The sequence below is a fragment of the Schistocerca nitens genome, chromosome 5 (genome assembly GCF_023898315.1).
Source record: "Schistocerca nitens isolate TAMUIC-IGC-003100 chromosome 5, iqSchNite1.1, whole genome shotgun sequence".
Taxonomy (NCBI): Eukaryota; Metazoa; Arthropoda; class Insecta; order Orthoptera; family Acrididae; genus Schistocerca; species Schistocerca nitens.
The window spans coordinates 558,153,690-558,297,868 of record NC_064618.1 but is presented as its reverse complement, the minus strand read 5'-3'; the positions used below and the strand labels follow the sequence as shown (position 1 = coordinate 558,297,868).

The window sequence follows — 144,179 nt, the reverse complement described above, 5'->3', positions numbered from 1 at the left end:
TAACTACCATCTGGTTTCTGTACAAATTGTAAATATCCTTTCGCTCCCTGTATTTTACCCCTGCCACCTTCAGAATTTGAAAGAGAGTATTCCAGTCAACATTTTCAAAAGGTTTCTCTAAGTCTACAAATGCTAGAAACGTAGGTTTGCCTTTTCTTAACCTAGCTTCTAAGATAAGTCGTAGGGTCAGTATTGCCTCACGTGTTCCAACATTTCTACGGAATCCAAACTGATCTTCCCCGAGTTCGGCTTCTACCAGTTTTTCCATTCGTCTGTAAAGAATTCGCGTTAGTATTTTGCAGCAATGGCTTATTAAACTGATAGTTCGGTAATTTTCACATCTGTCAACGCCTGCTTTCTTCGGGATTGGAATTATTATATTTTTCTTGAAGTCTGCTCACCAGATGGTAGAGATTTGTCAGGACTGGCTCTCCCAAGGCTTTCAGTAGTTCTAATGGAATGTTGTCTACTCCCGGGGCCTTGTTTCGACATAGGTCTTTCAGTGCTCTGTCAAATCTTCACGCAGTATCATATCTCCCATTTCTCTTCATCTATATCCTTTTCTATTTCCGTAAGATTGGCCTCAAGTACATCGCCCTTGTACAGACCCTCTATACACTCCTTCCACCTTTCTGCTTTCCGTTCTTCGCTTAGAATTGGGTTTCCATCTGAGCTCTTGATATTCATACAAGTGGTTCTCTTTTCTCCAAAGGTCTCTTTAATTTTCGTGTAGGTAGTATCTGTCTTACCCCTAGTGATATATGCCTCTACATCCTTACATTTGTCCTCTAGCCATCCCTGCTTAGCCATTTTGCACTCGAGCGAGGTGGCGCAGTGGTTAGACACTGGACTCGCATTCGGGAGGACGACGGTTCAATCCCGCGTCCGGCCATCCTGATTTAGGTTTTCCGTGATTTCCCTAAATCACTCCAGGCAAATGCCGGGATGGTACCTCTGAAAGGGCACGGCCGACTTCCTTCCCAATCCTTCCCTACTCCGATGAGACCGATGACCACGCTGTCTGGTCTCCTTCCCCAACCAACCAACCATTTTGCACTTCCTGTTGATCTCATTTTTGAGACGTTTGTATTCCTTTTTGCCTGCTTCATTTACTGCATTTTTATATCTTCTCCTTTCATCAATTAAATTCAATATTTCTTCTGTTACCCAAGGATCTCTACGAGCCCTCGTCTTTTTATGTAATTGATCCTCTGCTGCCTTCACTACTTCATCCCCCAAAGCTACCCATTCTTCTTCTACTACATTTCCTTCCCCCATTCTTGTCAATTGTTTCCTTATGCTCTACCTGAAACTCTGTACAACCTCTGATTTAGTTTATCCAGGTCCCATCTCCTTAAATTGCCACCTTTTTGCAGTTTCTTCGGTTTTAATCTACAGTTCATAACCAATAGATTGTGGTCAGAGTCCACATCTGCCCCTGGAAACGTCTTACAATTTAAAACCTGGTTCCTAAATCTCTGTCTTACCATTATATAATCTATCTGAAACCTGTCAGTATCTCCAGGTTTCTTCCATGTATACAACCTTCTTTTATGATTCTTGAACCAAGTGTTAGTTATGATTAAGTTATGCTCTGTGCAAAATTCTACTAGGCGGCTTCCTCTTTTATTTCTTATCCCCAGTCCATATTCACCTATTACGTTTCCTTCTCTTCCTTTTCCTACTATCGAATTCTAGTCACCCATGACTATTAAATTTTCGTCTCCCTTCACTATCTGAATAATTTCTTTTATCTCATCATACATTTCATCAATTTCTTCATCATCTGCAGAGCTAGTTGGCAAAGAAACTTGTACTACTGTAGTAGGCGTGGGCTTCGTGTCTATCAAGGCCACAATAATGCGTTCACTATGCTGTTTGTAGTAGCTTACCCTCACTCCTATTTATTTTTTTTCATCATTAAACCTACTCCTGCGTTATCCCTTTTTGATTTTGTATTTAAACCCTGTATTCACCTGACCAGAAGTCTTGTTCCTCCTGCCACCGAACTTCGCTAATTCCCACTATATCTAACTTTGACCTATCCATTTCCCTTTTTAAATTTTCTAACCTACCTGCCCGATTAAGGGATCTGACATTCCACACTCCGATCCGTAGAACGCCAGTTTTCTTTCTCCTGATAACAACATCCTCCTCCCCACCCGGAGATCAGAATGGGGGACTATTTTACCTCCGGAATATTTTACCCAAGAGGACGCCATCATCATTTAACCATACAGTAAAGCTGCATGCCCTCGGGAAAAATTACAGCCGTAGTTTCCCCATGCTTTGAGCCGTTCGCAGTACCAGCACAGCAAGGCCGTTTTGGTTAGAGTTACAAGGCCAGATCAGTCAATCATCCAGACTGTTGCCCCTGCAACTACTGAAAAGTCTGCTGCCCCTCTTCAGGAACAACACGTTTGTCTGGCCTCTCAACAGATACCCCTCCATTGTGGTTGCACCTACAGTACGGCTATCTGTATAGCTGAGGCACCCAAGCCTCCCCACCAACGGCAAGGTCTATGGTTCACGGGGGAGGGGGGGGGGGGCATATGGACAGTCATTTTTTCCTCGTTTTGTCGTTTTGTTTGGGAAGTGGAACAAAGAGAGAAGATGCTAGTTGTGGTACAAGGTACCCTCTGCCACGCACCTTATGGTGGACTGCGGTGTATGTATGTAGATGTACATGTAGTGTGAGAGACGAGTCTAAAGGTAGAGCTCCTGAATCACCTACGGACTGTAGTTTCGAGACCTACGCCAACGCGGCAAAAATCTTCCAGTTTGCTTATGTTGTAATTGTGGCTCTGAGCACTATGGGACTAAACTTCTAAGGTCATCAGTCCCCTAGAACTTAGAACTACTTAAACCTAACTAACCTAAGGACATCACACACATCCATGCTCGAGGTAGGATTCGAACCAGCGACCGTAGCGGTCGCGCGGTTCCAGACTGTAGCGCGTAGAACCGCTCGGCCACCACGGCCGGCTATGTTGTAATTGTCTTTTATTTAAAATCAACCCACGTGTGACATGTTATGCTATTCGCCGTAAGAATATGATTTACACCATGCAACATCTAGTTTCTTGCGAAAGGCCGTGGATCAGAACTTCTTAATGTCAGTTTAGAACCTGACACTGCCCTCGAAGTCGTGGCAGAAAAACGAGATGTTTAGCATTGTCCAAAAGTGTGTTAGAAAACAGTGTTTGAACCATGTCCAGAGGGAGTGTCTCTTGCGACTTACTATAGTGTGTGGGATTCGATCATTCGCCTAGAGTATAAGTGATGAAACTGTAAAGTGGCCTCTGAGGTGCCTGTATATTTAATAGGTGGCAGTAGCAGCAGCAGTTTGAGGTGTAAATTCGGTGAGGGACGTGGTATACCGCTAGGAATACTTGGATGGCTGCACGCTACGCTATTCTGGGAAGCATTGCGGAACCTCCATCTCCGCACTGGAGGCCCACCACAGCTTTGCGTCATTGCATCGGCGTCGGTGCCTAGGTGACTTCTAAATCGGATGAGCTTTTATAGTTCGTAATTTTTCTATGTTGGGGGGTAGAGAATAACGATGATAGTATGTTGAGCTGATTGATTGGAATGGACGTGGATCTGTAATACTTGAATCTAGTTTGGGGACGTACCATATTGCGTGTATATCCGCCGAATGGTCTAAACATGCTCCTGTTGCACTAACTCATGTAGTTCTGTTTCTACACGGGTTGCAGAAGGTGGTGGATAAGTCTTTCTCCTACTTCTGCTCAGTTCCGACATAAATTGGAACGATCACATACGCGAAGCTGTAGAAATGGGGGTAGTTGCAAGATTCATAGCGGGTGACCAAAACCACGTTGGAATTTTACTCTAGCAGCTAGGTTCGGGAAAGGTGACTCGTTTCGAGATATGGGAGTACCAGAAATATGATTCACTTGTGGGTGTCATCCGATGCAGGTATGTGCTTGAATGGACAGAGCTGATTCGAAATTATTGACATCGTTTCTAGCGGATAGCGTAACACTAGAGATATGAAAGCTAGTGTACATTTATCTTCTTATGACCCACATCATCTACTACCACTGTTTGTGTTCCTTCTCAATCAGTCATCGCCTATAACTCAGTGGATATATCGCAGAATCTCTGATATGGTATCGAGACAGAATGAGCTACAAATACTATAGAATTATGTAGTTGGGGTGGTGTGAGGGAGTCGCAAATACAGCTTACATACCATGTTCCTTAGCCAAATCACTTTCAAAATGGGGTAGTTTTATCACGAGGTTGCATCGTCGGCTGGTAATATGCATTCCAACGATCTCCGTCATGGTATTTCTATGGAAAAAAAACTCCTCATTCAGAGGTAATGTCGTACCTTAATTCGTAAAGCGGGTATAGCTTTTAACATGTATGCTTGTGTGCACCTGTAGAACCAAGATCGCTTGTAACAGTAACATACATTAGTTGCTGCGATTGGTGTTTTCTTTAACACCTCAGCAATTACGTCTCTCTTTCTAGGACATGTTGGTAAGACTCGCAAGAAAAACGCAAGAGACATGCACACCCATCGTTGATTTGGGTCAGTATTATTTGGTATCGCAGGCAATCTGTAATTGACAGAGTATTATACTTAGTAGTACTACAGAATGTGTGATATGTTCGCATTTGAGCATCAGGCTTTATAAAGGATGTGTTTGTGGAGAGGAAATGACTATGTCCAGTCATACGGAGGGTATAGATTTGACTTGGAGTACTGTGATAGCAAAGGGAAGAGTATGTCAAGTCATCAGAAAGGTAGTCATATTTCTATTTCCAGAGCTGCAGCCATCAAGAGGGTGTATATCCGATACTTCACTCATTGTCGAATGCCATCAATAGAGACCACAATCATAAGATTTAATTGTAAGTATAATGATAAAAAATATATGTGACCAGTTTTCTGAAATAATTGTGTCTTTGTATGGCCTGTGGTGGGAATGGTTCACGTTTTCCAATAACGGCAGCAGCCGTCCGAGTGCATAGGCCTGTTGGAGTGTAGGAATTTATCTGAGTTAACTTTACCATCGTCTAGACGGCCGAACAGCGAACTAATGCTTAGTGTGTGTTGAGTTGCTTTCGTGATCAACTGGAAATTTGAGAAGATTGTGTATGGATGTGCATCTGCACTGAGCTGTTATTTCCTCCCATGTAAATTGTTGCGTTGACTGCTTCTGCACATTTGGCGGTTTTATTTAGTTGAGAGAAGATCGATTGTGGTGTGAGCATCTAGCATGTGGAGGACACGTTTGCCTGTTCTCTAGATATGGGAAAGAGCTTAGTTGGCTTGTAAATTATAGGGATGGTTTGGAATCTGTACATCACCGACATTGGTATTCGAGAGTGGAAATAACAATTTCCTCTATTTGTTTCTATTTACAGCTCGCTGCACCTCTCTAAAGCTTGGAGTTTGTAGAGAAATAATTTCTAGTCTATATCTTGGGAATTACGTTACGCTAGTGATCGGTAGGATGATGCCCAGCTCTTGATATCGAGAGGTACCGCAAAAATGGTATAATATTATGGAGAAAATACGTGGGTTCTTGTAATCCCTGAGTCCGGAGATGTGCGTAGGAAAGTGAGCAAGCAAGGAAGCAGAAACAGTAATGCGGTTGTGCCAAGGGGAAGCGATACCGAATTTGTAGAACAGTTCTGAGGTGCTGTGGGCACCTGTCGGGCGCAGTTGCTCTGATGCTCAGAGGAGTATATACACTCCTGGAAATTGAAATAAGAACACCGTGAATTCATTGTCCCAGGAAGGGGAAACTTTATTGACACATTCCTGGGGTCAGATACATCACATGATCACACTGACAGAACCACAGGCACATAGACACAGGCAACAGAGCGTGCACAATGTCGGCACTAGTACAGTGTATATCCACCTTTCGCAGCAATGCAGGCTGCTATTCTCCCATGGAGACGATCGTAGAGATGCTGGATGTAGTCCTGTGGAACGGCTTGCCATGCCATTTCCACCTGGCGCCTCAGTTGGACCAGCGTTCGTGCTGGACGTGCAGACCGCGTGAGACGACGCTTCATCCGGTCTCAAACATGCTCAATGGGGGACAGATCCGGAAATCTTGCTGGCCAGGGTAGTTGACTTACACCTTCTAGAGCACGTTGGGTGGCACGGGATACATGCGGACGTGCATTGTCCTGTTGTAACAGCAAGTTCCCTTGCCGGTCTAGGAATGGTAGAACGATGGGTTCGATGACGGTTTGGATGTACCGTGCACTATTCAGTGTCCCCTCGACGATCACCAGTGGTGTACGGCCAGTGTAGGAGATCGCTCCCCACACCATGATGCCGAGTGTTGGCCCTGTGTGCCTCGGTCGTATGCAGTCCTGATTGTGGCGCTCACCTGCACGGCGCCAAACACGCATACGACCATCATTGGCACCAAGGCAGAAGCGACCCTCATCGCTGAAGACGACACGTCTCCATTCGTCCCTCCATTCACGCCTGTCGCGACACCACTGGAGGCGGGCTGCACGATGTTGGGGCGTGAGCGGAAGACGGCCTAACGGTGTGCGGGACCGTAGCCCAGCTTCATGGAGACGGTAGCGAATGGTCCTCGCCGATACCCCAGGAGCAACAGTGTCCCTAATTTGCTGGGAAGTGGCGGTGCGGTCCCCTACGGCACTGCGTAGGATCCTACGGTCTTGGCGTGCATCCGTGCGTCGCTGCGGTCCGGTCCCAGGTCGACGGGCACGTGCACCTTCCGCCGACCACTGGCGACAACATCGATGTACTGTGGAGACCTCACGCCCCACGTGTTGAGCAATTCGGCGGTACGTCCACCCGGTCTCCCGCATGCCCACTATACGCCCTCGCTCAAAGTCCGTCAACTGCACATACGGTTCACGTCCACGCTGTCGCGGCATGCTACCAGTGTTAAAGACTGCGATGGAGCTCGGTATGCCACGGCAAACTGGCTGACACTGACGGCGGCGGTGCACAAATGCTGCGCAGCTAGCGCCATTCGACGGCCAACACCGCAGTTCCTGGTGTGTCCGCTGTGCCGTGCGTGTGATCATTGCTTGTACAGCCCTCTCGCAGTGTCCGGAGCAAGTATGGTGGGTCTGACACACCGGTGTCAATGTGTTCTTTTTTCCATTTCCAGGAGTGTAACTGGTGTGAGTGTAGGCTCACCATAATTTTTTGGGAGCTGTACATATATAAAAGATAATGGGACTGTTTGTGTAAAATGTGTATATACTGCATTGTAAAGTTACTACGGTTTATGTTATGGCATGACTAGAGAGGATGACTGTGTGTCCTATGGTGAGGGACGTATAGATTCAGCACATCGATAACCGTGAGGGTATGAGAGAGATTTTTTTATGTGGAAAATTATATATTCTGTAGATACTGAGATTCATTCCAGAAGCATATTTGTCAAGATGAGACATTATCTGATTGGTGTCAGACTGTAGCAGCAATCGTAATATTTAATTGTAATTAAATTGGTAAATATCTTCCTGGCTTCCAATGCTCTTGTGAGTCTGGTATGTATTTGATGATCTGTAGACAACTTTACGGATTTAACTGTCCATGCAATTTAGCGATCTGAGAGAAATAATTTTACCTCTGACAGTCCAAGAAAGAAAAGGTGGATCGTGCTTCGATATCAGCGGCATCAGTAATTCGGCAGATAAATTCGATAAGAGCCAGTCAAAATGTTCGATTCAGTCACATCCTTTGTGCTGGGATATAGGAGCCTCTACATAGCGGTGAGAACATTTGCGTATGTTGAGAGCAGGAAGGCTATCACGTTAGTTCCGCGAGGAAGACTGCATTCAGCGTTATTTTCGTAAACAGGTTCTGTTAGGGTAAGAATTTTTGTCCACACAAGCTGAGACATCAAGAAAACGAGGGTTAACTATTTCTGGCACATTATACAATTCGACTTGGCTGTTATTTTTTACAAAACCATGTGACGTAAGAATAACATTGAGAAGATTTTAGGTGGCGAGTCGCCACGTGGATGTTTCGTGGCGAGGCGATGGGTGAAACACGCTGGGGAGGGTACGCACGGCTGAACACGTCACGCATGGTCCGTTACAAATGCTAGGGGGAAAGCAGCCTGTGCTATTCTGTCTCAGCGGTAAAGCCAAGTGCTGCCTTGAGGTGTTTAGATTAGATTAGATTAATACTAGGTCAATGGATCATGAATACGATATTTTGTAATGATGTGGAACGAGTCAAATTTTCCAATACATGACATAATTAAGTTAATTTAACAACATAATTAAGTTAATATAACAACTTTTTTATTTTTTGTTTTTAAAAAAAATTATAATTTTTTGTTTGTTTTTTTTTCTTAATTTATTTCTAAAAATTCCTCTATGGAGTAGAAGGAGTTGTCATTCAGAAATTCTTTTAATTTCTTCTTAAATACTTGTTGGTTATCTGTCAGACTTTTGATACTATTTGGTAAGTGACCAAAGACTTTAGTGGCAGTATAATTCACCCCTTTCTGTGCCAAAGTTAGTTTTAATCTTGAATAGTGAAGATCATCCTTTCTCCTAGTATTGTAGTTATGCACTGCTATTACTTTTGAATTGAGTTTGGTTGTTAATAACAAATTTCATAAGAGAGTATATATACTTAGAAGCTACTGTGAATATCCCTAGATCCTTAAATAAATGTCTGCAGGATGATCTTGGGTGGACTCCAGCTATTATTCTGATTGCACGCTTTTGTGCAATAAATACTTTATTCCTCAGTGATGCATTACCCCAAAATATGATGCCATATGCAAGCAATGAGTGAAAATAGGCGTAGTAAGCTAATTTACTAAGATGTTTATCACCAAAATTTGCAATGACCCTTATTGCATAAGCAGCTGAACTCAAACGTTTCAGCAGATCATCAATGTGTTTCTTCCAATTTAATCTCTCATCAATGGACACACCTAAAAATTTTGAATATTCTACTTTAGCTATATGCTTCTGATTAAGGTCTATATTTATTAATGGCATCATACCATTTACTGTACGGAACTGTAAGTACTGTGTCTTATCAAAATTCAGTGAGAGTCCATTTACAAGGAACCACTAGTAATTTTCTGAAAGACATTATTGACAATTTCATCAGTTAATTCTTGTTTGTCAGCTGTGATTACTATACTTGTATCATCAGCAAAGAGAACTAACTTTGCCTCTTCATGAATATAGAATGGCAAGTCATTAATATATATTAAGAACAACAAAGGGCCCAAGACTGACCCTTGTGGAACCCCATTCTCGATAGTGCCCCAGTTTGAGGAATGTGCTGATCTTTGCTTATTATGAGAACTGCTTATTGCAACTAATGTCTCGAGTATGAGACAGACGTGAACGCGCATTGGAGTTCTGTGACGTTGGTATAACTGTGACTGTATACCCGGAAATAGAGACAACTTACCCCTGCGTCCGGCGGCAGCTCGCGGCTGTGCGCACCCACTGGAGTGTCTGCACTCCCTCGCATTCACGTCGGGATATCGACCACACGTGCATGTGCCCCCGCTTGGAGCATCTGCGCTCCGTAAATACGTCTTCACTCCTGTCCGTTCGAGTCATCATCAGCATCTAGGTGAACATGTATTGCGATAGGAATTCCTCTGGTGTCAAGTATGAAAGGGCTGTCGCCGCCTCGTGCCTGAGGGCAGCTGTGTGCAGTTTGACAGCTGTCGGCCGCATCGCTTTGTGAGAGGACTGGAGGTGGTGGGGGGTGCACATGTTGATTGCATTATTTTGTGAACAGATCTATAGGCTGTGTTATGTGTTATTTACGAGTACTGAGCATGTCTACACATCACTGTGCTGCGTTATTTAGGATGAGTTTGCCAGTGTGTACTGTAATTATTTGGTTAATTTAATAGTTGTTTGCATGTCTTGAGAGCGTTATTTAGAAGTAGTTTACAGGTCTGTGGGCTGTGTGACATGGTCCCAAGAACATGAGGCCTAATGTTTTGTATCAGTTTGATAAATGTACTCCATTCCTAAATAAAATGTTCCAAAATAAATAGAGTGCACTCCTTCCATACTCTATACAGCAGCCCAGCGCAATCTGAGTCATTTTCGCGCCATTTTCCCCCTACAGACCACCATCTTGGATTATGTCACAGGATGGATGACAGCACTATCTGGTGATAGTACTGTGTACTAGGTCCGTTGGAGTCTAGATCTCCTGCTGGAGATACTGCCTGCAAAATAAAGACTTGTGACCAGAGTGGTTTTCCCGCCATTTCCCCCTACCATCTCGGATTATGTCATGAAATGGATGACAGCACCTTCTGGTGGCATTATTGTGTACTAGGCCAGTTGGAGTCTAGATCTCATTGTGGAGACACTGCCTGCAAAATGAAAACTTGTGTCTTGCACAGGCAGAGTCGTTTTCCCACCACTTAACCCCACCATCTTGGATTACTTCATGAAACGGTGATACTGTGGTGGTACTGCTGGTGGTACTGTGTACTATCTCCAAACCTTGTGGTGAACACACTGTTTGACGCCATCTTGGATAATGGTACTTGCGTCATCACCCGACGTCATGGTAGTGCCCTCTGGTAGTGTCGATATGAACAAGTCAGTTCGGGTCCGAGCCTTGTGGGAAACACACTGGATGCCACCATCTTAGATTACATCACAGATGAGAGCGGCCTCTGGTGGTGGCGATGTGCACTTATGCAGATGGGCTCTGGCACTCGAGGCGAACACACATGTGTGAAATTGTTTAAAGAAAGTCTTATCTCCAAGTCGATTTCCCACGAAACCTTAAGAGGAGGTGGCAGTCAGGTGACTGAGGTTAGTATACATGTGCTTTCTTCCTCCATTTTCTTAGATTACCAGCAAAACTCCAAGTGACCTCTGTTTACCACCAAAATTCAAACTTTGTGCTAGTTCATAGGAGGAAGTGGTGGTCGGTTGACTTAGGTTAGTGGAGGTAGTCAAAGAGAGCTATCTTCCTGCGAGTTTCTTTGCTTGGTAGAGATAACCGTGGTGTGGTGCATTATCCTGCTGGAATTTGAACTCCCCACCATTTTTATGAGGGAGGGGGGTGTGGCACTTTCTCGCCAAAATTCAAATCCACCATCCTGGAGACGTCATGGCAGCCATCTTGGGTTATCTCATGCACTGTTGGCAACTCTACACACCGCCATCTTGAATGACATCTTCGCCGCCATCTTGGATACATCTGGGAACAATGCAGAGTCTCCTTGTGTGCCCCTTGCCCCAATACTATCGAATCTGTCATCGTCTTTAGAGATACTACATGTCTGTTAGGTTTTTGTTCATCTCATGGGTGTATTAAAGCACAACGTATTGTTCTGCAGTTTAAGTGACATACTGTAATAACAATCCTCTTCCTTCCTTAAACTGCACACATTCATCCTCCCTAAAACTGGACACCACCTTCTTTCCTTCCTTTCTAAAATAGGATACCTGCTTCCTTCCTTCCTTTCTAATATTTTATTTGTTAGTCTTTTGGCTATGTTGTGTCTGTTGTGCATTTTCTATCACATTATGGAGTTATTTAATAACTGATCATTGGAAATACAGCCTGTATAATTTCTGGAGAGCCTTGGTACCAATGTTCTGATTGCAAGAATTGTTATTGTACATAACCTCCAGTACAACTGTGTCATTTGATTTGAGGGTGTATTGTGGCTTACATAAAGAAGAGGCCTAATTAAAGATATTCAGACTGTCAATCTGCATGTGCACTTTCCTGCTTAACTTAGCGTTTTTTAGGTAAGATGTATTTTAGCTGGTATATCCCCTCTTTTTTTGATAAGTATTAATATTTGCTGTGACGTTATTGTATTGTCACACATTCGAACACACATGTTAAACTGAATGCACCGTGTGTGTATTTGTGCTCTTCTAGAATTCAGATCTATTCGTCATATTACAAGGATGGTGTACATTGTATTGCATGATATTCCTCTTGATTGCTTTGGAGTCCAAATAAACTTTCATGTCATGATCTAGAAAGTTGTTGTTGTGATGTGTACATTTGTGGGTGGAATACATACATGATAATAATTACAGATGAGTGAATGGCCGAACAGTTACTGACGGATATTGCTATTCACTGTCTTGGAGGGCTAAAAACGGATTTGCTGTCTTAACATCAGGCAGGCATACGTTTGTATTTCAGTTTGCGTATTTACATTTTTTTCAGCATGTTGGAGCCTGCAATGCTGATGTGTTATTTCAGTCAGCACATTGCTCAGCAAGATATGCACTCAATTTGCACATAATTCAGGTAGTGGTGATGTACCAGTTCTTAACTGTTTAAGTGTTTGAATATACAGTGAAGTGCCAAATAAACTGGTATAGGCACGCTTATACAGACATATGTAAATAAGCAGAATACGACGCAGCGGTCGGCAACGCCTGTATAAGACAAGTGTCTGGCACAGTTGTTAGATCGGTTGCTACAACGGCAGGTTATCAAGATGTAATTGAATTTGAACATGGTGTTATAGTCGGTACGCGAGCGATGAGACCCAGAATCTCTAAGGTAGCGATGAAATGGTGATTTTCCCATACGGCCATTTCATGAGTGTACTGTGAATATCAGTAATCCGGTAAAACATCTCCTACATCACTGTAGCCAGAAAAAGATTCTGCAAGAACGAAACCAACGACGACTGAAAAGAGTCGTTCAACATGACAGAAGTGTAACCCTTCCGCAAAATGCTGCAGATATCAGTGCTGGGCATTTAACAAATGTCAGCGCATAACCATTCAACGAAACATCATTGATATGAGCTTTCGGAGCTGAAGGCCCAATCGTGTACCCTTGGTGACTGCACGACCCAAAGCTTTACTCCTCGCATGGACCAGTCAACACTGATATTGGAAGGTTGATGACTGGAAACATGATGCCTGATCGGACGAGTCTCGATTCAAATTGTATCCAGTGGATGGACGTGTACAGGTATGGAGACAACCTCATGAATCCATGGACCCTGCATGACAGAAGAGGAGTGTTCAAGTTCAAAAATGGTTCAAATGGCTCTGAGCACTATGGGACTCAACTGCTGTGGTCATCAGTCCCCTAGAACTTAGAACTACTTAAACCTAACTAACCTAAGGACATCACACACATCCATGCCCGAGGCAGGATTCGAACCTGCGACCGTAGCAGTCGCACGGAGTGTTCAAGTGTTCAAGCTGGTGGAGGCTCTGTAATACTGTGGGATGTCTGCAGTTGGGTTGATGTGGGACCCTTGATACCTCTAGATACGACTCTGACATGTGACATGTACGTAAACATCCTGTCTGATCACCTGCTTCCATTCATATCCATTGTACATTTTTATGGACTTAAACAATTCCAGCAGGACAATGCGACAGCCACGCGTCCAGAATTCCTACAGAGTGGCTCCAGAAAAACTCTTCTACGTTTAAACACTTCTGCTGGCCACCAAACTCCCCAGACACTGACATTATTGAGGATATCTGGGATACCTCGCAATGTACTCTTCAGAACAGATCTCCACCCCCTTGTACTCTTATGGATTTATGGACAGTCCTGCAGGATTCATGGTGTCAGTTCGCTCCAGCACTACTTTAGACGTTAGTCAAGTCCGTGTCACATCGTGTTGCGTCACTTCTGCTGTCTCGCAGGGGCCCTACACGATAAAAGGCCAGTTTCATTGGCTCATCAGTGTACACCATTCATTGCGCGTTTTAGATGGCATATTTACACATTTCATAAACCATTAATTATGCATTTTAGATGAGCAACTTAACACGCCACCTCAGCATGTTGGTAAAATAACATTCTGTTCCCTCTATACATATGTTACCTACAAGGTGTACATACAGGTACAGAGTGAAAGCTATCATTTTTTGATAAATAATTGAGAGTAAATTGCTTGAGAACAGGGTGGGTCCCACGACTAATGTCATGCAGGCTATGCAGTGACATCATTATTTTATAATGTATGTTTCTCACTATAGCATGCCATAATTGGACTGATAATAAAAAAAGTTATAAGAAATACGCATACCCCAATCCTCTCATTACAGAGCACTGAGCTAGAATGGAGGACATACTGCTTGAAAGCAGCGGAGGCCCTTCATCCTCTCAATAACATGATACAAATGGTAGTGCTCACGCTATCGAAATATAAAAATGAGAATTGTCAAAAGATGAGCGAGGGCTTAACTTGGACGCCATTTACTGATCTTCAGTGGCCAGTGGCCCCACGGTCATTGGCAATCAGCATGATTATGTAGACATAATGTGATTGGCTAAAGCTCCCCATGTCATTGGCTAAAGCTCCCCTACCCTCTCCACTCCAGAGTGACCTTGACATGTGTCTGCAGTGACATTGAATCTGACCTTTATAACTGTGTCAGATGTAATACATCATAACCCTTTCTCGAATATTAGTCGGATGTATGGGTATCCAGAACCCACAGACCCCCCCCCCCCCCTACTAATAGTGGCATATCCCAAGGATCCGCTTTCATCCCACTCTTATATGCAGTTTACATATACAAGACGAAGAGAATTTATCTCAGTCAGTACCATTCAGTTTTCTGAAGACACATCTTCTCACTTCCCACAAAATATTATAGGATGCTGTAAACTATCTTACCTCGTTGAAAACTAATATAAGCCAGTGGCTCTTCAGTAGTGGACTGATGAAGACGCTATAGAAATCTTTAGTAGTAATATTTACTGAGAATGGTGACGTACAAGAGTTATTTTTCGCAATGATAAACATATTTACTGGCATCTAATAATGCATGTGCGGAAAGCTTAGACTTTCATCTGTTTGCCGGCCGGAGTGGCCGAGCGGTTCTAGGCGCTACAGTCTGGAACCGCGCGACCGCTACGGTCGCAGGTTCGAATCCTGCCTCTGGCATGGATGTGTGTGATGTCCTTAGGTTAGTTAGGTTTAAGTAGTTCTAAGTTCTAGGGGACTGATGACCTCTGAAGCTGAGTCCCACAGTGCTCAAAGCCATTTGAACCTTTTTTTTACCTGTTTTTCGACATATTCGCCACTGAGATCAATGCATTTCTGCGTGTGCTGAATGATCTTCTGTATGCCTGCATTGTATAACTCTTCTGCTGCAGTACAAAGGTAACTTAAAAGTTCTTCTTTCAGTTTCTCTCTGGTTCTGAAATGAGTTCCACCCAGGTGTTTCTTCAGTTCAGGGAAGAGACGGAAGTCACTTGGGGATTTGTCTGGGCTGTAGGGTGGGTGTGTGACAGTATGCTGTTCAAATTTGTTGATGAAATTGGTCGTGACACGGTTGATGTGCGGACGAGCGTTGTCCTGATGGAAACGCACTCCCTTTATCAACATGCATCTCCTCTTGTTTTGGATCGCGCGGCGAATGTTCTTCAACGTTTCACAGTAGCGGTCCGCGTTGATTGTTGTACAGGCAGGCAGGAATTCACACAACAATAACCCCTTCCTGTCCCAAAAACATTCGCCATCACTTTGCCAGCAGACAGTGTTTGTTTAAACTTTCGCATCTTCAGCAATGTTGGATGTTTCCACTGAAAGGATTTTTTTTTTTTGTTTTGTTTCCAGTGCTGTGTAGTGGATCCAGGTCTCGTTCCAAGTGACGACAGAGTCCAAGAATTCCTCACCATCCGTTGCATAGGCCTGAAGAAATTTGTGGGCCAGTCCCACACCTTTCCGTTTATGGTCTTCCAAAAGCATTCTCTGGACCCACCTTGCACAAACCTTGGCATATCCTAAATTATCTCTCAAAGTTTTGTCAATGCTGGTCTTGTTGACATTAGGGATCATCCCGCAGAGCTCCCGAACCGTCACCTTCGATCTTGCAGCATTGCTTCTTCCTCTTTCACAACCTTTTCTTCCAAAACCGATGGCCGTCCAGAACACTGTTCGTCATGAACGCCTGTACCTCTGTCTTTGAATTCTCTGAACCAATTGTGCATATGCTGTACACTCATACCAGTTTCTCCATAGACTTCACACAGGTGGGAATGAATGTCTTTTTCGTACACTAAAAACGAATCACAGAGTGTAATTTGCACATCGCGTGAGACGTGAGTGGGAGCTCCATCTCTAGCGTCGCAGACAGTTCGCCGGGGCGGGAAATGAGAGAGGAAGAACCAAGCTACACGCCAGTATTGTCGGATTCCGAGTAACAGAGTTAATCAGGACTGCAAGTCCTTGGGTAGCTTGTTAGCACACTGGACTCGCATTCGGGAGGACGACGGTTCAATCCCTTCTCCGGCCATCCTGATTTAGGTTTTCCGTGATTTCCCTAAATCGTTTCAGGCAAATGCCGGGATGGTTCCTTTGAAAGGGCACAGCCGATTTCCTTCCCCATCCTTCCCTAACCCGAGCTTGCGCTCCGTCTCTAATGACCTCGTTGTCGACGCGACGTTAAACACCACTAACCACTAACCTTGGGTAGCTTATTTTAGAGACAACCCTCTTACCAAAGCATCGTTTAATAAATGTAGGACCTGCCGAGGTGGCGCAGTAGTTAGCACACTGGACTCGGGAGGACGACGGTTCAATCTAGCGTCCGGCCTTCAGGAGTTAGGTTTTCCGTGATTTCCCTAAATCGCTCCAGGCAAATGCCGGGATGGTTCCTTTGAAAGGGCACGGCCGACTTCCTTCCCTAATGCGATGAGAACGATGACCTCGCTGTCTGGTCTCCTCCCCCAAAACAGCCCAACCCAACAAATGTAGGAGATAACTTTCTGCAAGTGAAGTCACGTATTTGGTTCCTAGGAATGATACCAGACAATTAACGTACCTGGGCGGCGCGTGTTAGCACCATACTTGAAACTAGTGATAAGATGCTTAATATAGTTAGATCTGTCTCTGCTGCGTGTTGGGGGCCTATCCATCAGTGTTGCTACTCTTGTACTGTCCTCCCATTTGATACAGACTAGATTCAAATGATTACTCTACAAACATTCAAAGAGCAGACTATTAGAGAAATTAGATAGAGTCTAACACTGCTGCGTACACACCTGTTTCGGGCAGATGAAATCTACACAAACCAGTACTCTATTGATTGAAGCACATTCCTGTATATGCCATCCTATACATCAGATACTAAGATCTTGCCGTGTACCGGGTACCCCATGGAAAATTGGGCATAACACCCTATGATTTAATTTTGGCACACAATGAACCTGCAAGTATGTACAGCGAAATTGCTTTTACCTCACAGTTACTTGTGTCTTCATATGGTACCTCGTTTTCACAGACTGCATCTTGCTCCAAATGACGGAAAAGCTGCCTTTTTGGAGGTAATTAAAGCACTGCACGTATATGAAGACGGCTCAGAGACTACAGGCAAAAATAAAAAAGAACGCACGGTTTTCAATCCCCAGGTTCGTATATTACAAATATTTCAGTTACCAGCAACTATCTCGATTTTTTTGGCTGACTCTATCGCAGTCTTGAAAGCAAAACAGTGTTGCATAAATCTGAAATACTCCCCTTTGTAGCTCTATAAGATTCCAGCACTATGGGTCAGCTGTATAATTTCGGGATAAATGCATGAACAGTTAACCGGGATTGTGAGTTTCATGATGCCATTTTATTCCTTAGTAAGCTATTCTTGGAACAGCATTCCTGTCCAATTACGTTGGCAACAACGACAGAGTATGCTGGGTATTTTTGCACTCATATTTATAGTATGAAGACGATCCCTGACACCTAGCAGCCTTGTTGGATACATCACTGCATCAGGATACACTGCAAATACTATAACAGGCGAGAGGTTAGAAAACTTCGATTTCATGGTCGAGTGGCTGTTCATAAGCCACACATCACGCCGGTAAATGCCAAACGACGCCTCGCTTGGTGTAAGGAGCGTAAACATTGGCCGACTGAACAGTGGAAAAACGTTGTGTTGAGTGACGAATCACGGTACACAATGTGGCGATCGGATGACAGGGTGTGAGTATGGTGAATGCCCGGTGAAAGTCATCTGCCAGCGTGTGTAGTGCCAACAGTAAAATTCGGAGGCCGTGGTTTTATGGTGTGTTCGTGTTTTTCATTGAGGGGGCTTGCACTCCTTGTTGTTTTGCGTGGCACTATCACAACACCGGGCTACATTGATGTTTTAATCATCTTTTTGCTTCCCACTGTCGAAAAGCAATAATGGGATGGCGATTGCATCTTTCAACATGATCGAGCACCTGTTTATAATGCACGGTCTGTGGCGGTGTGGTTACACGACAATAACACCCCTGTAATGGACTGGCCTGCTCGCAGTCCTGACCTGATTCCTATAGAACACCTTTGCGATGTTTTGGAACGCCGACTTCGTGCCAGGCCTCACCGACCGACATCTATATCTCACCTCAGTGCAATACTCCGTGAAGAATGGGCTGCCATTCCCCAAGAAACCTGACTGAACGTATGCCTGCGAGAGTGGAAGCTGTCATCAAGGCTAAGGGTGGGCCAGCATAATTTGAATTCCAGCATTACCGATGGAGGGCGCCACGAACTTGTAAGTCAGTTTCAGCCAGGTGTCCGGACACTTTTGATCACATAGTGTACATCATGTACATTCATATTTCGAACATAATGTTTATTATATCGCTTCTTTGACTCCTAGTATCCTATTCTTCAGTTGGCCCATATAGCTCAACTGAAGAATGGGACACTAGTGCAAAAAAAGAATGAAAGGGGAAAAAAGGTACAGAAGCAACATTAGCATCGAGTACCTCAGTTGACACGGTGTCGTGGGGTTTCCTACTGTGGGGTTTCCTACGAGCAGTGGAGCACTAAACCTGTCAGAGGCCCGCACCGGCAAAACAAATTGAGGCTCCCCTTGCTGCCCCCTCGCACCCTCCTCACCACACAGGTAATTTCGTTGCTATTATTTAATAGCTATGTTGCCCCTTATACGACAAAAATCATTACATGATTTCTGTTGTTCGAATCTATTATTTATGTTTCGCAACTAAGTCGTCATAGAGCGAGCGCGGTGTATAAAAATGATTCCCTATTTCCCAAACCAAGAGGAAGGTCACTGTCTACATGAAACTTCGTTCAGTGCTTGATGGAGGGTACTTTAGTTACGGGTTTCAACAAAAGCCACAGTATTGCATCGATCTTGATGGAATTTTGTACATTTGATCTTCAAAACAGGAGGAACCTCACCGTCTACGTCAAATTTCATACTGTGTATGGCGGAGGGTACCTTATAACAGAATTACACACCGTTTGACTCATCAGCTTGGGAGTTGGCTAATGTATATATGTTTTCGTGGTGAAGGCATTTATACAAGCCAATGTATGCTGGGTGGCGGAGGGTTGGCCTACCTTTAAATAAATTCAAGATAGTTTCGTCAATCAGCATGAAAGTTGGCAGATATACGTATTTTTGCATAGATGGGGAAAGACGAGATGGCTTAACGGAGGCGGAGGAGGAGATATACGGAGAGAGGAGAACAGGGGCGGGGAGGAGGGAGGAGATGCATCCAGAGAAGTGAGAGAAGCAGATTAAAAGAGAGAGGGAGCAGCAGGTAAACAGAGAAAGAGGGAAGGTGGTGAATGACTAATGGAACACTGTAATAAATACATAAATTAGGGGCGTTCTTGTGAATTTGATGTACTATTAGAAAAAGCGGAGGAGGAGGAGGTGGACAGAGACGGGAAGATGGATGGAGAAGGAGAGAAGGATGGAGAGGAGGAGGAAGTGTGAGAGAGAGGGGCAGATGGAGGAGATGGAAAGAGAAACGGATGGGAGGAAGGAGAAGGTGGATAGAGAGACGAGATAGGACTCAATGGCCAAGAGAGATGAGGGAAAAGGGAATGAACTGACATAAAACTGGGATGAATAAATATCCGGGCAACGCCAGGTTTACTGTTAGTAATTAGATAAAGATTTACGTGATAATGGGCATGTTCATCTGAAAGAAATTACAGGATATTTTCCTATGGTTAGATGTGGCATATAAAGTCTCGATAACTAGTGTTGTTCTTGATGTCCACAGATGATAAAATTCATTGCTTAATATAGATGATTCCACCAAAGTTCGTCTAGTTGAAATTTCAGCTTTATAAAACGAACTACATAATAATCAGCTGAAAAATGCTCCTATTGGAGCACAATAAAGGCAAATACGATAGTGTTTAAAAGACTCTGACAGAAAAATGGGCAACCAGCTGTCTGAGTCCTCATTCCGCCTTCCTCACAAAAAATTCTGGAAGCTTCACAGGACGAGTGACCATACTATATAAGAAATTTACCAAGTAAAATTTCAGTTTTGTTGAGTTAAAAATTCAATAAATAGCAGATTTTGTATTAGAACTTTAGAAATACCGTTAAAAGCATACTTTTGTGAATAAGATCCGCCAAATGCAAACAATTAGTTTGATATGACATATATGACGAAACTCCAGAATCGGCAAGTTAGCTTTGCGAAATTATTGATACTGGTAAAATGTGTGTTGAATATACACATACCGTTTTGAAACAACAATATTTTTAAGCAAGTCCCAGAAGTTTTCACACAGAACATCACGGTAAATTTTTTATCATCCAACTTTTCGAATCTCTAGACCCCCTCCGTGGTGACACTCGTGTTTCCGTCTACAAATAAATGTCGTAACCGTGAACTTTCCGACTGATATCAAAATAAAAACATCCCTTCACATCTTATCCAGGCTTAGGACCGGCTATGCACGTAGTACATAGGCATGTTTAAATGTTTTTTTTTCATTTTTATATATTTTTATTGTTTTTGTTGTTGTTTATTTTTTGTTGTTATTGTTGTTGTTCAACATTACAGTAGCAAATTTATAACCTCTTTTCCTTATCAATCGTAATTTCTTATTTAATTTTTTGTAAAAAGGCTAGAGATTTTAAACACCTTTTTAAATCTCCAGAGTCTTCATATGTTTTCATAATGTCTTTTAATCTTTTTTCAAGATCTATGTATCTTTTCTTTCTTTTTTGAAGAGGTAGGCCAATGGAACCTTTTTTAATTTAAAAAATAGCATTCACTGCCTTCTCCTTCAGCTTTTGAATCAGAAAGTACATATTTGGATGTTTCTGATTTATTGAGGAGTTCAGTTTTCTATGCCAACCTTCGACAGCATTCGTCGTTCTGTGTCGTTGGTTAAAAACATTCCACATTTCAATAGGTACATTAGATTTTTCCATCCACTGATCAACCATATAGTCTGTAAATGCAGTAATCTTCGCTCCATTGGGCATTTGTTCCATTATTATAATCCACGCTCCATCGACAGTGTTAAGTGGAAGAAGTGACACTGCAGCACACATGTGACAAAACAATCGGACTTCCTCCCTGTCCCAGTAGTCTTCCATTAATCAAAGTTCCTGTATCTTCTTCCACAGACACTGGTTAAAGTGAAAATTACAACCGAAAGTTGTGTTTCAGAGTAGTAATTAGATAAAGATTTACGTGATAATGGGCATGTTCATCTGAAAGAAATTACAGGATATTTTCCTATGGTTAGATGTGGCATATAAAGTCTCGATAACTAGTGTTGTTCTTGATGTCCACAGATGATAAAATTCATTGCTTAATATAGATGATTCCACCAAAGTTCGTCTAGTTGAAATTTCAGCTTTATAAAACGAACTACATAATAATCAGCTGAAAAATGCTCCTATTGGAGCACAATAAAGGCAAATATGATAGTGTTTAAAAGACTCTGACAGAAAAATGGGCAACCAGCTGTCTGAGTCCTCATTCCGCCTTCCTCACAAAAAATTCTGGAAGCTTCACAGGACGAGTGACCATACTATATAAGAAATTTACCAAGTAAAATTTCAGTTTTGTTGAGTTAAAAATTCAATAAATAGCAGATTTTGTATTAGAACTTTAGAAATACCGTTAAAAGCATACTTTTGTGAATAAGATCCGCCAAATGCAAACAATTAGTTTGATATGACATATATGACGAAACTCCAGAATCGGCAAGTTAGCTTTGCGAAATTATTGATACTGGTAAAATGTGTGTTGAATATACACATACCGTTTTGAAACAACAATATTTTTAAGCAAGTCCCAGAAGTTTTCACACAGAACATCACGGTAAATTTTTTATCATCCAACTTTTCGAATCTCTAGACCCCCTCCGTGGTGACACTCGTGTTTCCGTCTACAAATAAATGTCGTAACCGTGAACTTTCCGACTGATATCAAAATAAAAACATCCCTTCACATCTTATCCAGGCTTAGGACCGGCTATGCACGTAGTACATAGGCATGTTTAAATGTTTTTTTTCATTTTTATATATTTTTATTGTTTTTGTTGTTGTTTATTTTTTGTTGTTATTGTTGTTGTTCAACATTACAGTAGCAAATTTATAACCTCTTTTCCTTATCAATCGTAATTTCTTATTTAATTTTTTGTAAAAAGGCTAGAGATTTTAAACACCTTTTTAAATCTCCAGAGTCTTCATATGTTTTCATAATGTCTTTTAATCTTTTTTCAAGATCTATGTATCTTTTCTTTCTTTTTTGAAGAGGTAGGCCAATGGAACCTTTTTTAATTTAAAAAATAGCATTCACTGCCTTCTCCTTCAGCTTTTGAATCAGAAAGTACATATTTGGATGTTTCTGATTTATTGAGGAGTTCAGTTTTCTATGCCAACCTTCGACAGCATTCGTCGTTCTGTGTCGTTGGTTAAAAACATTCCACATTTCAATAGGTACATTAGATTTTTCCATCCACTGATCAACCATATAGTCTGTAAATGCAGTAATCTTCGCTCCATTGGGCATTTGTTCCATTATTATAATCCACGCTCCATCGACAGTGTTAAGTGGAAGAAGTGACACTGCAGCACACATGTGACAAAACAATCGGACTTCCTCCCTGTCCCAGTAGTCTTCCATTAATCAAAGTTCCTGTATCTTCTTCCACAGACACTGGTTAAAGTGAAAATTACAACCGAAAGTTGTGTTTCAGAGTAGTAATTAGATAAAGATTTACGTGATAATGGGCATGTTCATCTGAAAGAAATTACAGGATATTTTCCTATGGTTAGATGTGGCATATAAAGTCTCGATAACTAGTGTTGTTCTTGATGTCCACAGATGATAAAATTCATTGCTTAATATAGATGATTCCACCAAAGTTCGTCTAGTTGAAATTTCAGCTTTATAAAACGAACTACATAATAATCAGCTGAAAAATGCTCCTATTGGAGCACAATAAAGGCAAATATGATAGTGTTTAAAAGACTCTGACAGAAAAATGGGCAACCAGCTGTCTGAGTCCTCATTCCGCCTTCCTCACAAAAAATTCTGGAAGCTTCACAGGACGAGTGACCATACTATATAAGAAATTTACCAAGTAAAATTTCAGTTTTGTTGAGTTAAAAATTCAATAAATAGCAGATTTTGTATTAGAACTTTAGAAATACCGTTAAAAGCATACTTTTGTGAATAAGATCCGCCAAATGCAAACAATTAGTTTGATATGACATATATGACGAAACTCCAGAATCGGCAAGTTAGCTTTGCGAAATTATTGATACTGGTAAAATGTGTGTTGAATATACACATACCGTTTTGAAACAACAATATTTTTAAGCAAGTCCCAGAAGTTTTCACACAGAACATCACGGTAAATTTTTTATCATCCAACTTTTCGAATCTCTAGACCCCCTCCGTGGTGACACTCGTGTTTCCGTCTACAAATAAATGTCGTAACCGTGAACTTTCCGACTGATATCAAAATAAAAACATCCCTTCACATCTTATCCAGGCTTAGGACCGGCTATGCACGTAGTACATAGGCATGTTTAAATGTTTTTTTTCATTTTTATATATTTTTATTGTTTTTGTTGTTGTTTATTTTTTGTTGTTATTGTTGTTGTTCAACATTACAGTAGCAAATTTATAACCTCTTTTCCTTATCAATCGTAATTTCTTATTTAATTTTTTGTAAAAAGGCTAGAGATTTTAAACACCTTTTTAAATCTCCAGAGTCTTCATATGTTTTCATAATGTCTTTTAATCTTTTTTCAAGATCTATGTATCTTTTCTTTCTTTTTTGAAGAGGTAGGCCAATGGAACCTTTTTTAATTTAAAAAATAGCATTCACTGCCTTCTCCTTCAGCTTTTGAATCAGAAAGTACATATTTGGATGTTTCTGATTTATTGAGGAGTTCAGTTTTCTATGCCAACCTTCGACAGCATTCGTCGTTCTGTGTCGTTGGTTAAAAACATTCCACATTTCAATAGGTACATTAGATTTTTCCATCCACTGATCAACCATATAGTCTGTAAATGCAGTAATCTTCGCTCCATTGGGCATTTGTTCCATTATTATAATCCACGCTCCATCGACAGTGTTAAGTGGAAGAAGTGACACTGCAGCACACATGTGACAAAACAATCGGACTTCCTCCCTGTCCCAGTAGTCTTCCATTAATCAAAGTTCCTGTATCTTCTTCCACAGACACTGGTTAAAGTGAAAATTACAACCGAAAGTTGTGTTTCAGAGTAGTAATTAGATAAAGATTTACGTGATAATGGGCATGTTCATCTGAAAGAAATTACAGGATATTTTCCTATGGTTAGATGTGGCATATAAAGTCTCGATAACTAGTGTTGTTCTTGATGTCCACAGATGATAAAATTCATTGCTTAATATAGATGATTCCACCAAAGTTCGTCTAGTTGAAATTTCAGCTTTATAAAACGAACTACATAATAATCAGCTGAAAAATGCTCCTATTGGAGCACAATAAAGGCAAATATGATAGTGTTTAAAAGACTCTGACAGAAAAATGGGCAACCAGCTGTCTGAGTCCTCATTCCGCCTTCCTCACAAAAAATTCTGGAAGCTTCACAGGACGAGTGACCATACTATATAAGAAATTTACCAAGTAAAATTTCAGTTTTGTTGAGTTAAAAATTCAATAAATAGCAGATTTTGTATTAGAACTTTAGAAATACCGTTAAAAGCATACTTTTGTGAATAAGATCCGCCAAATGCAAACAATTAGTTTGATATGACATATATGACGAAACTCCAGAATCGGCAAGTTAGCTTTGCGAAATTATTGATACTGGTAAAATGTGTGTTGAATATACACATACCGTTTTGAAACAACAATATTTTTAAGCAAGTCCCAGAAGTTTTCACACAGAACATCACGGTAAATTTTTTATCATCCAACTTTTCGAATCTCTAGACCCCCTCCGTGGTGACACTCGTGTTTCCGTCTACAAATAAATGTCGTAACCGTGAACTTTCCGACTGATATCAAAATAAAAACATCCCTTCACATCTTATCCAGGCTTAGGACCGGCTATGCACGTAGTACATAGGCATGTTTAAATGTTTTTTTTCATTTTTATATATTTTTATTGTTTTTGTTGTTGTTTATTTTTTGTTGTTATTGTTGTTGTTCAACATTACAGTAGCAAATTTATAACCTCTTTTCCTTATCAATCGTAATTTCTTATTTAATTTTTTGTAAAAAGGCTAGAGATTTTAAACACCTTTTTAAATCTCCAGAGTCTTCATATGTTTTCATAATGTCTTTTAATCTTTTTTCAAGATCTATGTATCTTTTCTTTCTTTTTTGAAGAGGTAGGCCAATGGAACCTTTTTTAATTTAAAAAATAGCATTCACTGCCTTCTCCTTCAGCTTTTGAATCAGAAAGTACATATTTGGATGTTTCTGATTTATTGAGGAGTTCAGTTTTCTATGCCAACCTTCGACAGCATTCGTCGTTCTGTGTCGTTGGTTAAAAACATTCCACATTTCAATAGGTACATTGGATTTTTCCATCCACTGATCAACCATATAGTCTGTAAATGCAGTAATCTTCGCTCCATTGGGCATTTGTTCCATTATTATAATCCACGCTCCATCGACAGTGTTAAGTGGAAGAAGTGACACTGCAGCACACATGTGACAAAACAATCGGACTTCCTCCCTGTCCCAGTAGTCTTCCATTAATCAAAGTTCCTGTATCTTCTTCCACAGACACTGGTTAAAGTGAAAATTACAACCGAAAGTTGTGTTTCAGAGAACACTAAATTCATTGCTTTAATTGTAGCCATTTCAAAATCTAGCACTGCAGCTTTTGGTGACCACCCAGGCATCTTAGATTTCAATCCAGAAAAAAGTCTTTCATATTAATTCTGACTTTTATCTGGCAGCAAAGCAAATAAAACAGGAAATATCTTAGTTGCCTCTTCTGTACTTCCGATGTCGACATGGATTGTGTACCATTGTCAAATGTCCCATCCATAACCACAGTTCCATTGTCACAAAGGATTTTCTCTGCTTCTTCACAAGCAAATACTAGAAGTATCTTGCCTGGAACAGAGCCATCATCAATCTGCAAAAAACTATACCTTCTGTTAATTTCAAAAGGTCTTCGCTAAGGTGAATTTCCGAACTAGAGCCAGGGTTCTGGATTGTCCCAATAGCTCCTCTTCTCGCCTTACACAATTGAGTCTTGGAGCTGTCATAATTCTGAATATATGCCACGAATTCTAATCCTTTATCTTTCAAACCTTGAAATTCCTGCTTAAACATTTGGGCTACAATCACTGTCTTTTCTTCACGAACTCTTTTTCTGCAATTATGTAGTCTTTTCTTTATCTCCACATCTGTTTTGTCAGGCGGACAATTTTTAAACGGCCTTTGCACGTACACCATTTATAATTGATGCACATCCAGTTCGAATATTCTTCATTTTTCCTATAAATACGGTAGCGATGACCATCCTTGTTAATACACGGCCTCCCTGTTATTGTTGTTATCACTTCCATCGTGTACACTGCATAGAACAGAAGTTGTATGGAAAAACGCACGGAACGAAAGCTATCTACGACGACACTGTCTGAGAAACGGTTAAACACCTGCACTGAGGGTGAGCGACTGGGGTAGACAAGCAGTGGGGGAGGCTCAGTTCGCAAACATCTCGTTAGGGAACCGGTTGCTCGGGACAGCTTCGATACCTGATGCACCCTTGTAGAAAACCCCACGATTTGAAACCCCACGTAGCCATTGAGGCATATGAATTGTATCCCAAACTTCAGCTGATATGTATACGTTAACTGCAATATGAGATACAAATTTAACGTACGTCGACCTTTTCGTCTTCGCTAGCACTAGTATCCCATTCTTCAGTTGGCCTATGTAGAAGTATGGGATACAAATGTTAGATGTGTTGATTGTTTCGTCTCTGCTACTACAAAAGTTCGCATCGCGTAGGAAGGCGGCCCAATTTCCAGACTTCCGCGCATCCCCTTCCACTAGCCACGGGTAGCCAATAACATTCATTCTCTTTCCGAGTGGCTAGCAGCGAGTTGCAGCTGGAGAGCGAGAATCTCCCTACTATATGCTGCACACTGTTGCCGCACTTCGCGACAACCGAATTATTCCATCAACTGTCAGTTTTTTTTTTCTTTTTTTGCAGCAATGTAGCTGTGAATGTGTATCTGTAAATGTTTAAGTGCCATTTTAGAAAAAAATTCAAGTGATGGTAGTAAATGTGAAGTGATTCACAAGCAGGCGAGGGGGATTATTTACCGCGTTCATAACTCTTTCAAACGTGAATTTGAAAGCAGGTCTCGTACTGTTGACTTTTGAAGACACAAAAACGGACTCCAGAACCATGTGGGTCGGCAGGAGGACTGTGAACGATGGTGTCAGCGCTGTAGGAACAGTTGAAGACTTTGGTTTCGTATCGCCTGGAAAGCATCGAAATCGCAAGGAACCTGTAACACAAATGGATGATTTTAACAACGGTGTTTTAAAGTGCTCCATGTGAATGGTGAATGCCTGACATCACAAAAACGTGTTACAGCTGTGCAGGAGAAAATTGGCTTCAATGATAAGCGCTTCGTCAATGTAAAGAATTTTAAAAGACATTGGTTCCAGATATGTAAGAGCGTTTTTAGTTCAAAGTAGTGACAGAGATGCAGCACGAACTGCATCCTATATGAAGATTTGAGGTACAATGAAACATGGCTCAATTATAATCATTCCAGGAAGGTCATCTTGAAAATGAGTGATGATACTGGTGGTTTTAAAGTTCTCATAGGAATAGGTTCTCGGATAATTATTCTGTATGCTGACTCTTTTTCTGGTTTTGTTTCTGAGAATAAACTTATATTTACGTGTAAGATAAAGAGCAGTGACTACCTTTCGGAAATGAATGATGTCAGCTTCATGACGTGATTCGCAATTCTTGTCACACCTTGCTTCGAAATCGGTCATTGCCAGTTATAATTCAACTATTACAGAGAAAACACCAAGTACAAACACCAGAAAAGTGGATATTTTTCCTGGCTTAAAAATAAAAATATTAATGACAGTGTAAACCAGACTCGTGCTGATCTCCAGCAACTAGGTAATTTATACAAGTCATGTGACAGAACATACAAACTTGACTTCCTTGCACGTGAATGGGGTCACACAGTTTTTCGTTTACCCATGTGTCACCGTCAGTGTAGCCCCATGCCACTATGTGGTAGAAAAAAACAAAACATTCAATATAACATACACTGAATCCCTTGTGCATGAGACAATAGACAACACCTCATCTGTAGCGTGGGCACAGTCTGTGTGGCATGCTGAAAATCTTCAGAAATAAGAATTTGACAGGGAACCTATCATCGTAAATTTACAGTCAGATTGTTCAGAAACAGACTCATACAGAAGTGATGATGGTATTACGATGTAGACATTGGAGCAAAGTAATAATATTTCTTAGTTTTAAAGACTCATGGTTTAAACAATGCTTTTGTCCCACCATGTTGTATGCTCTTACAACACACGAGAGTGCTGCTGGATAAATTCGTTTAAGTCCGATATTTCCACATGTAAATCCCTGTCATTTTCAAGGCACAAACTGGTTAAGGCCCTAAATGACATCACTGTTTCTTGTCGAGATATCGGTGATTTTTGATTTTCGATGGTATCGGTCAGCATTCCCTGGGGTTAAATGTGATTTGAGACTTTCTCGGCGTATTCCATTCGTGAAATCTTCTCGGGTGATCAGCCGAGTAAAGGCGTCGTCTTCTCGCAACGTTTCGAAGGGTTTCGTACCCATTCGCTTGAAGATGATGGGTACGAAACCCTTCGAAACGTTGCGAGAAGACGACGCCTTTACTCGGCTGATCACCCGAGAAGATTTCCCTGGGGTTATTTGCAGATGATGGTTAACTGTTTGCTTGTTCAATGGCTTATAAATGCAGTCTCTCACTGTAATGTCTAACGAGTTAATTTACACTCATACTGCCCTTTAACAGGGAAAAATCTCACAATTTACTGATCATTTTTACGATAGTCTTTTACATTAGTCTTTTCTACCACCAATTCTTTTTTATGTGCAGTGATTCCACTTAACTGTAGTCAAACACTTCCACACACAGACACCTTACACATTTTTAAAAATTCTATGGAGTAGAAGTAGTTGTCAAGCAAATATAATGATTTCGGTTTGCAGGCTGGAGTGGCTGAGCGGTTCTAGGCGCTACAGTCTGGAACCGCGCGACCGCTACGGTCGCAGGTTCGAATCCTGCTTCGGGCATGGATGTGTGTGATGTCCTTAGGTTAGTTAGGTTTAAGTAGTTCTAAGTTCTAGGGGACTAGTGACCTCAGAAGTTGAGTCCCATAGCGCGCAGAGCCATTTGAACCATTTTTTGATTTAGGTTTGTGCTTGAAGTTAATTTTGTTGTAGATTAAATTTTCGCTTATGATACAGTTCAAATCGCAGTAAATGATAATTATTGCGAGCAGTTTCAATGACCTTGTCGTTGGATAATTGTCATTTTGAGAAAAATTGTACTTCACGTTTTTACAAAGCTGTATCAACTACTCTCGCCTCCATTCGTCACACAGAGTAAATCTGTGGAGCAGTGGACTGTGGCGTGCATACTGTAAGACCTTCGGTACACACACCATCAGATTATTTGACTTGTTGCTCTAGCGAAGTAGGCGAGTGTCAGCAATATGTCTCGTGGTCTTATCGTGGCGTGTTTATCTTCTGCCGTTAAGTCAGACAATAGAAATGCCACTTGCATGCTTAGAGTAGCAGATTGACGGTGACCAACTTTAAACAGAACTTGATTAATTTTCACACACATTTATTAAAATAATAAAAAACATAGACATTACATAAATAGATTCTGGATGCTGTTTACAATTGACAATCTGAAGTTCCTTTGGTCTTGGTATGTTAATCTCATTCTCACATATCTCTGATACTGGACAAAGTGTCTATACATTTATCTTCATGGCTATGTACAGAAATCTGTTAATCTTATTAGGCGCAGACTGAAACTTGGCTACAGACTAATGCAGACTAATGCAGACTAATGCAGACTGACTAATCGGAGGTCTGTACACTCGTTATAATACCTCGTGCGTTCAGGTATCACAGCGCGAGTGTGATCCGCGAGGAGAAAAGGTTCTACGTTAGCAGCAATCTCATTGGCTGCGTTACATATCAATACGCGGATCAGCGGAAGCAGAATTTGGTCCGTCTCTAAGACAGCGCCATCTCGTAGTGCGGAGACGGACGAGCGCTGCGCCTGCGCTGTTGTGCTTAGAGGGGCGCGCTCTAGTGGGAAAGTTGTGTACGTGCTGACTATGCAGAACTATGTACACAACATGGACACAATTTCGTCAAGACGTGAATTAATATTTCTCTTGTGACGATTGATCGAAATTGGTTTTATAATTTACTATTCCCCTCATAGATTTGAACGTTAATACTATGTACCATAGGCAAACGAGCCTGACTGTTGTCCACAGCAACACAGTTCGGCAACATGGACTTCGTTTGCCCGCTCCTCTGCTGCTGCGCGTGAGCAGTTCTCACTCCCCACCCTTCTGCACTACCTTCCTGCTCCGCCTCTATGCACAGAAGGGCCATGTGATATTGTTTGTGAACTGATACTGTCACATATTTTTTCCCTCCTTTATTCAGAAATTTAGAAAGTTCTCTTACTGCTGAAACAACAAATACCTGATCCTTTAACTTATTTCAAGATAGATCATTACGTTATACATAAAAATAGGGCCAACTGAGGAACGGGATGCAATGCATCAGCTTCGACCAATGACATCATAGTTTACTCATAGATATTAATGTCTTTATTTTCGAACCATGGATAATAAATTAGTTATCTTCTGTGGTGAGTTGTAAACTGAAATATATAGATGTGTTCCTAAAAGAAAGGGCTAGACACTGTGTACGACTTTTGTAACTTGTATTAATTTAAATCATTTGTTTGTTCCAATTCATTTGGTACTTGCTTTTATTCTTAATGAGTTTGAGATATTTTGGAAGAATTGTTTTTCATTCTGGACAATTTTTACTTTTAAATTTTCGTTTCTAGGTATGGATTCATCTATTCCTATGGATATGGAAGACTTGAAGCAGGGTTCATCAATTGCAGTATGGAATATCAATTTTACAGTTGTCTCTTTTTTTTGTCTTCCCTAGCACTAGTATTACTATGATATTTTTCAGTCGATACTAGTACTATCGAAGGTGAAAACAGATGTACAAAAAATTTGTATCCCGAACTTCAATTGACCTATATAAATCAATGAAGAATAGGATACTAGTGCTGGCAAAGACTAAAAAAGCGACATACCTAACACTGGCTCCCTGTACCTCATTTGAACTACAAAGGTTCTGTCCTTCAGTTGACCTACATAGGTCAGCTGAAGTATGGGATACAAATTTTATGTATACGGAGTTTTTCGCCTTCTCTAAAACTAGTATCCTATTCTTCAGTTGACCTACATAGATCAACTAAAGTTCAGAATACAGATTTTACTGTTGTATGTTTTTCTACCATCACTAGTAATACTATGATAATTTTCAGTGAAGACTATTAGTATCGAAGGTGAAAAAAAGTGTCTCCCATGTTGCAGTTGACCTATATAGGTCAACTGAAGTATGGGATACAAATTTCATGTATGTCTTTTTTTCGCTTTTGTATAGTTCAACTGAGGTACAGAATGCCAATGTTACTTATGTCGATTTTTTTCGTCTTCGATACCATTAGTATCCTATTTTTCAGTTGAACTAGAAGAAGCACTTAAATATTATACCCAGGGAACATAGCAGAGGCTACAGACTAGTGGTGGCCTGTATGTGGAACATAAGTTCCAAGTTGTGATCACTAAAATACACAACTGGATTAAGTTGTCAAAGAAACGGTGCCATGGTCAGTTAGATTCAGATGCTACATTTTTAGGTAAGATGATGTTCCATCAAATGTACCTGTATGGTAGATGATGAATTGTAAGTAGGCACATACTATAGTAAAATATTGAAATGCAATATACTTTGAGAAATAGATGGTCTTTTCAGAGCCTCCAACAAACTGTGACAACATAGACATCATGGAGATTCATTTGACTGACAGTTCTAAGATGAGTTATTCACTGGTCAGCCTGCTGCTGTATTTAAATCTTAAACAATTAATTCATTATAGCAGTAATCAGTGTTCTACAGAAATTGCATTTGTGAATTACTGAAAACTGTTAGCACTTCCTCTTTTGTACTTCTTTGGCATATGCAAATTCTGTTTCTATGATTTAAAGGTTATTAAAAATTATCTGGGGGGGGGGCATATATGGAGAATAAGCTGCCAACTTTTATTATGAACAACCATAATCATCTACACAGTACTGGGGTATAAATGTAGCTGTGGTAATATTCAAACTGGAGGCCATTGTTATTATATCTCACATAAACATTTGAGTAACAGTAACTATTTAATACATAATTTTGGCTTGCACAGTCATCTCTAGCAGCTATATGTTGTCTGAGAGGAACTAAGTGGAGATGTAATACCTTCACTGTGGATTTCCTTGTTTTGTACAAGTGTTTCAGCATAAAACTGTCAATTTTGTCTTCAGAATAAAAATACCTAGTCTCAAGTGAGAAAGAATTACCAGAGTTGCAGATGCTGTTGTTTCAAAAATAGAATGACAATTACCAGAGGAGGGAGCTAGAACTTTATTGGATAAAAAAATAGCAAATAAGTCAAAACTGGCATCAACAAAGAAAAGTTAATACTAATTATTTCAGAATAAAACGTATTAATCCATACACTTTCATTTATTTTATCTTCATTTAGTTACAACAGAGAACTGAAATAATTAACAACACTGTCTCTTGTGCATGTTGCCCTATCCCGTAATCAATACCAATGAGATATCCTTTAAACAAAAGAAAATCACTAGAGGCAAATAAGCTGAGTGTCAGTACTAGATGATTCATTTGTGGAACACGCTCATTTGTGAAGGAAAGAAAGAATTACATGAAACAGTTTGTGTGATGTTTCAAAAGAATTTTAAAAATATAACTTGCCAACGACTTCTTCAACAAGTTATGATTACAAAAATTCAATAACTGCAGAGTGCTGTTAGCTGAATGATAAATACCGATACTTTCATAACACAGAGGTGACTATTATTTTATGATTAAAATGGATGTGGTTGTGTGGATATTACAAATAATTGAGGAACACAACAGCTGTATTCTGAAGCAGAAGAAAGATCTTCTTTTTCTTTTCTTAAAAAAAGAAAAGAAAAGAGGAAGTACTGACTTTCCTGTTAGTTTCGTTGTGTTAGATGTAGCTTGATTAAGCACTAATAGGTTACATGTCCAGAGATGCATGCAAGATTAGACTGGCTGGCTGTGTGAGAGGCGGGCGCTTAAATACATGATCAGGGGCGCTGCTATTAACCGTTAGGACCATGTGTTCCACTGTGACGCCCTCGCACTAAACGTGGGCAAGGAGGCATGCGCTGCTACAGCTTACAGTGCTATGGTGCAGAGTCCTCTAGGGGTCTTCGACCTTCATGCCGTCTGGCGCAGATTCAAATTACGTGGCTCGCGGTACCAGAGGCTCCTAACACTTGGTTTAGGAATTGTGAAAGAAGGTAGTATATGTGGAAGAGGCCTGGAGACACTGGAAGGTTTCAGATAGATTATATAGCAGTAAGACAGAGATTTAGGAACCAGATTATAAATTTTAAGAGATTCCAGAGGCAGATGTAAACTCTGACCGCAATCTATTGCTTATGAACTGTAGATTAAAACTGAAGAAACTGCAAAAAGGTGAGAATTTAAGGATATGGGATGTGGATAAACTGAAAGAACCAGAGGTTGTAGAGACTTTGAGAGAGAGCATTAGGGAATGATTGACAAGCACGGGGAAAAGAATTACACTCTTCATCAAGAATGGGTAACATTAAAAGATGATAGTGAAGGCAGCATAGGCTGAAATAAGTAAAAAGACGAAGGCTTGTAGAAATCTTGGGGTAACAGAGGAGATATTGAATTTAATTGCTGAAAGGAGAAAATATAAAAATTCACTAAATGAAGCAGGCAAAAAGAAATACAAACGTTTCACAAATAAGATCGACAGGAAGTGCAGAATGGCTAAGCAGGGAAGGCTAGAGGACAAATGTAAGGATGTAGAAGCATATATCACTAGGGGTAAGGTAGATATTGCCTACAGGAAAATTAAAGAGATTTTTGGAGAAAAGAGAGCAACTTGTATGAAAATCAAAAGCTCAGATGGAAAACTAGATCTAAGCAAAGAAGGGAAAGCAGAAAGGTGGAAGGAGTATACAGAGGCTCTATACAAGGGCGATGTACTGGAGGACAATATTATGAAAATGCAAGAGGACATAGATGAAGATGAAATGAGAGATATGATACTGCATGAAGCATTTGACAGAGCATTGTAAGACCTGTGTTGAAACAAGGCCCCGGTTGTAGACAACATTCCATTAGAACTGCTGATAGCCTTGGGAGAGCCAGTCAAGACAAAAAACTACCATCGGGATAGCAAGAATTATGGGACAGACGAAATACCCCCAGACTTCAAGAAGAATACAATAATTCCAGTCCCAAAGAAAGCAGGTGCTGACAGGTGTGAAAATTACCGAATAATCACTTTAACAAGTCACAGCTGCAAAATAGAGACACGAATTCTTTACTGACAAATGGAAAACTGGTAGAAGCCGACCTAGTGGAAGATCAGTTTGGATTCTGTAGAAATGTTGGAACATGTGAGGCAATCCTGACCCTACGACTTATCTTAGAAGATACATTACGGAAAGGCAAACCTACGTTTCTGTCATTTGTAGACTTAGAGAAAGCTTTTGACAATGTTGACTGGAATACTCTATTCCAAATTCTGAAGGTGGCAGGGGTCAAATACAGGGAACGAAAGGCTGTCTCATTACATCAGGTGATGCTGAGGGAATTAGATTAGGAAATGAGACACTTAAAGTAGTAGATGAGTTTTGCTATTTGAGGAGCAAAATAATTGATGACAGTCAAAGTAGAGACGATATAAAATGTAGACTGCCAATGGCCAGGGAAGCGTTTCTGAAGAAGAGAAATTTGTTAACATTGAGTATAGATTTAAGTGTCAGGAAGTCTTTTCTGAAAGTATTTGTATGGAGTGTAGCCATGCATGGAAGTGAAACATGGACGATACATAATTTAGACGCGAAGAGAATAGAGGTTTTCGAAATAAGGTGCTACAGAAGAATACTGAAGATTAGATGGATAGATCACATAACTAATGACAAGGTACTGAATAGAATTGGGTAGAAGAAGAATTTGGGGCACAACTAGACTAGAAGAAGGGATCAGTTCAAGGGATCACCAGTTTAGTTTTTCAGAGCAGTGTGAAGGGTAAAAATCATAGAGGGAGACCAAGATACGATACACTAAGCATAGTCAGAAGGATGTAGGTTGCAGTAGGTGCTTGGAGATATAGAAACTTGCACAGGATAGGGTGGCATGGGAAGAAGCATCACACTAGTCTCTGGACTGAAGACCACAACAACAACAACAACAAAAAGAATTTTGAAGTTTCCACCCAACTTATTACTTCCTCGCCATGTGTTTCAAATATCATTGGCGCAGTACCTCTGGATGTGCAGAACTGAATACGTTGGGCCTTTTTAAAAATGAGGATGAGACAATTCGCAGAAAACCAGTCAATGATACTTTTGAGAATTTTGTTTACCATTTCTTCTTTTTCTGTATGTATGGTTGGATTGATTACAATACTAGTGTCATCTGCAAAAGAAACTAATTTTGCTTGTTGTATACTAGACAGAAGATCGTTTACATATATGAGGAACTGTAATGAATCTAAGGTTGAACCTTTGGGAACCCCATATATGATATCTCCCCAATCGGAGTTATGACCCTGGACTATGTTGCTTGGATTACTAAGTACAATTTTCTGCATTCTTTTGGTTAGATATGACATAATTCAGTCCTACAGAATGTTAAATTATCTAGGAGAATAGTGTGATTCGTGCAGTCAAATGCCTTAGAGAGGTCACAGAAATACCAGCCAGTGATATTTTATTATTTAATGCTTGTAAAATTTGTTGAGTGAACGAATAAATGGCATTCTCAGTAGAGCAACCTTTGAAACCCTAGCTGTGATTTGGTAAGGATACTATTGCTGCTAGAATACGTCACATTTTCAAAACTTTTGGAGAATGATGTCAGCATTGAAACAGGTTAGTAGTTACTAAGTACAATTTTCTGCATTCTTTTGGTTAGATATGACATAATTCATTGGTTGGCTATACCATCAGTCCTACAGAATGTTAAATTATCTAGGAGAATAGTGTGATTCGTGCAGTCAAATGCCTTAGAGAGGTCACAGAAATACCAGCCAGTGATATTTTATTATTTAATGCTTGTAAAATTTGTTGAGTGAACGAATAAATGGCATTCTCAGTAGAGCAACCTTTGAAACCCTAGCTGTGATTTGGTAAGGATACTATTGTTGCTAGAATACGTCACATTTTCAAAACTTTTGGAGAATGATGTCAGCATTGAAACAGGTTAGTAGTTATTGACATCTCTCTTATCAGCTTTCTTAAAAACTCGAGTAACAACAGCACATTTCAGTCTCTCTGGGAAAATGCATTGAGTTAGTGATGCATTATATTTTTCAGGAATTCTGGGCTTACTTCAGTGGAATGAATTTTTAGTACACTATTCGAAAAATCATCAAAACCAAATGAACCTTTATTTTTGAGAAAATGTATAATTTCCTTAATTTCAGACAGAGAAGTTGGTGATACATCCATATGATAAAATTTTATGAAAGTTGCATTTTCGACGTACTGCTGTGATTGTACTTTTGAACTGTTTGTCCCTATGCTTTCTACTGTATTTAAGAAATATTTATTAAATGCATTTGCTACCTCTGACTCATCATTTATAGCCCTTCCATTCAGTTCAATAGTGCATTGTGTTGTTCTGTGGCTGGTTGTCCTGTCTCTCACTTCAGTACATTCCATATTGCGTTAAGTCTATTGTCATAAGTACTGATTTCTGACAATATGTGCATGTTCTTTGATTGTTTACTAACCTTTTCTAGTAAGTTTGAGTATCTATTGTAGTGTGCAACTACTGCAGGATCCCTACTTGTTCTTGCCAAAATATACATTTCCCTTTTTCCTTTCACAAGATACTTTAATCCCTCTAGTGATCCATTGTTTCTTACCTGGTTTTTAGTGCCCTTCCTGACTAATACAGAAAGCTATTTTCAAATAATAACATGAATTTACTGTGGAATAGATTAAATTTGGTGTTAGCATTTCTTCATTACAAATTACATCCTATGTCATCTCCTGTACACTATTCCTAAAATCATTTGTCCTGGAGCCATTAATTATTTTAACTGATTTCCACTGAGGACTGTCCACAGTGTCAGACGCTATGTTATTCATACTACTAACTGTGCATCATGATGAGACTCTTTTGGCATGCATGGTCATTTCAAGCACCAAGTTTATATAAATAACACAATGGTACATCGTTCAAGAAATACTGACATCAACTGCGTATTACATCTTACTACAAATAAACAGAATCTGTTAAAAAAACACAGAAACAGTCTAACCTTTCCCTCATATGCTCCAGTTTATCACTTGAGAGATCTTAAAGACAAAGTATATTCCCTTTGAAGCATCTATCCCCTCAATGTTGTTCTTGTTCTTGAAGATAGTGCAAATAGATATGGGCCGATTGTATGTGCATGCTAAATCCGCAACGCTCACACCACATTCGCGTTTTTCAACGATTTCACATTTCATTTCTAAGGTAATTTACTTTTTCTTGTGGTCGTCTTCTTGCGGTTTTATCTTCAGGAACATTTCTATGAAGATTATTAATATTTGCACATAAAAAACACTGTGTGAACACAAGTTTAGAAAAATGCTTGCTCACAAGCTGCACTAAGATGGTAGCAGGAAGAGCGCTAAACTCAGACTGAAGCACGTACTGAAGACATTGTTCTTATGGCGCTGCCGACAGTGAAACGTGTTTATATTGTTGAACTTTTCCCCCAACATGTATCACACATCACACTAAATCGTCGTCACTCGTTATGCAGTAATGGGAAGTACTCCACTGTATCGACATATCATTCATAAAAGGATGCTCAGTACCTAGGAGATCGAATCATCTACGGGATCACAGATTAAAGGATGTGGTGATGCTCTATTCCAACCATAAATCCCATACAGACTATAGTTACAATCTATTAATGAACCCTGACAAGCTTCATCTATTTTGATTGATTAATAATTCAATCCCACGCCTGTGGTAGTTATGATACAACATATGGCGACACAAATTACATCTTATTCCAGTGCCGGACGTATCAAGAAGACAGGACCCATCTTTCTAACAGCTATCAACAACTGGAATACCTCATAGCCAAATCGGTTAAAGTCCAGTTCAGACTAGATATCAACAAACTCGAACTTCCCTCAAAATCACGGGTGGAGTGTACCTACTAGGCAGTATATCAACACAATGTCAGTTCACTTAGCCAAGTACTGAATGGTGAAAGTGAGGTTATAAGATATCATTTGTGATATGAAAGTCTGAATAATCAAAATTAAGGAACTAGTAATTGTATATTACCAAAGGCCAAACTAAACTCCATAATGGATGTTCTTGAGGAATTTTGTATGGTAAATAGCTGAGAAGTGAACAACTTTTCAAAATATCGACATTTATTTGCTAGTGAAAATCTATACAAATAAACCTATCAAATAACAATTATAAGGAAATACACAAAGTTCCTTCACCTGTTGTTTTTCTCTCCATACCATATAATGTCAGAAATAAGAGTACTTTTCTATTTCAGTAGAGCTGAATTGTTAATTTAATACAGATTATTCAAAGTAAATTGAATCTAAATTCTTATTAATACTCAGTGAAGAAGTCAGTTCTGGTTGTTTCCCATAAAATATTTTTCGTTTACTGAAATCTTGCATCTCTTGTGGAAGAACACTCATTGTTGAATATATCCAATTATTCGTGGAACTTCAACAGTGTACCACAAAACAAAGCAATATAACAAAATAAAGACTAAGAAAAACGCAAAAACATAAAGTCCACTACCATAAAACGAGCGAGGGAGTGAGTGAGTGAGTGGTTATTTGAAAATAGATTGAATTCCATTTTTAGCAGATGATAATATCGTTCCCTCCATCAAGGCTAATGTCAAAATTTATTGTCGAGAAATCTTGACCTTGGCGCCCCATCCCAATCCTTTTCATTTACAGCCTGTGCTAATGTTCGATTTGAGATGCTTGGTGGAATGTTTTGACAACCCATTCCATGCCGTTACGTTTCATTAAGCGAGAATCGATCTTAAAGGTGCGTGTCCTCATGAGAGAACTCAGGGTCAACTTGAGAGTTATTCTCTGTGAGATTAACTATGGGGAGTACCATACAACATCACTAGAGTAAAATCAAGTTTCTGCAGGCATGAATTTTTTACACGTGCGTCCCCCCACCACTCCCTTATGTGCATGTTAGCAGTTCCACACATCAAAGTTGGAAATGCTACTTACTCGACCTTCAAGAGGGCGACAACTGAAATTATCCGTACCTGAGTTGTTCACATTTTAGCCTAAAAACTTATAGTTACACTGACGAGGAAAAAACTGACCCACAGATATTGGTTATGGAAATGGACATCTCACAGGAATGGTTTGGGAAAATCAGATACGCAAATCAGGGAGTTACCTGGCAAAAAAGTAATTTTCAAATGAGTAAAATTAATTTTGAAACTTTTTTGAGTCATGTATCTGGTTCAATACAAAAGTCTAAAACAAGTGTGTGAGATGTGATGTCAGCTCACATTTTATTACTAGTAACATTGAAATATCTGGAAATGATATGCACACCAGTTTCTAAATTTTATATTCTTTACAATGCACAGAAGTTACATTTGGAAGTAAGATTCTTTTCTACAGTTCAGCTTTGTTTTAGTTTCAGACATAATGAATGTTCTGATAGGTTTCAGGTGGTGGAAATATACATTTGTCTTACGTGTGCAGTAGTTAGTTTTGCGACAGAACTTTGTACTGCTACACAGAGCAGTAATTACTCAATGATAGTGCGAATAAGAACACAGTTAAATTTACATTGGATTTTAATGAGGGTGAAGAGTGATTTTAAATCTCTAAAGCAACAAATAAATTTCCATTTCATGGTAGCATTTATATTTGAAGGCTACAGCAAAAAGTTATCATCATTATGCTGAAAAATACCCTTTTAGTATTGACCGCTCTGAAATAATATGAATCTCAACAAGTTCACACTCTGAATTTCAACACTTTTTAATGCATTTTGTGGCTTCATACGTGCTAGAATGATGTTCCTATCGCAAAGTTTAAGAACACTTTGCCACTTTAGAAAGTATTTATTTACATAGTTAAAGACTAAGCTCATTATTTTGGCATGATACTAACTTTTCAAATACATAAACAAACGATTCTCGATCTGTACTGTAGAAAGAATCAGAGCTGAATGAGAGCAGGTTCATTGGCAGCTGCTACCTTATAGGCAATCATGGTGGAAACGAAATCATACAAGACATTAGTACCTCTTTTATTCTCTCGTAAGCTGGCATGAAAGTGTGCAAATTGTGTGTTTCCACATGTAAGTTGATTTACACAAGAATTGGTTGAGGGACACTGGTATAAGAAATTCATGCCTGCAGAAACCTGGCTTAAGAACTCCCTGTAGTCCTCTCCAAACAGTGTCCACTGTTGTTGCAGTCACTAGCGATAATTAAAAGCTAGACCAAGAAAACAGAAGTGTGGATGAGCCAGCTGCACTGCTACCCTTCTCAAACGATTTTACTGAAACTAACGGGTGAAAACATGAATTCTTTCATACATCACAGCCTGATTCATCAGCTTCATAATGAATTGACTATTATTTCGTTAACTATCATAGTTGTTGTGATATTAGGAGGAGTAAGCTACCAAAAGAAATTCGAATAGTTTGCTATGGAAAATAGGGGTCACTATGAGTTAGTGTTTGGTGAATGTTAAGTCACATAGTACTGCATACGAAATGTAACCAACATATTGAATTATTCTTTAAACTTTGGAGAAGATCTATATCTCTCTCCATTCTCGAGAAAAAGGATTGTGTGCTGTACACTTAGTTCAACCCATATTCAAATGATAAAGCGAGAATGAAATATACATAACATCATTTGTGTCTCATAAAAGTTTTGAATTTTCTAAGCAATATTCTATGAAATAACAGCATACCAAAAGGATAACATTTTTACATATGGTTAACATGTGAAACTTCCTTACATACCATTTGTTTACTATGAATACCCTGCCTACTTTCACAGTAATTTAAGTAAAGCTGAAATTAAGTGTAATAAAGTACTTCTCGAATTAACAATTTGCTATGAACTTTCACTGCAAAACTCGAAAATTCTCCATCCTCCAGAGCCTAATTTTCTTCCTTTTGCACATTCATCCACTGGCTTAACAAACACTAGTAATGAAACCAAAAAGTGATGCAGAATGATTCTTGCGTTATCTGTGTTTTATACAAAGCAACAAATAACTTTTTGCATGATTCTTATGACAATCTGCAACACTTTTTTATGCCTAATAAATACTGTACTATTGGTAAAAATCACAGGGATCTCAAGAATGGGATTTACCAGTCAACATAATTACAATCACTAGTGACAAGACAGACAATTTTTTATTAAGATCAACATGAGGACAGCATAGTATCAGTTTCAGTACATGACTCAAGTTTGAAATTCATCCAATGAAATGCATATTGAATTCTGAAGTGGAATTGGCTGCAGAAGTTTCCAATAATGCAGAAGGTTATTATATGAACACATGCGATGTTGTGGAAGCTCTAGCTTTTGTAATGTTCACAGAATACTATTCATCCTCATGAGCTACATTAATTAGAGCTTTTCTTATTTCATTTTCCAGTTTTCCTCAAACACTGTCAGAGTGCAGTTTGCTTTATTTAGAGGCTACATAAATTCCAAGAGTGCACCTTTCGCTAACACTTGGAATGCAGCTCTTGCCACCAGGCCATCGTCTTCATCACATTTCTTTTTTTTTAACTTTTTCCCACATCAGCTACTCAGTATTGGCGTAACGTCCTGTCATGTCCTTGGTAGTCTCTTCTGAAGTGACTTCTCATGATACTCCAATCTGTGAACTTGTATCTGCATGAAATTGATCATCAGAGCTAGGGATGATTACAGACACATCACATTAGTATTTTGAAAATGGTATTATATATTTGAAACAACAAATAATATGTCCTACACCACCACGGTGCAGACAAAACAAATTCTTTTCTTATTCACAAATAAGAAATGTGGGAGATAAAATCCAGACATTATTTTAATTCTACCAAGGTCAACGCTTTTTTTCTTCATTACTAACACGTCGCTTTGTGCCCCACTTCTGGTTCTTATCGGCTTAATTTTATTTAATTATTCAACTCTTAAGATACCTTAAATGATGACAGACTAAAAGTAATATTTTGTTTCTCGACTTACCACTCTCATTATCAATCGCACATTAACAGTGCCAGTAACCATTATTTGATTTCATGTAACCATATTGTTTACAAACGTGCAACACAACTATTTAATTGTAATTCAGTTTCTATTAACACTGAATTTTGATACCTAATTGCTAAAATTTTGAAGTTTTCCCTGAATTACTTCTCCAGTACATAAACTCTTCAGTTCCATTTCTTCCAGAAGCTTGTGTTTCTTCGTCCTGTCCCTATATTTTGATCATTTTATATCCCACAGGCATTTATTTGCTTCGTAAAGTTGTATTAGTTCCATAACTTTTTTGCCTTATTTCAGCTTCTTGCATCACACAGCTATTAGAGAGCTAGTCGGTGAGCAGCTGTTAGATGTGTATTTACCCAGCCAGGAATCATTTCCCAGTGATATAGTATTTGGCATCATTTATATAACGAAAACAAATAGCCCAAAATACACTGCTGTAACACAACATGGGTCACAACATACTCTCTGACCAGATGTGAGACTTACTTGATCCATCTGTTTCTAGGTCGCAGGCAGCTGTGTACAGGATCAAGCTGTGTATATCAGGTCTCTGTGGTTGGAGACAGCAGAGAATGACTGATGTTGAGCTGAGGCAGTAGATATGGTGATGACAAGGAAATGAGACTCTGGGTTGACTTACCAGTCTGCATTTTATTGCTTCTTCACTTGTTTGCAATGAACATTTAGAAGGGTGCAGCCACTAGTTTATAACTAGAGTATGTGTAAAACATAGATGAGGCTTACTAGATTCTCCAGTCAATTACCAGAACAAATCGCCACCCCAGCCCATAACTTTCTTAAGATTTGGGTATACATAGCAGCATATAGTACTACAGACCAGGAACCATGGATGCGGCAGATTCTATTGCTCTAACTGAACCCTTAAGTTCAAGGTCTCGTCACACTGAAACTGACATACAGACACAGGTACATGTCCACAAATGCACGATCAGTAATTCTAGTCTATGGGTACGCACAGGCAAGCTTTGCAAGTCCTGTTTATTGCACAGGCGTAGATGGGTATAGTGCCCACTCGTATGGTATCTGCTACAGGCTTCTTTATCCGAGACTAGATGAAACTCTTCTCTGTATGGAACTCTTCTGCTTGCTGGAACTATGTATATGGCATTTGTGGCTGTTTGCTTGCAGATGGTATGCAACTGCATCATTTTTTACTTGCAACACACACTCCAATGCATGTGTCCTCTTAATGGACTGACGAAAACGGCTTGCACCATGCATCTCTACCTAAGTTACAAGGCTTACAGCTAATATTCATAATTGATTTTTTTCTCTGGTTACCCTTCATGACACAATAATTACAATACATACACACAGAATATATAAGTATGTTTTTGTGTGGATAGGATAGGTGCTCGGCAATGATATCAATAACAGAACTATCCCAGTATTTATCTGCAATTATTAAGGAAAATTACTGAAAACCTAAAAGAGGATGGCCAGACACAGCACACTGTATCTGCTCTAAATGAGATCAGTGTGTCAACAACTGCACTGCCTCATTCAGTTGGTTCCTAGTGTACAACGTTTTTTGATGTACACACCATTTGCTTCAGACAACTTATATTGTAATTCATAGTTTTGCTCTTCATCACTGCACATATTAAGAGCACCGTCTGATGACTCCTGGACAATGAACATACTGCTATACCCCTTGCACCAAATGTAATACATGCAGAAAACAGGCTCTAGGCCTGCAGCTATGCTTAATACACACCTTCATGTCTTCCCCTCAATCCACCTGACAAACTGAGTCAGCCTTGCGTCATCACGAGCGAGATATTGAACCCAGAGGAATAACAGGACACTACTATCATGTATTAGAGATATAGACACATGATTTGCTTGTATACACATTACCTTATTATGACTGGATGTGTTGTTATCACCTTTCATCATTAACCGCTACTCTGAATCCTGTGTAGTATGCATCATTTATGAAGAATGTTTCAGCAACCTTTTTAAACAGATGTAATTTAGTAATTTTCTGTGACAATGGTTTGCTTTCCGTGGTAAAAGAAAATGCAAATTACCTCTTGTTCCATGATTATATAGAGCACTATTAGTGAAATAGGGCAGTTGATGTCTCACCTGGTGCAATGGTGCTGTAAGGATACTCATTTTTTAAAGAGTTCTTTACAATGTGTCCAATGGCTGTTTCCAGATATTATTTTTACAGTCCTCTCCTGTAGTCTAAGAACTGTCTCCATATTTTGTGCCATCACTTCCCAAAAAGAAAACCATACTGTGAGAGCTCATATAGCCTCCTGAAACACCCTGCAGTTACTTATTCTGACTTAGTGTAGTAGATACAGTGGGGAATCACCTGCTCGATCTTCATTTTGCAGACCTATGACCTACCTTCCTTCGTGCTTCTACCCCACACATCTCCCTCCTCCACTTTGCTACACCGCTGGAACACAATTTATCCTTTTGTACAGCTCTACTGCGTTTAGATGTGGTACATACATTTAATATTTGTTTTTAACTCACTCCATTTAAAGATAAACTTTAATTTTATACGGATAGATTAACATTTTTAATCTGCGAAACTACTAGTTGTAGAGAAAAAAATGATAGGAGCTTTTTTGTAGGAATTTTAATCCAGTTTAATTTTACACTGACAAACATTTTCCCTAGAGGCCGCGGTCCTCGAGTAATTCGAGAAAAACCTTAAAGAGTTACATTTACACCCACACCCACCCCAACGCTCACACCACACCGGTCAGGATTTTTAGTATGTCGTTCAGATCATACCTTCCTGGTACTGTACAATAATTTGCAACTACGCTATTTTTTCTCCCTAATCCACCTCTTTTGGTCTTCGTTGATTAGACCACTAGGTGAGAGGTACGTGCACTTGGCAACAGATATTAATGACTATTAATAACAAAAATGCTGAAATCTGTTTGTAAAGTATCGCTTATTACACTGGAAAGAGATCAAGTAAGTAAATTTAAAGAAATGCTTTATATCTGTGGAAGTTATCTTTGCAATGATCGATTTCGGCGTCCTTCAGAGATCACTTAAGTGTTGGTATTCATGGATAGACGGCCATTTTCATGTTGGTGGTAGTTCAGAAGTGGTGTATGCGAATGTGATGTTAATTTGACAATTCTACCTCTGTCGGTGAAAAACCCGTGTTCATATTAATTTGTGGTATTGTTGAGTTCGTCACATACACAGCAATGACGCAGTATTTGCCACCAAATTTGTTAGCACTCTTTGCTCCTCGTGATCCCGTCCCATATTTACCACCCGTTGATAAATTGCCGCATGAGAAGAAAAACAGGGGATACATTGGCGTTGGAAATTTTTTGCAGTTTTTTGAGGTAAGGCAGTTACGCGTTCATGTATGTAGACAGTCCTGCAAGCACTTCGGTGTTGTATCTCTCATATTTGGTGATTTGAAAAAATTCCGCAGGATCCCAAAGACACCCCACCCCCTACGAGAGTGGAAACCAGAGAAGAGCGTTTGGAACGCCGGAGAAGAGAACGTGCTGAACAAGTTGCCTACAAATTAGAGCAAGAGATAGCTGTTTGTAAGTGAATACTTAAATTTGTAAATTTCATTGTGGACTTTAGGAGAGAGTATACTCAGTTTTTGTTCATGTGTAAACGTAGCCAGTAACAGATTTCTTTATTTACTTCATTCTCATGTTTTCCATAGGCATACCCCATGGTTTTGATTAGATTATTCATTCCATAGCCCCACAAACGAGGGTATCCTGGGAGTGGAACATGTCAGATAAACACATTCCAAAAATGTAATTAGAAAAACTTGTTTCATTAATTTTAATGCTCCTCAGTCAATAAACAGTAAAATTATGTACATGAATTAAAATTAAACTTCCACTATTTACAGACTTGAGACTAGATGTTTTCCTTACATCCATCATTCACGCAGTAGGTAGTTACTTGGCTGTTACAACAAAGTATTGTCAAAAATTAAAGTATAATAAGTTTTCATTAAAATGGTCTACTGCACTTGTTGAGAAATTCATGGATGGAATAGGAGTTGGCCACCGAAAATTCTTTTAAATTGTGCCTTGTCTGAAACTAAACTCTTATTTGTTACTGATAACTTATTGGAAATTGTGTTGCTGAATACTGGACTCCTTTTTGGGCAAGAGTAAGTGATGTTAAGTCTATATATATTGTTCTTATTCCTATCATTGATACTGTGCGCTAAACAGTTAGTTGGAAAAAGAGATGTATTATTTAAAACAAACTTAATTGAGGAATAAATATACTGAGAAGCTGTGGTTAGTATTCCCAATTCTTTGAATTGGTTTCGACATGATGTTCTTGGATTTAAACTACTAATTACTCTTATTGTACACTTCTGTACTCAAAATTGTTTCTTGAGTTACCCCAGAATAGGATACCATCTAATATAATGGAGTGGAAATAAGCAAAATATTGTCAGTTTTTTATATTTAGATCTCCTATATCTGACATTTTCATTGCAAAAACAGGCTTGTTTAGGCACTTCAGAAGCTCGTTAGTATGTCGCTCCCAACTAAATTTATTATGAAGTTGTAATCACAAGAATTTTACACTCTCAACTTCTCCCATTTCCATGTCCTCATATTTTATACACACACTAGAAGGAAATCTCTTGGAAGTTCTGAACTGCATACAGTGGGTCTTTTCAAAGTTTAATGACAGTGAGTTGGTTATGAACCACTTGATAGCTGCCCTTTCTAAATGTGTATTTGATTTACTGTTTATTGCAATGTTTGTATCATCTGCAAATAAGACAAACTTGACATCTGGTAATGTAACAGATGGCAGGTCATTAATTTACACAAGAAAAACTAGTGGGCCTAGTATATACTAGAACTTTGGGAACACCACATGTAATTTCTTCCCAGTCAGATGATGTCTGATTGCCTACTGCTGAAGTGATATGTAATGACACCCTTTGTTTTCTATTAGTAAGATACGACTGAAATCACTTTGCAGCACTACCAGTAATGTCGAAATATTTTAATTTAATTAAAAGAATGCTGTGATTCACAGTCAAAAGCCTTTGATAGGTCACAGAATATGCCAGTTGCCTCTAATTTGTTGTCTAATGAATGAAGGACATTTTCACTGTAAGTGTAAATAGCTTTCTCAATATCAGAACCCTTAAGAATCTCAAACTGTGACTTTGACAGTGTTATTTTCACTAAGGTGCTTAAGTAGACATTAGAACATAACCTTTTCAAAGATTTTTGAAAAAGCTGGCAAAAGTGAGATTGGTTGGTAATTTGTTGGCATTTGTTTGTCCCCCTTTCTTGTGGAGTGGTATAACTTCAGCATATTTAAGCCAGTCCGGGAATGTTCCTGTGACAAGTGATTGATTACACAAATAATTTAAGATGTGACTAAGCTCACATGAACACTCTTTTATTAACCCTGTTGATATGTTATCATAACCACTAGAATGCCTTGATTTCAAGGACTTTATGATGGATTCTATTTCTTTGGGCGCAGTAAGTGTCAATTCCATTTTACTGAGATTGCTTGTGTGCACTGGTCTCAGATATTCCACTGCATAATTTACTGAACCTGACAACCCCATGCTATCAGTAACAGAGACAAAATACTTGTTTAAATGGTTTGCAACACATGTTTGTTACCAGGGTTTCATTTATTTTTGGAGCTATTTGTTCCTCCTAATTTCTGGTCCTACCTGTCTGACTTAACTATATCCCATATTGTTTTTATTTTATTGCTGGATGTATTTTTCTTCTTCTCATAATGCAGGTGTTTGGATTTCTGGATAATTTTAAATATTTTGCAGTAACTTTTGCAATGAGCTATAATGCTAGTATCAAAGGTGTCCCTACATAAGATTGTTTCCTTTTTGTCTCACATGATATCTTTATCCCTTGTGTGATCCATGGCTTCTTGTTAGGCTTCTGCTTAATTTGAGTTACTGTCAGGGGAAAACAATTTTAAAATAAGTTGCTAACTTTATTAATGAATGTAAACATCCATCCAATTAATTTCTATGAGCAATCTCCTAAATTTCTCAGTTTTTGACTGTTTTATTGGCCTTCTGTACTCAGTTCTGGTAGATGTTTTACCCCGACAATTTTCAAATTTAATGTTAGGTGCTGCATGTCGTGGTCAGATAGCCCATTTACTACTGGTTTGTAATGTGACTTAGTTGCCTAGAATTGTCTATAGATATTATCAATGGCAGTCTTAGAACACTTGTATATCCTAGTTGGGAAATTTACAGTGGAAATTAAATTGAATGACAATGTAACTGATTTCACAACTGTTCACTGACGGTGTTTTTCAGGGCATCTATATTAAAATCACCAGCAACCATTAGTTCTTTGTTTTTTAATTTTGGGTGAGATGATAAATCTTAGACTGTTTATAAACAGGTTGAAATTTCATGAAGGTGCTCTGTATATGGCTACTATTATAAAGGACCTATTATGAAATTCTATCTCTGTTGCACATGCTTCTAAGTGCTGCTCTAAACAAAATTTATTAATATCAATATTCTTAAATTTAAAACTGTTTTTAACCAAGTCATTGAGTTACTAGTTTTTCTGGCTTCCGTTTTGTACATGGTAAGGAAGTGATAAAATATAATTTATGCAGACTTCATCAAGATCCAGAACTACTAAACTTTTAAACTATAGAAGTATCAGTATAGAATATATCAGTATAGTAGTATCAGTATGGTGTTAGTATCATTTAAATATGTTGGCCTACTTATACTATTTACTCCTTAGTAGTCTTCTTGATTTTTAGAAGTTGTTTTATTTTTACATTACGTCAGCATACTGATTATTCTTGGCTCCAAGGAATATGTTTTAGGGAAATACGGAAGCGTCCGATCCCGCCCGTCTGCTTTGACCCACGACGTCACAAATATGGCGGAAAAAAAAAAAACAAACACACACACTTTCCACAAGAAGCCTAATGACACTAACGGGACAAGCGCGGGAAATGGGGTGTTTTGGGTGGGGACAAACTAAATATAAACAAATTTAGACGCCTTGCGTAGCTACAACGTCTAAGTGAAGACAGCCATGCATGAATACCCACCCACCTCCCCAGGGGTCGTAACCCCTGCGACCCATAGAAGATAAAGATGCTTCAGTAGCTGATTAGTGTTTTTTGTCTTTAAAAAAAAAAAAATCTCACGGGATAGAACGAACAGATCAGAAAAGTAAATAAAATAAAACAGAACTGGAGACAGCCACACTCAAACCAAACTCCGCGCCGTCATGACGTCACACACGACAACACCCTTACGTCACGGGTCAAAGCCGACGCGTAGGATCGGACGCTTCTGTCGACCCTGTTTTAGAATTTTAAAGTTAATATTTGGTGTATGATTAGCCTGTCCTGCTGCGTGCATTTCAGAAAGTTGCTCGCTTTCCTGCCCACAGTGTTTCTGTTTCTCCTTGTTGTTAAAGTGTCTTCCAGAGATTAATGAACAAATTTTAAAAGTTTCAGCTCACATATATGTTTGCATTATTAAGCTTGTCCACTTTGTATTGTCTAATTCATACAGACATGTCCCACTGTTTTTGCCTATGCCCAACAGACTTTAGCTAATAAATTGGACAGTCTCTTTAGAGTAAGGCTTACATTGAGACATAAACCCAGTGTTTTAACTGTTGTGTTCATAAGTTGTCATCTAACACAACACAAGAATTTAAATATTATGACAAAATTTATAGTGAAACGGTAAATTGTATTTAATTTTCTTAACTTTATATTGTGATCCTATACCATATGTGACAAGTCATGTTTTTGGCCTGTATTGAAAACATTTTGGATTTCTTCCAAATGGTGCCAAAGATAAGTTTTCAGTAATTTGGTGTCCAGATTGGCCAGCAGTTTTTGTTGGTTCTTTACGACTTGTGTGGTATTGTATCCACCTGAAATGTTCATTCTGGTGACAATGATTTGTAGTGTAGTTCGAGGTAGGTTATGTTGAGAGAAGAAAATTCAGTTGTGAGTAAGCAGAGTCAGTTAATGTGATTGCTAAATAAACATTGTTGACCTGTAGCATAACCTAATGTTTATATTGGTGTCACATTGAAACACCATGTTGTAAAACCTAAAAGTAGAAAACATTAGACAAAGCCAAGTATTTTGATGTGTTTTGTATCGTCAGCTATGGTTGACCTATATAGGTCAACAGAAGTGTCAGATTCCAGTTTTTGTTTCAGTTGTTGGTGTTGTGATGTTGATAGATGCTGTTGCTGTTGAGCTAGGTCAGGGGAAGTGTCAGATTCCAATTTTTTTAGTAGTAAGTTTTTTGTGGTAATGACACTTCAGGTTAAGCTATATAGGTGAAGGGAAGTGACAGATTCCTGTGGATTTTGTGGGTGTAGTGGAATTTGATGATTATTTATTTATTTTTTGTGTGTTGTTTGGAATTGAGGTACGTGTGTCCCCACCCTAAAATCCCCAATTTCCCTCGCTTGTCCTGTTGATTGTGATTATATTTTTGGAGGGAGATGTTATTGTCGTATTTATATGTATTTTCGTGTTTGTTGCCGTGTTTATGTGGTGACGTCATAGATGCCATATTAGAGACGTTGAGAATGGTCATTTCTTGCCAAGACTTTCAGGGAGAAAGATTTCTGCTTTGTTAGCCTTTCCTTCTACCTTTCTATTTTCAAAGGTCTCTTATTATTTAACAGAATCCATTTTTCCTTGATGCTTGCTGTTTTTCTTCCGTGTTCTTTCAAAACTGAATTAACTTTGGCTGACCTCATCTAATCTCAAGTGGTAAAGAATACTGCTTTGGTCTCACCAGGTCCTCCATTTCCTAAATTTAAATAAGACCAATTACAGCACTGATAAACTCTAGGTTGATAATTAACTAAAAGTCAGAGAACTGATGATTTTGACTGATGTTTTACACACAATTCTGTATTAACACCATAAAAATAAAATAGCAAAAAAATTAAAAAAATAATGTTGAATTTAATGCACTTCAGACACTTCGAAAACCTTCCTCAAAGATAGCTATGTGCAAAGGATGTTGTGCTTTGTTGCATTACAGTTTAGGTAGGGAGGAGGAAAAGCCAACATGCCGCTATTGTGCATTTTTAAATTTTCAAATGTCAAAATCGTTGTCTCGATCTTAAAATTCTGATGAGTTTTCTAATAGACCAGCTGCATCTGCTGAAGTGAGAATCTTTTCATGAGTAGAAGTGTGCAGTTCTTCTTTCAGTCTGATGACAATATTACCAGAGCAGTAAATACTGTCTTTACCTAAACCAGTTGGCTGTTGTAGCTTGTAAGGCTCAACGCCACTGGCCACTTGCAGACACCACTTGACTATTCATTAAGCTTCAGATGTTTGACTTGCTGTTTAACATAAACTGTGTTAGCTGATCCTCAGAATTTTAAGAGGGGCAGCTTCAAGAGAGCTGTTAGGGTTATGACTTGCTCACATTGTCCAGTCCAATGTTTCTGTAACAGCAATAGAACCATTTGTTTTCATGTTCTATGCTTCCCCCATGAACCATGGACCTTGCCGTTGGTGGGGAGGCTTGCGTGCCTCAGCGATACAGATGGCCGTACCGTAGGTGCAACCACAACGGAGGGGTATCTGTTGAGAGGCCAGACAAACATGTGGTTCCTGAAGAGGGGCAGCAGCCTTTTCAGTAGTTGCAGGGGCAACAGTCTGGATGATTGACTGATCTGGCCTTGTAACATTAACCAAAACGGCCTTGCTGTGCTGGTACTGCGAACAGCTGAAAGCAAGGGGAAACTACAGCCGTAATTTTTCCCGAGGACATGCAGCTTTACTGTATGATTAAATGATGATGGCGTCCTCTTGGGTAAAATATTCCGGAGGTAAAATAGTCCCCCATTCGGATCTCCGGGCGGGGACTACTTCTTGAGGACGTCGTTATCAGGAGAAAGAACACTGGCATTCTACGGATTGGAGCGTGGAATGTCAGATCCCTTAATCGGGCAGGTAGGATAGAAAATTTAAAAAGGGAAATGGATAGGTTAAAGTTAGATATAGTGAGAATTAGTGAAGTTCGGTGGCAGGAGGAACAAGACTTTTGGTCAGGTGGTTACAGGGTTATAAATACAAAATCAAATAGGGGTAATGCAGGAGTAGGTTTAATAATGAATAAAAAAATAGGAGTGCGGGTTAGCTACTACAAACAGCATAGTGAACGCATTATTGTGGCCAAGATAGACACAAAGCCCATGCCTACTACAGTAGTACAAGTTTATATGCCAACTAGCTCTGCAGATGATGAAGAAATTGATTAAATGTATGACGAGATAAAAGAAATTATTCAGGTAGTGAAGGGAGACGAAAATTTAATAGTCGTGGGTGACTGGAATTCGTCAGTAGGAAAAGGGAGAGAAGGAAACATAGTAGGTGAATATGGATTGGGGGGAAGAAATGAAAGAGGAAGCCGCCTGGTAGAATTTTGCACAGAGCATAACTGAATCATAGCTAACACTTGGTTCAAGAATCATAAAAGAAGGTTGTATACCTGGAAGAATCCTGGAGATACTAATAGGTATCAGATAGATTATATAATGGTAAGACAGAGATTTAGGAACCAGGTTTTAAATTGTAAAACATTTCCAGGGGCAGATGTGGATTCTGACCACAATCTATTGGTTATGAACTGCAGATTGAAACTGAAGAAACTGCAAAAAGGTGGGAATTTAAGGAGATGGAACCTGGATAAACTGAAGGAACCAGAGGTTGTACAGAGTTTCAGGGAGAGCATAAGGGAACAATTGACAGGAATGGGGGAAAGAAATACAGTAGAAGAAGAATGGGTAGCTCTGAGGGATGAAGTAGTGAAGGCAGCAGAGGATCAAGTAGGTAAAAAGACGGGGGCTAATAGAAATCCTTGGGTAACAGAAGAAATATTGAATTTAATTGATGAAAGGAGAAAATATAAAAATGCAGTAAATGAAGCAGGCAAAAGGGAATACAAACGTCTCAAAAATGAGATCGACAGGAAGTGCAAAATGGCTAAGCAGGGATGGCTAGAGGACAAATGTAAGGATGTAGAGGCTTGTCTCACTAGGGGTAAGATAGATACTGCCTACAGGAAAATTAAAGAGACCTTTGGAGAGAAGAGAACCACTTGTATGAATATCAAGAGCCCAGATGGCAACCCAGTTCTAAGCAAAGAAGGGAAGGCAGAAAGGTGGAAGGAGTATATAGAGGGTTTATACAAGGGCGATGTACTTGAGGACAGTATTATGGAAATGGAAGAGAATGTAGATGAAGATGAAATGGGAGATAAGATACTGCGTGAAGAGTTTGACAGAGCACTGAAAGACCTGAGTCGAAACAAGGCCCCGGGAGTAGACAACATTCCATTAGAACTACTGATGGCCTTGGGAGAGCCAGTCATGACAAAACTCTACCATCTGGTGAGCAAGATGTATGAGACAGACGAAATACCCACAGACTTCAAGAAGAATATAATAATTCCAATCCCAAAGAAAGCAGGTGTTGACAGATGTGAAAATTACCGAAGTATCAGTTTAGTGAGTCACAGCTGCAAAATACTAACGCGAATTCTTTACAGACGAATGGAAAAACTGGTAGAAGCGGACCACGGGGAAGATCAGTTTGGATTCCGTAGAAATGTTGGAACACGTGAGGCAATACTAACCTTACGACTTATCTTAGAAGAAAGATTAAGAAAAGGCAAACCTATGTTTCTAGCATTTGTAGACTTAGAGAAAGCTTTTGACAACGTTAACTGGAATACTCTCTTTCAAATTCTGAAGGTGGCAGGGGTAAAATACAGGGAGCGAAAGGCTATTTACAATTTGTACAGAAACCAGATGGCGGTTATAAGAGTCGAGGGGCATGAAAGGGAAGCAGTGGTTGGGAAAGGAGTGAGACAGGGTTGTAGCCTCTCCCCGATGTTATTCAATCTGTATATTGAGCAAGCAGTAAAGGAAACAAAAGAAAAATTCGGAGTAGGTATTAAAATTCATGGAGAAGAAATAAAAACTTTGAGGTTCGCCGATGACATTGTAATTCTGTCAGAGACAGCAAAGGACTTGGAAGAGCAGTTGAACGGAATGGACGGTGTATTGAAGGGAGGATATAAGATGAACATCAACAAAAGCAAAATGAGGATAATGGAATGTAGTCGAAGTAAGTCGGGTGATGCTGAGGGAATTAGATTAGGAAATGAGACACTTAAAGTAGTAAAGGAGTTTTGCTATTTAGGGAGTAAAATAACTGATGATGGTCGAAGTAGAGAGGATATAAAATGTAGACTGGCAATGGCAAGGAAATCGTTTCTGAAGAAGAGAAATTTGTTAACATAGAGTGTAGATTTAAGTGTCAGGAAGTCGTTTCTGAAAGTATTTTTATGGAGTGTAGCCATGTATGGAAGTGAAACATGGACGATAACCAGTTTGGACAAGAAGAGAATAGAAGCTTTCGAAATGTGGTGCTACAGAAGAATGCTGAAGATAAGGTGGGTAGATCACGTAACTAATGAGGAGGTATTGAATAGGATTGGGGAGAGAGAAGTTTGTGGCACAACTTGACTAGAAGAAGGGATCGGTGGGTAGGACATGTTTTGAGGCATCAAGGGATCACAAATTTAGCATTGGAGGGCAGCGTGGAGGGTAAAAATCCTAGAGGGAGACCAAGAGATAAATACACTAAGCAGATTCAGAAGGATGTAGGTTGCAGTAGGTACTGGGAGATGAAGAAGCTTGCACAGGAGAGAGTAGCATGGAGAGCCGCATCAAACGAGTCTCAGGACTGAAGACCACAACAACAACAAACAATGTAACAAGTAACACAACTTTTGTCCAACTGAATCATGCTTGTTGAGCTTTTTCAGCTTATTTGCCAATTTTCTCCAGAGAAATTCAGACATTTTGCAACCATTTGCTGAAGTTACATCTCTGCAAATGACAACTTCAAGCATATCTGTTACCAAAGTGCACATAGGCATTTGCTCTCACCGTAACCTGTGTTCTCATGTTGTCTGTATAAATTATCATCCACAATTTGCTTTCATACATGGCTACATTTCGGGTAAGTACTTATAGAAGAAACTTCATTACACATTTATATTCCATTGTTACAAATTTCTCTTCCAGGCAAGCTTTCCTTGCTACTGCTAGTCTTATTTTGTTTCCCATTCTGATTGCCTCAGAATCACCCGACTGAAGTAAAGTACACTGTTACCTTTATTTTACTTTTATTTATGTTAACCAAAAACATCTTTGTAGGACATTTCAATTCAATGCAATTGACCCTCCAGGTTCTTTGACATCTGACAGACTAAATCATTGACAAACTGCAAGGTTGTTTCTTCTCCTAGAACTTTAATTTCCTTTCAACATTTCTCGTCAGTTTCCTTCATTGCCTGCTGAGTGTAAGGAAGAGAAGAACAATCGGACCATTTTACATCCTAAATGAACTGCAGGAAAAGTTGTCACCCTTGTGGCCACTCAACTAAAATAGACCCTCAGTCCAGTTGTTAAAATTGAATTGTGAAGGCATGTCTTATATCAAAGGGTGAGTGCATTGCATAAATTGCTGAGGAGGAGTGCACTGACATCATCTGCCTTCAGGAGCTTCATATAAAAAATGCCAAAGAGCTGAATAACAGGGCAAGAATTGCGGTTTGCAAGATAGCAAACTATGCCTTGTTAGCGCACATGGTTTGGCAAGCTACATAAAAGATTCTCACTGAATGTCGTGCAGAGCCTGTGGTTTGCACTGAATATGTCCTGGAAATCTTAACTCTCAACTCCAAAATATAAACATCATTTAGTTACACAAGATGGCCTGATAACATCACCACCTCTGTGCCTCACTCTGCTGTATACATAGATGACTTCAACAGCCACCATACTGCCTCGGGATACGCATCGAACAGTGATGGTGAGACATTGGTGGAATGGGTGAAAGCTAACAACCTGTACCTACTATATGATGCCAAAGGCAGCAAAACTTTCTACTTGGACCTCTTGTTTCGTCATTAGAGACCAGTTTGACAGCACAATACCCTTTTGCCATAAAGCATTAAACAGTGTCCCTAAGAGTCAGAAGAAGCATGCCTGCCTCACAATAGGCCTTAAAGTGCCAGTCATTAAAACGACTAAACTAAAATGATGGAATTTTAGAAAAATAGATTTGGACATCTTCTGTAAAGAGGTCAAATTGAACATTCAAAATGTTCCTTGTACTGTAGGAAACACATTTGTAGCCATCCTGAAGGAAGCAGCCGAGAAGAATATAGCTCGGGGTTTTCATAATGATTATGTGCAGAGTTGGGTGAGGTATACAGAAGTATTGCTAGGGAGAGAAGAAGAAACTGGAGATCATGGACTGGAAACCATATAATAGAATTATTAAATTTTTAATTTTAACCAACATCCTCAGTTGCAATGTTTACCTAGGTTTGTCGGGATAACCAAACCAGCTTCAGAATAAAAGTAACTACCATTTGTCCATAGTGGACATCGTCAAGCTAAAATTATAAATCCATAAATTATCGTCCGGCTGTAAAAACTTATCTGAAACTGCCTCAGCCCCACTTCGCGACCACGATGCAGCAGCCACGAGTGCTGTACTGAGTTTTTCCTTAGTGCATGTGTTCGGACTAAGTCTATTTCATACCCAGATATGTACAGTTTAATTGTCTTGAGTGCATTCTGTATAACTGTTTATTTTAATTATCATATGTCTTCTGTAATATCTATGTATTTAACATGTCTCTGCTTGGTGCTACTCGTTATGTAATGTGTGTATTGTAATTTTTTTCTCGTGTGAAATATATGTTTAGAACTGCAAACTGACTTCTGTTCTGTTAGTAGATAATCACTTGCCACCTGTACTTTGTGATTTCAGCACTGATAATTTCAGAGAGAGAGAGAGAGAGAGAGAGAGAGAGAGAGAGAGAGAGAGAGAGAGAGTGTATTTAGAAAAGTATTTTTCTAAATCTGCAAATGCTTATAAGGGCTCAGTACTACCTTGCATGTTCCTCTATTTCTGCAGAACCCTAGCTCACCTTCTTAGAGGTCTGCTTCTGCAGTATGTCATTTCTTCTATTAATAATGTCAGTGTTGCCACAAGTTCTGGAAATCAGGGAAATTTGAAAAAAATCTTGTTTGTCTCAGTAGAGGAAATGATTTGTTTACTGAGATTTCACACATTGTTGCTGGCTGGGCACAGCTGAGTATGTGCACTGCTTCCCTATGCCCTCATTATTACTGCTTCTCGCCTTCCTACCATTCCCCTCAGCTTACAGTCAGTGTTGTCACCACTTCTTGTCACTAGCCAAGCAGCTGCCAACGAGAGGCAGAAAGGTGAGAGGAGTGGTCTGAATCTGATTCTTAGACTATTGACACAACAGCCAGAGACAGCAGTCATGTGAGCTCGAGTTGTCTGAGTGATTGTGTGAAAGTGTGTGTGCACTCTCGTTTTCTGACAAATGCTATGGCTGAAAATTTGTGAGAGTGTGATTCTTTTCTATGTGCCTGTCTGCGGCTCAGTGATCATCTTCGTGGTGAGTTGCTACCTATCCTCATTAGTATTGATTCTCAGAATATTGTGCAAGATATCTGTTGCTGGGATTGATCACTGTGGTTTCATTTAACCATTGTGGTGTCTAACATGAATGGCTGGCCACTCAAGTGGACATCCATGATGGGTCAAAACTGCAGGCCATTTCTGTGGATATCTTTAACGAATTGGGCCTGCCGATCTGAAGCCCATCATTTCCCACAAATGTGCAGGCCCTAACTGTGGGATCTAGTGTCACCGATCTGCCCGCTGGCCGAGCCTGTGTGTGGCGTAATGTGGCAGATTTTCGTCAAGGACCCAGCACTGCAATACCCCTAAGTAGGCCAGAGGCCACAGGCAGTGGATTTCAGGAATTAAGACTGTCTCATCCCAAGTACATTGTAGAGCGCAGCATTTTATACACATTTTCTTTATTCTAGTAAATTTTTGCACTTCGAAAGTAGTCCATACATTAGAAAGTAGGGCGATAAGAAGAAAATTGTGGCATTCACTGGTGCTTTGTATGGTATGTACACACTTTTCTTGCAAGGAAAATCACAATACCTGTAAAATGAAATGACGATTTGACACTGATGGCCAGGAGGCCCCATCCAGGGAATTTCGGCCACTGGGTTGCAAGTCTTCGTTATGTGGTGCCACATGGGCAACTTGTGTGTCAGTGATCATGAAATAACACAACACCCAGTCCACAAGTGGAGAAAATCTCCATCTCGGCCAGGAATCAAACCTGGGCCTGCTGCATCATAGGCAAATATGTTACCACACAGCTATGCAGGCGGACACCAATACCTCTAAAATAAGACGTTATACTGTGGATAACAACTGACAATAACGAATGTAGTAGAACCAACATTTTATTTTTGGTTGCCTATAGTGCTGGTTTACGCAACTTTTCCCTGCCTTATACTCTTCAAGAGGCCTACTTTTGTCTGAGATTATTTTCAAAGTCAGTGAAAGTATTTAAATCTGTCTCGCGACTCCAAGAAAGTGTGTATTTTAGTCATAAAGTGTATTTTGTTTTATTGAAATAAAATAACATCAGTGGTCTTAATGATACACACATACCATTTGGCTTGCTTTCTCCATCTAAATACAATTTTTTACAAAAGATTTTGATGTTAGTACTTAAGCTTTTTGTTCACTCATTGTGAAATACAAAAGTCACTACTTTTTGTTAACTTACGTCTTTACTCACTCTTGATATCTCTGAATTTTACCGGGAAAATGTTAACACTTGTCTGGAAATCAGGGAAATATCAGTGATTTCACTTGGGGAAACTTGGAGCAACCCTGAATGAATTTGTTAGTACTTCACAATCAATAATAATTAAACTTCTGGTTTAGTGGTATTTACAAGTGCCAACACATTCCTTATTTGGAATTGGGTTTATATATCTCGTGACCCAAATTGTTCTTCCCTGTGGTTGGCGTAGTTATTCTACTCTGTGATAATTCCTGATGTTATAGGAACACAAAAATTACAAAACTTGCAGGCTTTATAAACAAGCTGTTAGGTTAAAATTTCACAATTAGATCTTCCTAAGCCAAGTACATGCAGAGATGAAGCTACTTAAAATTTCAGAAAAATCGCCAGAATTTATTACAGAGGTGTATTGCCACTTAAAATAAAAAGTTACCCAAATGAAGTAAAACATACAGAATGTTCACACGGTAAGCTGTTAATAAAGCCTGACATTATCAGGAATGTAGAAAGCGTTCTTCAATAACTAAAAAAATACCAGAATCTTTTAATGGCTAGGTCCCATTCAAGTAAGGCAACTAAAATACTACTAGTAGGTAGATTTGCTTGTAAGTGACAGCCATCTTCAGATTGTACACATATTAATTGAAAGGCAGTTTGAACATAAATTGAATGTACCAGTGATTATGCAGTGACATGCCTTTTTTTAATTCAAGTTGCTTTCTACACAAATGCCTCACTATATGACTACCATTACTCTTACATCTTGTTTGTTTTCCAACTAGCTTTAATATGTACATGATCTGAAGATGGTTGTTACTTACAATCAGTTCTAGCCAGTCATAATATTTTAATTGTCTTACGTAAATGCCATTTAGGCATTAAGATTTATAAAAAAAGTAATTTTCATGAAGTGAACTGAGTTTTATGAAGTGAACTGAGATTTTCACTTTCACTGCAATAATTATTCGCTGATTCTCAACCTTTCAAAGACAGCAAAGAAATTGTCACTGTGACATTTTGTTATATCATCTCTTAAAAGGCTCCCATAGGGTCCTTCAAAAAACATAATGGCTTTGATGTATTCCAGATTACAGACTTGTTTTAAAAACACATTAAAAGAAATATCTAAACATATTCACCTCCATTCTCTTTTGAAACGTGGAAAATGCCTGGCATTTGACCTCCTCTGCTGTACTGGCAAGCAAGAACTCTGAAATTCACTATGACTGCCCAAAAAGACTCATTAACTCTTGGCTGCTTTCTTATTTATTGATGCACACCAGTGATTTGAGGTAACCTTAAAGAAAAATCACAGGAGGTGGCCATCTTTTAGAAAAAGAGTGCCAGTGATGCTGTCCACACAAATCCACACGCAACTGACGCTTACTGTGGCTGCATTCATTTCCCTATCTTGAACCACACCAGGATTTTGGCTCCCAGAGCCAGTAGTTCTGTTTATTCTCAATTCTTCTATGTTTATTCTTAATTCTTCTAAATGGAAATGCACATTGTTACTAAAGGTGATAACGCTTCTCGTAGAGCTCTTATCAGGAACCTGTCAACACATTGTTGTCTTCTCATAACTAGCATCTTTCAGCTGCTGTGTTAACTGTATTCTGTGCGAATGGTAATGGAGATCATACTATGTGAGAATTTGCCGTATTGAAGCATATTCTGTGCCCAGTTCTTGAGAACAGCAAAGAGCAGACTTCACTGGATTGACAACCACACTGTCATCAATTGCTGCAGTGTTCACACAGATCTGTGAGAATAAGGGCACCCAGAACTCATTACATTTCACTGTTGGGCCCATAATATTGAATTTCACAATAAGTCTTTGGCCTGTTGATTCATTTGGTGCTTCATTGTGTTCTAGAATAACACAAAAACTCTCACAGTTCTGCAATAACTTTCTTCGTTCTAATAGTGTTCTCAATATTAGCTCATCCTATGCAGTAGTAAACTGATCCATGGCTTGACACTATGGAGAAAGTCGGAAATTTGTGGAAATCGAAATTGATCACAACAGTGTGGTCAACTAATAAACAGAAATATAGTATACAGTTCAAAACTGATGCTACTTGTTTGGAACCTTTACTTGCAAAGTATTAAAACCCTTGGGCTAGAAATTTGTAAATCTTCCTGCATTTGCATAACAAACATGCATGTTCAACCAGAAATGTCTACCAGATACCTTCGCTAAAACTACTCTGTGCAAATTGTATGTGTAGTCAACAAATTTTATTTGATGTGATTAAATTACTGGATTTTGTTATTTTTTAATGTCAGATGTGATCAGTTACAAAAAAGTGTGTGTGTGTGTGTGTGTGTGTGTGTGTGTGTGTGTGTGTGTGTGTGTGTGTGATGTAGTTAAGAAACAATTATTTTCATAACTCATTTGTGCAATTTTTTCAGGGGATCCTCACAGTATTGCTACTGCAACAGGTGATCCATTCAAGACACTATTTGTTGCAAGAATTGTAAGTACACATTTCATCAGCGTTTTCATTCAGTTTGTGAAAATAAACCTCGTAGATTTGTATTTGTCACTGTTTCCCATTTCCTGATACTTGCCTCCAAAATTTCATAGTGCTCAAATTGCATCAACGTGTTCTGGAAGAGTTTCACCATGCTTAGATTTTGTGTGTGGATGATTTTGAACAGTTCATGAGAATGCATTTTTTATGTTACCCAACTGTCAGCATGTGGGGAAACTTTTTGTTATTGAAGTTAGGTGAACACATTACGTAATGAACAAAAAGAATATGTTACTTTTTTGTCTACTCCAGACCAGAACTCTGGCAGAGTTCAACAAGAGATAATTTTGGTTAAATATGACAAGTGGTTTCTTTACCAGAAATAGATCTCTAGGCTTGTAATAAACCACCTGTTAATTTTTCTTGTCTGCCTGCTTATTTCTAACACAGCAAAATAAATTATTTGTGCTGTGAGAAACCATCGACATCTGAAAATGTCTGTGGCAGAGCTCTCTGGTGTACACGCAAGTCTTCTCCTACACCAGTTTGAAAAACCTGGATCTGCTAAATAGCACAAAAATGTTTGTTTTCATTTCGTTTGAAATGTCACTCCCTTCTTCACAATGGGTGAGGAAGTAAGTTTGCCAGTCAAATAATGTTTTATTGTTCAACCTGTAGATATGCCTTCAGTTTCTCTCTTCTGCGTTTCTTTGGGGCTACATATCTTTTTTGCCTTCCAAGCAACATAAGTTTTTCAATTTTTTACCGAGAAAATAAAACATTGCCTCAAAATAATTTATTCAGCTCAAAGTAAGCTACAGAACTCACTTCAAAAACTGGAGAATATTATCAACTCAAGATAAACATGTCTAGTTTCACTCATATGAAAACTGAGAATGTTTTTCGCATTGAGTAACATTCTCAGGTGAAGTATAATCTCTGGCTTGTTTTCTTGGGAACGTCCTCGAAGATTCTGAGAATAAATTACATTCTCTGTTTTATTCATACAAGCCAGTGGTTGCAGTTTATTAGTTTTGTGAACAGTCATCCCATGCATATGTGCTAGTTCATGTGCGTTGTCACCTTGCTTACTTGTTTATCACAACTTAATGCTTTTATGCTATAATAGTCTTTTTTGATATCATTATGTATATTGTAGCTTCTTTTCCATTGTATTCATTAAACGATTGTTTTGACAGACAACAGCTATGTGGTTTTATTTTTTATATTTTTTACAGTGACGGGGTAACGCGTAATCCCCCCCCCCTCCCCCCCGGGTAGACAGGTAGGACACATACGTACCCCCTGGTAACGGCCAGGCCCAGGGAGGGTGATTACCCGAGCTGATACCTTCCGAAAGTGCCGATTGGACCCTCCGTCCGTTTCTTAGGAGGTGTGACCTGAGGTGTGAACAATCACCTAAGGCGGGAGTGCCCTCAGAGAGGGCCCCCACAAGGAAGGAGCGCGCCATCGGAGACGCCGGTAATCATGGGGGATACTTTCGCAATGGTTTCCTCACCATCTACTCTATCTGCTCACAAGCGTAAGTTCAATGAGTCTCGGCCACAGTCAGTTCTTCCATCGTTGCCACAGTTCCTTGTTGTTTCTCAGTCGGACGAAGGTCACGACTTCTCCACGCTCAACCCTTTCATTATTCAGAAAGGAGTCGACGCAATTGCAGGTCCTGTAAAGTCTTGTTCCAGATTATGAAATGGCACCTTGTTGTTAGAAACAGTCAGTGCCCTCCAGGCACAAAAATTGCTGCATACTTCATTGCTACACACCTTCCCTGTACGGGTGGAAGCGCACCTCACTTCTAATTCCTCACGTGTGGTCGTTTATACACGCTCCCTCGACGGATTGTCCGACGAGGAAATTCAAAACTACCTGTCTGACCAGGGCGTCAAGGCTGTTAGTCATGAAAAGGGTTGACAAGAACATTGTTCCAACCCGTACTGTCTTCTTGATATTTGACGAAGTTCAACTCCCATCGAACATAAAAGATGGCTATGAGAATTTCCGTTTGCCCTTACATCCCAAACCCTATGCGTTGCTATCGGTGTCAGCGGTTCAATCATACTAGCCAGTCCTGCTCCAATCCATCCAAATGTTACGTGTGGCAAGGATGCCCATGAGGGTGCTTGTCCACCTCCATGCCCTCGTTGCATCAACTGTATGGGTGACCACACTGCTTCCTCTCGAGATTGCCCCATTTTTAAAGACAAACGGCTCATTCAGGAAATCAGAGTGAAGGAAAAGATGTCGACCTTTGCTGCTCGAAAGTTATTCGCCAGTTGAAAGCCCACCGTGCCTCAGAAAGGAAAATACAGCGCTGTCCTTGCATCTCATCGGCCAACAAAGGAGGCGGCCACGCAGACTTGCGACCTCACCTTTAGTACCACGGTCGTCAGATCGGCCAGCGCAAAGATCGCCCGTTCAACCTCACCACTTTCGCCTGCCCACTCTATGGCTCACCCTTCGTCGGGTTCTGCTAAATCTCGAGCCCAAAAGTCAGACGCCAAGTCTTCGAAAAAAGAGCATACTCGTGAAGAGTTTTTACGTACGGCAACTTCCCAACCATCGGTTCCTCCTTCATCTAAACAACATACTTCCAAGAAGGCTACAAAGAAACCCAGTTCCTCTCCTTCTCCGCCAAGGCGTGTCCCATCTACAGCACCACCTGGCGGAAGTCGCCCTCGGCCGTCTTCTGTGTCGCCGAGGCGCACTGCTGGCGGCCGATCAACCGGCAGGTCGCTGGTGGCAGGAGCTGCTCCTGACCAACCTATGGATCAGGATCTTCTGCCTTCGGCTGAATGCCATTCCATGCTGTCGGTCGCAAGCTCAGAGCAGTCGTTGAGTTGACAGCGACCTTGGTCACATTCCTCCATTTTCTGTTCACCCTATGTCCGTTATCCACTGGAATATCCGCGGTATTCGCGCTAATCGGGATGAATTGTCGATCCTCTTACAATCCTACTCGCCGGTCATCTTCTGTCTTCAGGAAACAAAGCTGCGTCCCCACGACCGCTTTGTTCTCCCTCATTTTCAGTCCGTCCGATATGATCTCCCCTCTGTTGAAGGCACTCCAGCACATGGAGGACTCATGATTCTTCTCCATGAAACTCTCCATTATCACCCAATCCATTTAAACACCTCCTTCCAAGCTGTCGCCGTCCGTCTTTCCCTTTCCGGATACACGTTCTCTCTTTGTACTGTATACATTCCATCGTCCACACCAATGGCACGAGCTGATCTCCTTCATCTTCTTGGTCAGCTTCCACCCCCCTATTTGCTGGTTGGGGACTTCAATGCCCACCACCCGCTTTGGGGATCTCCACATCCTTGTCCACGTGGCTCACTATTGCTAGACGTCTTCCACCAAGCAGATCTAGTTTGCCTCAACACTGGGGTCCCTACATTTTTGTCTGCCTCCACGACAAATTTATCTCATTTGGACCTCGCGGTCGGTACTGTTCCGCTAGTTCGGCGCTTCGACTGGTTCGCCCTTGATGATACACACTCGAGTGACCACTTTCCATGTGTCCTTAGACTGCAGCCTCAACAGCCATATATGCGCCCGCGACGCTGGAAGTTTGCCCAAGCCGATTGGATACTTTTTTCGTCTCTAGCGACATTCGATGACCGTCACTTTCCCAGCGTCGACGATGAGGTCACACATATTACCGACGTTATTCTTACAGCTGCGGAACATTCAATACCACGCACCTCCGAATTGCCCCGGCGCCCCCCAGTTCCTTGGTGGAACGAGGCATGCCGTGATGCACTACGTGAGCGGCGACGTACTCTCCGCGTTTTCCGCCACCATCCTACTTTGGCCAACTGTATCCGCTATAAGCAGCTCCGAGCGCGATGCCGTCGTGTCATCCGCGATAGCAAGAAGGCAAGCTGGAAATTCTTTATTAGCTCATTTAACACCTTCACTCCCTCCTCGGAAGTTTGGAGTCGGCTTGGACGGTTCTCAGGCGCGCCTAGTTTCTCCCCGGTCTCTGGGCTCACTGTCGCGCATGACACATTAGTGGACCCCGTCGCAATTTCTTACTTGTTGGGTCAGCACTTTGCCGAGATTTCGAGCTCTTCAAATTACCCGCCAGCGTTTCTCCCGAAGAAACGTGCAGCGGAAGTGCGACATCTTGCTTTCTCCTCTCAAAATCGCGAAAGCTACAATACTGTTTTCTCCTTGCGGGAACTCCAACATGCACTCTCTTCTTCTCGCTCCTCCGCCCCAGGACCGGATGGTATCCACGTCCAAATGTTGCTGCATTTATCAACCCATAGTCTGCGTTACCTCCATCGCCTTTATAATCGAATTTGGACCGACAGTACTTTTCCCAGGCGATGGCGGAAAGCTATCGTCGTTCCTGTTCCGAAACCTGGAAAGGACAAACATCTCCCCTCTAGCTATCGCCCCATTTCTCTCACGAGTAGTGTCTGTAAGGTTTTGGAGCGTATGATGAATTACCGTTTAGCGTGGTGGCTGGAATCCCGCAGTCTTTTAACACCTGCCCAATGCGGATTCGGAAAGCATCGTTCTGCAGTTGACCATCTTGTTGCTCTCTCCACTTATATCATGAACAATTTTCTCCGGAAACGCCAAACGGTTGCAATATTTTTTGATCTGGAGAGAGCATACGATACCTGTTGGAGGACAGGCATCCTCCGCACACTGTTCTCTTGGGGCTTTCGAGGCCGGCTGCCCCTTTTTCTTCGCGAATTTATGGCAGAGCGCACATTTAGGGTGCGGGTGAACACTACTCTCTCCCGCACTTTCTCCCAAGAAAACGGGGTACCCCAGGGCTCCGTGCTGAGTGTTGTACTGTTTGCCATCGCTATAAATCCAATTATGGATTGTCTCCTTCCCGATGTCTCGGGCTCCCTCTTTGTGGATGATTTTGCGATCTTCTACAGCTCTCAACGGACCAGCCTTCTTGAACGACGTCTTCAAGGATGTCTCGATCGCCTCCACTCTTGGAGCATCGAAACAGGCTTCCGTTTCTCTCCCAGTAAGACCGTTTGTGTTAATTTTTGGCGACGTAAGGAGTTTCTTCCGCCCTCCTTACATCTAGGACCTGTCAACCTTCCGTTTTCAGACGTCGCTAAATTCTTGGGTCTTATGTTTGACAGAAAACTGTGCTGGTCCTCCCACGTTTCCTATCTTTCGGCTCGCTGTCTGCGATCGCTTAACACCCTCCGTGTCCTGAATGGTACCTCCTGGGGAGCGGACCGAGTGGTCCTTCTCCGCCTCTATCGCGCCTTAGTGCGCTCGAAATTGGATTATGGAAGCATAGTCTACTCCTCTGCTCGGCCGTCTATTCTTCGGCGTCTCGACTCTATCCACCACCGTGGATTACGTTTAGTGTCTGGAGCTTTTTACACTAGCCCTGTGGAAAGCCTTTATGCTGAGACTGCTGAACCTCCGCTGTCCAATCGGCGAGCGGTCCTTCTGAGCCGTTATGCTAGCCATCTGTCTTCCATGCCTGCTAATCCAGCCCATGCCCTTTTTTTCGACGCCTCATTTGATGTAGGGTATGCTGGCCGCTCCTCCTCTCTACTACCCCCGGGAGTCCGCTTCCGTCAACTGCTCCATTCTCTTTCCTTCCGCTTTCCTAAAACCTTCTTGACAACTTGGGGTACAGCACCGCCTTGGCTCCGTCCCCGGATCTGCCTGCTCCGTGACCTTTGTCGATTTCCCAAGGATGGTACCCCTACACTTGTTTATCGTCGGGCATTTGCTGCTCTATGTGCACAACTGACGGACGCCACATTTATTTACACCGACGGCTCGAAAACATTGTTAGGTGTAGGGAGTGCCTATATTGTTGGCGACTCCCCAAATCAATTTCGGCTTCCCGACCAGTGTTCGGTGTATACTGCGGAGCTTTACGCTGTTCTCCAGGCTGTCCACTACATCCGCCGCCATCGGCGGATACAGTACGTTATCTGCTCCGATTCTCTCAGCTCTCTCCTCAGTCTCCAAGCGCTTTACCCTGTGCACCCTCTGGTCCACCGGATTCAGGACTGTCTGCGCTTGCTCCATCTGGGGGGCGTCTCGGTGGCGTTCCTCTGGTTCCCGGGACACGCTGGTATCTGTGGGAATGAGGCGGCCGATATAGCGGCCAAGGCTGCAGTCTCTCTTCCTCGGCCAGCTCTTCAGTCGCTTCCCTTCACCGATGTACGGAGCGGTTTATGTCGCAAAGTTGCTCATTTATGGCATGCGCATTGGTCAACACTTCCCAATAATAAATTGCGGGAAGTGAAAGCTCTTCCTTGCGCTTGGACTACTTCCTCCCGAACGCGTCGTCGGGAGGAGGTAATTCTAACTCGACTCCGGATAGGGCACTGTCTTTTTAGCCATTGACATCTTTTAAGCGGCGATCCTCCCCCACTCTGTCCCCACTGCTCTCAGCTGTGGACGGTAAGACACCTTTTAATTGAATGCCCCTATTTTATTCCGTTACGCGCCCGTCTACAGCTATCGCCTGATCTATCGTCGATTTTAGCAGATGACACGCGCTCAGCCGACCGCGTTCTCCAGTTTATTAGTGCTAGTGAAATGACGTCAGTTATTTGAAGCTTTTTTTGGGGACAACCACCCCCTTTCTGTAGTGGATTTTTAAGCCTTACTTCTGCTTTTGGTTTCTCCAATTTTATGACTTTGTTCCCATTGCTGCTGATTTTCAGTTTCAGTTTTTTTTACTGTTTCCTAAGTCACAGGCTGGGCGCTAATGACCATAGCAGTTTTGCGCCCAAAAAAAAAAAAAAAAAAAAATAGAGAGAGAGAGAGAGAGAGAGAGAGAGAGAGAGAGAGAGAGAGAGAGCCTACTCGAAGATTTTTTACGTACCCCAACATCTCAACCATCAGTTCCTCCTTCATCTCAACGTTCTGTTTCCAAACAGGCTAATAAGAAACCCATTCCTCTCCTTCTCCGCCACGGCGTGTCTCATCTACAGCACCGCCTGGCGGTAACCGCCCTCAGCCATCTTCTGTGTCGCCGAGGCACACTGCTGGCGGCCGATCAACCGGCCGGGTGCTGGCGGCAGGAGCTGCTCCCAAACAACCTATGGATCAGGATCTTCTGCCTTCGGCTGAATGCAGTTCAACGCTGTTGATCGCAAGCTCTGAGTATTCGTTGAGTTGAGGGCAACCTTGGTCACGTTCTTCCATTTTCTGTCCACCCTGTGTCCATTATCCATTGGAATATCCGCAGCATTTGAGCCAATCGGGATGATTTGTCAATCCTCTTACGATCCTACTTGCTGGTTATCTTCTGTCTTCAGGAAAAGGTGCGTCCCCACGACCGCTTTGTTTTCCCCCATTTTCAGTCAGTCTAATTTGATCTCCCCTCTGTTGAAGGCACTCCAGCACATGGAGGACTCACGATTCTTCTCTATGATACTCTCCATTATCACCCAATCCCCTTAAACACTTCCTTCCAAGCTGTCGCTGTCCGTCTTTCCCTTTCTGGATATACCTTTTCTCTTTGTACTGTATACATTCCATCATCCACACCAGTGGCACGAGCTGATCTCCTTCATCTTCTTTGTCAGCTTCCACCCCCCTATTTGTTGGTTGGGGACTTCAATGCCCACTACCCGCTTTGGGGATCTCCACATCCTTGTCCACGTGGTTCACTATTGCTAGAAGTCTTCCACCAAGCGGATCTAGTTTGCCTCAACACTGGGGTCCCTACATTTTGTCTGCCTCCACGACAAATTTCTCTCATTTGGACCTTTCGGTCGGTATTGTTCCGCTAGCTCGGCACTTCGAATGGTTCGCCCTTGATGATACACACTCGAGTGACCACTTTCCTTGTGTCCTTAGACTGCAGCCTCAACTGCCATATATGCGCCCGTGATGCTGGAAGTTTGCCCAAGCCGATTGGACACTTTTTTCGTCTCTAGCGACATTCGATGATAGTCACTTTTTTAGCGTCGACAATGTCACACGTATTACAGACGTTATTCTTACAGCTGCAGAACGTTCAATACCACGTACCTCTGACTTGCCCCGACGCCCCCCCCCCCCCCTCCACCCCTCCCGGTTTCCTTGGTGGAACGAGGCAGGCGGCGACGTGCTCTTCGCATTTTCAGACACCATCCTACTTTGGCCATAAGCAGTTCAGAGCGCGATACCGTCGCGTCATCCACGATAGCAAGAAGGCAAGCTGGGACTTCTTTAATAGATCCTTTAACACCTTCACTCCCTCCTTAGAAGTTTGGAGTCTGATTCGGCAGTTATCTGGAACACACAGTTTCTTCCCGGTCTCTGGGCTCACTGTCGTGCATGATAAATTAGTGGACCCCGTCGCAATTTCTAACTCGTTGGGCCAACACTTTGCTGAAATTTAGAGCTCTTCAAATTACCCGCCAGCGTTTCTCCCGAACAGCGCTGCCCCCCCCCTGCGGGTTCGGGGGTTAGAATAGGCCCGCGGCATTCCTGCCTGTCGTAAGAGGCGACTAAAAGGAATTTCAACCGTTTCGGCCTTCCATGTGATGGCCACCCTTGGGGTTTGACCTCCATTTTTCAAAATTCTACAGAAGTACGAGCCTTTTGAGGAAGGACGCCTTACGTGGTGTACCACTGGTCCTCAGTGCACTAAGACCTTGGCACTCAGCATTGTACCGGCATTGTAACCATACCCATTATTCCTCAAATTGGGCCTAAACGCCTGATAGGTTGTACACGTTACGCCCATAGTGCGTCCCCATCTGCACCTACGATCATGATGGACTTTCCATGGCACCAGAAATCCAGCACGGTAGCCAGCCCGTTGTGGTGGGGTCGTCATGTACCCTCTAGGTTGTAGCCCCCTGACCACACAGAGATCATACTGCCGATACCTGAGCTGCACCCTCCCAACGTCGGCCAAGGAGTAGATGCCCGTCTCCTTGGGGCATCAGGACTCCCGGCAACGGTCATCCTGCCAGGTGGCCCTTGCTGAGGCTGGGTGGCGCCCGTGGGGAGAGCCCCTGGTCGGAGTGGGTGGTATCGGGGCGGACGTATCGCAGATGAAACGTCAACACGTATCAGGTCGCTCTGCGGCCGAGTCTTTCAAAAGGAAAGGTACTGTTTCTAGTTCTGGTTCTCCTGCCCTTTCCCTCTTGGCCACTCCCTGGGAGGAGGGACAGGCCCGCCGGCTTGGGGCGAAGTACTTCCCCCGCTATTTGGTCTGTTCTCGAACCGATGGGGGGACGTTCGCCACCTTCAAGCCCATGTTCTTTGTTCAGCACATTGAGGACATCTTCGGGGAAATCGAGGCTCTCAGTAAGATGCGTTCGGGGTCCGTTCTTATAAAGACCACCTCCGCCACACAGTCGGTGGCACTCCAGGCGTGCGACCGCCTAGGGGACATCCCAGTGTCCATTGTCGCGCATCTGGCACTAAATAGGACGCAGGGGGTTATTTTTCATCAGGACCTCCTGCTGCAATCTGATGAGGAGCTCAGGGCCAACCTGGAGCGCTGAGGCGTGCATTTCGTCCGGCGAGTCCAGCGCGGCCCCAAAGACCAAAGACCGTCGCATCGACACCGGGGCCTTTATCCTCGCCTTCGAGGGGGACGTTCTCCCGGAGAAGATAAAGGTGATGTGCTACCGGTGCGATGTGCGACCTTACGTCCCGCCTCCTATGCGCTGTTTTCGGTGTTTGCGCTTTGGGCACATGTCGTTACGGTGTGAGGCTGAGCCCCTTTGTGGCGATTGTGGGCGTCCTCTTCGTGAGGAACATACATGCACCCCACCACCTTGGTGCGTTAATTGTCCTGGCATCCACTCGCCTAGATCCTCAGACTGCCCCGCATATCAGAAGGAGAAGAAGATACAAGAACTCAAAACTTTGGATCGTCTCTCTTATTCTGAGGCCAGGAGGGAGTATGACCGCCTCCATCCCATGCCGTTGACCACTTCGTATGCCTCAGTTGTGTCCACTCCTTCCGCGGTATCCTCACCCCTATCATGCCCCCCTCCACCTCCTCCCCCCATCCGGGGTCTCTGCCTCCGCCTCCCAAATCCCTCCCTTCCAAATCCTCCTCCCCCGTGGCCCCCGCCCCCTCTGCCCCAGGGGCCACCCTTCCTCCTCCTCCTTCCCCCCCGCCGCCTGAGAAGCGATCCTCTTCTCAGGCGTCCATCGGGGAAACGTTCCGGACCCCAGCTTCCGAGGTCCGGCGTTCCAGGAAACCAAGTTGCGCCCGACTCACCGTATTGCCTTTACCCACTATACCTCGGAGCGGTATGACCTCACCCCTGTGGACGGTATCCCAGCTCATGGTGGGGTCATGTTGCTCGTTCGGGACGATGTCTATTACCATCCCATCCCATTGACCACCCCACTCCAAGCAATAGCTGTCCGTATTACTCTTTCTGCTTTTACTTTTTCAGTTTGTACCATCTACACTCCATCGTCATCTGCTGTTAGTCGGGCTGACATGATGCACCTGATCGTTCAGCTTCCCCCGCCGTTTTTATTGTTTGGCAACTTCAATGCCCATCATCCCCTCTGGAGCTCTCCTGCCTCCTGTCAAAGAGGCTCACTCTTGGCGGATGTCTTCAACCATCTCGATCTTGTCTGCCTCAATACTGGCGACCCCACTTTCCTCTCTGACTCTACTCATACCTACTCTCACTTGGACCTCTCGATCTGTTCTACCACTCTTGCCCGTCGGTTCGAGTGGTATGTCCTTTCTGACACCTATTCGAGCGACCACTTCCCCTGTGTCATTCGTCTCCTGCACCACACCCCATCCCCACGTCCTTCGAGCTGGAACATACCGAAAGCTGACTGGGACTTTACTCCTCCCTGGCGACCTTTCCGGACCACGATTTTCTCAGTTGTGACAGTCAGGTCGAATACCTCACGGCTGTTATCATCAATGCTGCCGAACGTTCCATTCCTTGTACTACCTCTTCTTCACGTCGCATTTCCGTCCCCTGGTGGAACGAGGCTTGTAGAGACGCTATCCGTGCTAGACGACGTGCTTTACGCACCTTTCGCCGCCATCCTACGTTGCTGAATTGTATTGGATACAAACGACTCCGAGCGCAATGCCGTAGAGTCATCAAAGACAGCAAAAAACCTTGTTGGGCCTCTTTCACCAGCTCCTTTAACAGTTTTACTCCCTCTTCTGTCGTATGGGGTGGCCTGCGCCGGCTGTCCGGCATTAAGGCCCACTCCTCGGTACCTGGCCTGACCTCAGGTAATGAGGTCCTCGTTGATCCTGTGGCTGTCTCCAACGCCTTCGGCCGGTTTTTCGCGGAGGTTTCAAGCTCCGCCCATTACCACCCTGCCTTCCTTCCCAGGAAAGAGGCAGAAGAGGCTTGGCGACCTTCCTTCCACTCGCTGAATCTGGAAACTTATAATGCCCCCTTTACTATGCGGGAACTCGAATGTGCGCTTGCACTGTCCCGGTCCTCTGCTCCGGGGCCCGATGCCATTCACGTCAGATGCTGGCACACCTTTCTCCGGCGGGCAAAAGCTTCCTTCTTCGTACCTACAATCGCGTCTGGACCGAAGGTCAAGTCCCCAGGCGTTGGCGTGACGCAGTCGTTGTTCCTATACCCAAACCTGGGAAGGATAGACACCTTCCTTCTAGTTACCGCCCCATTTCTCTTACAAGCTGTGTCTGTAAGGTGATGGAGCGCATGGTTAATGCTCGGTTAGTTTGGATTCTTGAATCTCGACGGCTACTTACCAATGTCCAATGCGGTTTTCGTCGCCGCCGCTCCGCTGTTGACCACCTTGTGACCTTGTCGACATTCATCATGAACAACTTTTTGCGAAGGCGCCAAACGGTAGCCGTGTTCTTAGATTTGGAGAAGGCTTATGATACCTGTTGGAGAGGAGGTATCCTCCGCACTATGCACAGGTGGGGCCTACGCGGTCGCCTGCCCCTTTTTATTGATTCCTTTTTAACGGATCGAAAGTTTAGGGTACGTGTGGGTTCCGTGTTGTCCGACATCTTCCTCCAGGAGAACAGAGTGCCTCAGGGCTCCGTCTTGAGCGTAGCCCTTTTTGCCATCGCGATCAATCCAATTATGGATTGCATTCCACCTAATGTCTCCGGCTCTCTCTTTGTCGATGACTTCGCGATCTACTGCAGTGCCCAGAGAACATGCCTCCTGGAGCGCTGCCTTCAGCGTTGTCTCGACAGCCTATACTCATGGAGCGTGGCAAATTTATTTATTTATTTATTATTTATTGTTCCGTGGGACCACATTTAGGAGAGGTCTGCATGGTCATGGAACGAGTCAATACATGAAATTATAACACGATTGTAGAAACAGAATGAAATGAAATATAAGAAACATATTCAGGCAACAAGTCGTTAGTTTAAATAAAGAAAATCAAGAATGTAACACTGGAATTTGCTTAATTTTTTAGCTCTTCCAGGAGCTCCTCGACAGAATAGGAGTGAGCCATGAGGAAACTCTTCAGTTTAGACTTAAAAGTGTTTGGGCTACTGCTAAGGTTTTTGAGTTCTTATGGTAGCTTATTGAAAATGGATGCAGCAGAATACTGCACTCCTTTCTGCACAAGAGTCAAGGAAGTGCATTCCACATGCAGATTTGATTTCTGCCTAGTATTAACTGAGTGAAAGCTGCTAACTCTTGGGAATAAGCTAATATTGCTAACAACAAACGACATTAAAGAAAATACATACTGTGAGGGCAATGTCAAAATTCCCAGACTATTGAATAGGGGTCGACAAGAGGTTTTCGAACTTACACCACATATAGCTCGAACAGCCCGTTTTTGAGCCAAAAATACCCTTTTTGAATCAGAAGAATTACCCCAAAAAATAATACCATATGACATAAGCGTATGAAAATATGCGAAGTATACTACTTTTCGTGTTGAAATGTCACTTATTTCAGATACTGTTCTAATGGTAAATAAAGCGGCATTTAGTTTCTGAACAAGATCCTGAACATGGGCTTTCCACAACAGCTTACTATCTATCCGTACGCCTAGGAACTTGAATTGTTCCGTCTCGCTTATAACATGCCCATTCTGTCTGATTAAAATGTCAGCTCTTGTTGAATTGTGAGTTAGAAACTGTAAAAACTGAGTCTTACTGTGATTAGCATCAAATTATTTTCCACAAGCCACGAACTTATATCATGAACTACATTATTTGATAATGTTTCAATATTACACACAAGATCCTTCACTACCAAGGTGGTGTCATCAGCAAACAGAAATATTTTTGAATCACCTGTAATACTAGAAGGCATATCATTTATATAAATAAGAAACAGCAGTGGCCCCAGCACCGACCCTTGGGGAACGCCCCATTTAACAGTGCCCCATTGGGACTGAACATCATTACCACTCTCAATATTGCGGAGGATTACCTTCTGCTTTCTGTTCTTAAAGTAGGAGGCGAACCAATTGTAAGCTACTCCCCTTACTCCATAATGTTCCAACTTCTGCAGTAATATTTTGTGGTCAACACAGTCAAAAGCCTTCGTTAAATCAAAGAAAACACCTAACGTTCGCAACCTTTTATTTAATCCGTCCAAAACCTCACAGAGAAAAGAGACTATAGCATTTTCAGTTGTTAAGCCATTTCTAAAACCAAACTGTACATTTGACAGCAAATTATGTGAATTTAAATGCTGCAGTAACCTTGTATATACAACCTTCTCGATAACTTTAGCAAACACCGATGGCATAGAAATAGATCTATAGTTGTCAACATTATCCCTGTCTCCCTTTTTATAAAGTGGCTTCACTACCGAGTACTTTAATCGGTCAGGAAACTGACCACTCCTAAAGGAAAAGTTACAGATATGTCTAAGTACTGGTCTAACATACATGGAACAATACTTCAGTATTCTGCTAGATACCCCGTCATATCCATGAGAGTTCTTGGTCTTTAGTGATGTAATTATTAACTCAATCTCCCTCTTGTCAGTATCATGGAGGAGCATTTCAGGTAACAGTCTCGGAACACTTTTTTCTAAGAGCGCTATATGATTCCCTGTTGGAATTAGGTTTCTATTTAGTTCACCTGCTATATTCAGAAAGTGATTATTAAATACTGTACATATATGCGACTTATCAGTAACACGGACATTCCCACTACGCACTGATTCTATATCCTCGACCTGTCTCTGCAGACCAGCCGCTTCCTTTACGACTGACCATATTGTTTTAATTTTATCCTGAGACTTAGCTATTCTATCTGCATACCACATACTTTTTGCCTTCCTAATAACATTTTTAAGCACCTTACAATACTGTTTGTAATGGGCTGCTGCATTTAGATTTTGACTGTTTCTAACGTTTTCATATAATTGCCACTTTGTTCTACAAGATATTCTTATCCCTCTAGTCAGCCACCCAGGCTGCCTGTTTGTGCTAGTACCCTGTTTTGAACATTCTAATGGAAAGCAACTTTCAAAGAGCACGAGAAAAGTCTTCAGGAAAGCATTATATTTATCGTCTACTGTATCAGCACTATAAACAACTTGCCACTCTTGTTCCTTGATAAGGTTTACAAGTCTGTACAGCAACTGGATCAGCTTTCCTAAAAAGTTGGTAACTATATTTAACATGTGTTGCAGCACAAAAATCTTTTAGACTTAAAATTTGTGCATCATGATCTGAAAGGCCATTCACCTTTTTGCTAACAGAATGCCCTTCTAATAATGACGAATGAACAAAAATGTTGTCTATGGTTTTTCTACTGTTCCCTTGCACTCTCGTTGAAAAGAATACGGTTTGCATAAGATTATATGAATTAAGGAGGTCTACCAGCAACCTTTTCCTTGCACAATCACTTATACAATTAATATTGAAGTCACCACATATAACTAACTTTTTGTATTTCCTATAAAGTGAACCAAGAACCTCCTCTAGCTTTAGCAAAAATGTTGTGAAATCGGGAGTCTGGGGATCTATAAATAACAACAGTTAGAAGTTTAGCTCCGTTAAATTTAACCACACCTGCACAACATTCAAACACCTTTTCGGTGCAGTACTTTGAAACATCAATTGACTCAAATGGGATACCGTTTTTCACATACATGGCTACTCCCCCACACCGCAAAGAGCTCCTAGAAAAGCTGCCAGCCAACCTGTATCCTGGTAAAGGAAGCCTCTGAATTATCTCCTTATTTAAGAAGGAGAAATGGCTTCCGGTTCTCTGAAGAGAAGACGGTTTGTATCAACTTTTGGCGATATAAAGCGTTCCTTCCGCCATCCTTAAATCTCGGTCCCGTTGTTCTCCCATTCGTGGAAACAACTAAGTTTCTAGGGCTCACGTTGGACAGGAAACTGTGTTGGTCTCCGCATGTCTCTTATTTGGCGGCCCGTTGTACACGTTCCCTTAATGTCCTCAGAGTTCTTAGTGGTTGATCGTGGGGAGCGGATCGCACTGTCCTGCTTCGCTTGTATCGGTCCATAGTCCGATCGAAGCTGGATTATGGGAGCTTCGTCTGCTCGGCCATCCCTCTTACGCCGTCTCAACTCCATCCACCATCGGGGGTTACGTCTTGCGACCGGAGCCTTCTACACTAGTCCCGTCGAGAGTCTTTATGCTGAAGCTGCCGAATTACCATTGACCTACCGGCGCGACGTACTGCTGTGTCGGTATGCCTGCCGGCTGTTGTCAATGCCCGACCACCCCTCTTATCAGTCCTTCTTCGCCGATTCTCTCGACCGTCAGTACGGGTTGTATGCGTCTGCTCTGCTGCCCCCCGGAGTCCGCTTCCGTCGCCTGCTTCGACAATTGGATTTTGCCCTCCCTACCACCTTCAGAGAGGGTGAGAGACGACACCACCTTGGCTCCAGGCTCCGGTTCATATTTATCTCGACCTCAGCTCACTCCCGAAGGAGGGTACTCCGGCTGCAGTGTATTGCTCACGGTTTGTCGAACTTCGTGCTCGACTTGCCGGTCACATCTTTATTTACACCGATGGCTCCAAAACTGCCGATGGTGTCGGCTGTGCCTTTGTCGTCGGGGCCGCCACCTTTAAATACCGGCTCCTCGACCAATGTTCGAGCTTTACGGCCGAGCTTTTTGCTCTCCATCAGGCCGTTCAGTATGCCCGCCGCCACTGCCATTCATCGTATGTACTCTGCTCTGACTCACTCAGTGCTCTTCAGAGTGTTGGAGCTCCCTATCCGGTCCATCCCTTGGCTCAACGGATACAGCAGTCCCTCCATTCTTTCGCTGATAATGGTTCTCCTGTCAGCTTTCTGTGGGTTCCCGGACATGTAGGAGTGCCTGGGAATGAGGCTGCGGATGCTGCAGCCAAGGCTGCAGTCCTCCTGCCTCGGCCAGCCTCCCATTGTATCCCGTCATCTGACGTTCGTGGGGTGTTTATAAGAGGCTTGTGTCGTTGTGGTGGGATGCTTGGTCATCCCTCCAAGGAAACAAGCTCCGGGCAGTAAAACCGCTCCCAACTGCTTGGACAACCTCCTCCCGACCATCTCGGCGAGAGGAGGTCCTTCTGACCAGGTTGCGGATTGGGCATTGCCGGTTTAGCCACCGCTACCTGCTCTCCGGTGACCCAGCCCCGCAGTGCCCTTGTGGTCAGGCATTAACAGTGCGCCATGTTTTATTGTCGTGTCCCCGCTTTAGTAAATCTCGTGTTGTCCTGTCCCTGCCATCTACGTTACCGGATATTTTAGCTGATGACGCTCGAGCAGCTGCTCGTGTTCTGCGTTTTATAACTTTGACTGGCTTGTCCAAAGACATCTAACCTTTTTACTTATTTTATCTACATCTATGTTAGGTCTTTCTGGTGTCCCCCCCCCCCTCCCCTTGAGTTTTACTAGATTCCCTGTGCTTTAACAACAGTGACTGGGCGCTAATGACCTCAGTAGTTGAGCGCCCTTAAACCCCACCAAAAAAAAAACTCCCGAACAGCGGAAGTGCGACCTCTTGCTTTCTCCTCTCAAAATCGTGAAAGCTATGATACTGTTTTCTCCATGCGAGAACTCCAACATGCACTCTCTTCATCTCGCTCTTCCGCCCCAGGACCGGATGGTATCCACATACAAATGTTGCTGCATTTATCGTATCATAGTCTGCATTACCTCCTTCGCCTTTATAATCGAATTTGGACAGACGGTACTTTTCCCAGACGATGGCAGGAAGCTATCGTCGACCCTGTTCCGAAACATGGAAAGGACAAACATCTCCCCTCTAGCTATCGCCCCATTTCTCTCACTAGTAGTGTATGTAAGGTTTTGGAGCGTATGGTGATTTGCCGTTTAGCTTTGTAGCTGGAGTCCCGCAGTCTTTTAACACCTGCCCAATGTGGTTTCCGAAAGCATCGTTTTGCAGTTGACCATGTTGTTGCTCTCTCCACTTATATCATGAACAATTTTCTCCAGAAACACCAAACAGTAGCAATATTTTTTGATCTAGAGAGAGCATACGATACCTGTTGGAGGACAGGAATCCTCCGCACACTGTTCCCTTGGGGCTTTAGAGGACGGCTGCCCCTTTTTCTTCGTGAATTTATGGCAGAGCGCACATTTAAAGTGCGGGTGAACACTACTCTCTCCCGTGCCTTCTCCCAAGAAAACGGGATACCCCAGGGCTCCGTGCTAAGTGTTGTACTGTTTGCCATTGCCATAAATCCAATTATGCATTGTCTTCTTCCTGATGTGTCGGCGGGCTCCCTCTTTGTGGACAATTTTGCAAACTACTAGAGCTCTCAACAGACCAGCCTTCTTGAACGACGTCTTCAAGGATGTCTCGATCGCCTCCACTCTTGGAGCATCAAAACCGGCTTCCGCTTTTAATTTTTGGCGTCATACGGAGGTTCTTTCGCCTTCCTTACATCTAGGCCCTGTCAACCTTCCGTTCGCGGATGTCGCTAAATTCTTGGGTCTTATGTTCGACAGAAAGCTGTGCTGGTCCTCCCACATTTCCTATCTTTCAGCTCGCTGTTTGCGATCCCTCAACATCCCCCGTGTCCTGAATGGCACCTCCTGGGGAGTGGACAGAGTGGTCCTTCTCTGCCTCTATAGTGCCTTAGTGCGCTCGAAATTGGACTACTGAAGCATAGTTTACTCCTCTGCTCGGCCGTCTATTCTTCGGCGTCTTGACTCTATCCACCACCGTGGATTACGTTTAGTGTCTGGAGCTTTTTACACCAGCCCTGTGGAAAGCCTTTATGCTGAGACTGCTGAACCTCCGCTGTTTAATCAGCGAGCTGTCCTTCGGAGTCGTTATGCTAGCCATCTTTCTTCCATGCCTGCAAATCCGGCCCATGACATTTTTTTCGACACCTCCTTGGATTTAGGGTATGCTGGCTGCCCTTCCTCCCTACTACCACTGGGAGTCCGCTTCCGTCAACTGCTCCATTCTCTTTCCTTCCACTGTCCTAAAACTTTATTGACAACTTGGGGTACAGCACCACCTTGGCTCCGGCCCCGGATCTGCCTACTCCGTGACCTTTGTCAGTTTCCCAAGGATGGTACCCCTTCTCTTTTTTATCATTGGGCATTTGCTGCTCTATGCGCACAAATGAAGGATGCCACATTTATTTACACTGATGGCTCAAAAACTTCGTTAGGTGTAGGGAGTGCGTATATTGTTGGCGACACCCCAAATCGATTGTGGCTTTCCGACCAGTGTTCGGTTTATACTGCGGAGCTTTACGCTGTTCTCCAGGCTGTTCAATACATCCGTCGCCATCAGTGGATACAGTATGTTATCTGCTCAGACTCTCTCAGCTCTCTCCTCAGTCTCCAAGCTCTCTACCCTGTCCACCCTCTGGTCCACCGGATTCAGGACTGTCTGCGCTTGCTCCACCTGGGGGGCGTCTCGGTGGCATTCCTCTGGCTCCCAGGACACGTTGGTATCTGTGGAAATGAGGTGGCCGATATAGCGGCCAAGGCTGCAGTCTCTCTTCTTCGGCCAGCTATTCGATCGATTCCCTTGGCCGATCTACGGAATGTTTTATGTCGTTGTGTTGCTCTTTTATGGCATGCACATTGGTCAACACTTCCCAGTAATAAATTGCAGGATGTGAAGGTCTTCTCTGTGCTTGGACCTCTTCCTCTCCAACGCGTCGTCGGGAGGAGGTAATTTTAACTAGACTCTGGATAGGGCACTGTCACCTTAGCCATCGACATCTTTTAAGCGGCGAGCCTCCCCCACTCTGTCCCCAATGCCTCAACTGTGGACGGTGAGACACCTTTTACTTGCGTGCCCCTGTTTTACTCCATTACGCGCCTGTCCACAGGTGTTGCCTGATATATCATCCATTTTAGCAGATGACACGCGCTCAGCCGATCGCGTTCTCGAGTTTATTAGTGCCAGTGAGATGATGTCAGTCATTTGAAGCTCTTATTGGGGACAAAACCCTCTTTTATAGTGGTTTTTTAAGCTTTCCTTCTGTTTTTGGTTTCCCTTTTTTTTTTTTTTTTTTTTTTTTTTTCCTCCCCTAAAACCATAACAAACAAAAGGCACTGAATTTTTGAAAGGATGCCATTTATTGACTGGAATATTCTGAAGTACAAAGATTTTGATTATGAATAACTTCTGAAATGTTAGGTTTCAGAAAAAGTAAAACCTTTGCTAAAGGAGAATGTGGACTTCAAAGTTGTAGTTGTTGTTGTTGTTGTTGTTGTTGTTGTGGTCTTCAGTCCTGATACTGGTTTGATGCAGCTCTCCATGCTACTCTACCCTGTGCAAGCTTCATCTCCCAGTACCTACTGCAACCTACATCCTTCTGAATCTGCTTAGTGTGTTCATCTCTTGGTCTCCCTCTACGATTTTTACCCTCCACGCTGCCCTCCAATACTAAATTGGTTATCCCCTGATGCCTCAGAACATGTCCTACCAACTGATCCCTTCTTCTGGTCAAGCTGTGCCACAAACTTCTCTTCTCCCCCAATCCTATTCAATACTTCCTCATTAGTTACATGATCTACCCACCTAATCTTCAACATTCGTCTGTAGCACCAAATTTTGAAAGCTTCTATTCTCTTCTTGTCCAAACTATTTATCGTCCATGTTTCATTTCCATACATGGCTACACTCCATACAAATACTTTCAGAAATGACTTCCTGACACTTAAATCTATACTCAATGTTAACAAATTTCTATTCTTCACAAACGCTTTCCTTGCCATTGCAAGTCTACATTTTATATCCTCTCTACTTCGACCATCATCAGTTATTTTGCTCCCCAAATAGCAAAACTCCTTTACTACTTTAAGCGTCTCATTTCCTAATCTAATTCCCTCAGCATCACCCGACTCACTTCGACTACATTCCATTATCCTCATTTTGCTTTTGTTGATGTTCATCTTATATCCTCCCTTCAAGACACTGTCCATTCCGTTCAACTGCTCTTCCAAGTCCTTTGCTGTCTCTGATAGAATTACAATGTCATCAGCGAACCTCAAAGTTTATTTCTTCTCCATGGATTTTAATACCTACTCCAAATTTTTCTTTTGTTTCCTTTACTGCTTGCTCAATATACAGATTCTATAACATCGGGGAGAGGCTACAACCCTGTCTCACTCCCTTCCCAACCACTGCTTCCCTTTCATGTCCCTCTACTCTTATAACTGCCATCTGGTTTCTGTACAAATTGTAAATAGCCTTTCGCTCCCTGTATTTTACCCCTGCCACCTTTAGAATTTGAAAGAGAGAGTTCCAGTCAACATTGTCAAAAGCTTTCTCTAAGTCTACAAATGCTAGAAACGTAGGTTTGCCTTTCTTTAATCTTTCTTCTAAGATAAGTCGTAAGGTCAGTATTGCCTCACGTGTTCCAGTATTTCTACGGAATCCAAACTGATCTTCCCCCAGGTCGGCTTCTACCAGTTTTTCCATTCGTCTGTAAAGAATTCGTGTTAGTATTTTGCTGCTGTGGCTTATTAAACTGATTGTTCGGTAATTTTCACATCTGTCTACACCTGCTTTCTTTGGGATTGAAATTACTATATTTTTCTTTAAGTGTAGGGTATTTCGCCTGTTTCATACATCTTGCTCACCAGATGGTAGAGTTTTGTCAAGACCTGCTCTCCCAAGGCCGTCAGTAGTTCTAATGGAATGTTGTCTCCTCCGGGGGCCTTGTTTCGACTCAGGTCTTTCAGTGCTCTGTAAAACTCTTCACACAGTATCGTATCTCCCATTTCATCTTCATCTACATCCTCTTCCATTTCCATAATATTGTCTTCAAGTACGTCGCCCTTGTATAGACCCTCTATATACTCCTTCCACCTTTCTGCTTTCCCTTCTTTGCTTAGAACTGGATTTCCATCTGAGCTCTTGATATTCATACAAGTGGTTCTCTTTTCTCAAAAGGTCTCTTTTAATTTTCCTATAGGCAGTATCTATCTTACCCCCTAGTGAGATAAGCCTCTACATCTTTACATTTGTCCTCTAGCCATCCCTGCTTAGCCATTTTGCACTTACTGTCGATCTCATTTTTGAGACGTTTGTATTCCTTTTTGCCTGCTTCATTTACTGCATTTTTATATTTTCTCCTTTCATCAATTAAATTCAATATTTCTTCTGTTACCCAAGGATTTCTACTAGCCCCCGTCTTTTTACCTACTTGATCCTCTGCTGCCTTCACTACTTCATCCCTCAAAGCTACCCATTCTTCTTCTACTGTATTTCTTTCCCCCATTCCTGTCAATTGTTCCCTTATGCTCTCCCTGAAACTCTGTACAACCTCTTGTTCTTTCAGTTTATCGAGGTCCCATCTCCTTAAATTCCCACCTTTTTGCAGTTTCTTCAGTTTCAATCTGCATTTCATAACCAATAGATTGTGAGCAGAATCCACATCTGCCCCTGGAAATGTCTTACAATTTAAAACCTGGTTCCTAAATCTCTGTCTTACCATTATATAATCTATCTGATACCTTTTAGTATCTCCAGGATTCTTCCAGGTATACAACCTTCTTTTATGATTCTTGAACCAAGTGTTAGCTATGATTCAGTTATGCTCTGTGCAAAATTCTACAAGGCGGCTTCCTCTTTCATTTCTTCCCCCCAATCCATATTCACCTACTACGTTTCCTTCTCTCCATTTTCCTACTGATGAATTCCAGTCACCCATGACTATTAAATTTTCGTCTCCCTTCACTACCTGAATAATTTCTTTTATCTCGTTATACATTTCATCTATTTCTTCATCATCTGCAGAGCTAGTTGGCATATAAACTTGTACTACTGTAGTAGGCATGGGCTTTGTGTCTATCTTGGCCACAATAATGCGTTTACTATGCTGTTTGTAGTAGCTAACCCGCACTCCTATTTTTTTATTCATTATTAAACCTACTCCTGCATTACCCCTATTTGATTTTGTATTTATAACCCTGTAATCACCAGACCAAAAGTCTTGTTCCTCCTGCCACCGAACTTCACTAATTCCCACTATATTTAACTTTAACCTATCCATTTCCCTTTTTAAATTTTCTAACCTACCTGCCCGATTAAGGGATCTGACATTCCACGCTCCGATCCGTAGAACGCCAGTTTTCTTTCTCCTGATAACGACGTCCTCAAGAAGTAGTCCCCGCCCGGAGATCTGAATGGGGGACTATTTTACCTCCGGAATATTTTACCCAAGAGGATGCCATCATCATTTAATCATAGTAAAGCTGCGTGCCCTCGGGAAAATTACGGCCGTAGTTTCCCCTTGCTTTCAGCCGTTCGCAGTACCAGCACAGCAAGGCCGTTTTGTTTAATGTTACAAGGCCAGATCAGTCAATCATCCAGACTGTTGCCCTTGCAACTACGGAAAAGGCTGCTGCCCCTCTTCAGGAACCACATGTTTGTCTGGCCCCTCAACAGATACCCCTCCGTTGTGGTTGCACCTACGGTACGGCTATCTGTATCGCTGAGGCACGCAAGCCTCCCCACCAACGGCAAAGTCCATGGTTCATGGGGGGAGGGACTTCAAAGTAACACATGTGAATCTAGAAACAGGCAATTTTCGGTGGGTTGGAATTTTGACAAGTATCAGTTTACATGTATAGTAAACTGAGTAATTCTTAGAGTAAAAGGTTTCATTGTGAACTATTTATGTTGTTACAAGCAGACTGTAAATCATATTGTGATTAATAAAATTTAGTGAAATATTGCATGAATAACAATATGGCAATTTCATGTACACACACTATATGCAGTGCTAATGAAAAGATGGTGAATGAAAAAAACATTATTAGCATGAGGAATGGGATAAAAACAAGTAGGAATACTCCCACATTGCTCCTTCAGTGGGCTAATGTGAGAGTTTTTTGCTGTATTAATCGTAGTGGTGATTCAGTTTTTTCTCATGTACAAAACTGAAGTAAAATTTCAGTTTTAGTGGAGATTAAGATTCTTTGTTAACACTAATGTATAAAACTCAAATCACTTTGTCCTAATATTGTAAAATATTTTCTGTTTTTTTCCTAGAATTATGATTCATCTGAGTCTAAGCTCCGCCGAGAATTTGAAGTTTATGGACCTATTAAAAAGGTAAGTGGAAGGGCAGTGTAACATTGACACATCACAATGCCACAGCTTATTATTTTGGAGCATCATAGGTGTGTGTGTGTGTGTGTGTGTGTGTGTGTGTGTGTGTGTGTTGTAGCACATTTCTTTGTTTTGGGAAACCTGTTTTGTCTGGTGTCGGGGTGTCAAATGCAAAAGGGTAGTGGTCTATTGATGGCGGTTCAAACATAAGGCAAATTATGGTACCCCTTAAGGAAATGACAGCAAGTGACAGGAAAAGACACCAGGTGCACTCACTGTTTATGCCTGGAGTCCTCATCCAGATGTTGAAGAGGCTATTCCGACAGCCATTGAGAGAATAGTGTGCAACATACTGCAGATTGTGGTGCGCATTGGAACAAATGATGCCTTCAGTTTGGGCTCGGAGGTCATTCTTTGTTCATTCCAGCAACTGGCAGAGAGGGTTGAGAAGGCTGGCCAGCCAGCCTCTGAAGCTCACAATTTGCAGCATTGTCCCCAGAACAGAATGTGACCTTCAGTTCTGAGTCGAGTGGATGGACTGAACCAGGTACTTCGAAGGTTCTGTGACAAGGTTGGCTGCAACTTCGTGGTCTTGCACCATAGGGTTGAGAACTGTAGGATCCCCCTAAATCAGTCAGGTGTGCACTACACATCAGACTGCTACTCAGGTAACTGACTGTGCGTGGAATATGTACAAGGGTTTTTTAGATTAGGGGACTCTCCATCCAATCCAGATAGCGATAGCTGTAGGAAACCTAGAAGTGTCACTGTTAAGGTCAAAAGAAAAGTCTCCTACACGTGAGTATTAAAATCCTAATGGTAAACTGCTAAGCATTCATACTGCCAGAGTTTTAAGTGCTCATGAAAAGCAGTGATGCTCACATCATACTAGGTACAGAAGACCTGAATTTGATGGCAGTGAGATTTTTGGGGAAAATTTAAGTGTATATCAAATAGATAGGCACAGAGAAAACATTTCATTTGTATGTAAGTTCCCCAATCGTACTATACAACAATTAGTGGGTAAATTACAGTTTAATTAGTGGTGGGCATAAGACATCCTGTAAAACTTTACTAGATGCCTTCTCTGAAAACTACCTAGAACAAGTAGCTAGGAACCCCACTAACAATGGAAATACACCTGATGTCTTTGAGGGTGTCCACATCAAAACTCGGGTCAGTGACCATGATGCTGTTATGGTATCAATGATCACCAAAGTTCAAAGGACAACTAAAACTAGCAGAAAGATATATATGTTCAGTAAACTAAATTAAAAATCGGTAGTGTCATATTTCAGTGAGGAACTTGAAACATTCAGCACTGGTGAGGCGCATGGAGAGGAACTCTTGACTAAAGTTTAAAGGAATAATTTACCATGCATTGGATATGTATAAGCCCAGTAGAACAGCTGGGGAATCTCCAAGGTATATATCACAGTGAAAAACATTTAAAGAAACAGATTACTGCACAATAGGTGTAAAACAAAGCATAGGGCTATAGGTAGAGATGCTAAATGAAATGTATTTGCCTGTGAAGAGAGCAATGCATGATGCCTCCAATGACTACTGTAGCAGAATATTGTCAAGTGATCTTTCACAGAACCCAAAGAAATTCTGGTCATATGTAAAGGCTATTAGTCGCACAAAAGTTGGTGTCCAGTCCCTAGTGAATGAGACAGAAAACTGAAATTGAAGGTAGCAAAGCAAAAGCTGAAATGCTTAACACCATTTTCAAATGTTCCTGTTCAAAGGACAACCCAGGAGAATCACCCAGATTCCTCTTACCACTGAAAAGATGAATTAAATAAGTATTACTCTCAGTGGTGTTGACAAACACAGCCCCTACACTGAATTTACTGCTACACAGGTTCTACACTGAATTTACTGCTGAGTTAGTTATAACCTATTGTAGATCCCTCAAACAAAAAAAACAGTGCCCAGTTCTTGGAAAATGGCACAGGGCACTCCCAGGGCCATCTTTAACATATTGTAGGCCCTGGGCACATTAGGATAATGGGCCCCTATTCCCTTGACAGAGCACGGTTTTGTTAGAATACACAAAAAGTAGATAAGTGAGGTTCTGTATGTGTTTGTATTTCTTTAGTCACATTAAATGAATAGGTAATATAATGTAATCCACAAAAGTAGCTTTTGCATTCACAGGTTAATACTTAAAAATCTATTAATAGAAGAGGTCTCATTCTATATTTGAGATGGGCAAAATAGTTAATCACTTCTTCAAAAGCTATTTTTTGAGCATATCACATTCTATGGACATCAGTGATAAACTAGTTCTCTCTGAAGCCTTGTACTTTTTTCATTTTTTATTCTTTTCAAGTTGGAGGAGCATTCCGCACTGCAGTTAGTTACCGGCATGCTTAAAAAAATTCTCAGTGCGATTTCTAAATTATTATTATTATTATTATTATTATTATTATTATTATTATTATTATTTTCAATTTTGTTTTCTTTCAAAAGATGATAACTTTCCAATATACTATTAGTTCCCCATTTGCAGAGACATCGAAAACCTCTGGTGAGAGCTGCTACATTTTTTCCTTGAGGTGGGGCCTTGTAATCAGATTCCAGGTTTCTTTCTTTGGTGGACAGTTTGAAATCGTCAAATTTATCCCTGAGATTAATGATAAAATCATAGTGAAGCAAATAAATTAATTACAATGTGTAAGGTATTGTTTCTTTCTGAAGATAATTATTTTGTCTATTCTTTCCAATATATAACTACAAATTTCCATTAGTATGATAAATTCTAGCTTTCCCGTTTTTCTGGACAGACTTAAGTGCTTCATCTCTAGTGTCTCTTGCCTGTTCTGTATCTCCTGCAGTGGACATCAAAGTTTCTAATGTATGACCTTCATGCAAGGTGCTTACTGCATCAGCCCAGGCTGACCATCTGGTTTGTGAAATACTTAAAACACATTTTTTGAACCTAAATGTTCTGTCAATATATTCCACCGGTGGGTAGAGCTCAACAAAAAGTTGTACATTTTCTGAACCATTTGAGAAAACTTTGTGTCTGGTACACACCCAGCAGCTTGGACTACAAAGTTCACTGAATGTCGCGCACATGGTACAAAGGTGGCAGATCCACATTTCTCCTTGATTCTTGCTTGTAAACGAGTATACCTCCCTAACATATTTGAAGCATTGCCTTAGCTTTGTCCTCTGCAATCTTTTATGAGAATATCATCATTCTGTAAAAAATTAAAGATGGTTTCTGCTAAATACTCAGATCTGTGGTCTTTTTTCAATGGGAACATGATCTTTTATGTATAGAATTATAAAAGTTAGCTGGTGAACATGAGGCAGATCAGGTGTACTCTCAACACTAATGAAAAAATATTTTGCTAATATAACTTCATTTAATTTTGTAGGACCTGTTTTCCCATTACGTCAATAAACTCCTTACATTTATGATAAATAACAAGTGTTACCTTTTCCAGGATTCTCAAAGTTTTGTAAGTGATCTGCAAGAAATGGATCGAATTCACTCAGTAATTCCACACATCCCAAATAAGTTCCATTTTTGGGAGATCTAGGATTTCATTGTCACTACGAAATGGAAGCCCTCTTGATGCCAAAATTTTACAACAGCTGCAATCCGTTTAAATACATGTATCCAGTAATCCACTTCTTTTTGGTGTTGAGATAAGTCTATATCTATTCTACCAACTGCATTACTTCGTGCCAGATAATTCATCATAGATTGCCAGTGTGCTGGGCTATTTTCATGTGTTAAAATTTTGTGATTAATGTACTTACAATCATTACATCCACTTGAACAGCATAGATTTACATCAGGAGGATTAAATAAGTAGCATGAAAAAGAAAATACATGGTTTTTGGACGACGAGTAAAAAAACTATTTTCTTTCGATGCTTTAATTGTTCTTTAATTTGCGAATAAACAATAATTTGTTGAAATAAATAGTTACTGATTTATTATGATTTTTGTAAGTTCTGGATACCTTGGAAAAGGCAGAATCGTTACTTTTAAAATATACAGGACCCTTACGAATCAAAGTTTTGCGATTTGTCTGTAAAATGTTCATGAAAATAATCAGTGGGATCGTGTGATATTCCTTCTGTGTTGGAAAACTGTTGTTCAACCAACACAGTTGTCGATGTTGGTGGAATTATTGAAGGTGTTGCACATTCGTCTGATTCAAGCTGTTCTCCTAAATTGGTAGAAATCTCAAATTGGTGTAGAATATGAACATTCAGAAATTTCAAAAATTAGTGATACACAACTCATCATGTGGAAATTTATTATTTGTTGCTACTTACAGAAGTTGCTCCATTAGTAATAGTAAAATATGCTGTTAATTTTGGCAACTTTTTAATTTCTTTCTTCAGATGTACAGCTTTTTCCCTTTTTGAGGATCCACTAGGATATGACGATTTTGACATTTTGTATTATACAGGGCTATTACAAATGATTGAAGCGATTTCATAAATTCACTGTAGCTCCATTCATTGACATATGGTCACAACACACTACAGATACGTAGAAAAACTCATAAAGTTTGGTTCGGCTGAAGCCACACTTCAGGTTTCTGCCGCCAGAGCGCTCGAGGTTTCTGCCGCCAGAGCGCTCGAGAGCGCAGTGAGACAAAATGGCAACAGGAGCCGAGAAAGCGTATGTCGTGCTTGAAATGCACTCACATCAGTCAGTCATAACAGTGCAACGACACTTCAGGACGAAGTTCAACAAAGATCCACTAACTGCTAACTCCATTCGGCGATGGTATGCGCAGTTTAAAGCTTCTGCATGCCTCTGTAAGGGGAAATAACGGGTTGGCCTGCAGTGAGCGAAGAAACGGTTGAACGCGTGCGGGCAAGTTTCACGCGTAGCCCGCGGAAGTCGACGAATAAGGCAAGCGGGGAGCTAAACGTACCACAGCAGACGGTTTGGAAAATCTTACGGAAAAGGCTAAAGCAGAAGCCTTACCATTTACAATTGCTACAAGCCCTGACACCCAATGACAGTCAAACGCTTTGAATTTTCGGCGCGGTTGCAACAGCTCATGGAAGAGGATGCATTCAGTGCGAAACTTGTTTTCAGTGATGAAGCAACATTTTTTCTTAATAGTGAAGTGAACAGACACAACGTGCGAATCTGGGCGGTAGAGAATCCTCACACATTCGTGCAGCAAATTCGCAATTCACCAAAAGTTAACGCGTTTTGTGCAATCTTACGGTTTAAAGTTCACGGCCCCCTTTTTCTTCTGCGAAAAAAACGTTACACGACACGTGTATCTGGACACGCTGGAAAATTGGCTCATGCCACAACTGGAGACTGACAGCGCCGACTTCGTCTTTCAACAGGATGGTGCTCCACCGCACTTCCATCATGATGTTCGGCATTTCTTAAACAGGAGATTGGAAAACCGATGGATCGGTCGTGGTGGACATCATGATCAGCAATTCATGTCATGGTCCCCACGCTCTCCCGACTTAACCCCATGCGATTTCTTTCTGTGGGGTTATGTGAAAGATTCAGTGTTTAAACCTCCTCTACCAAGAAACATGCCAGAACTGCGAGCTCGCATCAACGATGCTTTCGAACTCATTGGTGGGGACATGCTGCGCCGAGTGTGGGAGGAACTTGATTATCGGCTTGATGTCTGCCGAATCACTAAAGGGGCACATATCGAACATTTGTGAATGCCTAAAAAAACTTTTTGAGTTTTTGTATGTGTGTGCAAAGCATTGTGAAAATATCTCAAATAGTAAAGTTATTGTAGAGCTGTGAAATCACTTCAATCATTTGTAATAACCCTGTATTTCAGTATTCATTTTTACACAAAAAACATTCTAATACAAAACAGGTAAATGGCAATTTAAACAAAGAACACCTCAGAGTACAATCGTTAACAACTACAAACAAAAATCATAGCAGCACAGACAAATACAGGGGAATTCCCAATCGAGTCTGTTTATTTGAGGCAGTTGGTCACATTTAATTTTACATCGCTATTTGCACCATGCAGAACCGTGCACCGTGCAAAGCTAATAAGCAAATGAGTATTGTAGTCAGTTATTATCGTCCAATTTTTAAAAATAAATTTCTCATTAATAAATATCAGTTATAGTTTGGTGATCTGGCAGGAACTGGAGGGGCCCTATTGATGGTATGGCCCTGGGCCCATGCCCAGTGGGAGAGAGGGGCCTGGTCACACCTGTCTACAAGAGTGGTAGTAGAAGTGACCTGCAAAACTACCATCCAATATCCTTGACATCTTATTTGTTGTAGAATCTTAGAACATATTGTGAGCTCAAACACAATAAGGTATCTTGAACAGAATGACCTCAATGCCAATCAGCATAGATCTTGAAAACATCAGTCATGTGAAACCCAACTTGCACTTTTCTCACTTGACCTCCTGAAAACTTTGGAGCAAGGCAGCCAGGTAGATGCAGTTATTCTTGATTTCCGAAAAGCATCTGACACGGTACCACACCTACACGTATCAAAAGTATGAGCATATGAAGTATCAGGTGAAATTTGTGACTGGATTGAGAACTTTTTGATAGTATCTTGGATGGAGAGTAATCTTCAGGTTTGCACCAGAGAATGGTGTTGGGACCCTTGCTGTTCATTATATATTAATGATCTCTCGGACAATATTGATAGTAAAATCAGGCTTTTTGCAGATGACGCAGTTACCTATAAAGAAGTACCACCATAGAGAAACTGCACAAGTTTTCAGTCAGATTTTGTTAAGATTTCTATGTGGTGAAAAGATTGATAACTTGCTCTAAATATTCTGGAATGTAAAATTTTGCACTTAACAAAACGAAAAATGTAGTATCCTACGACTTATATCAGTGAGTCACTGTTGGAATTTCCCCCTGCGGGTCCGGGGGTTAGAATAGGCCCAAGGTATCCCTGCCTGTCGTAAGAGACGACTAAAAGGAGTCTCACTTTTTGGCCCTATAAGTTCAGGTCCCATTTTATGGTGTGACCTGCCACTTTCCAAATTCTACAGAAGTGCAGGCCATGTGGGGAAGGATACCTTATGTAGTGCACGAGTTATCCATAGTGCCCTTAGATTCGATCTCCTGAACCTCTTGTCATGGCTTTGCATCTCCACCTGCAATTAAACTATTTGGGCGAGGACAATTTCTGGGGTATTTCATCTTCTTCCGTTGTTTCGTGTCCTCTTTCGTCCCCATGACAGTATTGGTTTTCTCTGCGCCCAGTATCCAGTATGGTAGCCAGTCTGTTGTGGTGGGGCCATCATGTACCCATTTGGAGGTACCCCCTGACAACATAGGGATTGCACTGCTGATGCCTGAGCTGTAAACTCCCCACGTATGCCGAGTAGTAGATGCCTGTCTTCCTGGGGCATCAGGACTCCCAGCAATGGTAATCATGCCAGGTGGCCTTTGCTGTGGCTGGGCGGTGCCCGTGGGGAGAGCCCCTGATTGGAGTGTGTGGCATCAGGGCGGATGACCCACAATGAAGCGGATTAAGTCATCTCTTGCTGGTAACTGTACAGCTCCAGCAGTCCCTAAGAAGTTAATACAGAGTACAATGCTAACAGATATGACCCTAAATTGTTTCCCTCCCTCGCTACACCATGGGAGGAGCGTGGGGCTACAGAAAGAAGAGCCATATTCGCCTTGGTTTTTAGTCTGTAGCAGAATGGTCGGTGCCTCCTTTCTGCCTATGAAGCCTCAATTTTTTGTTGAACATCTTGAGGATAAATTTGGGGAAGTGACAAGATAAGTGGCGCAGTCTTGATTCAGACAGTATCCTAGCCCAATCCCAGGCGTTACTTGCTTGTGATCGGCTGGGTGATATTCCTGTTTGTCACTCCCTGTAAAAAAGCCTCAACATGGTCCATGGGATGATTTTCCATCGTGACCTCCTCTTGCAGTCTGACGAAGAGCTCCATGCCAATTTAGAATGGCAGGGTGTTCATTTCATCCTGCAGCCACTGTACTAGATGGCTGCGTGCCTTTCTGCAACAAATGTAATCTCGTAATAACTTGCTGCGTTACAAAATTCCACATGTCAAGATTGCGGATGTCCACTGTATCCAGATACTCCCTGTGCGCCTCCTCTCACTTGTATCAACTGTGGAGAGCAGCACTCCCCTGCTCGTCAGCTTGCACAGTACTTGAAGAGGAGTGGAAAATGGTGGAGTAAAAGACCGTGGACTGGTTGGCATACCAAGAGGCTAAAAGTAAATTTGAACAATTACACATTGTTTGGTTGACATCCACATATGCTGATCACAAGTACCAGTCGTACCACACTCTGTGCCACGAACAGTGGGCCCTCTGGGTCTTCAGAATACATCTGCCCCCTTGGTGGTAGGGGGAAAATATCCTTTCGTTGCTCCCAAGGTACCTACTTCGGGAGCAGGGGCCCCCCAAACACAGGGGACATCAGTCCACTCCACAGCCAGAGAAGCAACAGCCTCCTCTGGCTCCTGTCATGTGGAAGGGGTCCCTTGGGACCCTCTCTCCCAAGGTCTCCACTAATGCCACAGCGGACACTCGCAAGTGGCTAAAGAAGCCAAAAGCTGTTGGACGAAGAGCTTCATGGTCTTCCTCCATGCCTGAAGCTAATTCGGAGAAGTCCTCCAAGCAAGCCCCTAAAGAGAAGCGAGAGGCCAAGCAAACCAAGAAGAAGACTGCTGAAAAACAGGACCCTCCGGTGGCCCCAACACCACCACCACTCCGCACCAATCCTGCACCTGCAGATGTGGTAGTGATCTGTGTCCCCTGAGGAACTGGATTTCACTGATGCCTCATCTACAATGGGAAGGGATACAGATAGTTGGTGGCAGCAGGTGATCCTGAGGCATAACATGCCTCCTTGTGTGCTTCATGCCTTCCCAGCCACACAATAACGTCATCCTCCAGTGGAATTGCTGCGGTTTTTTCCACTACCTGGCTGAACTACGGCAACTGTTAAGCTTTACGCCTGCTTTCTGCATTGCCCTCCAGGAAACCTGGTACTAGGCAATGTGGACCCCTGCCATTCGCAGCTGTAGGGGATAATACAAGAACCGCAGCGACTTAATAGTGTCAGGTGGAGTTTGTGTCTGTCCTGAACTCAGTATGCAGTGAACCTGTGCACCTTCAAACACCTCTTGAAGCTGTGACAGTCAGGATAAGGATGTTGCAGGAAATAACTGTCTGCCATGTATATCTTCCTCCAGATGGTGCAGTACACCTGAACACATTGGCTGTACTGATTCATCAACTCCCTAAACCTTTCCTACTTTTGGGAGATTTAACGCGCATAACCCCTTGTGGTGTGCCACTGTGCTTACTGGCTGAGTTAGAGATGTCGAAACTTTCCTGTCTCAATTCAACCTCTACCTCTTAAATACTGGGACCTCCATACATTTAAGTGTGCCTCATGGCAATTACTCAGCCATTGATTTATCCCTCTGCAGCCCAGGACTTCTTCCATCTGTCCACTGGAGAGCCTACAATGGCTTGTGTTGTGGTGACCACTTTCCCATTTTCTTGTCACTCCCCCAGTGCCATTCCCTTGAACGTCTACCAAGATGAGATTTAAACAAGGCAGACTGGGAAGCTTTCACTGCTGAATCTCCCTCTCATGGTGCCATCACTGTTGTTGTTGTTGATAAAGTCACTAGAACGATCGGTTCTGAAAACAGAAAATGCAATCCATTGTTTAGGGTGCCCCCAGCAATAGTCAGTACCTTGGTGGTCGCCAGAAATCGCTGAGGCCATTAGTATCGGCAAGCTCTATAGCAACATAAGCGGCACCCTTTCCTAGAGTACCTAATAGCTTTTAAATGGCTCTGTGCCCGCATTCACCAATTAATAAAAAGGTGGAAACAGGTGTGTTGGGATAGGTAAGTCTCGACCATTGGGTGCTATAGGTCACCTTCCCAAGTCTGGATGAAGATCAGATGTCTTTTTGGGTACCAGACCCTGACATTTGTTACTGGCATTAACATCAGTGGCGTGTTATCTACCGACGCAAATGCAATTGCCGAGCACTTTGCTGAGCAATATGCTTGAGCCTCTGCTTCACAGAATTATCCCCCAGAATTTCGCACCCTCAAATGGCGGGTGGAAAGGAAAGCCCTGTCGTTTGCTGAACATCACAGTGAACCCTATAATGCTCTATTTACAGAGTGGGAGCTCCTCAGTGTCCTTGCACATTGCCCCGACACAGCTCCTGCGTCAGATCGGATCCACAGTCAGATGATCAAACATCTCTCGTCCGATTACAAGAGACATCCCCTTGCCATCTTCAACCAGATCTGGTGCGATGGATCGCAATGGCACGAGAGCACCATCTTTCCAGTGCTCAAACCCAGTGAAAACCAGCTTGATGTGGATAGCTATGGGCCCATCAGCCTCACCAACATTCTTTGTAAGCTGTTAGAACGTATGGTAAGTCAGCAGTTGTATTGGGGTCCTGGAGTCACGTGGCCTAATGGCTCCATGCCAGGGCTGTTTCCGCCAGGGTCACTTTACCATTGATAATCTAGTTCCCTAGAGTCTGCCATCCGAATAGCCTTTTCCAGCCGTCAACACCCAGTTGCTGTCTCTTTTTTTTTTTATGAAAAGCTTACAACATGACCTGGCAACATCATATCCTTGCCACATTATATGAGTGGGGTCTCTGGGGCCCGCTACAGATTTTTATCCAAAATTACCTATCCCTCTGTACTTTCCATGTCCAAGTTGGTGCCTCCCATAGTCCCCCCACCTCCCCCCCCCCCCCCCCCACATCCAGGAGAATGGGGCCCTGCAGGTCTTTGTATTGAGTGTATCTGTATTTTTAGTGTCCATTAACGGTCTAGCAGCAGCTGTTGGGCCATCGGTCTCACCTTCACTGTATGCAGACAACTTCTGCGTTTCATACTACTCCTCCAGTATTGGTGTTGCCGAGCAGTGCCTACAGGGAGCCATCCACAATGTGCAGTCATGGGCTCTAGCCCACGGCTTCCAGTATTCAGCTGCGAAGTCATGTGTCGTGCACTTCTGTCGGTGTCATACCGTTCATCCGGAGCTGGAACTTTACCTTAATGATGATGATGGAACTTTCCCTTAATGATGATGATGGAACTTTACCTTAATGATGATGATCCACTCATTTTAGTGGAGACATATCGATTCTTAAGACTGGTTTTCGATGCCCGATTGACGTGGCTTCCTCATCTTCATCAGTTGAAGCGGAAGTGCTGGCAGCACCTCAATGCCCTCCACTGCCTGAGCAACATCAACTGGGGTGCAGATCGCTCTACACTGCTGCAGCTCTTTAGAGCCCTTGTTTAATCTCGCTTTGACTGTGGGAGTGTGGTGTATGGTTCGGCGGCACCCTCAGCGTTGCGTTTACTTGACCCAGTGCACCACTGTGGCGTTAGACTGGCAACTGGAGCTTTTAGGATGAGTGTTTTGACCAGCATCCTGGTGGAGGCTGGAGTCCCTCCATTGAAGGTTAGGTGTGCACAACTGCTCTCCAGCTAAGTTGCACACATTCATAGTTCTCCTGAGCATCTGAATTACCATCTCCTTTTCCCATCCACGGCGGTTCATCTCCCGCATCGGAGGTCCAGGTTAGGGCTTAAGATTACGGTTCATGTCTGATCTCCTTGCCTTTACCACCTATACTCGAGGTCCATCCACGTACACCTCCATGGTGTACTTCAAGGCCGAAGCTTCGCCTGGACCTTTTACATGGTCCTAAAGACTCGGTTAACCCCTCAGTTCTCTCCTGTCACTTCCTCTCAATTCTTGACATGTGCCAGGACCATGAAGTGGTTTACACTGACGGCTTGATGGCCGATGGTCACGTTGGCTTCACGTACGTTCATGGAGGACATATTGAACAGCACTCGTTGCCAGATGACTGCAGTGTTTTCACTGCAGAACTGGCGGCCATTTCTCGTGCTCTTGAGCGCATCCGCTCATGCCCTGACGAATAGTTTCTTCTCTGTACTGAATCCTTGAGCAACCTACAAGCTATCAACCAGTGCTACCCCCACCATCCTTTGGCAGTGACCACACAGGAGTCCATCTATGCCCTGGAACGGTCCAGTCGTTCCGTGGTGTTTGTATGGACCCCAGGACAGATCGGAATCCCAAGAAATGAACTTGCTGACAGGCTGGACAAACAGGCTACACAGAAACTGCTTCTGGAGATTGGCATCCCTGTAACTAACCTGCGATCATTATTACGCCGCAAGGTTTTTCAGCTTTGGGAGACGTAATTTCATAATCTCAGTACGCGCAACAAGCTGCATGCCCTTAAGGAGACTACGAATGTGTGGAAGACCTCCATGCGTGCCTCACGCAAGGACTCTGTTGTTCTCTGCCAGCTCCGCATTGACCACACATGGCTAACACATGGTTACCTCCTCTGTCATGAGACCCAACTTGGTGTCACTGTGGCTCAGATATGACTGTCGTCCACATCCTGCTAGACTGCCCACTTTCCGCCGCTCTGCAGCGGACTTTTAACCTTCCCAGCACCCTACCTTCAGTGTTGATTACTATGCCTCAACAGCAGATTTAGTTCTACGTTTTATTTGTGAGGGAGATTTTTATCATACCATCTAAGGATGGGCATTTAACCTTCTCTCCGAGGTCGCCACCCTCCCTCCATTTTAACTCTGTCGCACTTTCTTTGCATTTGTCTGTCTTGGTGGTCGTCTTTTCCCTACATGTGTTCATCTCGCCTTGTCTTTTTGGGGTGGACATTTTAATGTGTTGCAGAATGACTGGCTCATACTCTTTTATTATTGTGATCAGTCAGCCCAGACCATATGATCTGTGGTTTTAATACGTTCTTCTAGTTTTCCTGGTGGTGTATTGCAGACTCTTGAAGACAGACGTAAACTATCCAGATAAAGTCTATTAATAAAGTTTCAAGAACTGGCTTTAAGTGATTACTCTAGGAATATACAACACCCTATGTACTGCTGACATAGGGGTCATGAGGATAAGATTAGAATAATTGCTACATGCGTAGAGGCATTCAATCATTCTTCCTTCCCATGCTCCATATGTGAATGGAACAGGAAGAAACCCTGGTAATTGGTACAGTCAGATGTATCTTCTGCCATGCACCTCACGGTTTCCAGAGTATAGATGTAGATGTACAGTGTGCAAGCTGTAAAATACCCTGCAGTATAATAGTGTAGTTAAATGTTCAGGTTGGGGGGGGGGGGGGGGGGATGGGTTAGGTCTAGGTCCTTTATAAGTTTTTTAGACTTTATTTGAAAGAAAATGTCAAAGTACCAGATACTGAAGACATCCCTCTTGTCAAGCCTGTTGGTATAGATCCATTCACTGTAATGCTTTAATTTTAATTCTGTTACTAACTTTAGTAATTTATTGTTAGAATTCATATCTTGGAAGGCAATTTTATGCTGTCATTTGCAGGAAAAGGAAAGCTTGCTTTAAATTTTACATGCATTGACAGAAAATGTAAGCTTTCTAATATTTTAGAACCTTCTCCTAGGATTGTAAATGACTTCAATTTTGTTTACAATTACCTTGAACTTTACTTAGGGTTTCTGTGTTATTGAGGCCATTATTTTATTTCAACACATCATTGTAGATTGATTCTTTCGCCTTGTTACCGTGTGTGCTCTGTGCTCTTCTTGGATGGTTAAAACTATTTGACTGGAACTCAAACCTAGCTCCTCCATTTTCATAAGTAATGTTCCTACCAACTGAGTTATCCAGGCATGGTTTGCAACCAACCGTCGCAACTTCACTTCTGCCAGGAAGTTGCATGTACAATCTTTGGAATGAAATGCGCTTGGGGTGCAGGCATTGTAAGGACTACGTGAGGGTTTTGTGGTTGTCGTTATTGGCTGCTTGTCTTGACAACAGCTATTGAAATAACCACATTGCTTTATCTTTATGCAGCACTCCTCCTTCAAAGATGAGATGTCCGTCCAGCTGGAAATTATCTTGACGGCAAATTTCTCAAAAATTAAAGTATGGCTTCTTTTTCACTTACATGTTACACTTTCATTAACCATCCATACAGTCCATGTTAGTTAACTGTTGTGTAAAACTTTACAAAGCTCGCAGTACAGTTTAGTCCTTTCCATTTTCACTCTGTATGTCAACAATTGTGTGTTTCATTTAACAAGTAATGTCGTCGCAATAGTCGCGCCCTGTGAGGTTAGGTGGTTCACAGTGAATCTCTTATGTGGGTCGGTGTTAACGTGGAATAACTGACCTAGCCAGCAGGTGTCTGAGTGCAGGAACACAGATGCCCGTCGCCCTGCCTTGCAGATAAGCTGCGTCCACCCTCGCTTTCATGACATCAGCAGAAGGACAGAAAACTTTCCCACACAATATACGCCCCAAAATCAGAAACTTACATACTAAGAACACAAGATCATGACCAGCCTGTCAGGTAGAGAGAGAGTAATGAATCACCTTTGAAGTGATAGGTTATAGCTCATCTTAGACATACGTCCTGGTTGCTGGCTAGCTGCTGCAGAAACCAGCTCAGTCATCCACTCAAAAGTGCCAGTGAAACAAGGAATTAACAGCTGATCCCTAACGAAAGACATCTCCTTGAACAGTGGGCAGTGTGAACAGATAATAATTTGTGTGTATCGTTGGAGCCATGAACAGTGGTAGTTTAGGCTCGTTCTGCGCACCTGATGTGATGTCATCCTCAGACAGCCAGTGAACATTCAGTAGTTTTCTCAATACTCTGCTGTGAACATCTGGGTCAGTGCAAGTGTTAAATGTATTTGTGGCAGTTACTTGTTGAACTTTTATTCAGTTTGTTGCGATTTATCATGGCTGATGGTGGTGGTAAGCGACTAATTTTCCATAACCAAGCGAGAAATAATTTATAGGACACACTTTCATCAAGCACAAAGCAGAAAATGGTGGACCTATCATAGATGTTGCCAGATCTCTGGAACGCACAGCAGAAACGAGTGGCTTCAGCTTGAGAAATGTTCTGTGGATTGCAAGTGAAGGTAATTTATCTGTCCAGACAAGTGGAAGCAAAGTTTTCAGATAGCCAGGGAAACATCAGTGATGAGAAGGATATCACAAATTCAGACAATTTTAACAAAGATGTTCTAAGAAGAGTTGTGCTAAATATGTAAAATAAAGGCAAATTACACATTGTTAAAATTACGTTGAAATGTGTGAAACTAAATTTTAAAGGCAGTGGTACTTCAATGTCAAGAATACTGAGACATTGGATTCAAATATGTAAATACAAATGACGGATGAAAATTTTTAATGGAACGTTGTGATGTTGCTGCTTCAAGGGTGCAGTTTGTTAGACGTATTCTTGAAATAAGAAAATTTGGCAGTCGGAACACCGTCTACTTGGACAAACATGGGTAAACCATAATCATAAGGAAAGCATGTTGAAAACTGAGTGATGGTTTGGGTGGTTTTAGAGTACCAGTTGGTGAAAGGGGGACAAGTAATTGTGCTTCATGTGGTTCTACTTCCAGATTCATTCCAGAAAGCAAATTAGTGTTCCGGGCAAAAAAGGGCAATTCGGGTGATTATCATTCTGAAATGAACTCTGAAAAATTTACATTGTGATTTAGGAAACAATTTCTGCTTTACTTGTCTGCAAACTCAGCAGTTGTTGCGGACAATGCAAGTTACTACTCAGTTGTTGTTAAGACTCCCACAAGTACAAAAGAAAAACAGATACCATGCTGTGGCTTGCAAGTAAGATGATTCTACACACTGACAGTCACTTGGGCTGAATCGTTAAATCTTGCAGGGCTTCATGAGTCTCGTGTGAAAGTGTACGAAATTGATTGTATTGCACGGGAATATGGACATAGTTTAAAGTTTGCCACCATATCATTGTCAGTACAGTCTGATAAAGCTCATATGGGCACAAGTAAAAGGATATGTCTCAGAACGAAACACAACATTTAAAATTGCGCATGCGCGCGCACACACGCACACACACACACACACACACACACACACACACACACACACACACACAAAGCACTTGACAGCATAACAACTTCAGCATGGGCTGAATGTGTTAGACATGTAGAACGGCTACTGCAGGAGGACATGGAGAGTGAAATTTTAATTAATATGCTTAATCCCATCATCATCACTCAAAGACCAGATGAGACAGACTGCAGCAATGTAGATTGACTGTCACAGTGATTGAAAATAACCATAAGCGAACCACACGTACAATATTCATGTTGTCTTTTCTTTTTCTATAGCTTCTCTTCCTCAATTGCAGTTTTACCAGTAATATTGAGATACATTCTGCCTTTTGTGACTGTAATAAGTCTTATTTATACCAGCTGCTTATTGATTTATTTTAAAGCACCTTCAGTGGACAGTATTTTGGCTTCTTTACTGCCACTTGATTACCTGTTGTAGTTTTGTGCATCACTGCAGCTGTAATAACACTCAATAAATTTTAGTCTTTGTTTTTATGAGTCCGCAATTACATTCTATTCTTTATAAACTTTGTTTTAATCGAGGTGCTTTAAAACAATCGAAATGTGCCTTGTATAAAGAAAACATTAGTCACAGTTGCAAAAAAAAACGGAAAATTTTCTAACATTGCATACAATATTTTTGTGGTAATAAAATTTATTTCGTTCAGAATGTTGTATAACGTGTAATTTGCGGTAGACTGTCGGTGTTAGAACTAGTTAAGCACTGCACATGACAGCAATTTTTGGTGTTTTACAAAAATAATTATCTGTAAACTATTTGTCATTGGACACAAGCATTCGTATTTCCCTGTACGTAGATGCTTGGAACAAAGCATTCCACCTTATTGTGCCAGACATCATTGCATGTCTCATTCCTTTCAATCCGACTATCTCCCAGTGGTGTTCGTGTGGTGGTGGGAGCTTAACACTCTGACAAATCGTAACAAACTGAATAAAATTTCACCGAATAACTTTCTCTGCTGTCCACTACCCGTTAAACACGAGGTTACAAACTGTTTGCCATCTACATCTATATGCACATACCGCAGCTATTGTTCGCAACCGCCAATGCTGCAGTTCCCGTTTGTGCCTCTATACTGTGCGCACCTGCGCAGCACACTATTGTTCATGGAAAGAAAAGTGTTTTTACGCTACATACTCCCCTGCAGGGATATTTCCAGTGCAGCTGAAATTTTTGTGAACAGTGGAGAAGCCTTCTGATTACAGTATCAGAAAAACAACCAACAAAACTGAGTTTCGAAAGTTATACCTGATGCACTTATTCACCTAATCCTGTGCCATCAAGTTGTACATTCCCCCGTTTGTTATCAAACAAGTGTCAACAAAATGCTTTCCAGGTGAAAAGGCACTTCAAACCAGGTTTGACGGCATCTTTAACTCTGAACAAGTAGGTTTCTAAAAGTGTAGAATCGAACTACCAGAGCATTGTCAGACTTTCAGATAATGTAATAGTTGCACTCTTATGTTTACTCAGATAATGTAAGTGTCTTTCTTTCATTCTTACGTTTTTGTGGTGATGTTGAGTAAACTAATGGAAAAATGTTGTTAAAATGCTAATACTGTGCTATGTACTAATAAAAATAAATTAAAATTTAAGATATCATTATGACGAAGGTCTGTTTTAATAAAACAAAGTATCTGTAACACGAGAGTGCTTAAATTGGCATGCATTAGTAAAATGTTATGCACTTTAGACTTTGAAGCAGTCTGTTTATGTGCTGTCGTAACATACTGAATTAGAATAGAAATCTGGCAGTAGGGGTACACACAGAAAGAAGCCCAGCTAAGAAATTATTCAGTGCGACAATTTCATAAATAAAATTGTGGTCACAAAAACTAAAAATTACGTTGGCTGGCACAAAAGGCATTATGAAGTCTGCTGTATCATAAATTTGCCGTTAATGTGCTGGGTACTGGAAGTAGCAATAGGATCTATGATTCAGAGGTTTCTTCTTAAGATTTCCTTATTGGTTTCAGACATGGTTGATGGAAGCACTGTCATGAAATATTAGGTGGGTGCATAAGTTCGTAGTGTTTCTGTTTTGCAATTTGGTATACCTGTTGGTATGGGTTTATCGATTGTCATTTTTTATTTATAGGTCACCGTTGGTCGCTATTTTACATGTTGTCATTTGGAGATAGTGGAACTGTAGATGCTAGAAAACAGAATGTCAAGTGGAGAAATCTGAACATTTCTGGCTTATTCTTCTGTTTGAGTTTAATAGAGGAGTAACAACAGTGAAGGCAGCCAGAAACATTTGCGCCATGTTTGGGAATAATGCCATCGCGTAGAGGATGGCAAGAAAATGGTTCTATTTTAGTTAGGATAGTTTTGGAATTAGTGACTCTCCATCTTTAGGAAGCCTCTCAGGGGTGTGATGAAGATCATTCACACACATTAATCTGCAGTGGTCCATGTTAGCATACCTGAGAACTGGCAGATGTGATGAACTGTGATCATGCAACCATCGAGCGACATTTGTGTACAGTGGGAAAAGTTCAGAAATCGGGTGTGTAGGTACTACATGCTCTTACCAAAGTCACAAAAATCAGCAGGTGGCCATTTATTCATCTCTGCTTACTCTTCATTTGGTCATGTATGACAATATCGTACATATCCAGTATAATTAATGGTTACAAGTAATGTTACCTTTATGCTAACATAAGGAAAAGAAATGTGGTTGAGCCCAAACAAAGCAGCAACTTCCCTTACAAAGACCTGCATGCATCCACAAATGGTAATGTTATGCTCTGATAGTGTACTACAAATTACATCCACAAGGTGTAACTATCAGTTGACTTTTATTATCAACAGCTGAGACGTTTTGCAAACACAGTCAAAGAATAACCACAAGGATGACTATGTGAACTGATGCTACTGCACAATGATGCCCACCTGCTTTCTGGTAGACTGAAAAAACTATTCAGGATTTCATTTGGGAAGTCATACTGCGCCCACCTTATTTACGCCATCTTACGTCCTCAGATTTTCACCTTTTCCACTATCGAACAATCTCCAAGAAACTTCCTTTGTGGCTGAAAATATGCACCGAACGTGGCTCAACAAGTTCTTCACCTCAAAACCATGTGATTTCTAGTCACGAAATTGAAAAATTACCAGTGTTCACGGACCATTGTAAATCATGAAGGATAATATGAGAAGGAAAGTTGCTACCCATCTTATAGTGGACATGCTGAGTCACAGATAGGCACAACAGACACTCGCAATAATAGTGTTCGGCTGTTAAGGCCTTAGTCAATGATACACGCGCGCGCCCATATGTGACTGCAGTCTCAGGCAGCTGAAACCACATTGCGAACAGCAGCACCGCACTAGTGCATGGTGGAAGCGGTGATTGGGGGGGTTAAGGAGGCTGCTGTGGAGAGGGAGAGGGATAGTATGGTGTGCGTGGCAGGCAGTGAAGTGCTGCATGTTAGATGAAGGGAAAAGGAGAGAAATAAAGACTGGATGTGGTGGTGGAATGACAGCTGTGTAGTTCTGGAATGGGAACAGGGAAGGGGCTGAATGGGTGAGGACATTGACTAGAAGACTGGGGCCAGGAGGGTTAGGGGAACGTAGGATATATTGCAGGGAAAGTTCCCACCTGTGCAATTCAGAAAAGCTGGTGTTGATGGGAAGAATACATATGGCACAGGCTGTGAAGCAGTCATTGAAAGGAATGGTATCATGTTTGGCACTTTGCCTTCAAAGGAGAAGTAATTGTTGGTGAGGATATTGTTGGTCATGGTGACTAGGAAGGAAGTTGTTGGTTTGGAATCCGCCAGGTGTTGGGAAACGTAGTATTAAGGCCATGGGCATTAGGAATGTTGTGTTGTATTGTATGTTAACCGGAGACCTAGAAACGACAGATAGGCTCCGTCCCCGATGCAGCCACAGTGTTCCACAACCCGACGACGACTTCCGCAGTCCACTTCACCCCTCCGCCGCCCCACACTGAACCCAGGGTTATTGTGCGGTTCGGACGTGGGGGACACCCCTCCCCCCCTCAGGGAATGTCTCACACCAGACGGGTGTAACCCTTATGTTTGTGGTAGAGTAATGGTGGTGTAAGCGTACGTGGAGAACTTGTTTGCGCAGCAATTGCAGACATAGTATAACTGAGGCGGAATAAGGGGAATCAGCCTACATTCACCGAGGCAGATAGAAAACCACCTAAAAACCATCCACAGACTGGCTGGTTCACCGGACCTCGATACAAATCTGCTGGGCGGATTTGTGCCGGGGACCAGGCACCCCTTCCCGCCCAGAAAGCAGTGCGTTAGACTGCACGGCCAACCGGGTGGGCTTTTATTAGGAATGTTACTGTAAAGGAAGGTGGCATCAATAGTGACAAGCAGGGTGCCATGTGGTAAAGGGACAGGAACTGTGGAGAGTCAGTAGAGGAAATGGTTGGTATCTTTTGTATAGGATAATAGGTTCTGTGTAATCGGTTGAAGGTGTTGGTCTAAGAGAGCAGAGATTATCTCAGTGGGGGCACAGTAACCAGCCACAATGGGGCATTCTGGGTGGTTAGCTTTATGGACTTCAGAAGCATGTAGAAGGAAGGAATGCATGAAGTGAAGTGGTAGAGGTGAACAGAAAGGTGGATTCCAGGGAGAGGTACTGGGATGGGCCTAAGGGTTTGAGTAGCTACTGGATATCATTCTAAATTTCTGGGACTGGGTCGCTGTGGCAAGGTTTGTAGGTAGAAGTATCTGACAGCTGGTGGAGTCCTACTGCCAGGCAATTGTGGTGGTTCAAAACAGTGGTGGAGCCATTTTCCACAGGTAGGATTATAAGGTCAGGATCAGTTTTTAGGTGGTGGATTGTGGTTCTTTCTGCAGATGTAAGGTTGGTTTGCATTTTGAGGGATTTGGGGAATGATGGTGAGGCAAGGAATTTTGGAAAGTTAACAGGGTGTGATTTGGGAGCAATGGGGTTGGATCATGGTTGGATGGAGGAGTGAACTGAGTTAGGCAAGGTTCAATATTGGTCTTTGGTTGAGTCTGATTGGTAGGGTTGGTGGCCAAAAAAGTGTTTCCACTATAGGCACTGGGAAAAGGAGAGAAGGTGTGTAACAAATCCTGCATGATTGTATTTGGAGATGAGGCAAAAGGTGAGGCCTTTGGAAAGGATATTTCTGTGGGGCTAAGACTTCTGGAGGAAAGGTTCACGACTTTGTTGTGGGTCTTATTAGGTTCTGGAATGTGTGTGGTGATGGGAGTGAGTTTTGTAGGGTGGGGTGAGTGTAGTAGGTCTGCTAGAAAGGGTTTGTCAGGCATGAGTGGACGTGTGGGAGGTTTGGAGGTTCTTGTAGAGGTGGTGGACCGTGGTACTCTAAGGTGGGAAGTAAGAGGAAAGCAGGATGGAGAGCTTTTCGATATGTCATTGTGCATGTTGCTAAAGTTCCTGCAAGGGGAGAGATTAAATATATATTATTGGCTCCAGAAATTTGGGATTACATAGCAGGAGAATTTTGTGGATGGGGAGAAGGTACTGCAAGGAGGTTTGGGCTTTGTTGATATGGTTTTACAGAACTATGTTGGTGAGGGCTAAGGATTTATCAGAGTCTGAACAGGTGGAGGTCATTGTGGAAGGAGGGATGGCGGCCAGAGATGGGTAATTTGATGGTAAGGCCATTAAGGGGGATTCCATGAGCCAAGCAACAATGCAGGAACAGTATGTGGGACTGGGATCTGGCTAGCAACTCCCTCAGATTTCAACTTGATTCCCCCTTTTGCATACATTTAATCCTTGCATTTTCATACGTATTTGTATTTTTGCAAAAATTTTTGGATGCAATTCTACATTATTTCCTCGCATTTTTCCACCACCATGGATCCTTGCTCCTTCCATTTGTGTCAATACAGAAAACTTTCCTTATCCATAGCCAGAATTTCTTAACCTCGAACCTTGCCTCACCATTATTCCCCATGTCCCTCAACATGCAAACTAACCTTACATCTGCAGAAAGAACTGCAGTCCACCATCTAAAAACTGATCCTGACAAGGATTACCCAGCAGAAGGACTCTGCCAGCTGTCAGTTACTTCCACCTACAAACCTTGCCACAGTGACCCCAATCCAGTAATCCAGCAAGATCTCCAGTCAGTACTCAAATCCTTCGGCCCATCACAGAACCTCTCCCCGAAGTCCATCTCTCTGCTCACTCTTACCACTCCCTGCACTCCTACCTTCTACATGCTTCTTAAAGTCCATATATCTAACCACCCAGGACGCCCCATTGTGGGCGGTAACTGTGCCCCCACTGAGAGAATCTCTGCTCTTGTAGACCAACACCTTCAACCGATTACACGGAACCTACCCTCCTGTATAAAAGATACCTACCATTTCCTCCACCAACTCTCAAAGTTCCTGCCCCTGTACCACACGGTGTCCTGCTTGTCACTACTGATGCCACCTCCCTTTACACTAACATCCTATACCACTATTGAACACTATCTTTCCTAATGCCCGATGGAATCCAAACCAACCACCTGTTGCTGAGTCGGCTTGACCAACTATATAGTCACTCACAATTACTTCTCCATTGAAGGCACGCTGCCAGACAAGATATCCTCCATTTCAATGACTGCTTCACAGCCTGTGCCATATGGATCCTTCCCACCACCACCAGCTTTTCTGAATTGCGCATGTGAGAACTTTCCCTCCAGTACAACCTATGTTCCCGTAACCCTCTTGGCCTCGTTAGTCACTGTCCACACCCATCCAGCCCATTCCCATTCCAGCAGTACACAGCTGTCATTCCACAATAAGTCTTCTTACTTCTCTCCTCTTCTGCTACTTTCCCCTGCCGCCCTCCCCCCTATGTCTAACCTGGAGCACATCACTGTCCACCACCTTCACCATACTATCCTTCCCTGCCCTGGCCTCTGCCTTAACCTTACCCAGTCACCACTCCCATCATGCACTGGTGCTGCTGCTTGTGGTGTGGTTTCAGTTGCCTGAGACTACAGTTGTGTGTAAGAAGTGCGTGTGCATGTGTGTGTCTACATCTATTGCTGCCAAAGTCCTTAGTGGCAGAGATCTTTGTGACAGTCTTTCGTTGTGCCTTTCTGAGACTTGGCATCTCCACTGTATGGTGAATGGTCACTTTCCTTTTCATACTGTTGTTACATTCCAAATGTAAAATATTATATATAAAGCACTTTTCTTGGCAAAGCATCAGCAGAAGTTGTATTACCAACTGTATGATCTGAATGGTATGGGTGCTCAGTGAATGGGGCAGTGTTAAGATGTATAATGGCCTTCAATGATGTTAGTGGTGGTTCATGCCATGTCATATTCCTGTTCTGATAATGGTTTTTGTACTTTACAGTTAGTGATTATTTTGATACTGTGAATGCAATTATTTTGTTATGAATAATTAAATGTCTACAGGTATCAATATAATAGAGGGAAACATTCCACGTGGGAAAAATATATGTAAAAACAAAGATGATGTGACTTACCGAACGAAAGTGCTGGCAGGTCGATAGACACACAAACACACACACAAAATTCAAGCTTTCGCAACAAACTGTTGCCTCATCAGGAAAGAGGGGAAGGAGAGGGAAAGACGAAAGGATGTGGGTTTTAAGGGAGAGGGTAAGGAGTCATTCCAATCCCGGGAACGGAAAGACTTACCTTAGGGGGGAAAAAGGACAGGTATACACTCTCGCGCTCGCGCGCGCGCGCGCGCTCGCACACACACACACACACACACACACACACACACACACATATATATACAGACACAAGCAGACATATGTCTGCTTGTGTCTGTATATGTGTGGATGGATATGTGTGTGTGCATGCGTGTGCGTGCATGCGTGCATGCGTTGCGCAAGTGTATACCTGTCCTTTTTTCCCTCTAAGGTAAGTCTTTCTGTTCCCGGGATTGGAATGACTCCTTACCCTCTCCCTTAAAACCCACATCCTTTCGTCTTTCCCTCTCCTTCCCCTCTTTCCTGATGAGGCAACAGTTTGTTGCGAAAGCTTGAATATTGTGTGTGTGTTTGTGTGTCTATCGACCTGCCAGCGCTTTCGTTCGGTAAGTCACATCATCTTTGTTTTTACATATAAATGTCTACAGGAGCAGAGATAAATTTTGGCTTTAGCTTTGAACTGTGTCAGTTCTGGCAAATTGACTTAAGCTCCAATCATCATCATTTGGCTTTCTGGGAAGTATACATTTAACTGTAACAAGACATTCTATAAACTGACAAACGAAAAGTTAAAGATCTATGACAGGCATTAAAGTGAAAACAGAGCATATGGAAAGAAAGTGGATTGTGTATTTCAAGTATCTGCTGTAACTTTTAATACATTTATATCACAGTGACATCAGTGCCTTCATAGGAGAATGTTTACAGTTGCCTACAGAACAGTGATTGTATCCAGGCAGGCATGCATCTCTTTTCCAGAGAAAATAGATGACCATGAATGTCTAGGGCTCGATATTTTTGATGCTCTGAGGAAAAAAATCCAGGGTCATGGATTTGCTGTGGACAAAGAAGTGCATGCCGGAATATATTATTCGTGCTGTTGGCAACTACTAACATTTTACTACCAAGACATTGATATCTTGTGTCAGTGGGATAAATGTATTGATAGTTATGGTGATTTATTTTTAAATAATAAACAGTTTGCTTACTTTTCCTGTGTCTCCTTTTCATTTGGCTTCCCCTTGTGTGTAACGTCCATAATTATACACCGGTTTGCATGTTACTTCCTGAGCAATTGCAAAGAAAAGTTCCATCACACGTTTACAATGGAATACTGGAAGAAAATATTTAAAATTATTTTGTGTAGCTGCAACATTCACTTATACTGCAATATACTAAAAAACATACTTTCAGATCATAGCTGCTAGTTTTCATAAAATAGGTAAGTACTGTAAACAATACTACTGAACACAGCTTGCGTCATCCTTTATCTTGGTTGTAATCATTACTGACACAGTTGCGTATCTCCTTTTGTAAACAATATTTTTACATGTTACATGACAGACTAAATATTGCTCAAGTCAAGTCATTCACCACTGGTGGTAAAAACACATCTCGTGATCAGTTTAAAAACAATGTCTTTGATGTGGCATGAATTTGAATAATCTGATAACGTAGTCCTCACTCCATGAGCTGAACTGCTAATGATACTAAATGGCAACAGAATTCATTGTTGCATTTACACTCGTTCAGCAGATAATTACAGAACAATATTGTCTGCTGCGAGTCACTAAACAGATGCTATATATTATTGTTAGATGAATGTCAACGATGTATGCTGGATACTTCCATCTAATTTTGATAGAATATTCCGAACAAATCTTGCATAATGCAAGACAGTGAGTTATAAAATTTTATTTTTGCAACTGCAGGGTGGTTATTTTATGATTGAATTATAATTTGTCACCTTTCACTTTGTGAGGAATCTGCCTCTTTATGCCTTGTCCACTACTACAGCATTGAGACAGTGTTAGTTATCGGTGCCTTACTTACTAGTTGGGCGATGATGAAACAGTAGCCATAGATTCAAATCTTGCTGGAAAAGTGTATTTTGGATATTTTTCCTCCTCCTCTAATGTAATTTAAAATTACCACAGAGAAGTTGAAGAATCTAAGAAACCCTTAAGTTTGTACTGCAGTGCTGTGCAGATAAAGGCAACCATTTGTAATTTCAGGTAACTGATTGTTGGACAGACTTCACTAATTATTACGAAATTATTAATTAGTTCATAGTTTCTTTTGTCTCTCATTTTTGTTGTTTATTGAATAGAAGAATGGAAACATTGGATTTTCACCACACAGAACAGAATATTTGTATTTATCGTAACTTTCATCTTGAGAGCAACAGCAAATTACTATCAGAAAAGCTGTCAACAAGTTGTAGGTAAAGTGGGTATAAATCTGTATCTAGTGTTGTAATTTGAGATGTCCACAGTGGTGTCTACTTCTCCTGTCACTTGATTTGGAAATTCATTATTTTTATTTTATGAAGTCCCTCTACGGATGTTAGTTTTGCAGTTAATGTTGTGTTGTTGCCGTTCCATATGTGTTCCAGAGTGGACTGATGACTTTCAAGCGAAAATGTATTATGTCACCCCTTCGATTTTTGTTGCTTTGGATTAGAACATGCAGTAATCCTATACCCGACATGTGTACCTAGTTGATTGAATGCAAATGTCAGACTTCATGTGTCAGTTATTAAGACTTTTTGAAAGTGGACAATTTTTCTTGAAACACGACGTCATGTCAGATAACATTAACCCCACACACGTTACAAATGTTTATAGAGTTCCTCCTGCTATGTGTACCTCTCCATTAAACTCAATATGTGTTGCAAATGTCTTACGTTTTTAGACTTCAGGCTACTTTGTAATGCTTAAACAACTTTCATATGACAGAAGTATGCTGAATCCAGTACACAACTGCATATAAATAGTAGAACTTCAAATAAGAAAATAGCACTCCATAAATAATCCTAGCAACCTACACATGTAGTGTAACTGCATGGTTTTCATTCAGTTTATTGAATTGATTTAGTGTAGAAAATAAGACTAAAATAAGAAACAATATTATGTTTACTGTACAGCAGCAGAAATGTGCCTAAGTGCACTGCAACTATCTGCTCGAATGGCAAGGTCTCAAGGCTTCTGGTGGTTGCTGTAGAGCAAGGAAACTCCAATAGAGCTTAGTGTTCCCGTCTGGATGCAGACCAATTTCCTTCATGGAGTTTTGATGTTACTTGTGGGTTAGAAAGTGAAGCTGATAATCATTGTAATTCCAACCGATTGATAACCTTAGCAGACAGCCATTGTCTGTTTTTTAAAAAACAGTAGGGTTGATTTGAACGTAAGGCTGTTCCTACATTGCACAATGTTTACTGCTATGCAATGAACAGAAGACAACACTTACTATATACGTAGCCATATAATACTGTGTTGCCAGATCGTGCAGACTGCCGGACTTAAAATTTTGAGGGACAGCCATAAGTGAACAACTGAGACTTTCTCTGTTGCTGGTGGCTAAGTTTTATGTGAGATACTGCACCTCTAACACAAATTCATACTTGTCCGGTGACATGGTAGAGTTCTTTAGACACATTTTCTATTCCTTTGGACACCCTCCACTTGCTGCCGTTTTGTTAAAACAAAACTTGTCAGCTTTACTTCATGTAACTTCCTGTGCAGATCAAAGCATGTAATAATTCTGCCTCAGAAACTGCAATCACCTCATACTCTGAGGTGACAAAAGTCATGGGATACCTCCTAATATAATGTCAACCTCCTTGGGTGTGCACAACTTGGTTTTTGTGCCTTACAGCCTCCTGGATGTTCATCTTCACAAATCTTACTATGAGCATTTGATGTTAAATGTACACAACAGTCAGATTCACTCTTTCATTGTCTTCACATTTATTGATACTATTTGCCATGAAGATTAGCTTGCTGGTAATGTACTAATATGGGTTTCTCAACACAGATCTGTAAGCTGCACGGACCGATCGGTTTCACATAATTTCATAGTGGCAGAGATAAAGAAACAAACTTAAATCATGGCAAACACAAATGTTCACATATTGAATGATGGACAAGGATTAACTCCTATTTTGTGTGTGATGTCTATATAAAGATGTGCATTGTACAGAAATGACAATGTTAAAGCAAGAAGCAATTACATTTCAGATATCGTAAGTCAGTAACGGTAATAAATATGAAAACAGATTAGGCAGTGAAGTTTTCTTGATCAACAAATCAGAAAATGACAAAATAGTGGCTACTGTTGTATGATGTGGAAGTTCCTGGAATTTTCATGCTAAGAATTTTCTTGAAAATTGTGCAATTTGAATATTTCATAAACTAACATGTTTTAGGAAAGTTACATATTTTTGTAACCCTAAAACCTAATAACTTTTGAAGTACACAGTTTTCAGAAGTTAAATATTTGTTTTAAAATAAGTTTTCTTAATTTTGAAACTGTTATTAATGTCAAATTTTAAGAGTACAAGGCTTGTAAGAATCATACATTTCAGAATAATTCTTTAAATAAAATATTCCAGTATAATGATATTAGTTGTAGATCTGAAAATAATCCCTAAATAAAGCAGTTTAGTGAAATGCAGTTTGAATAAAAATTTAGCAATTGTATGTAATCATGGTACATGCATTTTGTAGAAAGAAAATGGAAGTCACTTTTCAGGTGGAATTGTAGCAAGTAGAGATGTTCTGCCTTGCTATGTCTGTCAGATACTTTGTCATTAAATCTGAGTCAGTTCAAAGTCTTACTCCTAAATTAGATTGTTTCTTTTTTACTTTTCAGATTGTGGTTGTACACAATAAAGTGAATGGGAAGCCAAGAGGATATGCCTTCATAGAGTATGAACATGAGCGAGATATGCATTGTGAGTAAGAAAGTGATAATATATGACTTACAGATTTAAAATATAAACTCAGTGTTCAGTGTTGTGGTGTCATTAATTCTTGCAGTGTGCTGCAGAAGTTTGATTTATATTTCTATGGTATTTGCATACCTTGTTGAGACTTTCTTCATTGCTTAAACTGTACCTAACATGTAGGAGACTGGGGGGCTGACTCATATTAAGCTGCAGGTACATAGAGGTTAAATGTTACAACCCTCATGTAAATATATGTTGAATCCCCATATTTTCTCTTTATCCATGTCCATGTTCTGTAATTTGTGAGCATATAAATATGCTCTTTTTAGGAGAGGGAATCAGTTATTTCATATTTTGTGTTAACGCCAGCTGAAGACCTTAAAGATATATTAATACCACTTTTTATCTTGTTCTTGATACAGCATGGCGGGCAGCTGGCAACTAGTGCCCCCCATTTGTGTGCAAAATCCAAACATTGCTGGCTAAAATAGGTTTGTATGTGTGGTAAGACCCAACATACAAAGGAGGTGTAAAGAAGTTATTGTTATGTCTTGGAAGAAAAAAAGGAGCTTCCCTCTTAACCTTTTATCATCTTCATCACACTATGGTTTTATTGTGATGAATAATTCCAAAGGTTTTTAATCCATTTTGATATTTTCACATAATTTTATAGGAATAGTAACTTGGCATTTGTATTCTCTTGACCTAGAGAAATTATGGATAGAATATTCCCTTTGCTTAAAAACTCTAGATTTGCTTTAGTGAAATATAAATTGTTCAGGTGAGTGAAAACAATGAAGAAAAAATATGCTCGGCGAAAATGCCAGATTTGTGAATGCATATTAAATTTATACCCAGAAGTTTCTTACTTGAAGGTCTTGGTCCTGCAATTCTCTTATTCAGAGAAACTATTGGAAATGGTCAGTAATGGTAAAGCTAATTAGGAAGAAATGGTCATAAATTGATTTCAGTATACTGATGTTTGAGTTTCACAAGATTTGCTGCTGTTAATGATAACCCTTTAATACACTGGGTACGGTTTATCATAGTATTGTGATGGATGTTTTCTTGAAATTTTTTGTCACACTGCATAGTTGTATGGGATGTACTGCTGGAAGGAACTGTCACCACCATGTATCTTGATAAACATCAAGAACTTACATAACTACTTAACAGTTGTAAAGGCAGTAAGTAAAGTAAATTGCTGCCTGAACTTTGTCATTCAAAGTTTTATGAGTGTACAATTTTTGAGTTTTTGTGTGACCGGAGAAAAAAGAAAAAATCCTAACAATTGCTGTTAATTGCAGCAAATACTAAAGTTATAAGGTGTAAATATTGGGCTGGTGGCAAAAACTGATTTTGCCAAATTTAGGAATCTTACATGTATCTCTCAGTTTAGACAACTAAAATTCCAGTTTTATAACATAACAGATTTATATTCTATGTCTTTCGCTAAGCAGGTATTGTTTAGTTTTCTTTGAAACGCACAACAAATTTGACAAAACTATGATAAGACTGGGTTCTCCCTTGGCTGGCAAAAATGAGATTTGGGGGGGGGGGGGGGGGGGGTGAGAAATTTTGATATACTTTATTGATGATGTAAGAAAAGTTAATCATTTAGGGATCTCCAGTTTTCTTAATAAACAGTATTTGATGGGTAGCATCACTAATTCTTGCTTAATATAGTACAGTGTTGAGATTTTTCTGTCGGTATGTAATGTATACTTGTAAATCTCCAGTGAACATAAGTGAAAGATTGAATAGAATGATTGTACTAGTGACTTCTTACCCTGTAGAGTATGGCAAAAATTCACAGGAGCATTATTTAACTGAATTGATTAAACATTCAGGTGGGTGATTTCAGTGTTAAAGATCTTCAGTTTAGCATCTTAATTTTCTGTGTTAAACATATCCACCATTATGTAACAAAATAGTCTAAACAGCAAGTTCTGTGAAATGTTATCGCCATTGGTGAATCACACTGTTGCTTGTGCATGAGAACTAAAAAATACTCAATCTCACAGGCATTGAGAGAAAACTGTGCAACCAAGAAAATAAAAATAAATCTATATATTTAAGTCCTCCGAATGGAGGAATCAACCAGGATGAGGGACAAGGGGGAGGACTGGCATGTTAACAGGTACACGGAGAGTTGTTTCTACTAAAGTATTAGAGCCATTACATGCTGAAGTGTGAGGCTACCACCAAAGTGGCTAATGGAATTGTTACTAACAGAGGAAAAAATAAAAAGCAGTGAACAAGGTAACAAAACATGGCCCAAGTTGCAGTAGACATAGCAAAAGGTGTAAAATGAAAGATACTTGAAGAAAAACTAAATATGATACAGAAAAATTCCATTCGTAAATTTTGTGGTGAGTATGGAGGTAGAGGTTGGCTGACAAAATGGGCAAGAGTCCATACAAACAGCTAATAGAAAAGAATATCCAGAAGCAAGTACTTTGTTTGTACACCTTTAGAGCCAATGCGTTAGTAGTCTATATGCCTGAAGTAGAAATGGATAATGAATCTAGTCTGGCGAGTTTCTCTACTTTCCTACTGGAGAATGGAGAATTGTGCTAATTCTTTTTGTTTTGTGATTTGTTTCTATATATATTCCTAATGGAATGTCAAATTGTTATTATTAAATGTTCCAAAATGGAAAGCCGTACAGCACAAAAAAGTATTTAGTTTCAGATTTAAATTAGTTAATCTTGCATAGTGTTCAAATGTCATGTCGTACGTGCTTGGTAAGTTTCCTGGAAGCAGTATTTTGCATTTGATTGTTTCTTCAAATTGCTTGTAATATCATGTGATTATGTTAGCAGAGTTCACACTGCATTTGTTTCATATCTTCAGACTGTTTGAATCATTGTATATTCCATAAAAATTCAAGACTAATGGAGGTTGATTGGAATCGAAAAAGATCTCTCATTAGGCTCATCCATTCTTTCAACTAAGTCTTTATTTGAAATATCTGCCACTGATACTGTCTTTGATTGAAACAACAAATAAATTTGCTGCTCAGACTGTGTAGGGCCCAACATAGTGTGTAGTACTAGCTTGTTTTAAACTGTATGTTGTAGTTTAGTCAGATTGAACATAATCTTGCAGTGTTACATGGACATTTCAAAATAATCAATTTTCACTTTGGTGGACACAAGTCCTGTAGCATCAGGATCATTGCAGGCACTATAAACACAGAGAAAAGTGCTATCGCATTTAAATTTATGTTCATTTTTCTTAGTTTGATTTCTTACCCCATCACAGGAAAATTTAGTATGGGATATAAACACAATAACAACTTGCTTTATTTTAGTAATTTTGGATGTTACGCAGTAGGCAAGAAATTCATTAGGTACAAACTGCTGTTGCATATTTTCCTATGGTCAATTATCTAAAAGTCCCATTACTTTACAGCAATTGAATTAAATGAGCCCTTCTGTGTTTTTGTTAAACTGATCTCACCTCTCCCCAATAGTAGTTACCTGTCAATGTGTAGTTTCTTTCTTTTGTTTTCTATTGCTGAACCATAGTAAAACTTCAAAAAAGATGCAATGTATTCAGTATTAGGAAAAGGATAATCACTACTCATCATAAAATGACACATTGAGGTACAGACAGGCATAATGAAAGACACACATTTAGATTTTGGCCAAAGGCTTCTTCAGAAGCAGCACACATTGGCGTGCATGCGCACCCACACACTCGCGCACGCACATGCACACAACTTGCACGTGCACACATTCATACAAGCAAGCACGCAACACACTCCAGACTGCCACCTCTGGCATTTCAGACCAGACAAAACCACCCGAGATGGCAGTCACGTGTATGTAAGTTGTGCGTGCTTGTATGAATGTGTTTTTTCTTTCCTGAAGAAGGTTTTGGCTGAAAGCCAAATGTGTGTAACAGTCATTTCATTGTGCTTGTCTGCAACTCAACATGTCATTCTGTGGTGAGTAGCAATCTATCCTTTTCCTAATAATGTTTATATTCCAACCTGGAGTTTACATTATTTGAAGATGTAGTGTAAATTTGACAACAGTGCATATAACTCTGTGCCTTTTGTTCTTTTAATAAAAAGCTCAAGATTTAAAATTATTTAGTGGAACTCGTCAGCCATGTTGTGCTACACAGACCTCTCCTACTTCACATTTATATTGTCATGCAACTCATCATCATTGCACATTGGTTGAATAAAATGAGCCATCTTTTGTGTCTGCACAGTTGGACTCATTTTTAACGTAGTGTGTTGAAGCAAAACAAACTGGACACTAAGAGTATAAAATTATTATTAATTGCTCGTTACCTGAAACTGTTACAGGTAACAGTAGCTGCATGTTTTTCCATTGTATATGATAAAAATGCCTTTCAGGCATCTCATTACTAAATCTTTTTCAAACTAATCCAGATGACACTAGAAATGGCTATTCAAGGTTTATCCTGATAACACCCAACACTTCAGCTTTGTATGTAGAGATATGTTGTAAAATACATTTTCAGTACACTAGCTCAGGAATATTACTTAAGTGTTATTTGAGGGGTTTAATTTTATAAATGCGCGGGTTAACGTAAGTAAATAGCGCACCAGGTAATAATGGGAACCTGAAAGGATGAAGATTTCATCACATGTTCCATCTTTCTCTTGAGAAACTTCCTATACAAGCATAAAGATTCGAAATTTTCACGTTGCGTAAGTAATGTGTGGTAGGTATGAACCGTTCTTTTAATTTTCAAGGTACTTAGTAAAACTATCTGTAAAATTAAACTCATTGCATGTAAATGCATTCAGTTCTTTTTTGTCTTTACTGCAGTTTAACTTCCGAATATGCAAGACTACAGATGTAAAGTATTAAAGTGTGTTGAATCAAAGCTCGCCATCAGAGGACTGAAATGGGTGGGTATTCCAAAATTATTAAACATAAATATTTATGACCTAGTTTACATTCATTTATCAGTGGGTGGGTAAATGCATTTTTGACACTTACAACAGTTGGCTCCAAATAGCCTATACATATGTATCCAGAATTTCACACAAGACAGAATATTTCTGTTCCTGGATAATCATTCATCTAAAAGAAAAAGTAATATTTTCTACACAAAACATAATTTACATTATTTACTATCCCATAAGCAGGTAAGAAAAGTTAGCCTAATCGTTGTGTGCATTTGTCTCTTGTTTCTTGATAGTACAGTCTTATACTGACGAAATTTTTCTTCACAAGTAACCTCCCCTAAAGGACAATGGTCAATAAATATGTATTGAACATTTAGACTAATATAGTACGTAACCTTTCTCCCATGTTATGTAACACTGATGTCAGTATGGGACTGTACTGGAACTTGTTACCAAATTTTTTTTTCACGGTGAAAATAACTTTACAGCTGCATATAAACATGCTGACGGTAAGAAGATAGATGGAAGAAGAGTGCTGGTGGATGTGGAAAGAGCCCGAACCGTAAAAGGCTGGCTACCCAGACGATTAGGTGAGTTCCCATATAGAGTAGAGTTACATGCTTGAATTACTGACCTAAGAGATTTGATCACAATGGAAAATACAGTACTGCGTAGTGCCTGCCAGGTGACCATTTGGAGCACTCCTATAATACTTTGTAGAATTGCTATGTGTGTAATTTGACTGACGCTCCTTGAAATTGCTCATTAACACTTCGGAGAGCAGTTACTTAAAAGAATATTCATCCTACGAAACTGTCCATTTGCTGGCATGCATGTAATTGATTTATCTTCTAGAGTAATATGTACTAAAAACGCCAAGCTTAAAGATTTATTCTTCACATTTACTTTATTATGTCCATAGATTACAAATTTTAAAATAATTTTGACAGAAAGTATAATATCCTCCCCAGAAAGTGCAAGGTGAGTTATTGAGCAATTTCTTCCTCTTGAGCTTCCAAAATTTCTTTCTCACTCAACAAACTTGATACTTTTGTTGCAGAATTATGGCAAACTTTGAAACCTAAAGAATACATAGACAAAATTACATCCATGTGATCATATTGGCTAATCTGTTTGCGACAGCAGCTATTACATTCGCTAATATTTCTTTCCAAATAATAATAGAAATTAATAGAACACAGCACTAGTAAAGGGGCAGGTAACGAGATGTCTGTACATTATTGTTGTATGAAATTAATCCAGGTTTTGGACAATAAGTGGCTCGTGCAGAAAATTGTGGCCCAACTTACACTTGGGCAAGATCTCTCTAACACAATGTTGTGACCCCCATCTGTGCTCGGGATTTGTCTCCAATGTGTTAACTGAATATCTTGATTTTGGTTGGAGGAAAAGCAAGAATCACAATGTTGTATCATCAAAATTATATTTTGCTTAAATTTGACATAACTTAAAATAAATTATAAAAGTTGTTCAGTAGACTTTCTCATAGACAGATGAATAGATCATGAAATAAGAATCAGGTTTTACTTTGGAGCCATTGTTTTAAACTTCAATTTGAGATTATTATAAACAAAGTAACGTCATTCTCAAATTATATTCAAACCTACTTTTTTGCATATTATTTTGTCATCGGTAGCAGTCTTTTTCCCTGAACAGTGTATATGAACCTACTTGCCTTAACCACAGTTCAGCAAAGAAGTTACCACAGCTTGCTTTTTAATCTATGAAGAACTGGGCAAAAAATGCAGTAGAGATGTGTGGTATTTTGACCATAAATTATAAACAGTTTCATAAAACACCAGTGAAGCCACTCAGGTGCATTGTTACAAAATTAGTAGTGACGATGAGAATTTTCATTCTTTTTATAGTAAAAGCAGCCATTATGGAGAGCCTTTCATTTAATCACAAGTACTAAAATTTATGGTAAGACCATTAAATTATACTTATCAGTTGTGGTATAGTAAAATGTAAATGCAGTTACACAGTGTTTGACAACTCAGTGCATGCCATCTCAACTATTTATGGCTTATTGTAGTTGATGGTGTATATTTGACTGAGTTAGCATCGTGAGTAAAAGTATGTTTATGTAAAAATGTTCTAAAACTTTTATTTTAGGTGGTGGCTTAGGTGGAACTCGCCGAGGTGGACCTGATGTTAACATTAAACATTCAGGACGAGAAGACAATGAAAGAGAAAGAGAAAGGTACAGGCTTGAAAGAGAAAGAGAATCTGCAAGAGGTAATATTGACAGAGATCGCGATAGAGATAGAATTGAAAGAGAGAGGAGGAGGTCTCGTAGTAGGGAGAGGGAGAGGTTGGATCGAGATAAGAGAAGGAAATCCCGAAGGTAATACTTGCTATCTGAAAAAATGGAAATTGTATACATAAAGAATTGTTTGTTTATTGGTTATTTGGTTTTTCAGCCGTTCACGTGACCGGAAACGTAGACGAAGTCGTGATAGAGTGAAGGAGAAAGATCCAGATATTGAAGAAATTGACAGAGATGAACGATCGAGGGACGAGAGACCTCGAGACAGAGATAGGGACAGGGATCGTGACCGCAAGAGAAGACGGTCACGTTCAAGGGACCGAGAACGTGATCGTGATCGTGATAGGAAGAGGGATAAGAGAGAGAGAGATCGTGGAGAACGACCAGAAAGGTAAGCAGTACACATTTTCCTGAATATGAAAGCAATTACGTGCAACGGCTTTAAGGTAGACAAGTATCAAATGAAGCTTGTAAGTAACAATATAAAGGAGCTATTGGTACTCACCACATCAAGGTGTCATAGTCACACAGGCATAAAGTACATTTAAAGTAGGCTGAGTATTGGATAGTCTATGCAGTGTTACGTGGCTTTATGCTTAATTACAGACTTACTATTCTATCAGTTGATTTGTTTACACAATGCAACACCCGCTGTGTACGTCCTTCGTTGCTGAGCGATGTATCACTTTTCGTTCTGACGCCGCAACTCTTCCTTTCCTATATCTTTACTTCTTTTTATCTATATAAATGATGAACTATTGGTTTTGCCGTTTAACAACTTTTTAGTAAATGTGGAAGTATTATAGGCATCGTGTCCCACCTAACGTCACCCGCCTATACGTTTTACATGAACCTTTAAAGACTTGATCGACCTGTTTACAAAGAGAAAGCAGAATCTCTCTTCTTTTTACATGGTCCAACAACGACCTAGGAAGCTTGATGCCCTCGCGGCCCAGGCTCTTCCATGGCTCGCGATAGTTTGCAGCATTCGTTTTATTCTTTGCCCACTTGTCGCTACGTTGAACATTCGTGGTGATCGTTGGGCAACGTCTTCCACGTTATCTGCAACATAAATAAACTTTCTTTCCACAGTATTTCTGAAAACCCAGAAACAAACTTAAAGAATAATAATAATAATAATAATAATAATAATAATAAACCCCGTGGAGGCCCGGGAAAAGAATAGGCCTCCGGTATGTTCTGCCAGTCTTAAAAGGTGACGAAAAGAACAAACCACTAATAGGGCTAACCCCCCTTTTAGTGTGATTAGTTGGTTCAGGACAGAACTAAAGGAGCCTCTGACAAGCGCCGTCATGGTCGGGGACGACGCTTGAACCCTATGCCCGCCCACAATGGTAACGACACTGCTAGCCAACTGGAAAATGATTTAAATCCAAATAGAGGTGTTTTTTCAGGATATGCTTCCTGCAACCACCCTAGAAGGAAAACAGACAGAGGATGAGATGGTAAGATGAAGTTAATCGACACCTCATGTTCTGTTATTACCAAGCAACAAACCTAGGAACCAACACAACTGGATACAGATCACAAGTATACACAACATTTATTACCAGATACCCAGAATTAAAATTTTTAACAGAACAAAGACTAGCCGATCAGATCCGTGTAATAATAAAAAATAACAGGATACCCCAGTCAGAACTATAAAACATCAAACAAAAAGTACAACAAATACTGGAAAAAAATAATGTGCAATCAGAAGAAGAAGAAAATACAGTAATGGACTCAAACATCCCAGAGCAAACAAACAAAGAACAACACGCATCAAATTAAACAATCAGAGGAAAACGAAATCTTAAGACAGCCACCAGAACAAGTACAAATAGAACACGAAGTGACACACATGTTAGATATAGAAGAAAAATTTCAGGTGACATATATAGAATACAAAGACACAAATACAGACATTAGACCATTCTTGCATAGACCGCCAAATAACCCACAAGTCGAAACAACAATAAAAACTATCAACACAATCATAACACAACAAAATAAATGAAAACACAACTATGGAAGAGTTACAATTACTGGTTTATATAGGAGCACTCACTACACTAAATATACACACTAGGCAGAGATCAGAACCAACCAACACACAGAAGAAACCCACAAAACCAGCATGGCAACACAGGCTACAGATCAGAATAGAAAAACTGAGAAAAGACATCTGACAGCTAACACAATTTATAAGAAATGAAATGTAAGAAAGAAAACGAAAAAGGTTAGGTAAAATCTCACAACAAGAAGTGATAGAGCAACTAGATGAAAAGAAGCAGAAATTACAAGCATTGGCCAAACGACTTGGAAGATACAAAAAAAGTGAAAATAGAAGGAAACAGAACCAAATATTCAACACAAACCAAAAGAAATTTTACCAGACAATAGATAAGACACACATTAAAATAGACAATCCACCAAGCATAACAGACATGGAACACTTCTGGAGCAACATATGGTCAAACCCGGTACAACATAACAGGCATGCACAGTGGATACAAGCAGAAACAGACACATACAAGATGATACCACAAATGCCTGAAGTGATAATTTTGCAACATGAAGTCACCCAAGCAATTAATTCTACTCACAATTGGAAATCCCCTGGAAAAGATAAAATAGCAAATTTCTGGCTAAAGAAGTTCACCTCCACACATTCACATCTAACTAAATTATTTAACAGTTACATTGCAGACCCATACACATTCCCTGATACCCTTACACATGGAATAACTTATCTGAAACCTAAAGATCAAGCAGACACAGCAAACCGAGCTAAATATTGCCCCATAACATGCCTACCAACAATATACAAAATATTAACTTCAGTCATTACACAGAAATTAATGACACATACAACACAGAACAAAATTATAAATGAAGAACAAAAAGTCTGTTGCAAAGAAGCACGAGGATGTAAAGAGCAACTGATAATAGATGCAGAGGTGACATATCAAGCTAAAACTAAACAAAGGTCGCTACACTACACATACATTGATTACCAAAAAGCTTTTGATAGTGTACCCCACTCATGGCTACTACAAATATTGGAAATATATAAAGTAGATCCTAAATTGATACAGTTCCTAAACATAGTAATGAAAAATAGGAAAACCACACTTAATATCCAAACAAATTCAAATAATATCACATCACAGCCAATACAGATTAAGCATGGAATATACCAAGGAGACTCATTAAGTCCTTTCTGGTTCTGCCTTGCTCTGAACCCACTATCCAACATGCTAAATAATACAAATTATGGATACAATATTACTGGAACATACCAACACAAAATCACACATTTGCTATACACGAACGATCTAAAACTACTGGCAGCAACAAATCAACAACTCAACCAATTACTAAAGGTAACAGAAATATTTAGCAATGATATAAATATGGCTTTTGGAACAGACAAATGTAAGAAAAATAGCACTGTCAAGGGAAAACACACTAAACAAGAAGATTACATATTGGATAACCACAGCGACTGCATAGAAGTGATGGAAGAAACAGATGCCTATAAATATCTAGGATACAGACAAAAAATAGGAATAGATAATACAAATATTAAAGAAGAACTAAAAGAAAAATATAGACAAATAGTAACAAAAATACTGAAAACAGAATTGACAGCAAGAAACAAGACAAAAGCTATAAATACTTATGCTATACCAATATTGACCTACTCATTTGGAGTAGTGAAATGGAGTAACACAGACCTAGAAGTACTCAATACACTTACATGATCACAATGCCACAAATATAGAATACATCACATACATTCAGCAACAGAAAGATTCACATTAAGCAGAAAGGAAGGGGATTTATCGACATAAAAAACCTACATTATGGACAGGTAGACAATTTAAGAAAATTCTTTCTAGAAGGAGCAGAAACTAGCAAAATACACAAAGCAATCACTCATATAAATACATTGGCTACACCACTGCAATTTCATAACCACTTCTACAACCCTTTAGATCACATAACATCAACAGATACGAAGAAAGTAAATTGGAAAAAGAAAACACTACATGGCAAGCCCCCGTATCATCTAACACAACCACACATCGATCAAGACGCATCCAACACATGGCTAAGAAAAGGCAATATATACAGTGAGACGGAAGGATTCATGATTGCAATACAGGATCAAACAATAAACACCAGATATTACAGCAAGCATATTATTAAAGATTCCAATACCACAACAGATAAATGCAGACTTTGCAAACAACAAATAGAAACAGTAGATCACATCACAAGAGGATGTACAATACTAGCAAATACAGAATACCCCAGAAGACATGACAGTGTAGCAAAAATAATACATCAACAGCTTGCCTTACAACATAAACTTATAAAACAACATGTTCCCACATACAAGTATGCACCACAAAATGTACTGGAAAATGATGAATACAAATTATACTGGAACAGAACCATTATAACAGATAAAACACCACCACATAACAAACCTGACATCATACTCACCAATAAAAAGAAGAAATTAACACAACTGATCGAAATATCCATACCCAATACAACGAATATACAAAAGAAACAGGAGAAAAATTGAAAAATACATCCAACTGGCTGAGGAAGTCAAGGACATGTGGCATCAGGATAAAATTGACATTATACCAATTATACTATCAACTACAGGAGTCTACCACACAATATCCACCAGTACATCAATGCAATACAGCTACATCCAAACTTATATATACAACTACAGAAATCTGTAATTATTCATACATGTTCACTTACCCGAAAGTTCCTAAATGCCATATAACATATACCGTACAGTTAAAAGGAAGTCGCGCTTGATCAAGGTCCGCGTCACTTTCCATTTTTGACCAGACGTAACGTCTGAGGAAAGAAAGAAAGAAATAATAATAATAATAATAATAATAACTGTTCTTACAATTATTCGTATAAGTCTTGGTTGATTTAATGAGGGGTGGGAAAACACCCCCATTTGTACATACATACGTACATGGTGACTGACATCTGTGGGGTTATTTTGATGCAATGTGTACTCGTGCATCAGGGAATAGTTACTTTGGCAAAAATGGACAGAACTGGTCAAGTACAAAACTTGTACAGAGACCAGGGATTGAATACAGTAAGCAGATTTAAATGACAATAGATTGCAGTAGTTAAAGATACACAGGACAGATTAGTGTGGAGAGCAGTATCAAACAAGTTCTTGGACAGAAATCGACAAGGCAACCCTTACAGAAGAGTTTTGTCAGAAATTTAACTTAAAAAACCAGATTTGTACAAATAATTTACTTATTAACATCATTGTAGAATTTTGCAAAGTTTTTATCACCTGTGACAATTGCGATTTTCGTTGTTTTGATTTTCAAATATATTTCTATTTGTAGCAAAACCTTGAAAACAACCAAAATTTTTATAAAACAGTACACCCCCCTTGCTTATGTTGCCTTTGTCCTGTAGTTTGATATGTTAGATATATAATTGATTCAGTTGAAATACCTCTGTAACACATGGCAGATGATTGTACTATTTGTAATGTAATTAAGATTTACTAGTTTTGTGATCATGAGTACTCTGCTTTTACCACTAGTATATCTGCACTGGTGAAACATTGCACTTGACATTTCACGTTATGTCAAGTTACATAGGATATACTGTACTAGCAGTGTCGCAGCAGCAGCATCAGCCTCTGTACACATAGCAGACAACATGGATTTCCATTCACTCTCCTAAATGTAAGCAGTTGAGCAGTAACATTTGTGTAAGCATTTGTTTTTGAGTAGCTACCACAATGACAGCAAAGAAATACAGGAAATAAGCATTTGATGATGACCAATATCTTGAAAAGTATAAAGTACACAGTTTAGAAAATAAACAACAGATTGTAACTTCTCGCTGTAGGGTTTATAACGACAATGATGCAATAAATAACATGGTAGTAGCTTGTCACTCACCAATTTACAGCAACAATGGTGCAATTCCATCTAGCTCCCCACCATCACTATTGGTGGAATGAGCACAAAAACTGTCTTTATCACCAAGACAAGTAATTAGCTGTTCCTGGTCACTGATGATACCTTTCATTGTCTGTGCTGCTTGAATGTTTTCTAACATGCTTCTAACATCTAGGTTCGTTCGAATGAAGATATCATGACCAATCACAATCATTTCCAAACTGCCTCTACTGCGCAAATGCAGTTTCGTGATTGTTGTGATCATTGTGACACCTTTGTCGAACCACATTTAGCATGTTTCAGCGTATGGCCACGTGGAGTGCTAGTTGACACAGTCATTCCCTTCGCATTGCTCAAATGTTGTTAGTGTAAACACAGTGTCGGTTACGTAATGTATTCATGCTGAGCAAAGCGTGTTTCAAGAATTTACGTATGTATTTTTTGTGATGTTACACACACAAATAATGTGAGCGATAGTTTGCGTGTGTGTGTATGGTTTTCTACATAACTGATCAGGCACAGTACCTGATAACCTCAAAAAGACTACAGTGCAAGATATGCGGAATAACACATTCAGACACCATACAAAATACTTATTGACATATTTGCCCTTAACACCAAGATAAAATTCTCGGAACAATCATGCTAAGCAGAAAAAAATACATAACTAGTGCAGTATTTTATTATTTAAATAATGAATGACAGCTGCAGGCTTTCAAAAACATAATTATGACATGAAATTGAGTCAAACATTCGTACTTCCCAGACAGTTATCAGTTCCAATTACATGAGTGGTTTTTATTAGATAATAAACCTTCAATAGATAATAAAAAAGTCCCTGACAAGTCTTTTGATGCCTATTATGAACGTATATCATACATAAAGTGCAAGGGGGTATCCTATATGTAACTTTTACAGCTTCCCACATTTTCCCACTGTTTACACCATTTTTTGAAGTCCCTAGAAAAGTGTAAAAGCGGGGTTTCACTGTAGTTTGTGGCTTATCAGACTCCAGTTTTGGACCATGCACCCAGCCTTTTTTACTTCTCTCCTTTTCCACTACCCACCTCCTCCTGCCCTTGTCTAACCTCCCGACTGCACATAGCTGCCCTAGCCTCTCTCCACCTCGTGCTCCACAGCAGTACTTGACTGTCCCGCACCCCTACCCTCACTAGTTCTGCCGCTCGCAGTGTGGCTTCAGTTGCCAGAGACTGCAGTCGTGTGTGAGTTGCGTGTGTGTGTGTGTGTGTGTGTGTGTGTGTGTTTATTTTTGAAGAAGGCCTTGCTGGCCAGAAGCTTATTTGTGACAGTCTTTTCATTGTGCCTATCTGTGACTCAGCATCTCCACTATATGGTGAGTAGCAACTTTCCTTTTAATAATATTGTTACACCTGTTTCAAATTATCAAGTGAAGTCTGCTAAGATGTGTAGCATCTGAGCACACTGTTTGAGGTAGCGGCAAATACTCTGATTCAGTGTAAAGTTGTTAACTGGATGTGAACTGTTCATTCCACCTGTCTGTAAAAAATAAATTGGATATGACAACTCAATCAAGTTGTTTTTGTCATCAGTGTTGCAAGGCAATATTTTGAGATGCATTTCAGTTGTACTGACATTAGTGTGCTTGATGTTGTAAACTATTCTGGATTCAGTCTGAGACAGTTTTGTTTGCAAGTAGTTGTGTAAGAAATTCTTACATACATTTTTGTGATTGATTATGATGATGAAGGCAATTTACAAATGTGTGTTGTTGGATGTTTCCAGGGAGAAGGAACGTAGGCGGTCAGAAGAGAAGGAAGTCAGAATCAAATTGGAGCCTCCAGATGGTGAGATCATTTTATACAAAGATCCAAAAATTACAGTGGTTTCCAGAAATGAATTTGCAGTGTTTTCTGTATCGCATCATTTTTTATTTTCAGATTATCCTGATTATTCAGCAACAAATTATGATGAAACTAATTATGAAGAAAATGCTGTCAAATTTGAACCTAATGAGGGGTACCAAGAAGCAGAGCAAGGAGAAGCAAATGGCAGACCTTTCAATAATGAATATGCAGGAGAGCAATATTAGACAGTGAAGCATTTGCTTTATAATTTTTAAACATTAATTGTATGAAATAATCAGTGTCTCACTTTTTAGATATTTCTTATGCATTTGCTTGCAGTTTTTAATAAAACATTGCTGTAAAATTGTTACATTTTTAATTTATTGAAAATATATTGTCAAACATAAATTGTGGTTATAAATGACCCTGAGATGAGAGGATTTTCAAATGTGCAATATTCATTGTATAAATAGTGATCATCTGAATTTCAGTAAAGTATTGAGACAAAAGTGTGTGTGAATTTAAGAATACACAATGATACATTTCACCCGGCAGGTGGAACTAGTAGGAGACCATCATTGAATACAATACATCGTTTTTTTAGTTCTGTTTTTAAGATTTTTGCAGAATTGTAAAGGTTACTTACAGTGCACTCCAATGCTTAAAAAGTCAGTAGGAATTCTTCAGAGCCTCCGATTTTCTGAAGAGTCTGTGCACTTGTTAATGCATCCAAACTGCTGCCACTTTGTCATGAAAATTTGTGGCTGATAGACTGCAGAAACTCTGTAGTAGTTAGTATTCCATACTCATTATTTTTGTTCACTAACACTGGTGCTAAAGAACTCATTAACTGAATATTAGTTACTTTTTAATTTACTATTCGTGCACTATTACACAACCTCATTCACTCAGTTTTTACATTAATGGTGTCTTTGTCACATTAAAGGCATTTTTCACCATCAGCTCACCATATCCAATCCCTAACCTAATACTCATGACAGTTACAGCATGTATTTAAAAGAAACCGGATTTCATCTTCGTAGTGGCACCATTAGCGCCACTTGTATGCCACTGACGCGAAATTTGAATAGATTTTTTAGCTGTAGAAACAGCTACCAACTTTCATTTATGTTGCACAACTCCTCCTTGGTGTTAAGATTTTTTCTCCGCCAGTGTACAGATGCTTTATTCACCTCTAAATATCTTCACATGCAGTCATTGTCATCAAAGTAAATAATAACTGCTACATAGACAAATGTCACTAAGTACAAGAAAGGAAATGATAGAAAATATACACCGCATAATTAAGCAGCAATAAAAATAAATAATTATATAATAGAGAGATTAAAAGATTAATGCACAGCATAGTTAAGTTAGTGACAAAAATAAGTAATTAAACAGGTAAATAATGACAAGCACATGAGACAGTAATAAAATAGTCTGACATTTATGATTATAAAAAAATTTATTTTCATTCTCATAAGAAATGTGTCATTTGCCACGCTCAAGAAACTCTTGAACAGAGTAAATTCTTTTACTTTTTGATCCATTTCACAAGACTTATTTTAAATTTATCTGCTGGAATTGCGTAAGCATTTTGAAATGATTTATTGAAGTAAATAATACAAAGTCATTTGTAGCTGTTAGTGATTTTGGCCAATGTAGCCTATGACATTAATTTGCATGCCCACTTGTGTTGTGACCATGAATTTTCCTTCTTAGGTCAAACTTAAGTTGTCGTTCACAAAAGCATTTATAGATGTAAATGTTGGGAACTGTCATATTTAGTTGCTTAAAATTCTCTCTGCATGATTCATATGGGCTGAGTCTTGCTGTGCACCTTATATGGAATGAAAGAATGCAGAATACGCATATAACAGAAATTTTTTTACTGGCATTGCCCCTAAACTTGTACAGCAGATTGATGACACACACACTAATTTGCCACATAATTTCTGTGTGGGTATCCCAGCTGAGTGTTTGGTGTATGTGAAATCTTAATAGTTTGACTTACAACTAGGAGCATTAAGACTGAGTACAATGTCTTCAGTTTTACTGTATTTGCTGCTCACTCAAACAAAGTTGTACATATCTCCATTGCTACCACCATAGTCTATTACACACTTTCAAGGTTGATATCATATCTGATGAATTTAGTCATCTGCATATAACACTGCATCATATGGTACAACTGTGGGTATATTGTTTATCTGAATAATGAAAAGGAAAAATCCAAGAACAGATGCCTGAGGTACAGTTTTTACACTTGGAATACATTCTGCTTTCTTAAATCTTTACTGTTATCTATTGTTAAAGTAAGACTGTATAGAACATTCTCTCTCACAACACAGTGGCAGAGAAAACAATGTGAAAGCTGTCCTGAGACCTATCAGTGTAGCACACACATTTTTTCAAACAATTGTATATTTTTGTTACCATGCTTTCCAGGTACTTCGGCTGCATAAGAGCTGAATAGGAACTTAGTATATCATTAGATTCAAAATACTGACTTATCCTTTTATGCATGCAGTATTCTATTGTTTCTGAAATCATAGTTATTTGAAGATTTTTATTATTTTTGTCGGTGATATTAAAATTAATTTCTGAAACATAATTTTAGAGACCATGGTAATCCTGTGTTCTACAATTAGTTTAGCTAGTGATTCATTGACCACCTTCTCCATAACACAAGTCTAGTGAAAACTGTCAGTTTATTGTTTATTTCTGGCAGTACCTCTGTGATATGATAGTACTTAATGAAAAGTAGTTCTGGAAGTAATGCCAGTTGAGATATGTAACCTCATTCAAAGTATTAAGTAGTTCATGGAGATGGTAATGTTTCAGTAGAAATTGTCAAAAATGGAGAAATGGTTGTATAAAGGGAACTTGCAACATTTTAGAGATAATATGTGAAAAATAATTCCCTGAACTTGAACAACATAATTTTTCTTCTTTACAAAAAAAGAAACAAGTCATAAAATTATCTACCAGCCGGCCTCCTCTTTGTGATGTACAAAATATGCACTCAATTTACCGCCAACTGCATAGAAAAATTGTTAGATTTTAATCAGGCAAATGGACAAGCTGATTTAATAAATAAATAGCACATAGGACCATTTGTAAGTTGAAAACAAAATTATACAACGGAGCAATGAATAAGAATTACCTTAGCCTTGAAGTTCATGAAGCTTTTGACATGGTTTAAATCTAACCTGTAGCAGTGATCCTCTAGAAACAAGTCATTGGTTTGATTTATGTTAGTACGCCGAAGAATGTATACGTCAATGGTACAGCTTCCATTAAATTTCATCAGGATACTGGAACACTCATGAAGTCAGACAGGGAGACTTCATATTGCAGAACTGTTTTCGGCAGCTTTAGAGGAAGTTTTTCCAACACTAAATGGGAGAACCAAAGAAGAAATATGACTCAATCATACATACTTGAACTGCCTTCATTTTCTTGATGACATTGTATAGTTTCTCTCATGCAGGTAAAAATGAAGTGGAAAATTTAATAGCAGTAGCTTGGAGATACGCTGAATATAAGAAACAATAAGACTTACATAATGTGTACTCAGTATACTAAAAATAAACCATTTGATTTGTTTTTAAATTTAGAGCCACTGAAGGGCTGAATGTACAGCAGTAGAAATATGAGCAAAAATGGCCATGAGTACTTTCGTTGTACTAAATAGGGTTATCAAAGCTAAGGTTCTGATGTCTGACTAGGAAAGTTGACAATCGGTGTGTGTTACCTGTTCTGACTTACCACAGTGAGGCATGGACATTTCATGCGGAAACGATTCAACGGTGTGCAACAGAGCATGGGAACAACTAGCAGGAGGGAGAACAGCGGGTGCCACAAAGGGTGTCACTGCAGCATACACAGAGAAGGATGTACATTACACAGAAGCAGAGGTGTGTAGTGCGTTGCTTTCCTCAATAGAAAGGGTTTGTTGTCAGCTGGAAGAGGTGGGCAGTGTTGGGCTCGATCGTGGGAGGACAGTGAAGGATTTGGCTGTAGCAAAACAAGATGATGACACCAGGACTGCAGACAGCACATTTGACAGCAGTGAAGTGTAGCACCACCCTGTTAAGGGAACGCTGGCCATGGCTGGATGAAGGCAAAGGTGCTGAAAATGAGCAACATCGAACATGACTGCAAAAAGACAGTGGGGGCAGCAGCTGAATCATAAAGTGCTGTGTTCAGAGAGGGCCCTGCCTTTGGCATCATGACTGCAGCGTCGGGTGCAGCCAGAAGGAAAGGAATCGGGGGATGTCGGTGCTACCCTCATGAGGAAGGTCAGGTGTGGTTGTATCCCCACAACCAAGATGCAGAAGGATAGAAGCACCGTCAGGCTCGCAGCCAAATTCCGGGAATTTTTCATTGTTTTAGTTTTCTGTTAAATTTTTGTAACTTTGACTGGTAAGAACCAATAGTCTAACAAAGAATATTACTGTATCTTGCTACTGCAGAACAATACTGCAGCAATAAAAAACGAACGAGAGAAAAAAAAGAAAATAAAACTTAAGTTGCAGAGGAAATGCACCATACACAACAACAAAACACAGTGCTCATATAAGCATCTGCCAACAGCAAAATGTGCCAAAGGCTTTAGGAAGACTATGCATTGTTTCACAACAACAAAATGTCTCCAATGAGTGTGAAATCACAAGTTTTTACATTAGATTCGTTTGAATGGTTGCGAGCGAGTTTACGCGAATGTGCAGTTGAGTCACATATGAGTAGTACTTTCTCCCACTTCTGGCAACAGAAGTGTGGCAGTTTGCTGTGTAAGCAATAGCAGCAAGCAGCCAGATGCTATCCCGAAACATTTTATTGGTGCGCCTAAGCTGCCAGATTCAGGTATGCGTAACAGGCGTGGAACTAGGGGGCAGGAGCAAAAATGGGTACTGTCCCGGGCAGCAGTTTCGGGGCAAGGGCGCCAAATTCATATTATTGAGGAAAGAGACCTTGTTTCACAAAGCGTCCAGCGCACATTGGTCTGTCGATTACTCATATGATTTTGAAGGCATCTCTACTGGTTTTTGAACATTTTAGAACAAATTCTAAGTTGATTTCTGAAAGAATCTAAAGTTGATTTTTGAGCGAATTCCATAGATTCAGACTACCAGAGTCTAAATAAACAACTACCAGGAATAACAAGCGACAAAGATTGCGTATTCTCTCCTCCATGTATCCGAGAAAATGAAATTTTGCCAGAATTTTTTACCAGACCGCTACACCACTAAGAGCCAGTTATACTGTCCCCAGCTAACAGCGGCTAAAGTTCTATTCTGAGAGTAGCATGGAAAACGCATTGTAGGAACATGTGATAACGCCTAACCGGAGAATGCGGGATAACTAAACCGGTGATTGTGGCAGGGTTACTGAAGTTAACCAAAGAGTAAGTTTTGACACTGGCAGGAATAGTTACGGAATTAGTGATGACAAGATTGTCTGTTATGACGAGGAAGGAGAAGAAACGGGGACTCTCACAAATTACAGAAGAATATGAAAATTCCAAATTTATGTAAAAATTTCGTACTACTACTTTTCGATCTCGTGCTTCAGAAGCTAGAGAGTATGAATGAAATATTAAACTGTTTCCTAACATAAAACTTTTTCATGTAGTAGGCCTTAGAGATATTTTGATATTGGTACTTCGTGAATTATATTCTGTCGTGTTGTAAAAATGACCATTTGTGCTAAAACAGTCTCGTTTATGTGGTGTGTGTAACAATTGCTGCAAATTAGGCAGGCCTATTTCGTTTTATCTAGCAGTGACAAAATACATGTAATCAGATCGAGAAACCACACCAGACTTGGGTACAATTTGTATTAACAGCTTTTCTAGTATGAGACAACATCTAGTTTTTTCATGTAGCAAAACGTTGACGAACTTTGAGATAATGGATTCTTTCCCAGAAAGGAAAGTACGCTGTGGCAATATTAGAGAGAAGAAAAGCTAGGGCTTAAGGATTGAAGAAATGTGTACTGTCTTGCTTGTCTCTTGTCCTTACTCGTTTTATGTATCCTGTATTTAATTTTATATCACACAAAACAGCAATTTATTAGCTAACAGGCGGTAAATACTGCAAATTTTCTGAAGAATTCTTTTCTGCCAGTTACAAATAACCCCATGCAATATTGATTGCAAGATCTTTTAAAAGAGGGGCAGGATGTCAAACTGGCCGATTGGGAGCAGGAGAGGAAGAATTTTGTGTAAGTAGGTGTGGCACTGCACTTTGGCACACTTAACACCAAATAACATGTGTTAAGTTTCCTCAAACATATATGTTTTATGTATCTGACATCATCAGAAAGATGTGTGCTGTAAAATAGATATTTTTGAAAAGTCTGTTTTTAGAATTTTTGGCATCCTACCACAAACACTCGAGGGAGGGGGAGCGCACCTATCTAATATTGCCCCGGTTCGGAAATATCGTAGATCCAGACCTGATGCGCAGAGCTGTCTGAGTTGTAGTGGGGAGCTGGTAGTCTCCACGTGACCTGTGTTTACGTTAAGTGATTTTGTTGTTTCCTCTTCGTTTATTGCTCTCATGTCAAATGAAAACAAAACGGATTTCTGTGGCTGGGAGCTATCAAGTGAATTAAAATACATTCACACAGTTACAGAAGGCCAAAATAAGTAATTAGTTTCAGATTTTATTTTAGTTCCACCTTTCTGACAGTCAAAGTGTTAATTGCCTTGCAGAATAATGAAGTTATTTTTGTGGGTTTGTTGAAGAAATTTTACTTTCATTAATCTTTTTTGCTGGGGCAGTCAATTTATTTGAAATGAAGTGTTTAGTTCTGCACTATTGGCTAGTTTCAACTGTTCGCTGCATTTAAAGTTAACATTTACATCTTCTAGCACGTTTGGCATTATGCCTAAATAAAGAACCAAACATTAGATAATACAGTACTGGTACTCCAAGAAAATTTACATATGAATCTGGACACACGAATGTTCACTTTAAGCCAAATGATTCATTTCAGTATAGTTCACAAAATTCCCATGCTCTTGGAGTATCCTCTAATGTCTTTTTTTCTTTTGATCGTTTGACATGAGCTACGACTGGCTTACAGAAGTGCATCTCAATCTCGATTTCAATCCTTTGTAAAGTGACATGCAGTGTTTGGTGTAATTCGAATTATACTTTCGTAATACGAAAATACGCAGTGTACATGTGTTGCTGCACTTCAGGCATCTTTCCAAAACTTGTTTTTCCCCTGAGTTTCATTTTCTAAACTGCCGGGAAATTCTACGCCGGTCTGTAAAACCACAACCATTGAAAGGATTGATAAGTTTTACAGTTCTGAGGAAAAGTATGCTGTTACTTAACAAGGAAAAAGTGTATTTTCATCCGGGAGAAAGTCTGTTTTTAACCGGGGAAAATCCGGGAATTTTTTTCCCCTCATCAACGTATACACCCTGTGGCAGAGCAGCATCGGGTGCAGCTGAAAAGAGGTGATGTGGTGGTTGTGCAGGACAACAGTGGGTGAGGACCCCAAGAGCTGCCGCGTTTGGACTCAAACCTATTATCAACAGATGTACACGTGATGCCAGCCTAGGAAGATGGGCCGACCATGGCTACGGTGTGCAGACTAGGCTGGGTATGGCTGGAGGTAGGCAGCAGATGGCCACTGAAGGAGATGTCATGGCATAAGAGTTAGCACCAGTCCTCTGGCTCCAGGGACTTTGCTAAGTCTAGTGCTGGAGCAGCTCTGACACTGGACAAGTGTACCAGCTATTTGTGATGAAGTGTCCCTCTTTACTTTGTTTCATCACAGACATGTGCACCAGTGATGAACTATCCCATGTGAGTGTTTTCGCCACTGGCAGTAAGCTGTAAGAACACAATAAGAATAGTAAAAACACATGGTATATTACACAAGCATGTAGTAGTCACCCAACAAAGTATGTGGCAAGAACAATAAGCAATGTCTCCTACCATGAGATGGAAGCCTAACGAAAAGATATTTATATCTTCCTTGCTACCTGCTACAACCCAGTTTGGGTGGTGCATGCTTTAGTGAATGAAGATTTCAAGGTGAAGTAAGGAACACACTATTCAAGCCATAAGTTCACAATAAAGTTATGTTCAGAAAGCAACTGAATGATCATTTGTAATCACTTAAAAGTGACAGAAACTAACTACACTGGCATTATACCAATTCCAAGAGGAGCCTCATCCCAGAGGGCCACGCAGTGTGATCTACTGTGAAGCTCAGTGGAGATAGTGCAGTGTAGATTGGAGCATCTGGGCTGGTTTCGGCAAGTTACAAATGACAAGTTCTGAGGCGTAGCTGGCTCCTGGCCTGGAACTGAGCCAGCAATTGAACAATACCACTGGAGGTGGAAGTATGTCCATGACCACATGTGTAGCCAAAACTTATTTCCTAAATAGCAGCTCTGCCTGTTTTCTGATATGCATGCTACTTGAAAGCGTGTCTGTTACCTGCTGGTGGTCCTGTAACAATTGGTGTATCAACACACTGTTTATACAGTGTCATGTCCACAACACACGATGTCCTTGTGGAGTTTGTAAGTAGGCTCTGCAGGAGACATGCCTGCAGGCCAAGGGTAAGCAAACCACCAGAGTGAAGACATTGTTCTGGAAGTATAATTCAGTCAACCTACAGGCCAATATACAAAAAAAGTTATTGATTCAGCCTGTGTTAGTATACAGGAAATAATACGTAGTCAACAAAACAAAACTTTTCACATGTCTTCATAAGCTCGGCTAGATACTAGAAGGTATCAGATTATATAACGGTAAGACAGATTTAGGAACCAGGTTTTAAATTGTAAGACATTTCCAGGGGCAGATGTGGAGTCTGACCACAATATATTGGTTATGAACTGTAGATTAAAACTGAAGAAACTGCAAAAAGGTGGAAATTTAAGGAGATGGGACCTGGATAAACTGACTAAACCAGAGGTTGTACAGGGTTTCAGGGAGAGCATAAGAGAACAATTGACAGGAATGAGGGAAAGAAATACAGTAGAAAAAGAATGGGTAGCTCTGAGGGAGAAGTAGTGAAGGCAGCAGAGGATCAAGTAGGTAAAAAGACGAGGGCTAGTAGAAATCCTTGGGTAACAGAAGAAATATTGAATTTAATTGATGAAAGGAGAAAATATAAAACGCAGTAAATGAAGCAGGCTAAAAGGAATACAAACATCTCAAAAATGAGATCGACAGGAAGTGCAAAATTGTAAGCAGGGATGGCTACAGGACAAATGTAAGGGTATAGAGGCTTATCTCACTAGGGGTAAGATAGATACTGCCTACAGGAAAGTTAGAGAGACCTTCGGGGAAAAGAGGACCACTTGTATGAACATCAAGAGCTCAGATGGAAACCCAGTTCTGAGCAAAGAAGGGAAAGCAGAAAGGTGGAAGGAGTATATAGAGGGTCTACACAGGGGCGATGTTCTTGAGGACAATACTATGGAAATGGAAGAGGAGGTAGAAGAAGATGAAATGAGAGATATGATACTGCGTGAAGAGTTTGACAGAGCACTGAAATACCTGAGTCAAAACAAGGCCTCGGGAGTAGACAACATTCCATTACAACTACTGACAGCCTTGAGAGAGCCAGTCCTGACAAGACTCTACCATCTGGTGAGCAAGATGTATGAGACAGGCGAAATACCCTCAGACTTCAAGAAGAATATAATAATTCCAATCCCAAAGAACGCAGGTGTTGACAGATGTGAAAATTACCGAACTATCAGTTTAATAAGTCACAGCTGCAAAATACTAACACAAATTCTTAACAGACAAATGGAAAAACTGGTAGAAGCCGACCTCGGGGAAGATCAGTTTGGATTCCGTAGAAATGTTGGAACACGTGAGGCAATACTGACCCTACGACTTATCTTAGAAGGAAGATTAAGGAAAGGCAAACCTACGTTTCTAGCATTTGTAGACTTAGAGAAAGCTTTTGACAATGTTGACTGGAATACTCTCTTTCAAATTCTAAAGGTGGCAGGGGTAAAATACAGGGAGCGAAAGGCTATTTACAATTTGTACAGAAAGCAGATGGCAGTTATAAGAGTCGAGGGGCATGAAAGGGAAGCAGTGGTTGGGAAAGGAGTGAGACAGGGTTGTAGCCTCTCCCCGATGTTATTCAATCTGTATATTGAGCAAGCAGTAAAGGAAACAAAAGAAAAATTCGGAGTAGGTATTAAAATCTATGGAGAAGAAATAAAAACTTTGAGGTTCGCCGATGACATTGTAATTCTGTCAGAGACAGCAAAGGACTTGGAAGAGCAGTTGAACGGAATGAACAGTGTCTTGAAAGGAGGGTATAAGATGAACATCAACAAAAGCAAAACGAGGATAATGAAATGTAGTCAAATTAAATCGGGTGATGCTGAGGGAATTAGATTAGGAAACGAGACACCTAAAGTAGTAAATGAGTTTTGCTATTTGGGGAGCAAAAACTGATGATGGTCGAAGTAGAGGATTTAAATTGTAGACTGGCAATGGCAGGGAAAGCGTTTCTGAAGAAGAGAAATTTGTTAACACCGAGTATCAATTTAAGTGTCAGGAAGTCGTTTCTGAAAGTATTTGTATGGAGTTTAGCCTTGTATGGAAGTGAAACATGGACGATAAATAGTTTGGACAAGAAGAGAATAGTATGAGACCTGAGTTTCTCCTGGCGTATACAACTTTCAAATAACTTCCGAGAATTCAGCCAGGTAACACTTTCAGCAACCGCCGATATTTCGGCGGGAGAACACCCCGCCATTTTCAAGGCAAACTGCAACGGACAGGCGGCGTACATGCAAATTTAATACCTCGGTTCTCCGACAGGAGCAGGAAAGATAACACACACACACACACTGCGAATTCATAGTCTCACTATCGATAGCTCTGACTTTGGTCATCTTTGGTGGCACTAGTGTTCAGTGTGTGTGTGTGTGTGTGTGTGTGTGTGTGTGTGTGTGTGTGTGTGTGTGTGTGTGTGTGTTTTATCTTTCCTGCTCCTGTCGGAGAACCGAGGTATTAAATTTGCATGTACGCCGCCTGTCCGTTGCAGTTTGCCTTGAAAATGGCGGGGTGTTCTCCCGCCGAAATATCGGCGGTTGCTGAAAGTGTTACCTGGCTGACTTCCCGGAAGTTATTTGAAAGAGAATAGTAGCTTTCGAATTGTGGTGCTACAGAAGAATGCTGAAGATTAGATGGGTAGATCACATAACTAATGAGGAGGTATTGAATAGAATTCGGGAGAAGAGGAGTTTGTGGCACAACTTGACTAGAAGAAGGTATCGGTTGGTAGGACATGTTCTGAGGCATCAAGGGATCACAAATTTAGCATTGGAGGGCAGCGTGGAGGGTAAAAATCGTAGAGGGAGACCAAGAGATGAATACACTAAGCAGATTCAGAAGGATGTAGGTTGCAGTAAGTACTGGGAGATGAAGAAGCTCGCACAGGATAGAGTAGCATGGAGAGCTGCATCAAACCACTCTCAGGACTGAAGACCACAACAACAACAACAACAACAACAACAACAACCTTTAGTTGTGTACAGCTCACACCAGTGGTAGCGCAACACACGCTGACAAGGTGGCAGCATCACCTGTAAAACACTTTCAGCAGTGTATTTGGTCTCTTCGTATTGTAATGACTGCTTACGATCTGATTTTCTGTGGTTGTGTATAAGTACTGCTAACTTAAATTTATCAGTTTGAGATGCTTCTTGCTCGAATAAACGAAGAATAGAAAATCTGTATAGTTAATGGCAATCACATGCCAGCTTTCGGGGCTCTGTAATTCCACTGAATTAATTAGGGTTCACATTCACTCAGTACCATATTTTTTATATGTACAGTGTATTGTTTGTTAATGTGTTGCAAGCATGACTCGCTGTGCCATAGACGTGTAGGTGATAGTCATCGTGTGGTGGCACTTGTCCAGATACAAGCGTTTCACAGCAGTGAAGTCACAGCCAGGTGTGGTATTCAACCTCGTTGTGTCCTGAAGTGGATAAACCAGTGGGCAAGACGAATAACTAGCCAGCTTACAGGGTCAAGTTTAGGATAGGTGTTGCCTCAGCAAGCCAGCATATTAGTTGACATCTGTATGGTCATCCATTTTTAAATGCTGTCCAACTCAAGAATGACACCAATTTTCCTGGATACTCGCAAACTGTTCGCATCCACCGAAGAGATGCTGGTCTTAAACCCATAGGGCTGCTAATAAAGAAGCCCTCTCTGATGATTACAGGCTGGCTGTCACTGAATTGAATGTAGACTTTGCCCACCACATCATCATCTCAGATAAGTTGCTCAGTAAATGAGGGTTCAGTGATGGTCTGATAGCTGTAGGACGTTACAGCCCACAGTATGTGGAACATAATTTGCATGTTGTCCTCAACAGAATCTTGTACTGATGTTGCGTGTCTTCAAGTGGGGCAGGGTACTTCATAGAATTTGATCATCTTGCTGTGGATCAGTATGTTCACTTTATTAAACACTATGGAGCAGAGTTTGAGGATACACTATCCCAGTGGAGTGATCCAGACGCTGCTGGACCAGTCGCTGGTTCACAAAAGTCTAATCATTGAGCAGTGGTTTTCACAAAATGCTGATGTCCACCTGATTGACTGGCCTGTTTGTGTGCTAAACTTGAATTCCACTGAAAATTTGTGGGACAAAATGAAGTGTCACATGAACGTCTACTGGCTGACATCAGCACAATGCAGACCGTCCAACTGTGGGACCTAGTGTCCAATGCATGAGATTGTCTAATTGCCAATAAGACTTATTTCCAGACAATGTCCACCTCCATGCCTCATCAGATCAAGAATTTATGCCAGTGGTGGGTCGACTAGCCTCATCCCTGAATGAAACTTTCCTCACATTACTAGACTACATAATCAGATACAACTTTATGTTTGCTAATTGGAAGTCAGTGATTTTAATGCATTTTAAATTTAATTTACTGAATGTATGCTACCTAATACATGTAAATTTGAAAAAAGTGCAAACAAGTCAATTTGAATGTACATAGAAATTATATTCTAGTATGAGACAGTCACAGAAAACATGTAAGAATAGGTAAAGCCTGAAATAATAGTCTCTCCCCTATTGTGTCTCCAACATTTTCTGCATTTATTACGTAAAAGAAGTTAACATACTTCGGCACCACAAGGATAACTTTCCATGGCCTGTACCCATTTCTCCATGTTAGTCTTCAGAGAAATGACTTCCACAGAATATGCATTCAGTATCTCCTCCTCCTCCTCCTCCTCCTCCTCCTCTCCATTGTGTCCACCTGAAGCATCGTTTTCCATTAAATTTGAATCAAACTCAGAATTGTATAGGAATAAACAATCTTGCACTAGAAAGATTTTAGATCACCCATACATATAGCAAATTTTATCTTTAACAAATCTATTTCAAATGCAGAATGAAACTGGCAACAATACACTTTGTTTGAATTATGCACTCAAATACAAATGCCAAGCCCAATAACAGTCCTTTTGCCATTGTATTGGGGAACACTAAAATTCACTATTCACTCTCAGTTTGGAACACAATCAGCTCCAATTAAGTTGCATGAGAGTGTTTTGTCTGTCTGCAAGATTACTGACAGAAGGAACAAGAGATAACAGAAAGCAGATGAAGCAGAAAATACCACCGAGATGAGAAATGACTTCCACAGAATATGCATTCAGTATCTCCTCCTCCTCCTCCTCCTCCTCCTCCTCCTCCTCCTCTCCATTGTGTCCACCTGAAGCATCGTTTTCCATTAAATTTGAATCAAACTCAGAATTGTATAGGAATAAACAATCTTGCACTAGAAATCTAACCTTATGGTTATACTTCTCAGTTTGGAGGACAATTCATTATAGAATATGAAAAATCATATGAATATTGCTGCAACAGCTACTGAGCTTCATATATTGAAGCCCTCCAAGCACATACACTCAAAAGCATTGAAATTCGGCACTTTTAAAATCAAGAATTCTTGACAATGTCCATCTCCACAATGGTCTCCTTGTCACTGCTGTATGCCTCAGGTACTGTGAGGACTAAATTTTGAACTTCACAACAGAGCTGAACATTTCATCTCACTGACTCACAATAGCAAACTCTCCCATAATACGCACCTTTCTTGTACATTCAAAATCATTTTCAGTGGTGATAGTACCGTGTGAGTAAATTAAAAACAATGTCAAATCAGAATATAGTCTTTTTCTGAAATAAAATTTGAGCTGCATTAAGGCAAAGTGTAGTGCATTCCATCATCCATCATCTGGCATATGTAGTTTGACATGCAGGCCACTGAAAGTATTTGAGTTATATTTGTTGGAAAACACTATTCAATGCTTGTCCCATCAGTTGGGAGATCTACATGTGCAACTGGATTTTAGTAAATATTGTCTGACTTTTTAAACTTCTTTTTCAGACCCAGTACACTGAATAATTGAACTAATTTTCCCAGCATATTTATAATTTTACTTTGAGACTAAATTTTATGAGCTTGTTGTTAAACAGTTATCCTCACATACTCAATTTCATCTCGGTGGTATTTTCTGCTTCATCTGCTTTCTGTTATCTCTTGTTCCTTCTGTCAGTAATCTTGCAGACAGACAAAACACTCTTATGCAACTTAATTGGAGCTGATTGTGTTCCAAACTGAGAGTGAATAGTGAATTTTAGTGTTCCCCAATACAATGGCAAAAGGACTGTTATTGGGCTTGGCATTTGTATTTGAGTGCATAATTCAAACAAAGTGTATTGTTGCCAGTTTCATTCTGCATTTGAAATAGATTTGTTAAAGATAAAATTTGCTATATGTATGGGTGATCTAAAATCTTTTACACTTCAATACTCCCTCATTCCTACAAAATGAAAAAAATTGTTTAAAATTTTAGGAATTTCATGATACAGTTTTTCTACGGTAGTTCTCTTAAAGTCTTCAAATACTGGCAATATGCACTCGTGTTATACTCATCGGGAAAAGAGAAGCTACCACAGAAAGGTGGTTGGCATCTACCACAAAGGAGAAATAAAAAATATTCGTCAGATGTCAGAGTACTGTGATTCAATGAGGCATTTTGACAGTCACTTGCAGTGTCACTGATACCTTCTTGGGAACACATTTAACACTGCCAATCAAATCACTACATATTCTGCAATTGCTGTTGACACCCTATATTACCACATATCTTTCAT

At 40.7% G+C, this 144,179-nt stretch overlaps 1 protein-coding gene across 1 annotated transcript; it reads left to right on the top strand.

The window, feature by feature from the left end:
- Positions 1-45,967: 45,967 nt before the first annotated feature.
- On the top strand, positions 45,968-129,387 carry LOC126260806 (U1 small nuclear ribonucleoprotein 70 kDa). The gene is made up of 10 exons (XM_049958168.1): positions 45,968-46,273; positions 46,366-46,483; positions 62,102-62,166; positions 85,560-85,622; positions 113,907-113,988; positions 119,368-119,469; positions 121,016-121,247; positions 121,324-121,560; positions 128,918-128,979; positions 129,073-129,387. Exons 1-10 carry the CDS (start codon positions 46,130-46,132, stop codon positions 129,222-129,224), a joined length of 1,257 nt encoding a protein of 418 aa, XP_049814125.1. The 5' UTR covers positions 45,968-46,129; the 3' UTR covers positions 129,225-129,387.
- Positions 129,388-144,179: the final 14,792 nt, after the last annotated feature.

Excerpts from the sequence above, each read along its gene's own strand:
- LOC126260806 (XM_049958168.1), top strand. The coding sequence starts at position 46,130 with ATGACGCAGTATTTGCCACCAAATTTGTTAGCACTCTTTGCTCCTCGT. Across the intron at positions 46,274-46,365 it reads ATTTTTTGCAGTTTTTTGAG|GATCCCAAAGACACCCCACC; the intron begins GTAAGGCAGTTA and ends AAAATTCCGCAG. Across the intron at positions 46,484-62,101 it reads AGAGCAAGAGATAGCTGTTT|GGGATCCTCACAGTATTGCT; the intron begins GTAAGTGAATAC and ends CAATTTTTTCAG.